This window comes from Oryctolagus cuniculus, chromosome 7, assembly GCF_964237555.1.
Source record: "Oryctolagus cuniculus chromosome 7, mOryCun1.1, whole genome shotgun sequence".
Classification (NCBI taxonomy): Eukaryota; Metazoa; Chordata; class Mammalia; order Lagomorpha; family Leporidae; genus Oryctolagus; species Oryctolagus cuniculus.
The window spans coordinates 9568833-9705652 of NC_091438.1; the positions used below are offsets into that span (position 1 = coordinate 9568833).

Sequence of the window (136820 nt, forward strand, 5' to 3'; positions counted from 1 at the left end):
GGTTGTCATTACCTGAGTTACAAGCACTTGGGGATGATGAAAATCTGCGGAAGAAGCAGGCATTTGGCACAGTGGATAAGACCCCTGTGGCATGCCCACATCCCTTAACAGAGTGCCAGTGTTTGAGTCCTGGCTCCACTCTTTTTTTTAAAGGTCTATTTATTATTTGAAAGGCAGAATTACAGAGAGAGAGGGAGTGAGAGAGAGAGAGAGAGAGAGAATAGAGATCTTCCATCTGCTGGTTCACTCCTCCAATGACTCCAGCAACTGGAGCTGAGCCAGGCCTGACTCCACTCTTGATTCCAGCTTCCTGCTAATGCATACCCTGGAAGGTAGCAGGTGATGGCTCAAAGATGAGTTTGTACGAATAGCTCTCATTTTAATTCAATAACTAAGAGTTTTTTCTAGCCTTCCCCCTTCCCATGTTTATAGGTATCTTCTCTCCAAAAACAACAAACCTGACTGTAGTTGTCCTCAAGATACTTAATTATTTGCTACTATAACCAGGCTGACCAACTCTTCTGCCTGCCACCTCGTCATTTCCTATGCTGTCAGTACTGGGTGTCTTTGCCACTGCCTCCTCTGTGCTGGGAGGGGAAGTCCTCCAGATAGCTTTTCATTTATTTATTTATTTTTGACAGGCAGAGTGGACAGTGAGAGAGAGACAGAGAGAAAGGTCTTCCTTTACCGTTGGTTCACCCCTCAACGGCTGCTGTGGCCAGTGCACCATGCTGATCCGAAGCCAGGAGCCAGGTGCTTCTCCTGGTCTCCCATGGGGTGCAGGGTCCAAGCACTTGGGCCATTCTCCACTGCACTCCCGGGCCACAGCAGAGAGCTGGCCTGGAAGAGGAGCGACCGGGACAGAATCTGGCGCCCCGACCAGGACTAGAATCCAGTGCCGGTGCCACAGGTGGAGGATTAGCCTACTGAGCCGCGGCGCCGGCCCCAGATAGCTTTTTAAGAGGGCAGGATTAAAGGGATGCCAATCGATTTAAAGATGTTTATATTCGAAGCTGGCACTGTAGGGTAGCGGGCAAAGTTACTGCCTGCATCGCCAGAATCCCATATGGGTGCTGGTTTGTATCCCAGCTGCTCCAGTTCCCATCCAGCTCCCTGATAATGGTCCAAGTACTTGTTCCCTGCCACTCACATGGGAAACCCATATGAAGCTCCTGGCTCCTGGCTTTGGCCTGGTTCAGTCATTGCCTTTGTAGCCATTTAGAGTGAGCCAGTGGATGGGAGATTCTCTCTCTCTCACTCCAACTTTCAGGTAAATAAATACATTTGTAATAAACTGGGTAAGAAAGTACCAAGAAGTGGGCATTGTGGCTAAGCAGGTTAGGAGGCTGCTTGTGATGCACACATCCCACATCAGAGTGTCGATTCATGTCCTGGCTACTCTGCTTCCAATCCAATTCCCAGCTCCTGACACACATGTGGGAGACCAGGATGGAGTTCCTGGCTCCTGACTTTGGCCTGCTCCAGTCCTGACTGTTGCAGCTATTTGGGGAGTGAATCAGCAAAACGCAAATTTCTCTCTCTTTTTAACTCTCCATCTATTTCTCTCTCTGTGTGTGTCTCTCTCTCGTCACTCTGCCTTTCAAATACATAAATAAATCTTGGGGGAGGGAAATCTTTTTTAATTTTTTTGGTTGTAAGACAGAGAGACCCATTCAGGATAGCTCGGATACAGAATGTTCACTATAAGAATGTTTGCTTGTCCCACAAAAGGAGAATCACAGAAATGCAAAAAAAAAAAAAAAAAAAAAAGGAGTCTCGGTGGTTTTGGGTGTAGGAGAGGGAAAGGGGGTGATCCCTCGCCTTACCGTCATAAAGGGTCATGGCCAACCCCGTTTCCAAAAGGCGGGTTAATAAGAGAAAAGCACAACCACCTTATTTGATGATAGTTTTACATGACAGAATAAGGACATAGAGTGAACAATGTATTTTTATGCCTAGGTTCCAAGAAGCATGGACAGCTGTGCAGAGAAAAAGGGAATGATCCAAAACTAACAGCCTGAGTGGGGAGACCCAGTAAGGCCTGTCTGTCCGGATTCTTCTTTTACAGGACTCCTTTCTTCCAGGTGAGGGGCAGGACTCCTGAAACGTGGGTTTATGATGTACTATCAGATGAGGTGTGTCAGAGAATTTCTTTATGGCCAGCTGCAAGGCAGAAAGCTGGGAGAAAGTGAACACAGTTGGGTTTTATGGGAAGAAGGGGTTTATCTTTCTCTGACCCACTTTGGCGAAGAGAAAGTCTAGTTTAGTCAATTGTTTGTTTGGGGGGGGGTGGGCAAGAAGAGACAGAAAGGACAAAAATCAGAGAAACTTTGCTTCTGAGGCCTTCACGCTAGGGTATCATTTTCGGAGCCCCAGTATGGGCCAAACATTTTTGGCTGGTAGCACCAAAGAGAGCAGAGTGGGTATTCCTGGCCCTGCATGCGACACTGTGCACAGATGTCAGGGACTGAGATCTGAAACGAAGCAGAGAGGACTGGAGTTGGGCAGAAAAGCAGCACTTTTCTCTGAAACTACAAGGGCGGAGACTTCCTCGCTGTGCATTGCAGCGCTCAGAGTAACACCACTTCCTCCCAGAGAGCCGCACCTGTCCTTGGAGTTCTGTCTACACAAAGAACGGACACAGGGGACACGAAGAAGCCGCAGGAGACTTCGGGGCATACATATTGGCAGAGAACCGAGTCCGACTGGACAGGGACGGGCACCGAGTTCGGCGGGGAGTGACAAGGCGGGGGCTGACTACCACGCAATGACTACTCTACCCGCCGGGTCCCTGGGTCAAGTCATGATCGCAGACCATACAGGATCCCTTAGGTGCCTTGTGCCGACACACGGCTTTGTAGGATGCGATTCCACTTCGGAGCGACGGCTGCAAAAGACAAGCTCACGCTCCTCCCTGTGTTAAGGCAGTTATCCAACATGACTGAAACGCGACCTTGGATGAGATGAGACCGTCATTAAGAGCATTGACCTGTTGCGTGGGGAAGGGGGTTGATCGCACTTTAACCACTTCCTTCTCCCGCTGGGTTTCCTGCGCTTGCCTGGCGTGGGTTCCGACTCCCGAGCCACGGAGGCTGTATCACCCGTGATATAATCCACCCACACACAGACGCACACACAATCACGCAGGCACACGTTGAGGGGAGGCACAGACACCCCCGCACTTGTCTTCTTCATTCAGTACCTCCCATGGCCTGGTTTTTAAATTTTTTTTCCCAGTTGCCCCCAAATTTGCTCAGAATTCACGAGATAAGCTCAAGAGCATTCGAACAGGATGTTCCCCGCTAGTGCTGTGTTTGGCTTCAAGAATAATGCAAAACAACTGTAACTGCGCTGATGGAATTTACTGGGAAAATGAAAAAGCGATCAATAGTTGTGTTCCTGTGAGTTAAGAGGAAAGCGAAGGCCCGACCCCAGTGCTGAGTCACAGTCTCCCGTGGCGGGGCGCGGCGCTGGGGTCGCGCATCTCAAAGGGGACCCCCAAGCCCCCCGCGAATTTGAGCCAACATTCCATCATTCTTCATCCTTGCGCCCTATGTACCGCCGCGGGTTTTGCAAATCTTAGCTGAGGGACTGGCAAAACGAAAAGCAATATACAGCACGAACAACACGGTAGCTTCTCGGCCCCGCGCTTCCCCTCAGGGAAGGCTGTCCAGTTTCTGTTTTTATCATCCTCAAAGTACACAGCCCGAGACTGTCAGGCCGCCGGGCGCCGAGGTCCAGCTGCGTGCGAGGGAGCGGCCCGCCACGCCCGCCATGGCCGGGCTGGGAAGGGCACCGCCCCCTCGCGGAGCCCGCCCTTTTCCTTCCGCGTGATGACGGCACACGTCGGCCCCGCCCACTCGCGCGACGCCCCAGGTAGCGGGCGCCTTCCTGCCCGCGGAGCCGCGCCCCGCCCACCGGCGTGATGACGTCACGCCCCGCCCACCCAGCGCCGGGCGGGCGGGCGTGTTCGCGACGGCGCCCGCCGTCCCCCCTCAGAGGGGCGCTGGCGCGGTAGCGGCGCTCCCGCCTCAGCCGGGGAGGGCGGCGCGGCTCGGCTCGGCGATGAGCGGCGCCCAGGACGAGAGCCCGGAGGCCGGGGCTGGCCGGGCCGGCGATCGCCCGGCGGCCGAGCCTCCCGGCGGCGCCCTGAGCGTGGACGTGCCGGGGCTGCTGGCGCAGCTGGCGCGCAGCTTCGCGCTGCTGCTGCCGGTGTACGCGCTCGGCTACCTGGGCTTGAGCTTCAGCTGGGTGCTGCTGGCGCTGGGGCTGCTGGCCTGGTGCCGCCGGAGCCGCGGCCTCAAGGCGAGCCGCCTGTGCCGCGCGCTGGCGCTGCTGGAGGACGAGGAGCGCGCCGTGCGCCTGGGGGTGCGCGCCTGCGACCTGCCGGCCTGGGTGAGTGCCGCGCGGGCCCCGCCCCAGCCCGGCCGGAGCCGGGGCTCCGGACCCGGTGTAGACACCTGCCCGGGCGGAGTCCGCACGGCCCGAGTCCGAGCTGCAGCCTCCCGGAGTCAGGGGCCCGCGCCCCCAGACCCTTGGCCCCCCCAAACTCGGGCCGAGGTACAGGGGAGTGGGGGGCGGAGATCTGCCCCCGGCCGGACCCCTGCCGCTGCTCCTTAGGTCCACGCTTCCGGGATCCCCGCCCCGAGTCGGGGGTCTGCGCCGTGTGGACCCCCGGTCTGAGTCAGCCACCGTCTCCCGCATCGCTGTCAAAGCCTCCCCGCCCACCAGCTCCTGTCCCGGGGTCCCGATCGCTGTCCGACAGCCCCTCCGCCCACCCCGGGGTCCTCCCAGGTCCCCGCCCCAGCCGCTCCCCTCGCTGACCCTGCCCTGCCCCCCCCCCCCCGGAGACCCCCGCTCCCGCAGCAGGTCGCCTGCGGGGCGCGCTGCCTAATTTGGCTGTGCCCCTCTGCGCGGGAGCCGTGACTCGCGCCTCTGGTATGCGCGGAGCCACCCGCGCGGTCGTGCGTGTCCTCTCCCGGCACCGCTGCAGACCCGGGAGTGGTCCGCGTGTCCTTCGCTCACGTGGTGGCAGCTGGCCGGGGGGAGAGGTTGATCTTTTCTTCTGCTCTGAGAAGACACATCCATTTCTTGGTTGTTCCTGACACAATCCAAGAGTAGGAGCGTCCCCCGAAAAATTGGCTCTAGTAGAATAATTGAAATTTTCTTTTTTTCTGGCGTGTACTGTTGTGAGACTGAACATTTTTATATAGGATCAACCTGAATGTGTATATGAAGATACTTTATATGTTTTTTAAAAGTTAGTGGGAAAAATGGAATTTAAAAATGACGTGCTGAATTATGTCACAGGAAGTTTTGGAGCAGCTGCACTAACAAGAGTCATGGTATTGATTGTTTTATTTTTACCTCGGGCAGTTCTCTACATAATGTATTTGGAGTCGGCTTCATCCTCTGTTTCTCCTCCCTCGTTCTTAGCTGTGAGCTCTCAGAGTCTCGGAGTGCAGGGAGTAGGGCTTATTTTAAGGTAAATGATGCTCGTGTGAGGCTTGAGGTAAACTTGTCTAGGAAGATGGCCAGCCGTGCGTTTCAGGAGGGTCATTTGCGCTTAGCGGAGAAAAGGGCGTGGAGAATGGTCCCTGTTTCCAGTCATGAGACACTTGTGATGTAAGACATGGAACGTGTGACGCAAATGGCAAACAAACAAAAATTAGAAAGCGGTGATGCCCAAGACCAAGAGGAACATAGTAGATGCCACTTTGTAATGACAAGTGGCAATTGGAATACAAATAAAATGCTAAGGGGCGTTAGGAGTGTGACTTGAAATTCGGTCAGTGCAGGGTGAATTTCTGAATGGTAGTATTTTGGAGAGTCATAATAACTGGTATGGCACAGCTTTTAGATAACAGCAGGGAAAAGAACCAAGGGACACATGCACAGCAAGTTAGAGTACCAGGCCGGGAAAAAACCAAGAACAAAGGTACACTTTGGAAAGGCAAAATTGGCGTCTTGTGGCTGTCTGTATTACACTGAGTTAAATGATGCTAAAAAGTAGCTAAGAGCAGAAAATAGACATATTACCAAAACAGCATCGTAATTAATGCTAAAATTTGCAGGAAGAGCTGATACTTGGTTAATTGAGCAAATGACTGATGTCAGATGTGCTTGTAAAAATCTTCGTGAAAGGCTCTTCTCTCATAAATTAACTAATACAGTTGCTGCCATATTAAAGGACTCAAATTCTTTTTTCTGACAGAATGAAAAGTGACTAGCCAGCATTTTTTCCTTTTTTATTTATATTTTTATTAACATAAACAGAACGGATTTAATGTAGTTCATAGATACAAGGATTTTTATTAGAGTTTTTATTTATGTGACTTAAGCTGATGAACCATGATGTTCATCTCATAAAGAGTTTATCTTTTCTCCAAAATTTTTTATTTTTTATTACAAACTTGTACTTGAGCTTATATCACACCTGTATGCACTTAAACATGCTATATTGCTTAGACTTCTAGAAGGGTTCACATGAAATTTGACAGAGATCATACCAAGGTTTTATAGAACTGTGGTTTTTTTAGTTTTCACCATTTGTTTTTCTAATAACCAGTGTTGCACAGTCTAGAAGTGGGCCTGAAATTCTGTTGCAGAAATTACCAAGGCAAATCAATAAAAGAAGAAGCCGTGCATAAGAAAAGTTAAGATTTCAGTATAACTCATACTTGGATTTTTACCTGTATGTTTTTTGAATTTCTGAACTTTGGGCTGGCATTTTACTCTGAACGAGACTTATTTGTATACCTAAATAGTGTGCATGTTTTTATAGCATGCCATTGATGACTATGATTCATTGTAGAGAGGAAGCATGGGAAAACGTACACCAGTGTGGTACCAACCTCCTGACTCCGCCTTTACATGTGTTCACGGGTGGCTTCTCTGCTTTTTATCTTGTAAAAAATGTTTGCTGATATGGAATTGAGATCATTAAAAATATTAATACTTCAGGGAAAAAACAGGTGTGGTTCCTGAATCGAGGCGACTACAATGTGAGAAACAGCTCTCACTTAGCAGATGATAATTCTGTAAGAGTCTGGCCCTACAGCTTTACTGTAAACCGTGTTATTGTTTGTTCTTCACTCTTTTTTTCCATATGCAGGAAAAAGGCATGGCTGAATGATGGATTGAGGGTGGGGCGTTTTGTTGTATGAGTGTCTAGCCTGTGCTAGTGAGGTCCTGAAGGCTAGCCTCCAGGGGAAGAGTATTCTTGAAGAGTTCTTACAGAGATGAGTATGGACAGTTTCCCAGTGATGTTTTATTTATTGAAAACTTACAACTTGGTGGGGTGAAGTCCACTCTTCCTTGCCTCTGCCATTGAGTGAAGGCTGACTTGGAGGCTGTGAGCCAGCAGAGGGCCAGCTCCTTCGTGGATGGTGGTATTGAGCTGGTTGACAGTTGGTCCATTGTTAGCCTGATACTCACATTGCAGAAAATGAAAGCAAACTTAGCTTTCTTGGTTACGTTCTTCTACACTATTGGTATACCAATTTTCTTCTTCCCATTGAAGGCTTTCTTCTCATTGTTCTTCTGGGAAATACAGAGAATGCAACTGGAGCCAAACTATAGTATGTAGAATCTGAGAACCCGGTGAACAAAAGAGAAAAATGCACTCTGGTAGAGAGATAGTAAATATTTGCTTTTTTTCTCAGTGTTAATTATTGACTTAAGACTTAAATAAAATTTTGTGAAGAGTTAGAACGGAAAATGGTGGCATAGCTAGTCCAGGAGCCACAGTTTAACGTTAGCACCTAAATCCCACAGTGATTGTGTGGTCTGAAAAAATCTTAAGAGCCCTTATCATAGCTGTGAATGAACTGTAGGTGAGTTTCCTGTTTACACCCACACTACAGCTTTAACAGAGGGGAAAGAATGGTGACAGTTGCATTGCTTTATGTTATATAGTCTAAATGCTTCCTTAAGTTGGAACATAATTCCCCATGGTCGAGAAAATACAGCAATAAATATCTGGTTTTTAGTTTAAACTGGAAAGTGGATTTAAATTTAGAATGCATGCATCCACCCAGCCTGTAATGCTCTGCTTTTCGTAATATTTCTATTTCAGATGATGTCATCTTTATTGTATACTTAAAGACAAGAGAATGTGGAGGTAGAACTGAAATATAAATAATTTATGTGCATTAAAGTATATGCATTTTATCTTTTATTTGTAAATACAAATCTCAATCCTGTGAAAAACCAGTTATGAAAAACTGACTAGTAATTAATTTGGTGCTGTCATTAAGTGTAATGAACCTCTAATTTTTTCCGAAAGTTTTTATGTTTTCTACAATGGGTATCGCATTTAACCTTGAAACAGGTACTGTGAATATACTAAAAACATCGTTCACTTTATTTCTTTATTTTGTTATAGATTTATTTTTTATTTACTTAAAAGACAGGGTTACAAGGAGAGGAGAGACATTTGCTGTTTCACTCCCCAAATGGCCACAACGGCCAAAGCTGGGCTAGTCTGAAGCTAGGAACCAGGAGCATCTTCCCAGTCTCCCACGTGGGTGCAGGGTCCCAAGCACTTGACCATCTTCTGCTGCTTTCCCAGGCCATTAGCAGGGAGCTGGGTCAGAAGTGGAGCACCCAGGTCTCAAACCAATGCCCAGATAGGATGCCAGCATTGCAGGAAAGACGTAACCTGTTTAACAATGCCAGCCCTGAATTGCTCACTTTAAATGAATGTTTTAATAAATTTTAAATGAGTGATATATGAATTATACATCGATAGCATTGCTAAAAAATAGAGGCATAGAATTTCTTATTTTTTTTAAAGATTTATTTTATTTATTTGAAAGAGTTATAGAGAGAGGTAGAGAGAGAGAGAGATCTTCCATCCGCTGGTTCACTCCCCAGATGACCACAATGGCCGGAGCTGTGCCAATTCAAAGCCAGGAGCCAGGAGCTTCCTCTGGGTCTCCCATGTGGGTGCAGGGGCCCAAGCACTTGGGCCATCTTCTACTGCTATCCCAGGCCGTATCAGAGAACTGGATCAGAAGAGGAGCAGCTGGGACTGGAACCAGCGCCCATATGGGATGCCGGCGCTTCAGGCCAGGGCTTTAACCTGCTGCGCCATGGCCCCAAGGCATAGAATTTCTTTTTTTAAAAAAAGAAGTGAAACAGTGTGATCACTTAGTGTGCAAAATGAGATATAACTCTTTGCTTATAAAATTCTGGCTAAAACTGAAAATTTTTGAATATTGTTCCAACTTAAATTTTGGGGGTATTACATTTTAAAAGGTGCTTAATGAAAGAAATGGGCTAATGAATGAAAAAAGTAGCTAAATATTTTTATAACCTAATATTTAAACTTTGTTGCTGTTTCTGCTAAAACAAATAGATTCTAATTGTAGAACAATAGAAATCATTCTTCAAAGATATAAACAACCTGAATATGTTTTTTGGTGAGTTGTGTCGAATTCAACTCTGATTTAGTATGTCAGCATATAGTTATGTAAAATAGAGAAATTTAATCTGTAGATTACTTTATACTGGATATGAAATATATGTTAGTTTATTAGAGCATAATTTTAGGATGTACATTTGTGGTCTTTTGATTTTTTTTAATAGTCTGTCAAGCCTCTTTATAAATTTCTGTGACAGTTCTGTCTCAGAGGAATTTTATTGTTTCCTTTAAAGATTTGACGACACACTTGGCAGCGCCCTATTCCTACAAAAGTGTAAGAGGCCATCCCATCTTCAGATTTATACTCTTCAGTGTAGATGTGAGAAAGTCACTTGAAGCAATATGGCGATCATCCCAGATGTCATGTGGTTCATAAGAATGGATCAGGGAAGCTCTCTGCTGTGGCCTGGGAGAGCAGTAGAGGATGGCCCGAGTCCTTAGGCCCCTGCACCCTCCTGGGAGACCTGGAAGAAGCTCCAGGCTCCTGGCTTTGGATCGGTGCAGCTCCAGCCATTGTGGCCATTTGGGAAGTGAACCAGCAGGTGGAGGACCTCTCTCCCTCTCTCTCTGCCTCTTCTCACTCTGTGTAACTCTGTCAAATGAATAAATACATCTTTTTAGAAAAATTTAAAGTTAAAAAAATTAAAAATTAAAGTAGCAATCATGTGCTGTGTTCCTGCATGTTAAAAAAAATAGATCAGGGAGGGCTATATTATATGCACATGTATGGACGTTGAAGAACTGAGGGGCCTGGCACTGTGGGAACAGCAAAATAAAAAGTGCATGAGTGGGAGAACACGGGCATAATTCACAGCATAGAAGCGCCAGAGCACAGTGGGGGAGCCTTGTGGGGGAGGACAGTGCAAGTGTGGATTTCTGGGCTGTCCTGTCTATAGGGAATTCTCCAGCAGGTGTGTTGTGGTTTTAATTCCTTCTTGGGGCAGAAGATTGAGTTGAGCTTCTGACTTACTCAGGGCCCATTAAGTGAAGGAGCAGACACACGGTGCTCCCACTAGACCCGGTGTGGGCTTCCAGGGCACTTACCATAATTTACACACAGGCCAGGGGACATTTTATTCTATGAAGGGCCATTTGGATATTTATCGCATTATTTGCAGGCCACACAAATTATCAGCTTAAAAATTAGCCTGCTATAGATTTGTTGAGTGTCAAGTTCTGCCTGCAGATGTCTCGGCAGGGCCACACTGAATGATTTTGTGTGCTTCTGCGGCTCCCTGGCTGGACACTCCCCAGCCCTGAGGGAGCAGGGTCTTGGGCATAAACACTGCTGTCCTCTTGAGACTTAGAGGGTTTGGACATGGCAGGAGGGAGAGATGGTGCTGTGTTCAGATCTGAGCGTGGGAAATCAGAAAAGGAAAAAGCTGCTAATGCTGTATAGTTCTTGTTTTAGTTAGCAGAACTTACGGGCAGACAGAATTGTTACCAGGTTGTTGCACTCAGTCCCTCAGTAGTGCCCAGTGCTCACCACACCTTCAAATAGACGTTTCTCTTTCACTCTCACTTATCTTATGGTGCCTTCCCCTCTGAGTCACCACCGCGTATTCTTGTGGAGTTGGGTGGGGCTTAGTTCTTGTACAAACAGTTAATCTGTCTGGAGTTGTCTTTTGTGTGGGATCCCTTTCCCAGTAAGAATGTTTTATTTGTAGAGGCTTTTCTCCCTGTCATTAATTTTTCTTCACTTACTTTCTTATAACCGTTTTCAATGCAAACCACATATTTTGGTGAACTTTTTCTAGAGTCCATCACGTTTTAAGGGACTAGCTAATTCATGCGTGAAGATTGAATATGACTCTTTATGAAGTCACCTAATCACTCAGCCAACATTATTAGACGGATGTTCAAGGTGCGTAAGGTGCTAGCAGCACAAATATGAGTAAGACAGAGCCTTCGGCTCAAGAATCTACCATCTGTCAATGACACAAATCTTTGTATAATCCTAGTTTTGGTCATAGTAGGCATTAGTAATTTTTAGAAGTTATTTTTAATTAACAAAAAGTGTATTTATCATGTACAACTTGTTTTAAATATACTATATATATACATATATATATATATATGTTGCTGAGTGACTAAATTGAGCTGCTTAACATATCCATTACCTCACATACCTGTCTTTTTTTGTGGTGAGAACACTTAAAATCTACTCTTAGTCATTTTCAAGAATAGATTACATTGTTATAAACTATTATATTACCATGTTGTACAGTAGATCTCTTGAATTTACTCCTCCTAACTGAAATTTTGTATCCTTTAACTAGTATCTCCTCAACTCCCCCCCCCCCCAGACACAAACACACTTTTTTAGTAAAAGTTTCTGGGAAAAATATTAACATTATAACATTATCTGTAATACTGAATCACCCATTATTGGTGAAAAATTACAAACGGAATGGGATTATTATTTTGAATCTTTCTGCTTTGTGTTGATCAGCTAGACTAAAAATCATTTGTTCAGGAAAATCTGGCTTAGGACTTAATTTTATTAGATTTTGGAGCTGATGAAATAGTTGTGTTTATTTTGCAAACGTTAGGGCATTTTGTACATTTACTCAGGTAATAGATCGACTCTTTAAATAATTTTTTAAAATGATTAAGAAGGCCTTTTTTTTTTTTTTTTTTTTTTTACATTTTCCTTTTATATGAAAGCCAGAGACAGCCTGCAACAGCCAGGGCTGGGCCAGGCCAAAGGCAGGATGCTGAAACTCTTTTGAGACCTCCCACATGGGTGGCAGGGACCCCAGCACTTTAGCCGCCATCTACTGCCTTGCAAGGTATGCACTAGTAGGAAGCTGGATCAGAAGCAGTGTAGCCTAAACTCAAACCAGGCACTCTGAGAGGGGATGCTGCTGCCTTTTTTTTTTTTTTTTTTTTTTTTTTTTTTTTTTTTTTTGACAGGCGGAGTGGACAGTGAGAGAGAGAGAGACAGAGAGAAAGGTCTTCCTTTTGCCATTGGTTCAGCCTCCAATGGCCGCCGCGGCTGGCGCACCACGCTTATCCGATGGCAGGAGCCAGGTGCTTCTCCTGGTCTCCCATGGGGTGCAGGGTCCAAGCACTTGGGCCATCCTCCGTGCACTCCCGGGCCACAGCAGAGAGCTGGCCTGGAAGAGGGGCAACCGGGACAGATTCCGGTGCCCCGACCGGGACTAGAACCTGGTGTGCCGACGCCACAAGGCGGAGGATTAGCCTAGTGAGCCGCAGCGCCAGCCTGCTGCATCTTAACCAATGCACCAAATCCCCAGCCCAAAATCACTCTATTTTAAAACAGATTTTTCTTAATGATGGTTACACATTTTTAAAAAAATGTGTTGATCTAGCTAAGCATATAGGTCCAATTTTCTGCCGTGTCATCTTTCCTTACTTTACTGATGGGCCATTTTGTGATTACTCTTATATTGGATGCCCCTGAGAGCTGTCAGATTCAGTGAGGTGTCTTTTTAATGGAGTACAGCAGGGTGCACAGGCGGAAGTATCAATGCAAAATAACAAGCACATCTGTATGATTTATTAGAAAGGTAGGGTCTCAAGGAGACAGAGGGAGAAAGAGAGACATCTTGATCCATCTGCTTATTCACTATCCAAATGGCTATAACAGCCAGGACTGTACCAGGCTGAAGTCAGGAGCTAGGGAATAAATATGGGTCTCCCACAAGGGTCACTGGCCCAAGCACTAGGCACATTAGCAGGAAGCTGGGTCAGAAGCAGTGCATACAGGATTTGAACCTGGTGCACCACAGTGCCAGCCCCAAGAACATCTTACCTGCATCACCTCTGTCAGCAGCAGTTGTGTCCTCTTTAATAACAGTCAGTTTTGTCGCTGGTGACTACTCACTGGAGTTAGTGATACTGCACATCAGTAGGAGTGGAAATGCTAACATGGTAGTTTTATTAAACTTTAATTATGCTTCATGCATTGAAGTCCCTTTTTATTTTTCTACTTCGAATGACTGTGCCATTGTATTTTTTAAAATTTCTTGTGTTATGCCTAGACAAATTTTAAAAACAGTTTTTCTGATTTGAGAAGAATGCACCTTAGTTGTAGAACATTTCAAACTTCATAGAAGAATAAAGAGGCAAAAAGCTACCTGTAATCCTAAAAACTAGTGATAACCATTAGTAATGTTTCATGGGTTTTCCTTTTTTTGTTTTTTAATATTTTTGAATTTATTTGAAAGACAGAGTTAGAGACAGACAGGCGGAGGGAGAAAGAGATCTCTCATCCACTGACTCACTCCCCAAATGACCCCCACAGCTGGCCTTGGCTAGATCCAAGCCAAGAGCCTGAAAGTCGCATCTGGGTCTCCCATGTGGGTGGCAGGGACACAGGCACTTAGGCCATGTTCCACTGCTTTCCTAGGTGCATTAACAGGGAGCTGGATCAGAAGTGGAGCAGGTGGAACTCAGAGGAGGCCAGCAGTATAGGCTGTGGGCTTAACCCACTGTGTATAACACCGACCCCCATGGATTTTTCTTAATCATTTAATGATACATTTGGATGGGTGTTGACCTTTGAACAACATGGGTTTGAACTGTGTGAGTCTACTTACACATGGATTCTTTTGGGAGATTTGTGAAAATTTGAAAAACTTGCAAACCACATAGCTTAGAAATACCAAAAAAAAAATTTAAGAAAAATTTAGATATGTCTGCCTATATAAAATATGTGTAAATAATCTGTTGGTCATTTGCTACCATAAAATGTTTATAAATTTGTTATAAAAATTTTAAATTTATTAAAACTTGTAAAACAAATGCAAATCCATACATGGCTCCATTCACTATCGAGAGTAATGTAATAAACATGCAGTTTTAAATAATAACTTCATAAAATTAGCTGTAGTATGTATTGTACTACTGTAATAATTTCATAGCTAGCTCTTGCTGCTATTGGAAGAAATGCTAGCAATAGCTAGGACTGGACCAGGCCAAAGCTGGGAGCCAGAAACGCAATCCAAGTCTCCAACATGTGTGGCAAGTACTCAGCTGCTTGAGCTGTCACTGTTGCCTCCCACAGGGCACATTAGCAGGAAATGAGACTGAAACTCTACCCAGGTATTCCCGTACAAGATGCTGGCATTGAATCTTTAGCCACCGTGCCAAAAGGCCCTGCATGCTGATTTTTGACTGTGTAAGGTTCAGCTTCCTATCCCCTGCATCGTTCAAGGGTTAACCATGTCGTGTGTGGATATGTGTTCGGTATTCTTTCCTTCTTAAATGTCCTTTTTGTGGATATTGTTGTCATTCTTCAGAACTATGATAATTGTAATATTATCTCTTTATGGAAGTTATATGCTTATTTAAATGATGTCTAATGGACCCATTTGAAAAAAGATTGTTATAATATGATGAGAAAAGCAGAATGGCTATATTTAATTTTGTGCCCTTTGTTGAGTTACAAAAGCTTGTTGAGCTATTAGTTCTATTTCTGGGGTGCATATACTGGTTTTGAACTCATCAGTAGTATGGTAAGTCTATAAGCAAAGCCTAGCTGTGGAAGGCAGTGTTTGTTTTTGAATGCTGTGTTAGAAGACACAGTAGGTTTTTCCAATTTCTTATGTAAATGACCTTTAAAAAAGCATTGCCTCCGAAATGAGTCACAACTTGAGATTGCTTTTCTTCCTGTGTGTGTGTTGAGGTATTCAAGTTCTTGAACACGAATGTTTTTGACCAAAGTAGTAGTTTCATATAGCACAACAGTGGTGGCTACTTTGAGAGTTGCGAGGAGACCCTGGGCTGCCTTGCCGACCAGTGTCGTCTGGCACGCCTTCGCACTGAGCACTGAGTGGGACGCCTGCCTGTCCCTGGAAGCAGGCAAGCTGGCGGTTCCCGGGCTGTGTGTCTGGAAGATGTGGCCTCTGCTTGGCGGCCCACCCCTTCCTAATCTGCCCTGGTGAGCCCGTCACAGCTCTTACAACCTGCCTGTCCTCACTAATACGATGCGGTCGAGCCTGACCCGGTGCTGTGGTGCTGAGGCTGGACTGGGATGGGCCCGGTGAAGTGCTGGACACGGGCGAGCAGAGGGCAGCGGGCAGCCACCTGAGGCACAGACACGCACAGCTGTGCCTGGTGCTCCCCTGCAGGTGGCCTTGCTGGGGCCCAAGTCACTTCTCGTAGCCAGAGTGGCCTTTGCCACTTCTTCCCCCACTTCAACTGGAGTGCAACAGATGAGCTCTGGAGGTTTTCTTTGTTTCTGTTTGACTGTGTTTGTTTATTTTTCGTTGCTAAGAACTTATCTACATAATATTTTGTTATTAACACTTGCAAGTATGCCTTGTATCTTCACTTTCTGTGTTTCCCTGTGTATCCTGAAATACTATCACCCAACGAACCTACGTCCTTGCTTTGGGTTGGTTTGCCCTGCATCTTCTTCCATAAAGCAAACACTGTTAATCTTTGCTGGTTCTACTTCCAGCAGCCTCCCTGATAAAATAAATAATGCCAGTTAAAATTGTGTCTTGAGTATTAACGTATTATAAACTTTATTCTAATATTTATTTCCTTCTTTGTATGAATAAGTATTGGACCGGGACTGAAATAAAGATTTGGAAGTTCCTATCTTCTTTCTGGGTCAGTAGTAATAATTTCAGTTTTATACTAAATGGAGTCTTAACTTGTTTGATTGATATGTTAGGTTTCCCAGAGTAAGCTAGATCTATAGAAAATAAATGCAGTGGCCGGCGCCATGGCTTAATAGGTTAATCCTCCGCCTGTGGCACCAGCACATTGGGTTCTAGTCTCAGTCGGGGCGCCGGATTCTGTCCCGGTTGTTCCTCTTCCAGTCCAGCTCTCTGCTGTGGCCCGGGAGTGCAGTGGAGGATGGCCCAGGTCCTTGGGCCCTGCACCCCATGGGAGACCAGGAGAAGCACCTGGCTCCTGGCTTTGGATCGGCGCAGCGTGCTGGCCATAGCGGCCACTTTGGGGGGTGAACCAATGGCAAAAGGAAGACCTTTCTCTCTGTCTCTCTGTCTCTCACTGTCCACTCTGCCTGTCAAAAAATAAATAAATAAATAAATGCAGTGATATGGGAGTATATTATCCAACTTCAGAAATATCACATTGCGGAATACATTATATTCTAGTTTTTGGTTATGCTGCTTACATTCTGAGATGCCAGCATCAAGTTATCAAAGTTATTGATCTGAATAATACTCTTACTTTCTGTTTTCTTTATCTCTCTTTTTAGGATTTTTAAAAAATTTATTTGAAAGAAAAAGGGAGAGACAGAGAGGTCTTCCATCTTCTAGTTCACTTCCCAAATGGCTGCAACAGCTAAGGGTGGGCCAGACGGAAGCCAGGAGCTCCATCTGATCTCCCACGTGGGTGGCAGAGACCCAAGCATGTGGGCCCTATGCTGCTGCTTTCCCGGGTGCACCAGCAGGAAGCTGGATCAGAACAGTAGCCAGCACCAGCTGGCACTTCCATATGGATGTTAGTGTTGCCAGCAGCAGCTTAACCAGCTGAACCAATACGCCAGGCTTGTTCTCTCTCTCTCTCTTTTTTTTTTTTTTTTTTTTTTGACAGGCAGAGTGGACAGTGAGAGAGAGAGACAGAGAGAAAGGTCTTCCTTTGCCGTTGGTTCACCCTCCAATGGCCGCCGCGGCCGGCGCGCTGTGGCCGGCGCACCGCGCTGATCCGATGGCAGGAGCCAGGTACTTATCCTGGTCTCCCATGGGGTGCAGGGCCCAAGCACTTGGGCCATCCTCCACTGCACTCCCTGGCCACAGCAGAGAGCTGGCCTGGAAGAGGGGCAACCGGGACAGAATCCGGTGCCCTGACCGGGACTAGAACCTGGTGTGCCGGCGCCGCTAGGCAGAGGATTAGCCTAGTGAGCCGCGGCGCCGGCCTCTCTCTCTTTTTAAAGATACATTTATTTATTTGAAAGGTAGGCATACAGAAAGAGAAGAAGGGAGAGAGCGCAAGCACTTCTGTCTGCAGGTTCACTCCCCAAATGGCCACAACGGCCGGGGCTGGGCCAGGCAGAAGCAAGGAGCCAGCACCAGGGTCTTGCATGTGGGTGCAGGGGCCCAAGGACTTGAGCCATCTTCTACTGCTTTCCCAGGCACATTAGCAGGGAGCTGGATCGGAAGTGGAGCAGCCAGGAAACAAACCGGTGCCGTATGGAATGCCACCATTGTAAATGGAGGCTTAGCCTTATACATCACAACACCAGCCCCACTTTCAATTTCTTATGAAACTTTATTTATCAAAGAATTTTGTTTAATAGGTGTATCCTGTATAGCATCATGCATTTGTGTATACTTTGTGCTTGTAAATTTTTAAAGTTTTGCTTTTATTTTATTTACTTGAAAGGCAGAGAGAGTTTCCATCCACTGATTCACTCTTCTACTGTGTGCAACAGCTGGGAACTCATCCAGGTGTCCCATGTAGGTGGGAACCTATCTACTGGAGTTATCACCTGCTGCCTCCAGGGTGCTCGTTATTAGGAAGCCAGACTAGAGAGTGAAGCCAGGACTCAAACCCAAGCTCTCCAGTGTGGGATACAGGCATCTCAAGTGGTACTTTAACTGCTGCACCAAACACTCATCCCCAGCGTGTAAAATCTGTTACCACTTTCTACATTGGTCATCTGAGTACTGGTATTTTTTTTTTTTTTATTTTTTGACAGGCAGAGTGGACAGTGAGAGAGAGACAGAGACAGAGAGAAAGGTCTTCCTTTGCCGTTGGTTCACCCTCCAATGGCCGCCGCGGACAGCGCGCTGCGGCCGGCACACCGCGCTGATCCGATGGCAGGAGCCAGGAGCCAGGTGCTTTACCTGGTCTCCCATGGGGTGCAGGGCCCAAGCACCTGGGCCATCCTCCACTGCACTCCCTGGCCACAGCAGAGAGCTGGCCTGGAAGAGGGGCAACCGGGACAGAATCCGGCACCCCAACCGGGACTAGAACCCGGTGTGCCGGTGCCGCAAGGCGGAGGATTAGCCTAGTGAGCCGCGGCGCCGGCCTGAGTACTGGTATTTTAAAATCTGATACAAAAAGGACAACACAATTTCTCCTTAATTTTTCCAGGTACATAAAGATCTTAGAATTTATCTAGTACCTATTAGAAAGTGTTGATTGATCCAGCTGTGATTTTGTATTGACAGAAGTAAAGGAGTGGCTCTGTGTATAAAATATTGTACGGTGATAAAGATTCTTTGCTTGCTGCCTGCATTAGGCCACTGTGACATAATTGTCACAAGATCAGTAGATTAAAACAGTGCAGATTTATCTTTTACAATTCTGGATGCAAAAAATCCAAAATCAGGGGCCAGCATTGTGGCACAGTGGGTTAAACTGCCTTTTGCAATGCTGACATCGCATATCCAAAGACTGGGTTCAAGTCCCAGCTGCTCTGTTTCCAACCAGGTCCCTGCCAATGCACTGGGAAAGCAGTGGAAGATGGCTTAAGTATTTGGGCCCTTGCCTCCCACATGGGAGACTGGATAGAGTTCCAGTTCAGTCCTAGTTGTTATGGCCACCATGGAGTAAACCAGTGAATGGAAGATCTCTCCCTCTCTGTTTCTCTCTGTCACTCTGCCTTTCAAATAAATCTTTAAAACAAACAAACAAAAAAGTCCAGAATCAGCTTCTCTGGCCTGAAACCAAGGTGTGAGTAGGACCATGATCCCCCGGAGGTTCTAGAGGTAGAGCCATTCCCGTGTCTTCTCTAGCTTCTTGCGCTGTATTCCTCGGGTCACGGCCCTTCTTCCACTTTCACAGCTAGTAGCTGCTTCCATCATCACATGGCCTTCTGTCAAATCTCACTCTCCTCCATTAAAAATGTTTTTATAAATAGTTTTTATTATTAAAGAGGAAAAAAGAGACAGAGAACTCTCATGCACGTTGGTTCACTCTCCAGATGCCCACAACAGCTGGGGCTGAGCAGGGCCATAGCCAAGAGCTGGAAATGCAATCCAGGGCTTCCACATGGCAGGAATCCTGCTTCTTGAGCCATGACTGTTGCCTTCCTGGGTCTACACTGGCAGGAAGCTGGAGTCAGCAGCCAAGCCTATAAGGACACAAATGCTGGCATTTAGAGTCCTCACAGATAATCTAGGATAGTCTCCCCAACTCAGGATTTTTAACTGTATCACATCTATGAAGTCCTTTTTATTTATTTATTTATTGTCATATAAGGTGACATTTATAGATTTCAGAGATTAGAGAACTTGGCTATCTTTGGGGAGAAAGGCGGGGCGGGGGTGAGGGGAGGTAGATGTTATTCACCCTACCGTCCTGCTGTGTATTTTGGAATACTCTGGAGCCAGTGTGACTCACTAGCTGTAATTATGGCCTAGCCATAGCTCATCAGTTCTGAGACCCAATTTCCCTCATGCTTTAACATCACTGAAATCAGACTCCCTCACACTGGTGTGCTGGTGTTTCATCAACAGAGCTCTTGCAACAGTGATGCCCAAAGTGGTGGTGCAGAACATGTTCAACGCTGTACTTACACCCATTTTCTGCTGTATCCCTGCTGTCTTAGAATTACATGTGATCTTCTGGAGATGCAAAAAGAAAAGCCACAGGGAATAAAGAGGAGCTGAACAATTAGAATAGGGTGGCTTGGACCAGCGTTGTGGCGCAGCGGGTTAAAGCCCCAGCCTGCAGCATGGGCATCCCATGTGGGCGCTGGTTCAAGTCCCGGCTGCTCCACTTCCAATCCAGCTCTCTGCTATGGCCTGGGAAAGCAGTAGAAGATGGCCCAACTCCTTGGGCCCCTGTACCCACATGGGAGACCCAGAGAAAGCTCCTGGCTCCTGGCTGCGGATCAGCTCAGCTCTGGCCGTTGAGGTCATTTGGGGAATGAACCAGTGGATGGAAGACCTCTGTCTCTTTCTGGCTCTACCTCTCTGTAACTCTGTCTTTCAAATAAAATAAAATATTTTTTTTTCTTTTTTTTATTTTATTTTATTTTTTTTGACAGGCAGAGTGGACAGTGAGAGAGAGAGACAGAGAGAAAGGTCTTCCTTTTGCCGTTGGTTCACCCTCCAATGGCCGCCGCGGCCGGCGCGCTGCGGCCGGCGCACCGCACCGATCCGATGGCAGGAGCCAGGAGCCAGGTGCTTTTCCTGGTCTCCCATGGGGTGCAGGGCCCAAGCACCTGGGCCATCCTCCACTGCACTCCCGGGCCACAGCAGAGGGCTGGCCTGGAAGAGGGGCAACCGGGACAGAATCCGGCGCCCCGACCGGGACTAGAACCCGGTATGCCGGCGCCGCTAGGCGGAGGATTAGCCTAGTGAGCCGCGGCGCCGGCCCTCAAATAAAATAAAATATTTTTTAAAAAAACAAAAGAAGCAGGGTGGCTATTGAAAAATCAACTCACGAAGCAATAAGTGGAGGAGTTTCAGCTTGATCTGTCAAACACTGGGCAAACATCAAAATGTTGGCAAGAGTGATGTGTCTCAATTTAAAAGCGGGGATTAGCAAGATAAATTTGGCAGTGATATCCGGGTGAACTGAGGGGACTCTGACAGGTCTTAGTATGTGGAAGGAAGGGATGTCCCAGTCTTGTGGCAATAGCATTTGGAAGGAAGGACGAGAAGAAGATGAGAGGAAAGTGAAGGTGACTGCAGGTGCAGAAATGATGGTACTCCAGGGGCCAAGAGAGCTGAGCAATAAGAGTGTAGTTTGCAGGCGGAGTCCCACGGATGGGAGCATGTGAGTTTAGTTTATAAATGCTGAGAGTAAGAAGCTCACAGAAATGCCAGGAGTCCTCCAGACAGCAGTCAGCACTGCAGATGAGATCTGGAGGATACCTGTTTGCTCATCTCTGCATAAACAATGGGTGGCTGAAATCCTGGGTTGGAAGTGGACAGAGGAAGAAGATTGTGTATCGCGTAGGAGGAGGTGATGGCTGGTCTTCTGCCTTCTGCAGAAGTTGGGTGGGAAAACATGGAAAATGGGAAAAGCGTTTTGCACTCGCTCAGCGCAGATTCTCTTCTCAGCCCTTTACATAGAAATATCATTGGCACTTCAGAGCCGACCTGCCACCCCTATTTTACAGGTAAGGAAACAGGCCGCCTAGAGGTCACAGACGCAGAACTGGAACTCAGAGGTCTTTACTCTCTCAATGGCAGTGAAGAAGAAACTGAGAACTGACATTGTCTAGTTCATTCAGTTTGGTAACTCTGAGAAACTTGTATGTGTTCACTTTTCAGAGGAGGAACTAAGGCCCAAGAGGCTCCACAGTTACCCCTAGAAGTCGAGTGTCCCTGCCTGACATCCCCTGAGAGCTGGGTCCACCTGCGACACCTGCGCTTGGTAAAGACCCTGAGGTGCCAGGGTGCCAGCATCCACTGGTTCACTCCCCAGTTGGCCTCGACGGCCGGAGCTGTGCCGACCCGAAGCCAGGATGCAGGAGCTTCCTCCCGGTCTCCCATGTGGATGCAGGGGCAGGGGCACAAGGACTTGGGCCATCTTCTGCTTTCCCAGGCCATAACAGAGAGCTGGATCAGAAGTGGAGCAGCCGGACTCGAACTGGTGCCCATATGGGATGCTGGCACTGCAGGCAGCGGCTTTATACACTATGCCACAGTGCCAGCCCACATTAACTGATTTAAATTAAAAGACTTCATTTTTTAGAATAGGTCTGCATTTGTAGAAAAAATGAGCAGATAACAGAGGGTTCCCATTCCCAATTTCCATATAACTTCCTGTATTAGTATGATTAATATTAGTGTGATACATCTGTTACATTTAATGAACCAATGTTGATACATTATTAACTGAAGGTCACAGTTTACATTAGGGCACCCTTTTTTTTTTTTTTTTTTTTTAAGATTTATCTATTTGAAAGGCAGTTACAGAGGGAGGAAGAGACAGAGAGAGAAAAAAATATCTTCTGTCTCTGGTTCACTCCTCAGATGGCCACATCAGCCAGGGCTGGGCCAGGCTGAAGCTAGGGGCCAGGAGCCTCATCCAGGTCTCCCACGTTGGTGACGGGGGCCCAAGCACTTGGGCCATCCTCTGCTGCTCTTTTCAGGCCATTAGCAGGGAGCTGGATCAGAAGTAGAGCAGCTGAGATCGGAACAAGAGTAGGGCTCCCTCTTGATGATGCACATTCTGTGGGTTTTGAGAAGTGCAAAATGTCATGTATCTACCATTTCAGTATCATACAGAGTAGTTTCACTGACATAAAACTCCCGTGAGCTCCACCTAGTCTTCTTCCTCAGTTTTGCACTTTCCGTGCCATATAGGTGGAATCATAAAGCACATGACCTTTTCAGATTGGTTTCCTGTCACTTAGCTGTACACATTAATGCGCATTAAAGATTCTTCTATTATCTTTTCAGTGTTTTTAGCTCACTTCATTCTTTCCTATATTTTTATTGCATTGAATTCCAGTAACATAAACTAACCACTTTTAAAGTGTACAGTTCAGTGCTATTTAATACCTTAGCAGTGTTGTGCAACTGTTACCTCTAGTTACAAAACATTTTCATCCCAAAAAAGCCTCATACCCAGTAGTAGTCATTTCCTGCTTCCCTTGTCCCCCAGCCTATGGAACCCTTAATCTGCTTTCTATCTCTGAATTATTCAAGTCTGGATATTCCTTTTTTTTAAGATTTTATTTTTTTATTTGAGAGGTAGAGTTAGACAGAGAGAGGTGGAGAGACAGAAAGAAAGGTCTTCCTTCCACCGGTTCACTCCTGAAATAACCACAATGACTGGAGCTGGGCCAATCTAAAGCCAGGAGCCAGGAGCCAGGAGCTTCTTCCAGTTCTCCCACGTGAGTACAGGGGTCCAAACACTTGGGCCATCTTCTACTGCTTTGTCACGCCGTAGTGGAGCGTTGGATTGGAAGTGGAGTAGCTGGGACATGAACTGGCGCCCATATGGGATGCTAGCACTGCAGTTGGAGGCTTAGCCTACCCCACAGCACCAAGCCTTGGATATTTCATTTAAATGGAATCATATAATATGTGACTTTGGTATATGGCTTATTTCACTTAGCATTTTTTTTAAAGATTTATTCATTTATTCGAAAGTCAGAGTTATACAGAGAGAGGAAAGGCAGAGAGAGAAAAGAGAGAGAGGTCTTCCATCCAATGGTTCACTCCCCAGATGGCCGTAATGGCTGGAGCTATGTCGATCTGAAGGTAGGAGCCAGGAGCTTCTTCCAGGTCTCCCACGTGGGTGCAGGGGCCCAAGAACTTGGGCCATCTTCTGCTTTCCCAGGCCCCAGCAGAGAGCCAGATTGGAAGTGGAGCATCCAGGACTCAAACTGGCACCCATATGGGATGCCAGAACTGCAGGTGGTGGCTTTACCTGCTATGCCACAGTGCCAGCCCCCTTGACTATTTTTACCCCTAGCATTTCTGACACCAAATGTGTGTGTGAGTGTCTTCCTCCACCCAACAACCAGTTCTCTAACTCTGTGGACACTGTCTGGCATCCCATAGTTTGCTTCAGTTCTGACACTCACTGGGGTGAGCATCAGTCTCCAGGTTAAGAGCTCAGTCCCACCTCAGATATCAATTCCTCATCCTGGGTGGCCAGGGTGACCATCTTTCTGCCCGGCCAACTACACATTTGAGGGTTCCCACCGCACCCTCGCCCCAGATTGGATAATTTGCTAGAATAGCTCGCAGAACTCAGGAAAGCACTTTACTTACTGTTACGGATTCATTAGAAGGATACAACCCAGGAACAGCCGAACGGAAGACACAGGGACAGGTATGGAGGGTGCAGCAGGGAGCTCCCTGCCTTTTCTGCATGCCACCCTCTCAGCACCCTGATGTGTTCACTAAGCTGGCAGCCTCTGAGCCCAGTAGTTTTTGTGGAGGTTTCACTACGTAGACATGATTGATGACGTCACTGCCATCCCTCCAGCTGTGGAGGGGGAACCAGGGCCAGCAGTGCCAGTCCTCAAACCTGCCTTGGTCTTTCTAGTGACCAGCCCCATCCCGCAGCTGTCCAGGGGCCCACAGATACTTGCCGCATTCGAACAAAAGAAGCTTCTAGCACTCCAGAAATTTCAAGGAATTTGGGATCTCTGTGTCGGGTGCAAAGATCAACTTTTTGAATTATATCACAGCAGTCTTATAGTCCAGTTATTGGTTTCTGTTTGTGATTATGCTTATTTAATGGATAAATTACTGAATTTTCCAGGTATAATTTTGGAATTTGATCAAGAGGTACATAAAAATGTTTGGAATTTCTTGCTCTGAACTCCCCTGTCATTATTCAATATCTTGAATGGAAAGCAAAATAATAAAGTATATCATCCTATTTGTCTCTGGATTTTGACTTTAATACTGAAGTTGTGGGATTTTTATTTTAAAGCCAGAGTGACACAGAGAGGGAGCGAGGTCCATCTTCCATCTGCTGGCTCACTCCTCAGATGGCCGCAGTTGCCAGCGCTGGTCCAGGCTGAAGACAAGAGCCTGGAGCTCCTCTGGGTCTCCCACAGGGGTGGCAAGGACCCAAGCACTTGGGCCATCTTCTCCTGCTTTCCCAGGTGCATTAGCAGGGAGATGGGTCTGAAGCAGAACACCTGGGATTTGAACACACACTCTCATACAAGATGCCAGCACCACAGACAGCCTAACCTGTGCCAAGTGTCCGTCCTTCTGCAATTTTTCTTCTGACTTCTTTCTCATTACTCTTCAGATTTGGGCATGAGTGACATTAATCTCACAAATTAAAATGACAGAATAAAGTTGAGCTCTTAGGAAATATATAAACCTGCTTCTTGAAAAGTTCACAGTCATATTTTAAACCTGATGTTACTTTTGAATCCAAGTAGATGTGTAGCATTCTATCACTTTTATAATTCTAGTTTTTAACCCTGTCTTCACAATCTCATATAGTTTTTCTTTCTTAAAAATAATAGAAGAATGGGGGCCGGCACTGTGGCATAGCAGGTAAAGCCACCACCTGCAGTGCTGGCATCCCATATGGGCACTGGTTTGATTCCCGACTGCTCCAGTTCTGATCCAGCTCCCTGCTAATGTGCCTGGGAAAGCAGTGGAGGATGGCCCAAGTGTTAGGGCCCCTGCACCCACATGAGAGACCCAAAAGAAGCTCCTGGCTCCTGGCTTCGGTCTGTCCCAGCCCCAGCCATTGTGGCCATTTGGGGAGTGAACCAGCAGATGGAAGACCTCTCTCTCTTCCTCTCTCTGTAACTTTGCCTTTCAAATATAAAATAAATCTTGAAAATAAATAAAATAATAGATCAAAGCTATTTATTTCAGACAATACAGGACATATGCAAATAATTCAGTACTACAATTGCATGTCTTCTAATCTGTTCCAGTCAACAGATATGTAAATTGAATAGTGGCATTTGATTTGAATTTAAAATAAAAAGCAACCAGATTGTTTTATGTGCTTTAGTAAAGGAGATGAGAAGACAGTTTTCAACTCTTAGACTCATTTTGAGAGATTGATGTAACTCATGTCCAAATCTCAACTTAAATCAAGATTCTAAAATGATATACTTGTGTGCTTTTACTTCCTGTTAGCAACAATGGAAGAATGTCTAAAGGACTTCAGAATTTGGTTACAGTATGCTTCAAACATTTGAAAGCTGTCTCCCATAGGCATTTGTTTATATATGAGGCTTTGACTGACTCTCTTGCCATGAGTGTTTTGGTGAAAGAATAGCTTCCTGTTCTCTGGAGGAGCTGTTCATGTTCTTATTCTGCCACTGAATGTTGTCCTGGCCCTCACCTGTAATTCACCTGTTACGCCTTCCGTACACTGAAACTTAAGATCTCTTTAAAAATAAGCAGACGGATGAATAGCATATGTGAGATATAACATAAAATTCAAAGTACATTCAGTGAATTACAAATGGAATTGATTTTCAAATAATTTAGACAGCTTTGTTATATAAAATATGCTGGAATGAAAGTATGAAAGTTGTTTTTATGTATTTTTAAAAAAATTTATTTATTTGAAAGGCAGAATTACAGAGAAGCAGAGAGAGAGGGAGAGAGAGGTGTCTTCCATCCACTGGTTCACTCCTCACGTGGCCTCAAGGGCTGGAGTTACACTGAGCTGAAGCCTAGAGTTTTCTCTGGGTCTCCCACAAGGGTGCAGAGGCCCAAAGACTTGGGCCATCTTCTACTGCTTTCCCAGGCCACAGCAGAGAGCTTGATCGACAGTGGAGCAGCTGAGACTCAAACCCGTGCCCATATGGGGTGCCAGCACTGCAGACCAGGGCTTTAACCCGCTGTGCCACACTATTTACACTATTTCCTTATCTACAAAACTATAGTTACCCTCTAACAAAGAAATAGTAATGAATTACACATACACTTTATAGTGATGCCCGTACACTTGATCTTTGCTAGCATCGTCACTCCTTTAGCCAGGAGTCTCCCGCTCTGTAGCTGACGTCGGCCAAAACTGTGGCTCTCTGCTCTGGTTCAGCCATGTTCCCTTTGTCAGCAACTAGTTCTTATTTCAAACAGAGTTTAAGATGGCATAAGAGAGCAACAGTTTTGCTCTAACCCTGGCAGACAGTACCACTTGATGTGTGGTGAGAATGTGAAGAAGCAGCGGCTATCTCAGGTAAAGCTGAGGGATTTAGTGCTGTGTGCGATTCCCTGGGGAAATTTCTCATTGATGTAAACAGCACCTAGGAAGGAATTTTGAAAATGCTTCCTGGAACTGGACTTAAACAGATTTTTCAGCAGTGTCATTGTTCTGCAGTGTTCCTGTTGGAGGTTCAGGTTACGCTGTTGAGTAATCAAAGTCTACATAAAAGTTGACTGAAACCACTGAGAATATTATTGTCTTAGGGGTTTTGAAAAGATCAGTTGGGTTTTTTTTACTATGTGAAGTAATTGATTGCCTGCTTTTTATGTTGACTGGAAATAGATACAAGTTATTTTTGTTTTCTCTTTACTATCCAAAGTAGTAATTTGACCATACTGTGACAATTTATTATACAATTGGTAGATTTTTTTTAAGATTTATTTACTTATTTGAGAGGTAGAGTTATATATATAGAGAGGGAGAGACAGAAAGAAAGGACTTCCATCCACTGGTTCACTTCCCAAATGCCCGCAACAGCTGGAGGTGGGCCGATCCTAAGCCAGCTGCTAGGAGCGTCTTCTGGATCTCCCACGCGGGTGCAGGGACCCAAGAACTTTGGCCATCTTCCACTGCTATCCCAGGCCTTAGTAGAGAGCTGGATCGGAAGAGGGGCAGCCAGGACACACACCGGTGCCCATATGGGATGCCAGCAGCACAGACAGAGGTTTAGCGCACTGCACCACAGTGGTGGCCCGGTAGATGTTTTCAGAGAGTTGTTCTCCAAATTTTTTTTTTTTACATTGAATATTCCTTTCTTTGTAGAGAACTGTAGCTATCTGGATAATACATTTCAGTGAATTAGAAAAACCATTTAAGATTACGATTTCTTGTTCCTGTTTTCTTCTGCTTCTGTGAATACCCATTTTTGTGAATATTCTCCCAAGTCTTTGGAAAAGATGGGCAAGAGACAGATTGGAATTGGGGATCTTGAGGTAAGATGGATAGCTTGGGAGAAGTCTGAACATAAAAAGATCAGAAGGGACGAATGTGTGTTGATGCCAACTTAGGTGTGAGTGAGTTCCTCCTGTAAAGCTCACCAGCCAAGCTGCAGGAAGGGGCAGGAGTCCCTGTGGGTGAGCAGAGTGACGGGTTCTCTGCAGAGTACAGCTTAAAGCTTTGAAACTTTAGAAACCGTCTGTTTAGACGTTTTGTCCAGTGTCAGTATTTAGTATACCCCTAATGCCTTCTATTTATATGTTTTGTCCAGTGTCAGTATTTAGTATGCCCCTAATGCCTTTTTTCATCATGATTCGCTAGTATGAAGAGATTGTACTGAGTAGTTTCTCACCAAGCCTCCTGTAGATGCTTCTTGAGCCCCTCAGTGTGTCTCAGCAGCCAAACCTACGTGCATTGTTTGCTGTGCCCATCACAGTTGAAGGCGCCGAATAGGAAGCTGCAGGTGTTGAGTTGGTGTAGGGACCGGCAGGCGGGAATGAAGAGGAGGGGGTTCTCATGTCTCTAGTGCTGATATCCCCGACTTTTGCCTTCATAATGGCAGTTCCGAGTCCTGGGCTATCTAGGAAGGCATTCTATATATGCTGGAACCTTAGACTCTCTTGTTTTGTGTGCGAACCAAAATTTTCTGGGCAACTTTAGCTTTCTGCAAGTCTTTTTTCCCATTTGCACAGATTTTAAGATATATTTCGTATGCAGACGAAACAGTATTAAACATTTTAAATATTTAAAGATCTTTCGTTGGTATCTCCCCACACTGAATTCTTTGAACGCAGGCCATGTCTAAGTAAACCTGCAGTATACAGTGCCAAGCAAAAGTATGTGTTGATTGCTTCAAGCTTTCTCGAGGAAAGAGTTTCTCTTGTGATACAAGTAATAAAGAACATGCAGCTCATACTTTTCTTAGAACTCATGTTCTGTTGTCCTTGTTCTGACTTACCTAAATCTCAGTTTTTGAGATTCTGGTGATTGTAGACAAGGAAACAAAAATACCTGCTTAGATTTTTTGATCTGTAGACATACGTAGGACTCACTGCATGGTATAGGAATGTTGGTGTTTTTCGATGGTGGATGAGTGGTGGACCCTGTCACTCAGAGCTGTGTTGGGAGCTGGGGCCGTGAGTGCCTGGGGCTCTGCTAACAGGCGCCTGTACTGGTTGGCGCCTGCCACTGGGCTGCAGGGCACACTCAGAGCTACTGTACCAGGTGCCTTAGATTCCTTTTTCCTTCTGTCTTCAGTTGTAGTCCGAGATAGCAGAAGAATTTCATGGTTTATTTGTTTGTTTGTTTGTTTTGTTTTTCTTTGAGATAGTGCCTAGAGGACAATTCAGAGTTGAGCAAAACTCAAATCCTTCTTGGGATGAGGAAAAATATGAATAAATGAATGTGGTTTGCCAGCTTATTGTTTGATGTTTAATGGTGTTTGATTTCTAAAATGACCATTTTATCCATGTATTTTGAATTTTACTTGAAAGCATTCAATCAGTAATGTTAATAGAATTAGAGGCGGTATCTTTCTTCAGATTTTCATAGACATTACTTGTCTAAACTTCATCTGGAATTCTATCTTAAAATAGGAATGAGTCAACGAATTAATTTATACTACATATTTCAGTGCTACTAGTGCTAACGGAATTTTTTTTTTAAGATTTATTTTATTTATTTGAAAGAGTTACAGAGAGAGAAGGAGAGACAGAGAAGAGAGAGAAGTCTTCCATCTACTAATTCATTCCCTAAATGGCCATAATGGCCAGGGCTGGGCCAGGTGAAAACCAGGAGCCCGGAGCTTCTTCCAGTTCTCCCACGTGGGTACAGGGGCCCAAAAACTTAGGCCATCTTCTGCTGCTTTCCTAGGCGTGTTAGCAGGGAGCTGGATTGGAAGTGGGGCAGCCGGGACTCCAGCTGACACCCATCTGGGATGCCAGTGTGGCAGGCAGCGGTTTTTCACTGCTGTACTGCAATGCCGGCCCAGCTAATGGAATTCGAAATTACTTCTCTACATTCTCTGTGAAGTGCCTGTTGTACTTTTCTTGTAATTGTAATTGTTTATATAATGCTTAGGGTGTGGAATTTATGAACTATAAAATCTGTTACAAGTGTTAATTATCAATATTGGTCTTCAAGGAGAGTTATTTGAAGAGAGATTTCTTTCTTTTTTTTAATTGTTTTTCTTAAATCTGTGTGTACCACACTTTTTTTTTTTAAGTTTCATTTATTTACTTGAAAGAGTTACACAGAGAGAATGAGAGACAGAGAAGAGACAGAGAGAGAGAGAGAGAGAGAGAGGTCTTCCATCCACTGGTTCACTCCCCAGATGGCCGCAATGGCTGGAGCTGCATCCTTCTGAAGCCAGGAGCCAGGAGCTTCTTCCAGGTCCCCCACAACGGTGCAGGGGCCCAAGGACTTGAGCCATCTTCTACTGTTTTCCCAGGCTGTAGCAGACAGCTGGATTGGAAGTGGAACAGTTGGGACTCGAACTGGTACCCATATGGGATGCCAGTGCTTCAGGCCAGGGCTTTACCTGCTACCAGTGCCAGCCCCAGAAAGATTTCTTTTATGTAATTTCAATTCTAAATGTTGATTTTTAACATTTAGAGATGGGAAATATTTTTAATTAGAGAGGAAATTTTGACCATGTTTTACAGATTCATTTTGTTCTTTATGCAAGATACATGGGAAGGACTTAGAGTTCTCTGAGACTGGAGGTCTTTATTCTACTTATTCCCCCCTGTCTGTCCTGTTATCTGTTAGAAGGAGCCATTAATTGTTCAAAGGGTCTTTTGAGGATTAAACAAGGTATTGTGTGTAGAATTCCGGGCATGCAGCTAAATATTCTTTGTATATTTGGCTTAATTTTTTTAAACAAAATTACTTTGGTGATAGTAATAGCATATTAGAATCTAAAATATGCCTTTGTTCTTTTTAAAGATAACATTAAAAACATAACAAGTTTTGGGTAGTGTCAACTCTTAAATATAATAGAAACTTGAATAATCGTACAGTGATTATTTCTAGTTCATAAAGATAAAGAAATAATAAACACAAAGGAGTTTTTTTGTTCAGTTGAAAGATGAATTCAAAAGCAAATAATACGTGTTTACACATTCCTGTGTTATTTGGGAACGTGTTTTATATGATCCCAGTATAGCTCAGTCTTTCTCTGTGATGTTTTTGTGATTTTAAAATTCTGTTTTGTGCAACATAAGCAAATGCTTATGAATATGTATTAGTGAGAAGCAGATTTTTGACTTAGTGAACAGAATTTAAAATTTTGTAACAGATTTACTTTCTTCGAATTTGATACATTCATTGTCATTTTCTTTGGCACTTTGAAATAACCACTTAAAACTTACAAACCTGAGAACTATTAAATGCCTTGGAATGCTACTACTGGGAGACGGATGGATTTTTTTAAACCTTCTTGTGTGAATTCTGACAACGTAAGCCCGTTCACTTGCTCCGGAAGCTCAGTTGTACAGGTGGCTCCTCTGTTAGCTCCAGAATAGACAAAGCACCTCGAGTAGTAGCCTCACTGCTCCGGGAATGTGAGCATTGCTCCCTGCCTGTGGAGTGAAAGCCGCACTCCCCTGTGTGGCACGGAACACACTCACGGGCTGCTCACGGCCGCATTTTCCAGCTTTCGTCACTTACTGTTCTTCCCATCTCCCAGTCCGGCCACAATAAATTGCATGCCATTATTTTTGCACAGAAAACTCTCTTTATTTTGTCTGCCTAAAAAATGGGTAGAATCAAACTGTTCTTCCTATTGTCACATTTGATACAACATTTCACCTCTTGTCCCTAAAACGCGTGTGGGTTTCTCCACACGCACCACACACACACCAGCAGGCATCAACAGGGGGTCCTGTAATTCGGCTTGATTTTGACAGTACCTGGAGACAGTGTCAGATCCCACAGGCTAAGAGCTCCGTCCCGTGAGACTGCCCTGTTCCAGGTCAGAGGCCAAAGGCGAGTGGTAGCTTGTCATGCATGCTTCTGACTAAACAGCTGCAAATCAAGGTTCCCACGGCCCCCACCTCAAGCTCAGCTAATTTGCTACGATGGCTCACAGAACTGAGGGAAACACTTAGCCTTACTATTTTATCGTAAGGGATATTGCAAAGGATACAGATGAGTAGTCAGGTGACGAGATACATAGGGCCAGGAAGAGGGGAGGGATGTGGAGCAGCCGTGCCCCCTCAGACTTGCGCTCTGCAGACACACCCACAGGTTCAGAAAACCGGAAGCTCTGCAAACCTTAGCCTTTTGGGTTTTGATGGAGGCTTCATTAAACAGCCATAATTTTTTTAAGAAAACTTTTAATTAATAAATATGAATTTCAAAAGTACAACTTTTTGGATTATAGTGGTTCTTCCCCCCATAACCACCCTCTCACCCACAAACCATCCCATCTCCTACTCCCTCTCCTGTCCCATTCTTTATTAAGATTCATTTTGAATTATCTTTATATACAGAAGATCAGCTCTACTAAGATTTCAACAGTTTGCACCCACACAGACACACAAAGTATAAAGTATGGTTTGAAGACCAGTTTTGCTCGTGGCTCACTTGGTTAATCCTCCGCCTATGGCGCTGGCATCCCGTATGGGCACCGGGTTCTAGTCCCGGTTGCTCCTCTTCCAGTCCAGCTCTCTGCTGTGGCCCGGGAAGGCAGTGGAGGATGGCCCAAGTGCTTGGGTCCCTGCACTGCGTGGGAGACCAGGAAGGGCACCTGGCTCCTGGCTTCGGATTGGCGCAGCCACGGCCGTGGCAGCCATTTGGGGGGTGAACCAATGGAAGGAAGACCTTTCTCTCTGCCTCTCTCTCTCACTGTCTATAACTCTACCTGTCAAATTTAAAAAAATAAAAAGACTAGTTTTAGCATTAATTCTCATAGTATAACACATTAAGGACAGAGGTCCTACATGGGGAGTAGGTGCACAATGATTCCTGTTGTTGATTTAACAATTGACACTCTTATTTATGATGTCAGTAATCACCCGAGGCTCTTGTTATGAGCTGCCAAGGTTATGGAAGCCTCTTGAGTTCACAACTCCAACCTTATTTAGACAAGGCCATAATCAAAGTGGAAGTGCTCTCCTCCCTTCAGAGAAAGGTACCTCCTTCTTTCAGGTCATTTTTTGCTACAGTATCTTAGCTTTCCATGCCTGAAATACTCTCATGGCTTTTTAGCCAGATTCAAATGCCTTAAGGGCTGATTCTAAGGCCAGAGTGCTTAAACAGGCATAATTGATTGAATCACTGGCCATTGATGATCAACTCAACCTCAGAGGTGGGGGCTGGTGGGTGGGTGTGGGGAAGACTGAAATTCCAACCTTCTAATCACATGCTTGGGTCCCTGACAAGCAGTCTCAGTCCTGAAACTAACCAGGATCCCTCCTTAGAACAAAAGATGCTCCTGTTACCCAGGAAATTCTGAGAGATTAGGAACTCTATAGCAGGAACCAGAGGTCAAAGAACAAATGTTAGGACAAAAGATTCCCCTAGCACCCCCTTTCTACAAAGGTTTTAGGAGCTCTACCTTAGGAACCAGAAGTAGTGACCTTTTATGTTATTTCACACCTATCTAACACAGTCCTTTCAAACCCAGCTCTCACATACTGTCTGCTTTAACCCTTCCTTGTGCTCCCTTCTTGGCTAGCAGGCAGGGAGGGGGGTGTCACCTCCACACCAGCCCCCTCCTCCAGCCATGAACTTCCCAAGGACAAGAGCAGACCTAGTAAGTGCTGAGTGAATGTGTTCTTCAGAAAGAACAATCAACACATGCACACTAGATTGAAGAATGTTTGGTCCAGAGGTTAAAATGTCGTAATTAACAGGAGAACTCACAACTTTCCAAGTTTTTTTTTTTTTCCTGGTGCATGACTGTAGGTAGAGAAATGTTATTATTTCATGTGTAATTCCTTAGGAGAATCATGGGCCTGGGGTCTGCTTACCTTTGTGGTGTGATGCTGCCATTAAGACAACAGGAGGAGCATGAATTTACTAGTACTGGCTGACCCGATTTGAGAAGTTATCAGTGAACTTAGAGAAATCTAATAATGTTAGAGAAGGAAGAATGTTTCCCTTTGGAACATTAGCAGGAGTCATTTTATCATATTTAATCAATGAAGTGGGTCGGTATAGTTAAAAAGTTGATGTACTTGGCCAGTGCCACGGCTCACTAGGCTAATCCTCCACCTGCGGCACCGGCACCCCAGGTTCTAGTCCCGGTTGGGGAACCAGTTCTGTCCTGGTTGCTTCTCTTCCAGTCTAGCTCTCTGCTGTGGCCCGGGAGTGCAGTGGAGGATGGCCCAGGTCCTTTGGACCCTGCACCCGCATGGGAGACCAGGAGAAGCACCTGGCTCCTGGCTTCGGATCAGCGTGGTGCGCCAGCCGCAGCGGCCATTGAGGGGTGAACCAACGGTAAAGGAAGACCTTTCTCTCTGTCTCTCTCTCTCAATGTCCACTCTGCCTGTTCAAAGGGGGGTAAAAAAAAAGCTTGATGTACTAAATTTTTTTTTCAAATCAAATTCATAATAGATTTTTTTATTTTGTAAGAGAATCATGTTTCCAAGTAGCATTCTCTTCTAATATAATTAAAATCTTTCATTTATGAAAATTTCATTTTCACATAATCTTGGTCATTTATTGTATAAAAAGAATACTTCTGTGTTAGAAACATTTTCTTAATTTTAATCTTATATTATAGAAGTAATTAGAAAAGTGATTTATGCTTTTCATAAGGAATTCAGTAGTATAGAAATTCAATAGTATACAAGAAGAAGTAAAAGCTTCTCTCTCATTATTAGTTGGTGTGTGTTCTTGCAAACCTCTATTCTGTGCCTTTATCATATACAGCTACAAAGTAGGATTTATATACAAACATGTGTTTTAAGAATATGTAGCCTCTAGTAACTATTTGCTGGTTGAAAATATAGTTATATTTTATATTATCAAGCGTAGTAATTTCTTATAATTCATGAAGATTTTAGTAGAAAGAAGTTCAGTTGATGGTATTTGCAGATTTGAATTTGGTCCAGTTTATTGACCGGAAAATATAGGTTCCAGTACCTATGGGTCCAGATGGTGAATCAAATTAAAGATTCTGTATAAATAGGAATTCTGTGATCCTGAAAAGATTAGAAGAAAGACCCTGTAATGACTTGAAGGGATGGATTAGCAGGCAGGAAGTAAGAATTCTAACCCTAGTACTTTTGAGGGGCATTCACAGAGTAGGATTGTGACAGTGCAGATTTTTGGAAAGTGTGAGTTAACACACAGTGAGATGACCTTGTCCCATGTAGGAAGTTGTCTAGACTGAGTTGAGTTGAGAGTATATTTAAGGAAGACTAGCAGAAAGTACGAAGTAGGAAAAGAAGCAGGTAGAGAAAAATCACATTTCTGGGTAACAAGCCATAATTGTTCCAGTTCCACAGGAGTGTGGTAAAAGTGAAATTTATGAGTTGTGAATTCTAGAAATTGTAAGTTGAGCTCTGCCTTTGAAAGTCAAGCAGAGAATATTGGTCTCTTTAGTAAGTAGTAACTCAGGGTCCTGAGGAAGGTAGATTGAAACAGGATTCCTGTTTTCTGGAGTGGTTGTTCTGGTAGCTAAATTTAGAGTGGTTGGGAAGCCAGGAGAGGAGAGGCCGTCCACGAGCAGCAGGTGTCAGCAGTCACCACAGCACCAGAAAGGGCAAGTGCGCCCCGATGTCCCAACGGGTCGTCCCACATACCACGCGCCCAGGCCTGGCCTCCCCCAAGTCCACTGCACTCCCGCCCTGCAGAGGTGGGTTTGCTCCGAAATTATAAAAGAAGGAACGCAGCTATAGTGAACTGGTTCTGGCTGTCCCCAAATAGAAGGTGCTCCATGTTTGCCGTTTGTCTTTTCTTTGCCACCAGTGGTTGGTTGCACGTGGAAGGAAGGGGCCGAAAGGGAGACAGCATGCCAGGAGGCTGGGGGAAGCCCTGGCTTCGTATCTGCTCTGACGTCTAGCGCACCCTTCAGTGGCAACCACCTGTTCCATCGCTGCTTTGAGTTTTAGAGTGTTGAACCACTTCACTGTCGCACACATGGCAGAATGCTAAGTACAGATGAGTTTTGTGACCTAGTTTGCTGAGTGTGACAAACCCTCCAACTCTCCTCACCCTAATCTCCAAGTATCTTCTGTGGGGAGCAACTGGGAGCAACTCGGACTAGACTAAGTTACTGGAATTAAGACTTACTCTATGCATCTGCTCTCCCACAATATGGCGCTGGGAGAGGAGGAAACAGCTTCTACACAGCTGCCTCCAGTTCAACCAATAAACTGTAGGACCTGCTCCTGATTGGAGGAGAGCAGCGTACTCGGCGTGTGGGTAGCAGAGTTGGGATTGGTGGAAGAGGACTATAAAGGAGGAGAGAGACAACATGCACCAGGAACATCTAAGGGGAACATCTATCTGAAGGAACACCTGTGCAGCCCCCGAGAGAGCCGGCCGGCGGTGTGCCGCTCCCCCGCGGAAGTGGGGAAAGTGGCAGGGGGAACCGCCCTTCCACGGAGGTGGAAGGGTCGGTAGCCACCCCGGGAAGAACCAGCAGCAAACCCGGGGAGGGCCGAGCAGACGAAAGAACAGCGCAGGGTCCTGTGTCGTTCCTCCGCAAAAAGGGGGAGCGACATCTTCCTGTTCCTTGTGGGAAAGGGCACCCCATTATTGTACCCTCATTCCAGATGGCTCAAAATTGGCCTCTCAAGAGTGACAGAAACATATTCTGTGGTTTAAGCAAGCATCTCTAACAATTCTTTTTTTTCTCTAATTTAGCCTTTTTGAGTATTGCATTTCTCAACTTTAAAGCCAATTTCTCGATTTTGGAAGGTACCATTTCTTTGTTGTTGTTTTTCCTTAGAATGACTCAAGTTAGTTTAGAAACAGCGTATTTCGCTCTAGCTCACCTCATGATTGAAGCAGAGAAAGGACTTCATGTCGGGTGGTGTAAAGGAATTAGTGCTGCTCAGACGTGTGGACACAGAGGAGCAGGTGCTGACACTGCGGCGGCTGCTTCCTGTGCTCCTTTTGGGCCTCAGGGTGAGCCGAGTCACCAGTGCTTCCGCAGGCTGCTGTGGCCGCGACGGAGGGCTTGGCCTGGAATCCGCCGCTGCCGCGTCCCATTTTCAGTTGTTTGTTCTCTTGTTAACATATGAGGGGTGGAGGTGGATGTCAAAGAAGCCATCTCCTGGGAACCCCCATTCCCTATGACGTTATTCCCTGCCCAGCCGCTCTCAGCCATTCTGGTGGTCATCCTCTTACTGCCAGTCCCACTCCCCAGCCAGGGCATGGGGGAAAGATTGTCAGACTCAAGTACTGTTGTTACTTAGGAGGGCAAACTGTGGCAGTTCTAGACATCAAAACATTTCTGACTATCTCAGCCACCAGCATAAAATTGCCTGTGATCCGTTGTATGTCTGAGCCAAAAATGTTGTTATCAGCTCATTAGTGTGGTCTGTATACTCTTCTTTGAAAACTCCCTATCTGTGGCCAAAAACAGCTTTAGCCTTCCTTTGCAAGGATGTTTCATTTTGGCTCCACCAACAGAGAAAATATCTTCCACTGTTTTTCTAAATAGGCTTCTGTTTGCTTCTACAAACACTCTGCACCATACAGCCCCTGTGCATGGAGAGCGATAATTATACTACTCATTTAGGAAAGGGTGGGGGAGAATGTAGAGAAGAGCCAGCTCTGGAGAGGCGACTGCACCCCTGGGTATGGCTGGAGGAAGAAAGCAACAAGGAGAGGTGAAGTCTGAGTCTGGATTTGTAGGACATAAAGAAGACACTGCCAGTGGCAAGTTGGAAGAGTGATTCTTCTCAAAAGGAAGCAGTCAGCTCTGCATTCGCTGATGTTTCAAGGACCAGTGACTGTTCTCCTGCACGGCAGGGAGGAGGGGTGGCTCTGGCGGCGTTTGGTTCTTGCCTCCAAGTGCTGGGAAGAGCCTGGGGCACTCGTGGCAGTCTCCCTCTCAACACCGTTTTCCATAGCATTAGAGTAACGTGTTAGGGAAGCATTATGTAAACACAGGATGCACACAAGAATACAAACAGCCTGCCTGACATGGTATTCACAGTTACCAGGAGTCAGTAAGTGATGTGCGTGTCTATTTCTCTTCTAGGTTCATTTTCCAGACACTGAAAGAGCAGAATGGCTAAATAAGGTAAGATTAGAATATCCCAAATACCAGATAACAGTGGGAATTAGAGGATGAGAGACCATCTTTCCATATTTGGGGATTTGAGTGTTGGCAACATTTGAGCTGTGCTAGCCTGCAGTAGGATGACTTTTGTTCCCCAGAGAACTCAGTCATGACTAGTATGTTACATTCCCTTCTGAGGGGTGAGAACCAGGCTTCCACCTGAAAAAATCGTACTGTGCTCATATTGGTGCTTATCTCTGGCCTCGTGTCCTCCTTCCCGAATGTCTAATGCTCACTTGTAATATAATCATAAGTGAAGAGGGAAATAACTCTGAGGAAGCCTAGTTATTGGTAGTAATTTTGTAAAAGACATGTTTTTCTATCAGTATACTTTGAAATAGATTTTTTATTCATATTTTATACCACTTTGTAGTAAACACTAGTGTAGATAATGTTCACTTTATAACACTGAAAGTTTGTGCTAAAAAAAGATTCATGGGTGTTTTTTTTTTTTTAAGATTTATTTATTTATTTGAGAGGCAGAGTTACAGACAGAAAGAGGGAGAGACAGGGAGAGAGGTCTTCCATCCACTGGTTCACTTCCCAAATGGCCTCAATGGCCAGAGCTAGGCCAATCCGAAGCTAGAAGCCAGGAGCGCTTCTTCCAAGTCTTCCACGTGGGTGTAGGGGCCCAAGCACTTGGGCCATCTTTCGCTGCTTTCCCAGGCCATAGCAGAGAGCTGGATCAGAAGAGGAGCAGCTGGGACACGAACCAGTACCCATATGGGATGCCAACACCAGTGGCGGAGGCTTAGCCTGCTATGCCACACCAGCCCCTCATGGGTGCTTATTAAGGTCTGTACAGTTAGAAGTTTGGAGCTATAGGATTTTTAGCAATTACTAAATACGTTGACATGCTTAAACAGAATATTTAATGAAAATAACTAATTTCTGTAACACATGGGCAAATCAGTAGTTTATTATTAATAGGTTTTTAAAATTTAGCTTTTTGTATAACAAGACCCTGCTTTCCCCCTTTTATTTTTCAAAGCCAGATTTTAGTAAAACCATAGGAGCATAATTTTTTATGATTATTTAAGTATATTATTATAACATCTCTTTAACATGAGTTCTTTTTTCTTTCCAGACTGTAAAACACATGTGGCCTTTTATTTGCCAATTTATAGAGAAGTTGTTTCGAGAAACGATTGAGCCAGCCGTGCGCGGAGCAAACACCCACCTTAGCACCTTTAGTTTCACGAAGGTTGATGTGGGTGAACAGGTGCGTTTCTTCTGCAGGTCCTTACACTGCATGTGGTAGGACTTCAGTGAAAACATTCAAACATTTTAAACTACCCCAAATTATGTTCTGGGAAAAACTGTTCACCAGGAGGCCTGACATGTGTCTCCGCAGCCTCTGCCCGGGGTCTTCCTCACACTGTGTTGTCTGTCTCCAGTGGGTGTGACCTCATGTTGCCCGCTGTGCTGTTTGCCAGTTCAGTCTTTATTGCATGGTTTCCCAATAGTATTTACTCTACCTGTTTTATGTGGTATTTATAGAGCTTATGTTTCTACCCCATGTTCTCCTGTGAGAACTGCCTTTTCAGAAGAAATCTGTCGTGTTAGAAAGAGTTGATATGTGAGTCCGCACTAAAGGTCCAGTAACTGACAGCAAGGCGAAGGCATTCACCCCTCTCAAGATGTTAAAAAACAACAGCTAAGGGTTCTAATATTGGCATCACAGTAATTACACAGATGAGAGAGAGATTTTGATAATAAAATCATATTATATAAAAAGGAAAGCTTAATTGTACTTTTTGTTTTTAAGATTTATTTATTTATTTGAAAGCAGAGTTACAGAGAGAAAGAAAGACAGAAAGAGAGAGGTCTTCTATCTGTTGGTTCACTCTCCAAATGGCTACAATGACCAGGCCTGGGCCAGGCCAAAGCCAGGAGCCAAGAGCTTCCTCTGGGCTTCCACGTGGGAGCAGGGGCCCAAGTGCTTGGGCCATCTCCCCTGCTTTCCCAGGCACATCAGCAGGGAACTGGATCAGAAGTGGAGCCGCCAGCACTCAAACTGGCACCCGGTGCTGCCAGCTGTGGCTTAACCTCCTATACCACTGTTCCAGCCTCCTTAATTGTACTTCTCATGGAAGTCCCAAGTACATTTAAATTAGTTGATTGAGACAAATTTACTCTTTGTTTTATTTTTAAAAGTCAGTGATACAATAATTAACAACAGTTCAAGTTTACATTTTTGTATCCCTAATAGAAACTCAGAAATAATGATACTTTAAAACATACACAATGTATACATTAGTGCCCATATAGCCAAGGCAGATAGCAGGCACATGTCACTACTCAGTACTGTTCAGGGTTATGGCTTAGGGAGCGTCTGACCAATTGCTACATGTCCATTCCACACTCTCCAGGCTGCTTTTCCCATCAAAGCCGATTTCCTCCATGCAGAGAGTGCTGGGTGAGACCAGGGAGCTCTGGTCAGTGCTGCAGGGTGGGGCGAGTATCCAGGGTGACGCCCTAGTTGGGCATGGTAGATCTCTATTGTCGGGGTGGGGGAGAGGGTATGATCACCTCTGTTGCCGTGATTACACCCTCACCTCCTCTGTTCCAAGGTGACAATGCCCTGGGTTAGTCACAGTGGGTGCAGCACTCACCCAAGCTGCTGTATGAACCATGCAAAGGATCTGTGCAGTCCTCATGAGAGCGCAGATCCCGCCACAGCGACCCACCCCAGGAAATCCGGGAGCGTTGAGCCTCTGGTGCCACACACAGTGACCTGGCTACACCCTGCACCCTGTCCTGCAGTCACGGAGTTCCCACAGTCTGAGCACACAGGGCTCCCGCAGTCACAGGGTGCAGAGGATCCGCTCCACCCTCCTAGCCTGTCCCATCCACGGAAAGGCAGAGAGGGACCCAGAGCCGACTAGCTGCCTGTGGCTGCACCACCTTGGCCATTTGAACCCTGGAGCCTGTGATGTGTTGAAGGGCTGGGGACACCTCCCTGTCCTACATGGGTGCCCAGCCCCCGTCAGTCCTCCCAGCCAGACTCAAAGTCAGTGGGAAACACAGATCTTTCCCTCTAGTAAAATCCCCGGATCACATGCATGCACTAGAGCTGCGGTAGACAGTACTCGTGGCAAATGGCGCCTTCTCCCCACCCGTCGCTGGGTGCACAAAGAGCCGCTGCAGCCACTGCTCATTTCAGAATGGCGCCTTCTCCCACCCGCTGCCGGATGCACGCACGTGAGCCTCTGCAGCCACTGTTGGTGTCAATATAGCGCCTTGTCCCCACCTGTTGACCCCTGCGGCCGCTACTGGTGTCGAGATCACCCTCTCCTAGCTGGTTGCTGGAAGCCATTGTAGGGGGAAGGGGAGAGAGAAACGGGCCCTTTTTTCTCTGGGTTGGGTAGGTACCTTGTACCCCTTAGGGCTTCAGGCCAGGCTCAAAGACAAGGTGGTCTGCCAGGGTCTCCCTCCAGCTGTATCACCAGTGTGGTGTGGGTCGTCTGCAGTCTGCACTCACCTCACTCTCCGGAGCTGGTGCTTCTTCTGGCTCTCAGCTGCGGGGGTCGTGTGTTGTGTCCTCACTCGTCCTGCACGTCCACAGCTTGCATGATGACCCATGGCGTCCCTCTGCCTTCTGTAGAGTTTCCACTGCAGGGTTCTCTCTAACTCTCCCCTGGGGATGCACTTCCTCACTTGTGTGCTGCTATTTTCCCTAGCCTACAGCAGTGCGTCCTTTCCTATTCCGCCCTCTTGGAATCCTGTGTTGAGATTTTCAAGGGTATTGCATGTTCATAAATGTTCTCATTGGGCCGTTGAATACAAGATCTGCTATAATCTTTCTCAGTTTACAGTGTACCTCTTTCATATGTTAGGTGTTGCTTTATATCTACAGCTTACATCTTTTCTTTACTTGCAAACCACAGTTTTGTGAAAATCATCAGAAAGGAAGAATTATAAGAAATAAAAATTAAAAAAATATTTTTCAAACAATGTAGTAAGGATGGAATAGGGGAAAATGAGAAAATTAAATTGGAAGAGACAAAGGGGTTAAGGAGCTTAGGAAAAAGAGTGAAAATGTGTATCCTTATATGTGCTGACAATAATGCCTAGTGTGTATTGAGTACTTAGTCCCTGCCAGGCAGTGTACCAAGTTCTTCTCTTTCATTATGTCATTTAACTTCACAGTAACCTCATGAGATACATGCCATTATGATTTGCAGCGTATGGGCGAGAAAACACAGGTTAAATAACTTGCCAGACTTCAAACAGCCATTATGTTGTGAAGTAGACGTTTAAATCGTGTAGTCTTATGCTAAAGATCCTTCTCTTCACCTCTGTCTTATATTACAAGTTTAGATAAAAAAAAAATGTCTGGATTTTAAAACAAGCTACATCTTTTTTCAGCCTCTTCGGATCAATGGTGTTAAGGTGTATACTGAAAATGTAGACAAAAGGCAAATTATTCTGGACCTTCAGATTAGGTAAGTTTTTATTGGTGTTATAATTGTGTTGTAGTTGATGTAGTATAATGTCACTTACCTATACCCAGAAGGGTGAACGTATAATGAGCATGCTTCTTATTCTTACCTGCTGTTTGTTGGGATTTGACGAAATTCCTTTTTGAGAACCAGGTGTAGTTTGTCTTGTTGATTTCAGTTCCTAATTGCCATTAATAAAACATTTTAAATAAAAGAAACTGAAGGCACCATAAGAAACCTACAAACCAGTGTCTCTTATGAGCATGGGCATAAAAAGTCCTCAACAAAATACTAGCAAACCAAAACTATCAGCATATTAAAACCATTATACACCATAACCGTGTGAATATATTCCTAGAATGCATAGGTGGTTTGACATATAAAAATCAGTCACCACATTAACAGGAGGAAGGAAAAAAAGCCCAAACCATATGACTGTCAATTGATAAGAAAAATCAAAATTCAATACCTTTTCATAATAAAAATACTGAACAAACTAGTAATAGAAGGAAACTCCTTCAACATAATAAAACTGTAGATTAAAGACCCGCAGTGAACATCATGCTCAATGGTGAAAGACTGAAAGCTTTACCTAGAGGAAAAAAATAAACAGGGCAGCAATCTTTACTTTCACCACTTCTGTTCAAGCTGGAGCTACTCAAGTTGTAGTTAGAACACTTAGATAAAAAGAAGTAAAAGGCATCCAGATTGGAAAGGAGAAAATAATCTCTGTTCTTAGATTATATGACATTATAAGTAGAAAATCCCAAATATTCCACCAAAAAAAGCTGTTAGAACTAATAAATGCACGAAAGTAGCAGGGTAGGAAATCAGCATACAAAAATCAGTTGTATTTCGATACACTAATGACAGATAATCCAAAAAGAAAATGTAGAATACAATCCCATTTATAATAGAATCAAAAAGATTAAAATATGTAAGAATAAACTTAATTATGGAGGTGAAAGACTGTATACCGAAAACTATAAAACTTTGTTGAAAGAAGTTAAAGAAGATACCTATTCATGGGTTAGAAAACTTAAAATTGTCAGTTCTACCCAATTTATAACAATCCCTGTAATCATGTTATTATTATCCAGAATATATAGAGGATTCCTGAAATTTTATGACTAAAAAAGCACCCTTTTAAAAAAATAGACATTGTCCGGGGAAGACATGTAAATAGATAATGAGCATATGAAAAGATGCTCCACAGGACTAATTATTAGGAAAATGCAAATCAAAACCACAGTGAGATATCACTTCATATACATTGGGATGGCTACCATCAGAAAAACCAAATTAACAGGTGTTAGTGAAAATATGGAGAAAGTGGAACCCTGTGCACTAATGGTAGGAAGGTAAGGTTGTGCAGCTACTATGGAAAACAGTTTGACCGTTTCTCCACACTTTAAAAATAAAATTACCAGCAATTCCATGGCTGACGTATTGTCATAGTCCATCTTCTGTTGCGGTAACAGAATACCTGAGATAGGATGATTTATAAAGAATAGAGATTTGTTTTGCTCTTCATTCTGGAGGCCGGAACTTTAAGACTAGGCATCTATATATGGTGAAGTCCTCATGCTCCTTCAACTCCTGGTGGAAAGTGGAAGGGGAGGTAGGCACGTGTGAAAGATCATGAGAGAGAGACTTGCTGATAACAGCCTGCTCTCACACTGACTAAACCAGTCCCCCAAGAATAATTCCTGCCAGAAAGGCATTAATCTATTCATGAGGGCTCCATCCTCATTGCCCAAACAACCTCCACCAGGTACCAGGTCCCAACACTACTGCATTGATGAATTAAGGTTCCAGCACATAAACTTTTGGGAGACACACTCAAACCATTGCATATATGTACCCAAAAGGATTGAAAGCAAGGACTTGAACCAATATTTGCATACCCATTTTCATAGCATCATTACAATCATGTGCCATGCAACATTTTGGTCAACTACGGACTGTGTATACAATGGTGGTCATATGAGATTACGTCATCTAATGACATTGTAGCTCCCTAGTTCATATAAATACACCCTTTGATGTTTGCACAAAAATTGTCTAACAGTGCTTTTCTCAGAAGGTGTTCATGCTGTTATGTGGCCGTGACATTTTTATAATAGCTAATACACAGAAGCAACCCAAGTGTCCTTGGATGGATTAATGGATAAGCAAATGTAATATGTACATATATTATTCAGTCCTAAAAAAGAAGAAAATCCTGACCCATGCTACAACATGAATGAACTTTCAGAACACTGTGTTAAGTAAAATAAACATTGACAATTCACATGAGGTACCCAGAGTAGTCAAACTTAAAGAGACAGAAAGTACAATGGTGGGTGCTAAGGACTAGGGGAGGAGACAGCAAGGAACTAGTGTTTAATGGAGTGGACGGAGTTTCAGTTTGCAAGATGAAAAAGTTCTGGAGATGGGTGATGGTGTTGGTTACACAGCATTACAGATACCACTGAGCTGTATACTTAAAAATTATTAAGATGATAAATTTTGGGGCCGGTGTTGGGGGGTAGCAGGTGAAGCCACTGCCAGCAGCCCAGATACCCCATAGGGGCACTGGTTTGAGTCCCAGCTGCTGCTCCTCCAATCCAGCTCTCTGCTGGTGGCCTGGGAGAGGCAGCGGAGGATGACCCAGGTACTTGGACGCCTGTACCCACATGGGAGACTGGGAGGAGGCTTCTGGCTCTTGGATGACGACTGTACCCACATGGGAGACTGGGAGGAGGCTTCTGGCTCTTGGATGACGACTGTACCCACATGGGAGACTGGGAGGAGGCTTCTGGTTCTTGGCTTCAGCCTGGGCTAGCCCCAGCCATTGTGGCCATTCGGAGAGTGAACTGGAGGATGGAAGATCTCTCTCTGTGTCTCTCTTTCTCTGTAACTCTGACTTTCAAATAAATAAATCTTTTTTTTAAAGAAGTTGGCAAATTTATGTTATATCTGATTTAATAAATAAAAAAAGATTGGAAAAAAGAAACTGAGTCTGCCAGGTTTCACGTCTGGTGTAACAAAGGTGTGTTTCTTTCTTTCTTGTCTTCATTCTTACTTGAACTTGCTTGTGGCTTCCTGCATTCCGTCTAAGGCCTAATAATGCAACGTTTATGGTGAATGCTGTATGCTGTGGATTCAAAAGCAGCTATTTGTTTTTTAGTGATTTAGCATGGTTTCTCTTTTGAGCCTTCACTGATGATGATTTTATGTCATTTTGAGTTTCCAAAGTACATTAATGTAGTAAAGGTACAGAGTTGGTGCCAATTATGTTTATTTTAGAAAGCAACGTAGAATGTTTTTAAAGTGAAAAAAAAAATGTGTCTTTAAAACATTTGCAAGCACTGTTATCAGCACAGAAATAAGAGGAGATCTGTTGGTATCTCAGGTTAGTTAGGCTGTATCCCAGAGGGCTGTCCACTAGACTGCTGACAACTCCACAAGAGTGGAAACCTTGTTCTGTTGTTTGGTGTTTCCAGCACTGAATATTCTATAGTTTTATTAAGTAAGTGTTTTGGGGGGCTGGCTCTGTGGCATAGCAGGTTAAGCCACTGCCTGCAGCACCGGCATCCCATGTGGCCACCAGTTTGATTCCTGGCTGCTCCACTTCTGATCCAGCTCCCTGCTAATGTGCCTGAGAAAGCAGCAGAGGATGGATCAAGTCCTTGGAGACCTTCAGTCTGGCCCAGCTCTGGCCATTGTGGCCATTTGGGGAGTGAACCAGTGGCTGGGAGATCTCTTTCCTTCTGTAACTCTGCCTTTCAAATAAAATAAATAAATCTTTAAAAATAAATTAAATAAATAAATGTTTTGGGGCAGGCATTGGCCTGGCAGTTAAAATACCCATTGGGATGCCTCCATCCCATATTGGAATGTATAGATTTGGACTCCTGACTCCTCTCCCAATTCCATCTTCCTACTAATGTGCACCCTGGGAGGTCGCAGGTGATGGCCCAGGTCGTTGTTCCCTGCCACCCATGTCAGAGTCCTGAATTGAGGTCTGAGCTCCCAGCTTCAGCCTGACCCAGCCCCCGCATTTGGGGAGTAAACTAGCAGATGGGGACTCTTCCTCTCTGCCTGTCTCTGTCTGTCTCTCTGCCTGTATCTGCTGTTCTGCCTCTTAAATAAGTAAATAAATGAATACAAATTTAAAACTAAATATTTGAATCAGTCAGTTCATGGATGCCATTTTTAGAATACAGACCGGGTATCATGAAAGGTTTTTGGCAGTCATAACATATGCAAAATATCCTGCTCAAATATGTCTCTAAACAAATATGCATTCTGCTTTTTTGTGTATTCCAAACAAGGGCCTTAACTAAAGTGGCAGTAGAAATGGGAAAGTGGAAATTGAAAAGTATTAGGAAATAAAGTGATCAAGTCTTGGAGTGGAAAGGAAAGTTTATGATGGCTTTGGGACAGGTTATCAGTGATTTCTCTAAGTAGAGGGTAATTCTCAATGAGAAGAATCTGTAGGTATGGGCTTTAACGTCAGGGTAATAGATACTGGAAGAATTTCATCTAAGATCCCTTTTGTTAGTATTTTACTTACCTGCTTAGATACTTCCTGTCCAGTGTTTGTCAAACTTCTCCACAAATATTCTAACAGGGGTTGATGTCCCACTTCCAGGAGTGAAAGATTGGGATCAAATCATACACAGATGTGTATGTACAGATTAGGCATGCACAAACACGTAAAACATTCGGTAGTGCATGTTTATATTAAAATAGACGCAAACTTTACATGCAGGATCATGGTAGATTCAGGCCTGTTTGACATTACTATTTGAAATGACTTAATCATTGAGACCCCGACAGGCACTCTGTTTCTAACCTTTGATATCACAGAGCCCTGAGGCAAAGTGAGTTTTTTCATGAATGAAGAGACAGTGATCTGAAATTTACTTGAGGTGAAATAAAATGTAAACTTTATTATGTATTAGACAAAAAAGAGCTGTAACACAAATGGGAAGTGCATATCATCAAAAGGCTGCTCTAGAAGTAGCACTGTTATTACATTTTCTTTTGAAAATAGACATTTATGTTTAGGATTTCAACATAAAACCGCCAGAACACACACACACACACACACACACACACACCACGTATACTTGATTCTTCACAGATGTGGTAATGTTGAATCTGGTAACACCACAAGCCTATGACCAGGACCAGTAAAATACCTTGGTGTGAGCCACGGTTACAGTTTTTGCCTTCAATTTGATTTTGGTTGCTTTGCTGTCATTTTATTTAGGTTATATACCTTTCAGGCCTGTGATTATTAAAAAGAATGGCTAATTGCACTCACCTTATGTAACGCAAAATTCTTTCTTTGTTAGTTTTGTAGGAAATTGTGAGATTGATTTGGAGATTAAGCGATATTTTTGTAGAGCTGGTGTGAAAAGTATACAGGTAAGTTTTAAAAATTTTTAATCTTCTAAAGTTCTCTAAGCTATGTTCAAAAAGAAAATTATTTAGTTTTAATTAGCTCAGAAATTTCGTGAACTGAAGTTTGTATTTGTAGGTCACAGTTGAAAACAAGTAAGTCAAGTGTATAAGACACTGGATTTTCATGTGATCTTGTTAACCAAGGGAGCGGCCCTGCAGTGTTGTTTTCTATTACCTGTCCGGTTTCCTGTTTGAATTTAGATTCATGGTACCATGCGAGTGATCTTGGAGCCATTGATTGGAGACATGCCTTTAGTCGGAGCTTTATCTATATTCTTCCTTAGGAAACCAGTAAGTCAACATTTATTTCAAGTTTCCTGTTCCATTCACTGACAAGACTATGTATATGTAGAAGAATGATACGAAGTGGCAAAAGAAAATGTTATCCTCAACTCTTGTCCCTTTCTGATTCATGAATCCTATAAGTTTTCATGCCTCTTTTGCCTTAACTAAGGGCTTCATCTCTTGAGAAACATCTTTATTAATTATGAAAACAAGGTTTGGGGGTTGGCATTGTGACATAGTGGGTAAACCCACCACCTGCAACTCCGGCATACCATCTGGGTACCAGTTTGTGTTTTGGCTGCTCTACTTCTAATCCAGCTCCCTGCGAATGACCTGGTAAAAGCAGCAGATTATAGCCCAAGTGCTTGGCCCCTACACCCATGTGGGAGACTTGGATGAATCTCCTGGCTCCTGGCTTCAGCCTGGCTCAACCCTGGCTGTTGCAGCCATCTGAGGAGTGAACCAGTACATGGAAGATCGATTCATATTCTCTCTCTAATTCTGCCTTCCAAGTAAATGAATCAATCTTTTAAAAACAAAACAGGTTAGTTTGGCAAATTATTCTTTAGAGTTAATTTATTTTCATTTTCTTTGACAGAAAGAGAGCAGGAGAGTGCTTCCATCTGTTGGTTCATTCCCTCAAATGCCTGCAGCAGCCAGCGCCAGGGTAGGCTGAATCTGGGAGCTGAGAATTCAGTCTGGGTCTCCACGTGGGTGGCAGGGACTCTGAACTTGAGCCGCCATCTGCTGCCTCCCTGATGCGCCAGCAGGAAGCTGGATCAGAAGCAGGGGTGGAGACAGGGCTCTGTCCCAGGCACTTGATATGGGATGTGAGCATTCTAAATGGTGTCTTAATCACCGTGCCTATTGCTGCTCTGAGATTTTTGTAAGTGTAGCTTGTAGCTAATGTTTTATTTTTTTTAGCTAACATTTTGTAAGCGTAATCACTGAGTATAATTTACATAATTTGCTTACTTAATCCCCATAGCCCTATAATTAAGTACTGTTTATTTTTACCTACCGGGAGCTGAGATTTTAAGAGTCTTATTTGTCCAGATCACACAACTAAGTATTGGGGCCTACACATAGACTCAGATTAGTCTGATGCATAATTCATGTTCCTAAACTCTATTGTCATGACTCACCAGTAAATCTCCATCACCCACCAGAGATGAGTGCTGCCATCATTTGGATGCATTTTTTCCACTGTGCTTAATCAGTTACACATACACTTTTTGAAAATTATACAGACCTTTTTTGACTGATCTATCATTCCTTGTGGTAAGCAGTAGGTTCTTATTGGCCACAAGAACAAGACAGTGAAACTGTGATTCCTCCTGAACAGACTCCTGCGTGCCTGGCCTCCTCCTCACGTGGCCTCTGTGGCCTCAGAGTGGCGTCTTCCTCTGTCTGTCTTCAGTGTTCAGCATCGTTAGGGTAATCTTCCCAAGTGCAAACAAATCCGCTAGGATTTTCTTTCCCTTACAGACAAGATCATGGGTTCTCCAGCTGCACTTCCCACCACAGCCCCAAACGATCATCCAGGTTCCCAACAAGAGGGAACCATCAAACTCTAGAGAAACATCAGCCCCATCTTCCTGTCTTCCATGACTACTTCTCGGTATCTTTTCCTTCTCCCCAGAATGTCGTCTTTGGCCCTTTGATTCATTATTTCCAGCAAATTTCTACACATCCCTTCCTAGGACAGAGGTCCCATTATAGTTATGTATATACTGTTAACTTTTTTTAAAAAAGCCAGGAATGTTCCTATCTCCATGAAGTTCAATGTCTGTGGATGAATTGGTCTGTTTCTAAAATGCTCCTCCTCCCTGCACACCTTTTTAAATGATTCTTAAGCTATGCCATTCTGTGGCCCTCAATGAGTCCTTTATGGAGGTATTGTTAAACATCATTTTTTAACATGATTTCTTATTTTGTTAAGAATAAAGGTTTTATTATTTTTATCTGAGAGGCCAAGAGACAGAAAGACAGAGTTTGCATCCTCTGGTTCCCTGCCCAAATGCCCACAGTGACCAGGACTCAGCTGGACCAAAGCTGGAGTTGGGAACTCAGTGCAGGTCTCCCATGTGGGTGGCAGGGATCCAAGTGCTTGAGTCATCACCACTGCTTCCCGTGGCCTGCATTAGCAGGGTGCTGGAATCAAGAGCCAGAGCCAGGCATCAAACCTGGGCACTCTTCTTTGGCTCATGGTATCTTAAAGGCTAAACTCCCATCCCATCATCTATAATTTACTACAGAAATATTAATTTCTATACTTTGATTCAAATAAAGTAAAAAGTATTTTTGTTTGGTTTTTGAGATAAGGGTTTGTCTAGACCAAAATGAGTTTACCACCAGTGGTACCATTTCTATATAAACGTATAAGAAGCATTTACTGTCATCACTTTGTATTACCACTAAAATTATTATTCTCCTTCTCTTATTGCTTACTTAAAAGCATTTTTTAAAAGATTATTTGCAAGTCAGAATTAAAGAGGGAAAGGCAGAGAGAGAGAGAGAGAGAGAGAGGTGTCTTCCATCTGCTGGTTCACTCCTCAGATGGCTACAATGGCCAGAGCAGGGCCAGGCCAAATCCAGGAGCCAGGAGTTTCTTCTAGGTCTCCCACACGAGTGGCAGTGTCCCCAAATACTTGACCCATCTTTTGCTGCTTTTCCCAGACCATTAAGAGGGAGCTAGATCAGAAGTGGAGCTTCTGGGACTCAAACTGGTGCCCATATGGGATGCCAACATCACATCAGCAGCTTTACGTACTGTGCCATGATGCCTACCCTGTGATGACATTTTAAGTACTTGCTCTGCCACAATGCCCACTCCCATGATGGCATTTTAAATACACAAAATTTAAGAGCTATTAGAGAACCTTTTTCTGTCAATTTCACTTTATTAAAATTCTGGAAAAGGAGAAAATCTACAAAAGATTTAAAATTCATGGTTTTCTCATGTACTGGTTGTTTAAAAGCCAGTACGTTTAAGAAACCAACTTTATTAATGTCTGTGAAAAATTAATCGTTATGGGGCCAGCACTGTGGCACAGCAGGTTAATGCCCTGGCCTGAAGCACCAGCATCCCATATGGGTGCCGGTTCAAGACCCGGCTGCTCCACTTCCCATCCAGCTCTCTGCTATGGCCTGAGAAAGCAATAGAAGATGGCCCAAGTCCTTGGGCCCCTGCACCCGTGTGGGAGACCCGGAAGAAGCTCCTGACTCCTGGCTTCAGATCAGTGCAGCTCCGGCCATTGCAACCAGCTGGGGAGTGAACCAGCGGATGAAAGACCTCTCTCTATTTCTCTCTCTCTGCCTCTCCTCTCTCTGTGTAGCTCTGACTTTCAAATAAATAAATAAATCTTAAAAAAAAAAGAAAAACTAATATTTAACAAATTTCTAAATATTTTTCATTTACGCTTGTTTATACAGAGATGTTTTAACAATTTAAAGAAAAATCTTGGGACAGGAATTTTAGCTCATGGTTAAGACACTGATTAATACACTTTGCATTCCATATTGGAGTAATTGGGTTCAGTTTCCAGCTCTGGCTCCCAGTTCCAGCTTCTTGCCCATGTACATGGGAGGCAGCAAGTGCTGACTCAAGCAGTTGAACCCCTGCTACCTGTTTGGGAGACTGGATTGTGTTTCCAGTTCTTGGCTGTGGTCTCAGCCCAGCCCCAGCCGTTACAGGCATTTGGGGAGTGAGCAAGTGGATGGCAGCTCTCTGTCTGTCTTCATTTTCTGCCTCTCAAGTAAATAGATAAATGATAAATAAAGGTCTTTTTTTATTTTCAGTTCAGAATTTAACAATCCAGATCTTTAAATCTTCCTCAAAACTTAGTAATTCTCTTATTTAATTTAAACTCTTCACAGATGAATTTGCCTTTAAAATAACATTATAATATTAACATCCACATGAAAATTTAGTGACCAGAAAAGAAAGAGGCTGAAAAGTTCAGAATCGCTCATTTCCTTCTATGGTAACTAGTTACCAAACCATATGCTTCAGAGAAAAGGAAAATTTTTTTTAAGTTACTTTCAACTGGAAAATATGAGAATAGAATTTACTGCTTGTTGCCAAGTAATTCTTCCTCACTCTGGTGAAAAATAAAGCTAGAAAGATTTTTAGTTTTGTTTTTGATAATTTTTTTATTACCCTGGTGATTTAGTAGTGCTGGACACTCATGAAACTTTTCCACATTTTTAGACTTGTTCATTTGTTTAGATTAGTTTTGATAATATGATACTTGTTGGGAGAAAAAACAAAAACTAAAAAAATCCTGCAATGATTAAGGGATTGAGTGTAGAAGACAGTCTGTGTAGTAGGTAATGACACTCTTGGGTGTGGTACAGCCTGGTTTTCCGCTCCTGATTCTTTCTCTTCTCACTGTGAGCTTTGAACAGCTTATTTCTCCAGTCATCTCCAGTTTTCCTATTTGTAATATGAAAATGAATAATACTTCATACAATTAAATGTGAACCTTAAATGTCAATGAGGGGCAGGCGCTGTGGTGTAGTGGGTATGGGCCACTACACCCATAATGTAGTCCTGGCTGCTCCACTTCCTATCCAGCTCTCTGCTGTGGCCTGGGAAAGCAGTAGAAGATGGCCCAAGTTCTTGGGCCCCTGCACCTGCGTGGGTGACCTGGAAGAAGCTCCTGGCTCCTGGCTTCAGATCAGTGTAGCTCCGGCCGTTGCAGCCAGCTGGGGAGTGAACCAGCGGATGGAAGACCTCTCTCTCTTTCTCTACCTCTCTCTGCAACTCTAACTTTCAAATAAATAAATACATCTTTTTTTTTAAATGTCAATGAATGTAAAACACTTAGTACAATGCCTGGCACATACTTGTTAAGCCTTTAGTTTATGTTTTTCTTTTTTTTACGTTTTATGTATTTGAAAGTTAAGAGTTACAGAGGGAGAAAGAGAGAGAGAAAGAGATTGAGAGAGAGAGAGAGAAAGAGAGAGAAATCTTCCATCTGCTGGTTTATTCCCCAGGTGGCCACAGTAGCCAGGGCTCAGCCAGATCAAACCAGGAGCCAGGCCGGCGCCGCGGCTCACTAGGCTAATCCTCCGCCTAGCGGCGCCGGCACACCGGGTTCTAGTCCCGGTTGGGGCGCCGGATTCTGTCCCGGTTGCCCCTCTTCCAGGCCAGCTCTCTGCTGTGGCCAGGGAGTGCAGTGGAGCATGGCCCAGGTGCTTGGGCCCTGCACCCCATGGGAGACCAGGAGGAAGCACCTGGCTCCTGGCTCCTGCCATCGGATCAGCGCGGTGCCCCGGCCGCGGCGGCCATTGGAGGGTGAACCAACGGCAAAGGAAGACCTTTCTCTCTGTCTCTCTCTCTCACTGTCCACTCTGCCTGTCAAAAAAATAAAAAAATAAAAAATAAATAAAATTAAAAAAAAAAAAACCAGGAGCCAGGAACTCCATCCAGGTCTCCCACGTAGGTGTCAGGGGCCCATGTACTTGAGTCATCTGCTGCTTTCCCAGGCCATTAGCAGGGAGCTGGATCAGAAATGGAGCAGCCAGGACTTGAATCGGCACCCATAGGAGAAGCAGCTTCTCAGGGGCATCGGCTTTACCCACCACACCACAACACCAACCCCTGAGTCTTCAGATTTTTAAGAAATTAAATATTTTCGTACATGTAAGCATTGTAGTGTGGTCCTTACACTAGAGATGAGTTATTGGTAAGGAGAAAATCTCAGATAAATGTGATAAGAAGCAGAGCAATTGGTGTTCGCCATTGGATGTGTCCCAGGAATGGCTTTAACATGGTTGTAGCATGTGCCTGAGGCACGCATCCTTAGAGGTCTGTCTCCTGGAGTCATCTCCCCTGCCTCTGGGAGCCTCCTCCAAGCTCAGCACTCTCCTGCCCCTCCTCCCTTAAGGAGCCTGTTAGGAAAGATCTCAGGCTGGCTGGTGGCCTTGGGCCTCGACTCTCCCACGTGATCCAGAGCGATGCTCTTTCCAGTTTTCCATGTCCCAAGTGAAAGCCAGAAGCCCTGGGACTTTACAAAATAAGAAGAAGTTCTTGACCCTCATCACCAACCCAAATCTACTAAATAAAGGATCCTAGAGAATGGTGGGCACCAGGGTTTGCATTTTAAACAAACGTCTTGGTGATTTCTTATTCTGAATTGTAGCAATTAATGCACCTGGGATGCGTGGCATATATAAGTACTCAAGTACCAAATTGCTGTGCTCGAACTGTTCTGTGTCACTACATCTGCCAAGTGCTGCATTATAGATCAGTAGGGAGAAGAAAGTACCTCCGTGTTTTCCAGAAAGAGTCATGGACCACGTTACACATTCCGTGTCTTATGGGAGCGCCGCAGCAGCTCAGAGTTGACTTCCTGTCCTTTGGAAATACACATTCCACTTACTCTTCAGTTTCCTGAAATAGAGATGTTAGTCATCCAGGGACCGTGGTTCCCATTATCCTAGGGCACAGGGAGCACACTAATTTTAGTTGCTTTTCCAAAGGGGCTTTCTTGAGCACCGCCTTGATGAGGTCCCTCCTGCTAGTGTCTCGGGCGTCTGTGTGCAGTTTCGCGACTGAGCTTGTGAGCCTCTTGCTCTCTCGCACACTCGCCTGGCCTGTATCCTCTTCCTCACACACGCCGGCACACTCACATGCTCGTTTCTCATTCGCACACACACTCATTCCCTCACACACTGCTTCTGGCACTTGCACACTCATTCTTTCTCCCTCTATCTTTATGCACTTAGTCTTCTTCTGCTCCCCAGCCCTCCCCTGTGCACAGCCAGCCAGCTACCCCATCACTGCCTTTGACACAGGGACCTTATTTTTTTTTTTTTAAGATTTATTTATTTATTTGAAAGGCAGAGTTACAGAGAGGCAGATTGAAAGAGGGAGAGAGATCTTCCATGTGCTGGTTCACTCCCCAAATGGCCACAAGGCTGGAGCTGCGCCACTCTGAAGCCAGGAGCCAGGAGCTTCCTCCAGGTCTCCCATGTGGGTGCAGGGGCCCAAGGACTTGGGCCATCTTCCACTGCTTTCCCAGCCCATAGCAGAGAGCTGGATGGAGAGTGGAGCAGCCGGGACTAGAGCTGGTGCCCATATAGGGTGCTGGTGCTTCAGGTGGCAGCTTTACCCACTACACCACAGCTCCAGCCCCAGGGACCTTATTTTTTACACTCAAACCTCTTCTGTTTTCAAATCCCAGATAAGCCCTGTCCTCCCACCAATCCTGTGCCTGCCTCCCGATGATTTTTTTTTTTAAGATTTATTTATTTATTTGAGAGGCAGAGTTACAGACAGAGAGGAAGAGACAGAGAAAAGGGTCTTCCATTTGTTCGTTCACTCCCCAAATGGCCTCAATGGCCGGAGCTGGGCTGCTCCAAAGCCAGGAGCCAGAACCCAGGAGCTTCTCTGGGTCTTCCATGCAGGTGCAGGGGCTCAAGCACTTGAGCCGTCTTCCATTGCTTTCCCAGGCCACTAGCAGAGAGCTGGATCAGAAGAGGAGCAGCTAGGACACGAGCTGGTGCCCCTATGGGATGCACCTATGGGATGTAGAGGCTAAACCTGCTACAACACAATGCCAGCCCCCTCTGTGGCTTAAAAATCTCTTGGACTAAAACTGCCTTCTTTTAGACTTCTAATATTCCATAGATGATGGTTAATATTCTTTGGAGACTTTTGTCTTAGACAAAGTAATGAAGCTGTTTTTCTGAAATGGTTCTTAGGACTTCAAAAATGGTCTCTGATGGTTTGATTCTAGGTAGCTCTTCACCAGAAGTTAACATGGAACAAAACTGCTTCAGAAGTGAAAAGATAAATGTGCCTTGTGCTGCTTACCTATGTTTGGCATAGTTAGGAAGATCTGGATTGCTCTAAGGCATTCCCAAGGCGAGGAGCCCTGAGAGGGTATCTTCTGTAATTCCTCTCTCTCTCTCTCTCTCTCTCTCTCTCTCTCTCTCTCTCTCACACACACACACACACACACACACACACACGCTATCTAGTTGCAGCTCTGTCTTCCCACAGCCCACTAGGTGATGACTTAGAGCCAGGTGCCATCTATATACGTTGTCTTACTCAGGCCTCATGGCCCACCCATCCTATGGAAAACAAAGCTCAGAGATAGTATTTTTTTTTTTTTTTTTTAATTTTTGACAGGCAGAATGGACAGTGAGAGAGAGACAGAGATAGAGAGAAAGGTCTTCCTTTTGCTGTTGGTTCACCCTCCAGTGGCCGCCGTGGCCAGCAGCCGGCGCACCGCACTGATCCGATGGCAGGAGCCAGGTACTTCTCCTGGTCTCCCATGGGGTGCAGGGCCCAAGCACTTGGGCCATCCTCCACTGCACTCCCTGGCCACAGCAGAGAGCTGGCCTGGAAGAGAGGCAACCGGGACAGAATCCGGCACCCCGACCGGGACTAGAACCCGGTGTGCCAGCGCCGCAAGGCAGAGGATTAGCCTAGTGAGCCATGGCGCCGGCTAGTATTTTTTAAATTGGAACTTCAGTAGGAATATTTCTAGTATTGAAATTTATTTTTTAAAATCTCATACGTGGAAGCAGTTGTTTGGCTCAGTGGTGAGGATGCTGCTTAGGATGCCCGCACCCCATATTGGAGCTCCTGTGCTTCCATTAGAGTCTTAGCTGTGCTTCCAGTCCAGCTTCCTGCTAAGACATACTCTGGGAGGCAGCACTGGCTCCCTGCCACCCATATGGGAACATGTGTTGAGTCCCTAGCTACTGGCTTCAGCCTAACCCAGCCCTATCTGTTGTGGGCTTTAGGGGAGTGAACCAGTGGGTGAAAGATAGCTCTCTCTCCCCCACTATCTCCTCATTCTCTCTCCTTCCACTGTCTCCCCCTCCCGTCTTTGTCTGCCTTATAAATAAATATAATTTTAAAAATAAGTTTTTTTAAAAATCTCAAATTATATTTTAAAACTTCTAAGCATTGTAATTTGTATTTCAATGGTTTTCTCTAGCAACTGGAAATTCTCTTTAGGGAGCTGGCATTTGGGCATAGTGGGCAAAGCCGCCACCTGTGATGCCAGTATCCCCTATGGACACCAGTAAAACAGCAGAAGATATGCCAAGTGTTTTGGTCCTTAAACCCACGTGGGAGAACCAGTGAAGCTGCTGGCTGCTGGCTGCAGTCTGTCTCAGCCCTGGCTATCGTGACCATCTAGGGAGTGAACCAGCAGATGGAAGACTCTCTCTCTCTCTCTCTCAATCTCTCTCTCTCCCCCCCTCCCCTCTCCCCCTCTTCCCCTCTCTCCCTCTCTGTCCCTCTCTGTCCTTCTTCCCTCTCTCTGTAGCTCTGACTTTAAAAAAATAATTAAAAAAAAAAAAAAGAGATGGGTATTAAGGAAATGAGTATTTAGATTGTAGTGATAATAGGGGCCAAGTTCCCTAGTACCATTTAGTGGAAAAAACCTAGATGTTTAACATCCCATGCTGGTGTGTAGATCTCCTGCCACAAAGGAATGCCCTGCGGGAGGCCAAGAACCCCGTGTTTAAGTTCTGCATATCTATAGGAAAGTGACATCCAAGTCAGGTGGCAAGACTTAGACCAGCTGTCTGCTGGTGCATTCACTGTGCGGGACCTCAGAGTAAGGGAGAAGTCAGGGAGGGGAGAAGGCACCTCAGAGATGCAGAGACGGTGAGAGGATGGATGGCTTGGAGCAAAACCCTGTGCGGCAGATCTGCCGTTTCTTCCCTTGGGGGCTGAGTGGGAAGATGAGAACTCCCCTCTGTCCTGTTACCCAGTTGTGAAATTCAAACAGTTAGATAGGATCACTTCCTCCAGGTCTTAGTTTTCCCACCTGTAAAACTAGAAGAGAATGGTTCTTCTCAGTCTTTGACTAATTCTCAGTTTAAATACCTACGACTTTGTAAGCCAGCTTTTTACGTGATCTTCAAACGTGTATCTGTTCTGTTTTCTTTTTGAGCTCAGTCCAGCAAGTCTTTCTTGCATGAAACTTTTATCCTCAATGCAGAAAGTGGAAGCATTTTCCTGGCTTGGAGCCTTTCATTTTTAGTTTTGAGAGGCAAAAAGATATCTGTCGGGTGTCTAGGTAGTTTTTAGAGATTTTTTTTTTCTGGGTGTTAAGCCCACAAGAACAGAATTACCACCTATTTGTGCAGATTTTCGGGAACAAGTGTTTGGCCTGGTGGCAAGGATGTTGCTTGGGACAGCTGCATCCCACACTGCGAAGTCCCGCTTTGCTGCTGATTGCCGCTCCCTTCTAAAGCACTGGGAGGCCGCAGGTGACGATGGCTCGGGAGCTGGGTCCTTCCCATCTAAGAGGGAGACCTAGATGGAATTCCCAGTTCCCTGGTCCAACCCCTGCTGTTCAGGGCATTTGGAGAGTAAACCAGTGGAGGCAGCCCCTACCCCCACGCCCAAAAGTGCCCCCCATCTCTGCCTGCCTCTCTAATACAAAAAGCGTTACTGCTGCTCGTTTGTGGAGATCTGACTTGCCAGCTTTGAGCAGTTTTTATCATTTAAAGTTCTAGCAGAATATTCCATGTCAGTGCCATATCAGGTGTTTAAAATCTTCATGCAGTGGCAGGCTCCACAGTACCAGTTGGTAAAGACACTTCTCGTTTGTTCAAACTGAAACATACGTTTTTAACCAAAATGGAAAGGTGTAGACCAGCCAGGTCATACTTAATGATGTCAGTTCTATATAGCACTATTGTACATGAGGTAAGAACGCAGGTTTCTGAGGCAGGCTTTCGGCACAGTGGTTAAGACACTGCTTGGGATGACCCCATCTGATACCAAGGTGCAGGGGTTCAAGTCTCAGCCCAGCTTCCAACTCCAGCTTCCTAATGAAGAGCAACAGGAAATGCGTCGAGTGGTTGGATTCTTACTACCCACGTGGGGGGCTCCAGTAGAGTTTTGGACTCCTGGTTCCGGCCTGACCCAGCTCTCGCCACTGCTGTTATTTGGGAGATGAACCAACTAATGGAAGATTTCTGTCTGTCCCTGTGTCTCTCTCTGTCTTTCTGTCTCCCTGTCTTTCAAAGAAGGTGAAAACAAATAACTAATTATTTTTGAAATGACCAATTTTTTTAAAAAAATGGTAGTGAGCCTCGTGCTTGAGCTGTGGGTATATCTTGTACTCCCTGCCAGTCCCAGTCTAACTTAGGACCAGTGACACATCTGGAGAAAAAGCTGATGATTCAGTGTGATTAGACATTTCTTTCCTTATAATTTTGGTCAGACAAGCAGGATGTCATGTTGGTAATCAGAGCGGCTTTCAGATTACTGCACGGAATAATCGTGTGGAGCGTGTGGCATTATAGAAAATAGGACAGTGAAAAGAGTCCTTTGTTGTTTCCTTCTGTCACTTCATACATGTTTTTTGTTTGATAACTTGTGACTCGTTCCATTTGGCCAATTTTTGCTTTTTGCATTTTTATTTATAGTTCAATTCACTGGGCAGTCAAAGCTTCTCAACCAAAGCCAGTCCCTGTTTCACAGAAGTATTTTAAGAGGTCCAAAAACACCAACTAAAATTAGCTTTACACTGGCTTTTCTAAAGTCAGTCCTGTCTCACCAAGTATTTTAACAAGTCCAAAAATACCTCGGAGCTACTTGGAACCATAGTAAAATCTCATTCTAACACCAGTTTCGAGTCTTCTGCATTCTGCTCTTTCTGAAAGACGACTGCATTAACAAACACTATTAAAAGAATTGTTAATTCTGTTTCCAGAAGCTGCCAGGATAAAACAGCTCTACCTTAAAGGTATTAAGACTAGGGGCTGGCATGTGGTACCATGGGTTAAGCCTCTACTTGGGATGCTGACATCCCAAAGCAGAGGGCCAGTTTGAGTCCTGGCTGATCCAGCTCCCTGCTAATACTCTTGGAAATCAGCAGATGATGGCCCAAGCACCCGAGTCCCTGCCCAACCTGGGAGACCTAGATGGAGCTCCTGGCTTCAGTCTGGAAGTCTTCTCTCCCTCCCCTCTCTAATTCCCGCTCCTTCAGATGCTCTGCTTCCAAATAAATAAGTAAATATTTTTAAAAAAATCATTGAGACTACACTGAAGATGTTTAAGGTGACAAGACTGTGACATAAAAGTATAAAATATGAATACTGTGTTTTTTAAAAAATTTATTAATATAAGAACAGATTTTATAGGTGCAATTGTAAGACAACCATACTTCCCTGGCTCCCTCCCACAATCCCGTCTCCTTACTTCCTTTCTTTTCCTTCTTTGATTTTTGCAAAAACATTATTTCAATCCACTTATAATCACAGGCTTAATGCACCACTAACCATAATATTCAACAAGTAAAAAGCAGGATGCTTAGAATGAAAGTGTATTTATAGGAAAAGTCTTCATTAAGCTGCACCTTTGAATTTCATCCCCTTCATTGTCCTCATGGCTATAGCGGCCTCACCTAATTTTACTGAGAAGCTTCCTGTCTCCTTCCCTAACGCGTGTCCCTTCCCTGGAATTTGTTTGGCTTTTCTGTCTCATAGTCCTGCAGATGGCGAAGCTTAGGTGTCTTTTGATGTAATAGCATGTGGAGTGCTTGCACTTTAACTCAAGTCACATGCGAAACTTCACGCTGCATCTCTGACACGTTCTTCTTTCCTGAAGTACATTTGTGATCAAGAGACAGAACCTTCAGGGGCAGGTGGTTAGCCTAGCAGCTAAGAGGCCTGCATCCCACATTAGAGTTCCTGGGTACCCTAACCAGTTCCAGCTCCTGACCCAGTTTCCTGCAATGCAAACCCTAGGAAGCAACAGTGATGATTCAGATAATTGGGTTCTCGCTACCACTGGGGAGACCCGGATCCAATTCCTGACTCCCAGCTTCAGCCTGGCCCAGCCCCAGCCGTTGTGGGCATTTGGGCAGTGAACCAGTGAATGGTACAGGTCGTTTGTTTTTTCTATCCCTCAAATAAATAGATAGGTAAAAATTAAGAAGAAAAAAAAAAAAGGGGAGGAAAGAACCTTCCATGCTGATTTATAAAATCCTGTTACAGTGCTGTCTTAAATGTGAAAGATTCCTGATATATAGGTGTTTTTGTAAGATAAGAATACTTTGTTGTGGTGGGAGTATCTGTTCCTTTCTAAGTTCTGAAAAGAGTCTCTGGCCTAGTGGTGTAAGAGAAAAGAAAGGGCAGTCAGCCTCTAAATCCCAGTGTTTGTCAGTTTATCCATATGATATAAAATATATGCTCAGCCACATACATTGGAATATCCAGTGTTTCACTTAATTTTATATTCCTATTTATAACTGTCAGGGACTGGCATTGTGGCACAGCAGGTGAAGTTCTTGCCTATCAAGGTTGGCATCCCATGTGAGCACCTGTTTGAGTCCCAGCTATTCTGCTTCTGATCCAGCTCCCTGCTAATGTGCCTGGGAACGCAGTGGAAGATGGCCCAAGTGCTTGGGCCCCTGCCACACAGGAGACCCATATGGAATTTTAGACTCCTGGCCTGGGCCTGCCCAACCCAGGCCATTACAGCCATTTGGGAAGCAAACCAGTGGATGGAAGATCTCTCTCTGTCTCTTTGTCTCTCTCTGTAACTATGCCTTTCAGGTTATGGGGTGGGGGGAGCCACTGTAATCCAAAAGCTGTACTTTGGAAATTTATATTTATTAAATAAAAGTTAAAAAAATAAATAAATTTTAAACAAACAAACAAAAACAAAAATGGTAGACAGACTCAGGATAGACATTTCTGTTAAAGAAAAGGGAAAAAGAATAGTTCATATTGATATTTACAACACAAATTTAAGATTAATTACCAGGGCTGATGCTGTCGCTCACTGAGTTAAAAGCCTGGCCTATAGCGCCAGTACCCCATTTGTACACCAGTTTGAATCCCAGCTGCTCCTCTTCCAATCCAACTCCCTGCTAATGACCTGGGAAAGTATCTGAACATGACCTAGTGCTTGGACCCCTGCACCCACGTGGGAGACCCAGTAGGAGCTCCTGGTTCCTGGCGTTGACCTGGCCCAGTCCCAGTCATTGTGGCTATTTGAGGAGTGAACCAGCAGAACAAAACCCTCTTTGTCCACCTCTCTCTGTAATTCTACCTTTCAAATAAATAAAATAAATCTTTAAAAAAATTCACAATTAAAAAAGATTAATTACCCATTTTTTTCTTCCCATTTTTTATATTTGTATCTCATTTCTCTTATACTGAAAAGTCACAGTCTTTCAGGATTTTGAAAAATTTGTTTCTGTTTTTAGTTTTGGTCTATCCTTAAGAATCTTGACTCTCACAGTTCATATTTATTTATAACCACTTACTCCCAAAAGGGATTTGGACACTTCTGTTGCTCTAACTGTGTTGATAATTGAGGTCAGTTTAATGTAGTATTTCTTATACAGATATAAAACACAAGGAATTTTATTATTTGTGATGCCCATTTTGATAGGAAAAGCAGTACTTATATTTCCAGTCAGTAATTTTAACTGGTCTACATCCATTTAATAGAATTTAAGCTAACTGTGTAGAGATTATTCTTAGACAAATAGATATAAATGTCAAATGAATGGGCAGAACATGTTCCGCTAATTGGAAAATGCAAATTAAAACAGTGATAAATGACCATTTTTTCATAGCCAGATGGACTAATTTTCAATATCTGCTTTTGGTGAAAATATGGAAAAATGACACACTTTTGGTGGAATGTAAATTGTCATAATGTTTTTGGAAGGCAGTTAAATGCTATATATCAATATTAAAAATAAACATAATTCTTTAACCAAATATCCCATTTTTGATTGCTAGTATGCATTTATCTATAAGAGCTTGTATGTACAGACAAGTCATTATTCATAATAAAAGAGAAGTTGTAAATACTCTGAGGATACATCTGTGGAAGGACAGGTTAATAAGTTACTGTATGATTTTACTAGAGAAAACCAAAAGCAGAAGCAGGTCTGCATGTACCAACCAGGAAAGACGTCCTCAACATATAACAAAGTGGAGGAAGAAAGACTAGGACAGTATTGTGTATGAACTCTTTTTGTTTAGAAAGAAACAAACTTGTGTGCATTTGATTTGATGACTGGAAGTGATTTGGATATTTAATATTTTGCCCTTTTTTTAAAAAACAGCTTTTAGAAATTAACTGGACAGGACTGACTAATCTTCTGGATATCCCTGGATTAAAGTAAGTTTTTTGCGGGGTCCTATTACAGTTAGCTTGTTGATGCTGTAATGCACATTTTTAGTGTCATAAAATAACACGAGAATCATTTAGACACATGTCTGCCAGGTAGAATTAGGCCAGACTGTCACAGAACAAGGAACAGAGACAGCATATTTGGATTTTGTTCTCATAACCACATTTGAAAAAACTACTTGCGTCCAAATGAGCTAAACTATGATGGTTTTAGGAGTGCTTTAGACTGAGTTACCCTTTATTTCCTTTTTTTTAATTGCAAGGCTTCTTCACAGTCCTGGTGTGTTAGAAAAGCAGAAACCTTTTAATATTCAATAAATTAATTTTTAAATTTAGTTCTTATTGTTTCCCCTTAAACAATAAAGAAAACTTTGAAAATATGTGTATACTGCAAACCAGCCTTTCCATGCTGTCCAAGCCATGGATACCCTTCCCCTTGTGGCTTTTGTTACCTTCCTTCTTCTGCCTTGAAAGGAGTAAGTGTCAGGTCAGTGTGCTCGGTCTTTGCAGAATTCTGTAGCAATCTAGTATCTAAAAGGCAAGAAAAATGTCCTAAAACAAGCATCCGAGACCATGAAGGATAATCCCTCCTCTGAGGGAGGTGGATCTGTGCTAGGTGGGTGACATCCAGCATCAGATGTGTGGGCCAGTGCCTTCCCATCCACCCACCTGCCCCCGTCAGTCTCTCCTGTGAGGAAAGCCTGGAGAATGTCTCCTCTCTTCTCCCTTTTTGCAGCAGAAGGGACAGCGTCTCTCTGCTTGTCTTCTCAGACTAATAAGCACGTCACTGGTGACTTTAGGCTGTACAGAAGAACAGAACTGTTGACTCCAAGTAGCCTCAGTTGTCTCCGCCCAGGACAGAACCCCTGTCCCAGGCCAACAGTGCGAGGCCTGACCAGAGAGTGAGCACACACAGTAACCCACCTGCAGACCCCCCTCCTCTCAGGCTTCTCCATACCACCTATCTTAGAAGATGCGGGTCCTCGTTCTGGCTCTATCTCATGTGCCGTGTGGCCTTCAGGAAGTATCCCCGCCGAGCCTCAGTTCATTTCCTCCCAACAGCAAATTCAAAGTCCTGTGTCCACCAACTACGAAGAAGAAAAAGAGGAATGGATACGCCTGCTCCTGAAAAAAAAAAAATTAATGCATAGATCATGCTGGACGCAAGACCTTGGCATGTTCATTTCCCTTGTCAGATAATGTTAACAGCAGACTGACTCTTCACATCGATCGAGACCAGATCATAGCAGTGCTGAATCTCCAGATCATCTTGCCTTGTCCTCAGCTCCCCATAACAGTTATTCTGTGTGCTCATCCCTGAAGGCCGCAGCCTGAGTCCTGTACAGAGTCAGAGATTTGGATAACAGACGATGTACCCAAGCAAACGCAACACAACCTCCACAAGTAAAAAATACCATGTACCCAAAGGAAAAGCAGAGAAGGAAGGAAAGAACAAGAACTTGTGCATGGTGACTGCTTTGGGCAGACCTGTTATTTCCAAATGGGAAGTTTTATTATAGGTTAAACTCACTTGTGAAAGAATGCATTACTTTTTAGGTAAAAGTGACATATGTTATAGTGGATTTTCCTCCTAAAATAGCTTGGTATTAAATTATGAGAGCTTGGTTTCAAGCTATTTTTTTTTCCTATTCCTGAGTTTTCGTTTATGCCTCTGCAATGGCCATTAGAATCTTCTTTCATTATAAGGAAAAATTAGAACTTGAACAATCTGAGGCATAGTCATAATAAAAGTCTTTTTTAGGTACTGTTATTTACTGGATACAGAAAAGTACTGTTACCTTTAAAAGATCTCTGAGAAAAAAAAATGTGACTTTGAAGGATTTGTTAGAGTATTCTTTAGGATTCTTGGTTGCAACCAACAAACCTAGCTCAAATGGTGTTTGAGTGGTAAAAGTAAATAAATAATTTTTTGAAGACAGTTTAGCCGCCTACCCAACAATGAGGCATTAAGCGCCTGCTCTGAGCCAGCTGCTCTTAGTGCTCGGACACAGCCGTGAACAGAAAGGCACAGTCACGTGGCTGCTGTCATGATCTCACCTCTGGTGGCTTGCTTCCTGCATGTAACTAAAAGCTGGAATGTTCTTTGAGGGATCTTTGAGGGATTTCATGCATAGTTGGGTGTTGATGCCAAGTCATGCTGTAATGGCTCTGTATCCAGCGCTTGACTCAAGCAGAGTTGAGTCTCCACTTGGCTTCGCTTTCAGACTGGCTCTTGCTGTGAAGTAGCAGTTGCTAGCATCTTCTGTTCTGCAAACTTAGCCGCTGTGGTCGAGCAAGACCCTTTTCCAGCAGTGCCAGCAGCAGTTCCAGAGTTACCTTGTGTGTGTCCACCCATCCTTGGTCAGATTCCTTGGATTCTTGTGATCCCCCTTGGGTCTTTGTGTACCCCTAAAACGGGGCCGGGGGAATGTCCAGCCCATTTGGTCTGGCCCTGTCAAGGCAGCCACAGGCAGGATTTGAAATTCAGTACATCTATAGCAAGCTAATTTTTAATTTGATAATTTTGTAGGGCCTGTGAATGATGTTATAAATAACCAAATGGCCCTTGGCAGAAAAAAAGATTCCCACCCTTGTCCTGGAGAAAGCAGAGAAATGGGTCACTTGCATGGAAAAACAAAAACAAAAACAAAACAATGAATTGGGGTGTCTCCCAAAGGAGAAATTTTCACTAGGAACTGGGGAAATGGATGCTGCTCACCCAAGTGAAACAAGTCTGCACACACTTAAGCATAGAAAAGAAAGTTTGGGGCCAGCATTGTGGTGTAGTGGGTAAAGCTACCACCTGCAATGTCACTTCTGATCCAGCTCCATGCTAATGGCCTGGAAAAAGCAGCTGAAGCTGCCCAAGTGCTTGGGCCCCTGCACCCACGTGGAAGACCTAAAGGAAGCTCCTGGCTCTTGGCTTCAGCTGTGTGGCCATCTGGGGAGTGAACCAGCGGATGGAGGATCTCTTTCTCACTTTGTGTCTCCACTGCTCCCTGTAACTCTGACTTTCATAATAAATAAGACATCTTTGGGAGTTGGTGGGGAGAATTTCCATTCTGCTTTGCCTCCCTTCAGTACCTGGGAGGACTGAAATAGAACATGAGTGACTGAGCATTTGCACTGTAAGTTATATTGTATTAACTACCTGAAAAGGTAGCATCAAACACAGTGCATTCTGCCTCTGGCAAGACTACAGTTTGGGGAAGGCAATCCCAAGTTATTATATTTAAATAGGGCTGTACAAATACACACACACATATATAGCTCCATTTTATTTAATAATTTATATGTAAGTAGGTTCTGTATACAGTAGTAGCTCCTACTGTTTTATAGTCATATATATGATACATAAAAATGTATATTCCTATATATTCCACATATACAGAATCATATCATTAAAATAAAAATATATGGTTATATATACTTAATATACATTATAAAGAGAGATGCACATATATCATTCAGAATTAAGCAATCTCTGATATAAAAAGAAAATGTAAAGCTATCTCTTTAAAATTTATTTATATTCTATGTATAATTTATGTGAGAGTACTTCAAAAAGTTGGAAAATTGAATTGAGAAATTTATTTTTGTGCAAAATTTTTTTAAATATGCAGGGTTTTTCATAATACACAATTTACATGAACTTTTGAAGATGCCTTATATGCATGGCTTTCAAATTGCTGCATCAAAATAACCTTATCTTTTAATTTCATTTTTTCCACAAGCTTTTTGAAGCATCCTCATATATAATTATGCAAATTTTATATAATATATGACATTTTATATAGGTTTATATGATAAAATATTCATATGTTCTTGAAATTAGGGTCACTAGTTCTCAGACTTTCTGTCAGATGAATTGCAGCTATAACAAGCTTTATCTTAAAAGATGAATAATCACTATGAAGCTAACAATGAAATCTTGTCCCAGGCTTTCTATAATGAGCACCACATGCTGTACTCATTGCTTAGAAAAAGGAACCATGGATATTACACAAGTAAGCAGGAAAACGCTCGAGTTACTTCACTATAACACAAATGTTGGCCATCCCTATAGCGCTATCATGTTTCAAAGAAGAACTCTGGGTTGAGTTTTGAAGGTAGAAGAAACGCTGAGAACCATGACAGAAACAGAAGGGCGATGAACAGGAATGGTTCTAACGGACACACGAGCCGAGGACGACAGGTGACCCCACAGTGACCAATGCTGTATCAGGGCAGCAAGCAAGAGGATTCTTCAAAACGTGTCAGTCAGCTAGACAGCTCTGCGGTTTCAAAAGACTTTTCAGTATAAAGAAAGCCAGTATTTTAGGGCCAGGGGAGAACAGCAGAAGCAAGAAAATGCTTGGTATTAAAATTGCGGACCAGCTGATAACTTCCTTCATGATTACCTATCCGTATCTGCAAGCTCGTACCCCTGGACTCTCCTTGGAAGCACAGAGCAGCGCCAGATGTGTCTTTGTGTTTTGAAGATTTGTTAAGGTCTTTTTCCATAGTAACCTGAAAGATCCTTAAAGCAAAGCACTCCATCTTGTTGTTGCATGTATTGCAGTGTGGTTCAATAATTATTCACTGAGTGATGATGACATTATTCTCTGTAGGTTAGTAGTTCTAGCATCTAAAACGTACTGACATGAAATGTGGTTCTTTTAAGACTTCACGCAGTTCAGAAGTTCTTTACTTCACAGGGAAGGTGTTCTGGAGCAGTGACACCTGCACTAATACACGCTTTCCAAAGTGCTTCCACATGGACATTATTTCATTTCACGTTGATCCTAAAAACTAGGCAGAAAATATGTTAAAAGTACATTTGTTCCTTTAGTCTAAGCAACTTTATCCATATTACTGAGTTTACATGTAGTTGTGTGGAGAATTTCAAAAGTTAATACCCAAAGAAAGCATTTGATAATGTGTGGGGAGAGAATACACTAAATTCTACTTCACTGGGAGCCGGTATACAGCAATAGAGAAAATTTTAACATGTCTATAAACATGGAATGGGTTCATTAATGTTGTCTTATTCTCTGTACTTTTATGAATGTTTGAAATATTTTATATTAAAAAATTTAATGGGAGGCATCTTATTTAGTATTAAATCTATGATCGAATTATATAGGAATATACAAGTATTATTTAGGAAATTATAAAATGTTGCTAGATTTCTACTTTGTGTTCTGACGTTAAATTCTACATCAGTTACTATAGAAATATCAGCTTAAGTACTGAAATACTGTATTTAAACATCTTGTGGGAGAAATTATATTGAGACAACTCCTACCCTGTGACTGTGTTATTGTGTCACATTACATTTGTGGTTAAAGGGGATAGTGAGTGTTGGTATGTTTGATTGATTGTTCTTTTTCTCTCCCGACTGCCAGTGGTTTATCAGATACTATCATTTTGGATATCATATCAAACTATCTGGTGCTTCCTAATCGAATCACTGTTCCTCTTGTCAGTGAAGTTCAAATAGCTCAGTTACGGTTTCCTATACCAAAGGTAAGCATGTCTTAGCATCCAGCAATGTTTAAAAACAGATAGTAAACGTGTTTCAAATGGATGTTATATCAGGTGTTGTCACTTCCTGTATTGCTCCGAACAGCTAAACTTGCCTCATGTCTTGATACAGTAAGAATACTTTGTCCTGCCTCACTGCTTAGATCCTGGAACTTGTCTCAGAGACTTCTGGCGAGTTCTCACACCTCAATCATGTTCCTGACGGGTGCTAATAGGGATTTAATTCTGCATATGTTATTGCGAGTCATAAATAATGACTGTCAGCAGTACAGATGACTTATCTCAGAAATCACAATTTACATTTGTTTTTATTACAATCTAACAGCTCTCAGTAACAAGCGCCAGTTTCCTGGTGATTTTGAAAAGAACTTTGTGTAATGGTTTGTATAGATTTTCCTGTAGAGTCATTTGAATGAGTATCATAGCAGGAGAAACACTTACATAACAGCTGACTAGGTAAAACGGAAAGAGCAAACCTAATTTGAGTCACAGCCCTTAAGTGTGGCAGCAGCTTCACTTCCGTCGGCATGTCGTTTAGCATGGCCGGGCCTCAGTTTCTTCACCTGTAAAATGGAGATGTTACATAGCACAGAGCTGACTGAAGTACTGAAGTCTCCTTCATCGGAGCAAAGTAAATAACTACATTCAAAAATTGTGAGGACTCCCTAGTCGGGAGCATCAGATTCCTTCTTCTTGGCAAGGAAACGATGTTGCAGTGGGTGAGCTCCGGTAGGTTGGGAGAGCTTTCAGCCACCTGGGTGTTGGCTCCCACATCTGTGTAGGGTGTTTGGACTTTGTACTCCAGAAGTCGGGTCAGCAGGATGGCCACGGTGTTGTCTGCAGGAAGTTGGAATTGGAAATGGAGCCAAGATGCAAGTCTCTCAAATGATGTCCCTAACACTGCACACAGTGCCCCCTCAGCATCCTTGTATATATGCTTAAAGGTGTGTTTATTCACTTACTTACCTGAAAGGCAGAGCTACAGAGAGAGGGAGACCTTCCATCTGCTGGTTCACTCCCCAGAAGGCCACAACAGCCAGGGCTGGGCCAGGTGAAGCCAAGGACCAGAAACTCCATCCTGGTCTCTCACGGGTGGCAGGAGCCCAAGCACTTGAGCCATCCTCTGCTGCCTTCCCAAGCGCATTAGCAGGGAGCTGTACCAGAAGCGGAATAGCCAGGAGTCAAGCCAGTGCTCTGAAATGGGCTGTGAGTGTTGCAAGCAGTATCTTAACCCACTGTGCCACAATGGCCCCCATCCTTATAATTTTTTTTTTGAAAAACATTTATGTTTGAAAATTAGAGTTAGGGAGAGAGAAAGAGAGAAATCTTCCATCTGCTGGTTCACTCCCCAGATGTTCATAATGGCCAGCACTGGGTCAGGCTGAAGCCAGAAGCCAGGAGCTTCTTCCAGGTCTCCCACATGGGTAGCAGGGGCCCAAGCATTTGGGCCATCTTTCACTGCTTTTTCCAGGCCATTAGCAGGGAGCTGGATTGGAAGTGGGGCAGCTGGGATGTGAACCAGCACCCATATGGGATGCTGGTGTCACAGGGGGCAACTTCACCCACTGTACCACAACGCTGGCCCCTTACAGTTTTTAAGAGTAAAGGCACCCAGTTAATTCAGTACCCAGATTAAATATATTGTTGGCATTCAACAGATTTAATGTGCATATTAGAAAGGAACGTCTTATTTCCTTAATTTATCATTCTCACCTCTGAAAAGGAAAGACTTCCTTTTACATGTCGAAATCCTCGTGATCCTTTGCCACTTGAGCCACTTGAGCCTTCTGTGCCCTACGTGGGAGTGAACAGCGGAGCTCAGCCTGATTACATGGGTTTGAAAAACCAGTGTTGGGACTGAGTAGGGATTGAGATGCTGCTTGGGGCACTGCATCCCTCTACACCTGCATCCATCTCCTCTACGTTCAATTCCGCTTCTTGCTAACATGCATCCCAGGAGCCAGTGGATGATGATCTGGGTACTTGGGTTCCCGCTGCCCACGTTAGAGATCAGATGGAGTTCCAAGCTCCTGGCTTTGGCCTGGCCCAGCCCTATCTATAGAAGGCATTTGGAGAGTGAACCAGCAGATGAGTGTTCTCAGTGTCTCTCTGCCTTTCAAGTAAAGTAAAAAATAAGTCGATTTAAAAAAAAATTGTAAAGCCAAACTTACTGAAAATGTTGGGATCGTCATAATGGTGTAGCTGATGGGACCGCAACCCATGACACACAACCCGTATGAGTCCTGGTTCCAGTCCCAGCTGCTCTGCTTCCAGTCCAGCTCCTTGCTAATGTACCTGGGAAGGCAGCAAAAGAGGCCCCAGTATTTGGGCCCTTGCTACTCACATGAGAGACTTGGATGGCGTTTGAAGCTCCTGGCTTCTGCCTGGCCCAGCCTTGCCCATTGCAACCATTTGGGGAGTAAACCAATGGATGGAAGCTTGATCCCTTTCTCTAACTCTGCCTTTCAAATAAATAAGTAAAGCTTAAAAAATAGCTGTTGCCACATTAAGCTTTAGACACATGCAAACATGAAGATTTTTTAGAACGTGTGCATCTGTAGAGGTGCATGTCTTCATTGCCGATTCAGTCGGGAATATCCCTGGAACTTTCTAAGAAGCATGTGAAGTGCAGAATGCTACCATTCTGAGAGGTAACGTCAACCACCCTTGTTTGCCTTGGAAGAAATGTGAATGAATACTTCTTCTTTATCAGTAAAACAACATTTATAAAAAAATATTTCAAAGTTTTAGTTTCTTCTTCTGGAAAGTAAGTTTAATGACATTCTATAAGATTGTTCTAAAAATTAAGTGGTGTAGCTACTGCATACCAAGTATCTAGTAATAGATATGATAGATCTTCTCGTGTTAATTATTGCTTACTATGGTACCAGAATCTGGGATCATCAACCTCCTTGGAATAAGCCCAGTGCCCTAGCATGACCTCTGTCCTTAGTGTTCCCTCTCTCAGGGAAACCACATGCAGGTGTCTGTGTGGTCCCTCTGTCACGTCCCTGTTGAGGTGTCTCTACAACAATAAAGAACAAAATGTCTACTATCTAAAACAGACCCATGTGGCACTGTCACCTTGCCCTGCCCTACTTTTTTTTTTTTTTTTTATTTGTCACCTGGCTTTTACGCATCTACTGTATTGCTGGAGTATACACTGTGTGAGAAGAGGGTTTCTGTGCCCCAGTTCTTAGGATGGGATCAGTCACATAGCTGACTTTCATCTCTGTTAAGTAAACTAACGAATGATCTAAATGTGTATTCCTCTGTTCAGGGTGTTCTAAGGATACATTTTATTGAAGCTCAGGATCTTCAGGGGAAGGATACTTACCTTAAGGGACTTGTCAAGGGAAAATCAGACCCCTATGGGATTATTCGAGTTGGCAACCAGATCTTCCAAAGCAAGGTCATCAAAGAGAACCTTAGTCCAAAGTGGAACGAAGTGTACGAGGTAAGATGTTGAGTCCACTTGTGCTCTTGGCATAGTGGACTGGACACAGAGTGGAGCATCTGAAATCTAATTCCAGTCTTATCACATGGAAGTGTGGCTAATTTAGGATATCATTCAAATTTTCCTTGCTTTCATTGTGCGTCTTTGAAAGAGATTATACCTGCTTTTCCAACCCTACAACATTCTTGTGTTGCTAACACATACAATTTTAAACCTTAATTGCATTATTCTATCACAATAAATAATTGGCAAAATATTTTAATATTATAAATAGCTTAAAATGAATCTTGATGTGAATGGAAGGGGAGAGGGAGTGGGAAAGGGGAGGGTGGTGGGTGGGAGGGACGGTATGGGGGGGAAAGCCATTGTAACCCATGAGACGTACTTTGGAAATTTATATTCATTAAATAAAAGATAAAAAAAAATAAAAAATAAAAAATAAAAAAAATAAAAAAAAATAAAAAAAGAAAAATAAAAAAAAAATAAATAGCTTGTGTTAATTATGTTACATGTGGTTGTTAACACATAGACATATACAAAAATGGGATTAATTATGTACTGTTCTGCAAATGTTTTATGACAATAAGAGTTCTACATGATTCTTCATAACCATTTCACTGAATGGATATTGTCATTCAGCTATCTAGAGAGGCCTAGGCCATTCTCAGCATTATAAGTAGTGCTGAACAAGTACAATGTGAATGTGTTTTTCCTGCACTTGACTAAGTTTTCTCCAGATAAAGCTCCTCAGAATAGAACTGTTATATCAAAGTTAGGAGTTTTAAAGACCTGAAATGTTTTTGTAGAATTACTCTTCACAACAGTATGTATTTTATACTCCACCAGCTTCCCACTCTCTATTCCTTTCAATCTGGTCCCTTCTCAATTTCTTACTCTCTAAATGGTGAAAAATGGATAACTTACAGTTATCCCAAGCCCGGCATCTGAATGGAGCCACTTCAGGACTAGAGTTATAGATCCTACATCTATGATCTATTCCAAACCTTGGACCAGGCTTGTAGGTTGACCTCCTGTAACCTTGACTTAGAGTGATTGAACCTGAACCATTGAGATGTAATCCCAGGTAACTGGAAACAAACACAAGATACTGATACAGTGGGGGCACATATTTCAGAATGATCCAACTCTCAAAAGGATATGATTTGACAATAACAAAATGTAAGTGCTTGAAAAACTATTTTCTGCTAGATAAAATACATATAGTATTTACTATAATCATCGGACTTAGTATGTTGCTATGTTAGTAAGAATGCAATATCTACTAACCCTTAATTTTCCAGGCTTTAGTATATGAACATCCTGGGCAAGAATTAGAGATTGAGCTCTTTGATGAAGATCCAGACAAGGATGACTTTCTAGGAAGGTAAATAGAACTCTTTTTGGCTACTTGGAGAACATTGGATCTCATTTTTTTTTCTTTAATAATTGTTCTTAAAAATTTATAGATATATTTATGTACATATATATTTTAATAGATACACAGCATTTGTTTTACCTTAGATTTCTTTAAAGTATTTTTATTCCTAAAAAATTTCACATTTAAGAGAAGGAAATTTTCTACATCTATGTTGCCCATTGGTAGCCTCTGGTCATGGGTAGGTACTTGAGTTAATTACAATTCAGCAAATTTAAAAATATTTTTCATGGTTACCCTTTATTAATTTATAGTGCTCAATATTTTTTTAAAGGATCTTTTTTTTTTTTTTTTAAAGACCTATCTTACTTGAAAGAGTTACAGAGAGAGGTAGAGACAGAGAGGTCTTCCATCCAATGGTTCACTCCCCAACTGGCTGCAACGGCCGGAGCTGAGCCAATCTGAAGCCAGGAGCCAGGAGCTTCCTCCCGGTCTCCCATGTGGGTGCAGGGACCCAAGGACTTAGGCTATTTTCCACTGCTTTCCCAGGCCATAGCAGAGAGCTGGATAGGAAGAGGAGCAGCCGGGACCAGAACCGGTGCCCATATGGGATGCCAGCACTGCAGGCCAGGGCGTCAACCTGTGCTGGCCCTGAAAAGTGCTCAATTTTTCCATATAAAACTGCACCCTGTGCAGAGAGTTCTTGTAAACAGCTTTGTTGTAGATGGCAAAAGCATATTTGTTAACATTTTCAGTTTGTTGAGATAGTTTAAGTGGTGTCTACACACCAAGAAAACAAATGCTGGTTTGCTGTCTTCAGTTGAACTAGTACAGCTGGAAAAACTAGCTTTCAAAATACATGGTACCTAATGCATTCACTAGTGATTATTTAACAGAGTTTACTGTGGCCAAAAAAGTTATGGCATTAGGTGACACTGGAGAGGTTTGTGCCTCATCAAGAATGGTCTTGTATGTTGCATTCATAAAACTTAAATAGGCAACAGAGAACAATTGAGAGATTTTCAGGAGGACAGTGATGAGATCAAGGTACATGCTAGTGAAACAAGGGTATGGATTGGATTCTTGGAGACTGAGATTGAAGTCCAGCAGAGCAGTCAGGCTGTTGTCATGGGCCAGATGTGAGCTGTACACTGACCGCAGGGGCAGGGGCAGGGGCAGGGGAGCTGACAAGAAAAAGCAGGGGGATGATCATTTCCAGCTGCTTCTGGCTGCTGTGGGGGTGTCACCATCTTTGCCATACAGCAGGATTGCTTTAGGGGAAATAGAATTAGCTTGCTCTTGAGTGTGCCAAGCGAGAGTCTTCTATGGGCTTTATTTAATGTGGTCTAGAGCTCAGGAGCAAGAGTAGAAAGGATGGACGAGTTTATAACCCGACACATGACTTATAACTGCTCACGTGACTAATCTGAGTCCTCGTGTTGGTGGCAGTGCTGGGGGAATGTGTGAAATAAGAGGGCTGAAGGATCTTTAAATATTCTTTAAGCAAACCACATGGTGGGGAAGGCTAGTTTTTTTTTTTTTTTTAATATAGTTCTAGCCTAAGTGAGCCAAACTCAGTATTTTGACCTCCCAGACACTGATCTTCTCCTTCTTTTTCTTAACACTCCATAAGCAGCTGGAGGCCGAGGGCACTTCTGGAAGAATGGTCTATCTCCTGATAAATCATAGCATTTTGTTGCATTCCTGGAATCCTTTTTCATAGACAAATGCTTAAGGATTTTTCAATAGTAAGAACGTGTGTTTCTATGTTCTAAAGTTGTTGTATTGTTATTTCTATAGTCTTATGATTGATCTTATTGAAGTTGAAAAGGAGCGCCTTTTAGATGAAGTAAGTTTTCTTCGAGTATTGGTCTATTTCATGAACATTGAGTACCTACTGTGTGCCAGAGGAGTCATTAACCACCATTGTCACCCACCCACATAATAGAGGAATCCTAATTAACACTGTGTGAACAAATTTGACTTGCCAGCATTAAAAATGTAGGCTTTTCATTCAGGCAAAATGAAAAGAAATTAAGAGTTGTATTAGATAGCGTGTACTGAGTATCTACCATAGACATTCCTATGAATATAAAATATCAAACTGACTTTATTACAGACAAAAGTGATCCATGTAGGAGTAAGGCTAGAGATGCTTAAAAGGCCCACTAAATGGAAATTTCCATGGAAATTAGATAATATGGAATTATTAATGATAACTAATAGAAGAGGTGGCACAGTGTCATCACTGAGACTTGTCAAATGAACAGTGTCAGTAAATGCCGTGGTAATTGATAGCAAACAGACAATACTTCAAGCAGGGGTATTTCTGCCTGAATGAGAAGTATATAAAATGAAACAGTTGGGGTAGCTTTTAAATGATGGGTAAGATAAATGAAGCACAATTAGCCTAATCAGTGTTGGGATTTTGCTGCTTCTAAAAGGAAAGCATTATGAGTATATAGCATTGGACAGAACAGACACAATCCTGCCTCATGGGAGTCTCTTTTTTTTATAATCACTGAGCATTTGGGAGCCACCTTTGATTGTTTTGTGGTTTTTAAGCTAAAACAATTGAACACTATTTTACTAATTGGTATGTAGTGATAAAAATACTAATTTGATATTGAAATTCAGCATTTTGGATCAATGCTATATTATCTCTTGGCCTATAACTTCCATTTACAACCATATGTAGACAGCTTCTCCAATACTAGGGAGTTCCAGAAAACATTTCAAACCTTAAAATAGAGGTTGTGATGGTACTTATTTCACAGGGTTTTGTTGGGATTAAATGGGTTGATATTTTTGAGGCATTTATTATGGTCTCTGTCGTCATTATCCTCATACATAAGATTATCAGACCTTCAAAAGGCATAAAGCTATGCATGGCAAGATTCAGCCATTTGTTATTGAGAACTGCTAATGCACCACAATTAATGAATACTTTGTGATCTTGTGGAGATGGGGTTTGATTTGAATTTTTGATTCAGGAGAACTTTTGCTGAACTTAAACATTTTCTCTTCAGTGGTTCACGCTGGACGAGGTGCCAAAAGGAAAGCTGCACTTGAAACTGGAGTGGCTCACATTGATGCCAAACGCTTCCAACCTTGATAAGGTACTGTCAAGTGTGTTCTCTTGATAACCGGCCACTTCTAGCACCTAAGATTACCCTATTAAAATGGTGTCACTACTTAATTTTATAATTATAGCAGTAATTTTTATTTTGCTATTATAACTCACTATAGCAGGGTCAAGGGAGAAATGACAGATAATGGAACTTTTTTAAATTGAAATATACCAGGGCAGGCATTGTGGCACATCAGCTTAAGCTGCCGCTTGACTTATCCCATAACTGAGTGCTGGTTCAGGACCCAGTTTCTCTGCTTGCAGTCCGGCCTCCTGCTAATGCATCGTTAGGAGGCAGCAGATGATAGCTCAAGTACTTAGGTCCCTGCCACCCACCTGGAAGATCCTTCTAGGCTCCTAGCTTTGGCTTGGCCCAGTCCTGGCTATTGGAGGCATGTGTGGAGTGAACTAGCAGATGAAAGATTCTCTCTCTCTCTCTCTCTCTCCCCCCCTCCCCCTCCCTCTCCCTCTCCTCCCCCCCCTCCTTCTTTCTCCCTCTCTCCCCTCCCCATCTCTCACACACAGACTGTATGTGTATGATGTATCTGTCTGTCTCTCTATTGCTGTGCTTTTCAAGTAGATGAAAAATTTTTAAATGGAGTTTACATTCACACCTGTATTATATACTTGCTATATTGCGGGGATTTGGAAAGCCAAGTATCACCTGTTTCACTTAATTAATTAGTACGGAACAGTAGTGTTGCATTTAAAAGCTATTTATTGTATTTCTTCTCTTTGCATTGTATATATTAGATGGTTTACTTCTCACCTTTCTGACTCTCCCAAGCGTGACTGACCCACGCACTCGGTAGTTAGTTTACGGTCACGTGGAAGCACACCTGGTAAGGCTGTTTCCCTTTCCTTTCAGGTGCTAACAGACATCAGAGCGGATAAAGACCAAGCCAATGACGGTCTTTCTTCTGCACTGCTGATCTTGTATTTGGATTCAGCAAGGAACCTTCCGGTAGGTCGCGCAGTGGTAACTGATTTGGGAGCTTACTTCCTAGCGGCAACTTTGTTTGGGAGCCACTGCTTTGTTCACCACAGTGTGTCACTTGCTCTTGTCTGGCTGTGTTTTCACTTCACCTCCAGCACAAGACAGCAGCAGCAGAGAGGGAAAAGTCAGCACTGGCTTTCGGCGTGCATATTACATTGATGCATCTTATTGGATTTGTCCAGGCTTTCAGAATTACCTTTATCCTGGCATATTTTATGAAGAATTCTCTAGTACACAGAAAAATAATGTGACTAGTAGTGAGAGGGACATCCTGCTTGTTAAAACTTTGTTGCCTAAAGATGGAAATTGTGTCTTTGGAGTGGGAGATAATAAAAGAGCTCCGACTAGAAACTCCAAACTCGTCCCCCCTGTAGCATGGCAGTGCATGAGCTACTGGGCCCGGCGGTCCTCAGGGCACATGGTGGCAGAGGTGCCACTGGGCAGGTGTGCTGAGCCCTCAGGTACCCGGGATATTTCTAACAGTCAAAAGAAAAAGCAGTGACTCTGAGTAAGCTTCTGTCCAACACGTGATGTGCTACAGCCTAAAAGCATATGATTTTATTTGTCTACAGCAGAATTGTTTTGTTCTTAGAAAATACAATTTTGTAGCTAATAACTATAACCAGGGAGAATACTATTAATTCAGTCAGGCGAGGCATGGTGTGGTATTCCACTGTTACACTTGACACCTGCTCCTTAAGGTAATGTTGTCATCACTAACAATGTTATATTGTTTGATAATTTTTTGAGCACCAGTACACTTGTTCACACGATGGTGGTTCTTTATGTCATGGTGTCATGGCCAGTTTTTTGAAAGAAAGATTACTGCTCCCAGATACATGGTTTTTCCTCCCAAGACTCTCTGTTGCATAACTCTTCCTGCATTGTAAGTGTTTTTCACTTAAGTGCGTTTGTAAGTAAATAGTCTTCCTTTGTCAGTATTTATTTGGTGGAGATAGACAAAGAAATGAAGAGGCCCTTAACCCAGCCTTTTTCAATACTGCATTCTGCACTCAGATTATAAGTGTTTCGTGCAGGATATTCTCACTTTGCATTAGAGTTCATGAAACATACTCATACACCCTTTGTTTCATTTAGTAACTTTCAAAGTTTGAAAATTGTGTATTTACTTTGACTTTACCCAAAAGCAAAGTTAATGTACTTTGCATGTTAATATGTTTATTTACAGTTATTAATAATTAAAATACCATCATTTTCTTACTGAGGGAATGTAATTTTACTTTGTCGTATATGATTGCATATAAATGTACTCTTTCTTTCAATAATGGTATCTTGACTGATTTTAATTTAATAAATTTTTGTACTTCTCTTAAAGTATTTACCTTAACCTTTTGTCCAATCTTCCAGTTTAAAGTCTGTGACTGTATCTGTTATAATTTCAATTCGGGAAAAGTTACTTATTATTTAACCTTTCTACAGAATTTAGTATATGGTAAAACTTTTTGCTTTTAACTACAATCATGTTTCTTATAGAGTCTTTTATAATGCCTGATTAAAGTGAATTGGTTGTATATTTCAGGATATAGAGTAGTGTCAGTGAATTGGCAAGAAAGAGTTAGGCCTCTCTTTAGAGCTGTGTGTTTTATCACGATACTGAAATTTGAATGATGTCACATAAGCAAGAAAAGTGAATGTATAATTTTCTGTAAGAGGGCACTGTGCATGAAGTATGCTTATGGCCATCAGAGGCAAAGGATCTTGGCAAAGCCCCGGCCCTGTGGGGTGTTTATTTTACATGGGAGCATTTGCTGACTGGTTTCACTGTGTTTTGCCAGAGTCTTTGCCTCTGCCTTTGCACTCCTGTTTATTTGTGCTGCTGGCGCGCGCATTGACCACAATCCACCGTTCTTTGCTTTCTCCTCCCGTCTCCACTTTCCTAAGAGTGTCTACGAGGGAAACTTTGGGTGTGGCTACTTAAAGGAGAGGCGAGCTTCGGGACTAGTGTTTTGTGAAAATACTACCTCAGTCTATAGAGCACTATTTGTGAGTCCTTCAGTGTTCCTTCTTCCTTTTGTTTCTAATGGAGACTGCCAGAGTGTGGCACTTCTAATGCCTTCTGCTCAGTGGTGGAATGATGTGGCATGCTCTTTTCATTTTCTTGCATGATTTCAGTTACCATGTATTTACTTTATGTTTCTTTTGTAAAGTGTTAACACTGCTTTAATACTGAAAAGTACATCTGATGATGAGATGAACAAACCTAGCAAGCTGCCTTAGATTCCTAAATTGCTACTGGCCCATACACCATAATAAAAATTGTTCCGCGGAAGAAATGAAGCCAGAATGATTAAAACGTATTTTCCTGTAGTTCATCTCAATGTGAGATGTAAATATTTTTTAAACTTTGACAAAACTTTCATAAATCTACTTTCTCCTCCTGATCAAACAAACAAGTGTCAGAATTCCAGCTTTCTTTAAAATATACCCTGTGCAGTCAGCTGTCAGTTACCCAGGGGAATGGTCATAGGAAGATGGAAGTCCATCTGTTTTAAATGAAAATTTGCCTTCTCTGGCATGGTTTAACCAGAGCTCCTAAGGGAGAAGCAAACTATATTGAGTTTATGATTCAGCTTCTTTTAAATATTTTCCTGGCGCAGATAATTAAGCATTTGTTGTTTTGATCTCGTTACATCTCTTTCTGCCTAGTCTTTATAACCGGGACCTTCATTTCTGGTGCTGTTCTTGGTGCTTTCCGTAGATAGCTATTTTCACTTGTTTTGGGGCCATAGAAAGCCTGGTGGCTTGGTCATTAGTCTAGAAAATCACTCCTCAGGTTTAATTCAATGATTAGTGAGATTCTTAAGGTTTGTCCCTTGAATCTCATACTCTAGTACTTTTTCAAAGGATTTCCACATACACCGTCAATTTATTCTTTTTTTTTTTTTTAAGATTTATTTATTTATTTGTATGTCAGAGTTACACAGAGAGTGGAGAAGGCAGAGAGAGAGAGTGAGAGGTCTTCCATCTGCTGGTTCACTTCCCAAATGGCCACAACGGCCAGAGCTGTGCCGAGATGAAGCCAGGAGCCAGGAGCTTCTTCCAGGTCTCCCACGCGGTGCAGGGGCCCAAGGACTTGGGCCATCTTCTACTGCTTTCCCAGGCCACAGCAGAGAGCTGGATGGGAAGTGGAGTAGCCAGGTCTCGAACTGGCGCCCATATGGGATGCCGGCGCTTCAGGCCAAGGGTGTTAACCCACTGCACCATAGCACCAGCCCCTAGTTTATTCTTAAAAAAAGAGAAAGAGAGAGGAGGGGCTGGGAGGTAGTACTTAAAAGAATAAATATTTCACACCATTTTTTACATGAGGAAAATCAAGATCATCAAAGGTTAGGTGTGCTGTTAAGTCACAACACTAATATGTCATAACCATGAACTCCCTGGCTGTGTCAGCTCACACCTGTTTAAGGTCTTTTTAAAAGTCAAAAGGAGGTCAGTGATACATAATTCAGCATATTCTGTCACTTTTTTATGAAAAATAATTCTGCTTCTTGTATTTCTTAGTGGAGAAGTTCATTGTAAATATACAAAAGATGAGATTGCTCTACTGTATAAATTCTGCCCATCTGTTTCCAATAACTTTAAGTTGCTTTTTCTCATTCTACAGCTGCTTCCTTTTGCAGAAAGAAAATCTCCTTTGTGTCAGGATTTTAAATGTTTACTTATTTATTTTATCTGATAGACAGAGAGCCCCTGTCCACTGGTTTACTCCCTAGACGCCAACAGTTGCAGAACTCAGGCACACCAAAGCTGGCTTTAGGTCTCCCACCAGGATGGCAGAAACCAGTCACCATGCCTTTCAGGGCCTGCATTAAGCAGGAGGTCGAAGTCAGGAGCCGGAGCCAAATATCAAACCCAGGTATTCCACTGTGGGACACAGGTATCTTCACCAGAGTCATCAGCATCAGCACTAGGCTAAATGCTTGCCCCGTGTGAGGATTTTAAAAACTGCTTTATAATTTTTAGTCTATAACATTGCTGGGTTATCGAAATTCACGTTCCTTATGCATTATCAAAATCACGTCCTGTAACTGTTTAAAATGTACACAGTTCTGTCAAATAAGTTTGAAGTGTTTCTGACCCCTTTGTTTTCAATAGGATCAGTGTTTTTGAGCTGAGACCATCACTATTACTAGAAGAGGTTTTAGATGCTGCCGTCTCGTAGCTCTCTAAAAGACTTTAGTTTTCAGTTTCGAGAGTTTATTACCACCAAGGATCCCCATCTGAAAACTTCAAACAACAGAAATTTCCTCTGTGCTGAAAATGCACTCTTTGTAATGTTAACTCTTAGAACTGTGACCTCCTCCTTTTAGTCAAATCCTGGGCTTGGATTTCAGGCTTGAGCAATGAGGACGTTCTCTGATTGGCAGTGACCAGCGTCAGGAACGTAGGCTTACGTGAGGCCCTGTGCTTATGGAGCACTTTCCCATAAGCAGCAGAGTTCTGAGGGTTCTGCATTTATACCTCATCTAGTCCACACAGCATCGTTATCTCTGTGCAGAGAAGGGAACCGAGACAGCACGGAGAACGCAGATCACTGAGACGAGAGGCCCAGGGCCACCGGTTGACAGAGCTGGGATTGGAACTCAGCCATGTGACCCACAGCTGCATTCCTGAACCCTCTCAGCCCCCATGACTCTGTCCTAGTAGAAAGTGGATTTGTTTCACTTTACTAAATGTGTATGGGGTTTATCTGAGGTGTGTGGTGTTACAGTAGTTGCCTTTTTAAAATATAATAATGCCAAGCTGTATAATAGCTGCCACTGTGGAGACCCTGAGGGGTGATGATAGGGCTTTGTGCAAGTTATCTTGGCTCTCAAAAAAAAAAAAAAAAAAAAAAGTGTGCAGGTGGCTATTACTGCTTCCATTGATTGTGAGGAGCCCAAGGGTGCATGATCCATAACGTCCAGAGGCCTCACAACGGGGTGCCTCCCAGGAGCACTTGAATGATCCAGTCTGTCTCACCCACAGGCCTGTGTACTTTTCCATGACCTCACACAGCTTCTCTTGCACCCCCTAACACCACACCACAGCCTGTCTCCTTGTTTTTCTTTAACTGATGCATGTTAGAAGAATAAGTATATTTAGGCCATAAAAGTGAGCTTCGGGAGAGGTTCTGGTGATTTCGTCCTCACGCGTTAGGGTGACGGTTTCCTGTACTAACATCGGGAAGCTGTTAAAAATCACCCCTGTTCAAGCTCCACGCAGCAGTGGATGCTGTGGGCCTAGGATCTTCTGAGAGCTCTGCAGGCTGAATCGGCAGGCTGAGGACTGGTTTTGGTATTGCGTGAATCCCTGCCCAGCGGAAATCCCACCTGCCTCCCTGGCCGAGTCTGCTGGCCAAGGAAGACTGGGGCACTGCCATCCGTCTTTCTTCCTTGCAGTGTCTGCTGGTTAATTTTTTTAAATTAAAAATCAAGTTCAATTTGTCATTTGAAGTTAATTACAACTAAAATGATAAAAATATTTTATCTTAAATGTTAGTCCTAGGAGCTTGCAAAACAACTCATCCTTGCTCTTCTGAGGGCGAGAAAGTAATGAACTGGAAAAAAGAATAAAAGTAGGACATAAAATCCATAATAATAGAACTTTATTTAAAGCCAGAAAGGCTTTTAAGATGATCTAGCCAGTTTCTACTTTTATACCTAGAAAAGGGTGAGGACAAAGTAGAGAAGTTGGTTCTGTCTCTCCTGTGCCGTTGCACTAAGAAAGTAAATAGGATATGATTTGGCTTGAGAGCAATTTGGGAAACTACGGTCCATTAATTTGTATTTCAGACAAAACCTTTGATTATGGTTGCTGTTTTAGGAATTTATTTGGGCAAATGATAGTAAATAGAACTCCTAAAGTCTCACTCCTTTATTTTTTTCAAATTCCAAAGAACAGGGCGGGTGGGGAAATTAATTATATTGGATAAGGAAATACGCTTAGATTAAAGGTTCATTCTAGGATAAAAATCTCGGGAAATAAGAATTTCATAGATGGCTCTTATGGTTGTTTGTGTAATTCTTAGTGGTTTTTGTTTAAAGACTTTTTGTTTGTTCCCATGAATCTTCATATCATTAACCTTACATAAATTCCTCATGGCATGATTTATTAACCCTTGGTATATTCATTTTCTTCTGACTTGAAAGAGTAACCCATTAGAATTTAACCCTGATGTCTTGAAGAAGGCTGCAGTTCAGAAAGCTTTGAAGGTAAACTAATGGTTTCCCTGAGATTGCAAAGTGTTGAACACATATTGAAAGAGATGATTCCTTTAACTCTCCTAAGTGCATTGACGGAAAACCACCCACGCTAGTATATTAATCGAATGTCTAGTGGGAGAAATCCTACTTGTATTACCCAAGAACCAGCAGTTAGAATTTAAGTCATCTTTGAAGGTAAATTTTGTACAGTACCAATATGATAAAATAGATATTTTTCCTGTTGGCCTTAGGCAGCAATCTTTAAGGTGACTTAAATAACTACATTTTAATTGGGCCGGAAATTGTGAAAATGGTGCTAGAGAAGTTTATGTAAAATTTTAACTATTTTAAAATTCAGATTGAAGGATACACTTTGTGAACTGTAAATATGCATTAAAAATCACCTCTTCCAATATGTTGTAGTAGGATCATCTCTGAATCGACAACCTCATGGCTTTTGGTGCTGCTGGGTTTGGGTGAAAGATCATTCAAGAAGCTTTTAAATTTCATTAAATGAGGTATATTGAAAACTAAGCTCCACTCCCTAAAATATGACATTAGCATGCATTCTCTGACTAAATTGCTCTAAGTTTTCTATGACTTAAAAAGTTTTATTATTTTTTTCTCTAATTTCTGACTATTTTAGGTTTAAGAATTTTGGAGCGGGGTTGGGGGAGTTGTAAATGTAATTGTTTAAAGATAATTCTGTTCCAAATTAACAGGAATGATTTTATCCAGTTTCATCTGGAAAAAATAAGTTAATTTTCAAGTGAAAGAGAGTGGCAAAATCTTTTTTTTAAAGATTTATCTGTTTGAAAGGTAGAGTGACAAATGGCGAGACAGAGGGCGATCAACTGATCAATTGATCAATCTTCCATCTGCTGGTTTACTCCTCAAATAGCCACAGCAGCTGGGTCCAGGCCAGACTGCAGCCAGGAGCCAGGAACTCCATCCTGGTCTCCTGCATGTGTAGCAGGGACCCAAACACTTGGGCCATGTGCCATTGTCCTCCCAGTCATAGTGGCATGAATGCTGGATGAGAAGTGGAACAGCAGGACCTGAACCAGCACTGTAACATAGGATGCCAGCGTGCCACGCAGCCGCCTGAGCCACTGGGCCACAGTGCCAGCCCCAGGATCACTGCTCTTGAGTGCTGGTTAGCACAACGGCTGACGTCACTGTGCCTGCGGGAGCACTGAAGGGATGTTATGAGCATCCTTTGCTCACTCAGTTCTTTACGATATGAAGGCTATTGACCAATACAGCACCGTGGTTGGAAAGGGAGACTCCAAAATCAGACTGGATTTGAATCCAATATGCCTAGTCAGCAGCACAACTTATATTTAATTAACTTGTCTTTTTTAGGATGGAAATAATTCCTTCCTCATTGGATTATTCAGTAAAAAATATTGAATCTAAAAGTATTCAGTGTAGTTAAGATGATGTGTGTATTGTAGTTGTTATGTTATTATGTGACTGTTAGCCATTGACGCCTAACAGCAGGGTCTGGAAGTGCTGTCATGCTTGTTCGACAGACAGGAAAGCTGAGGTTCAGATAAACCAAGGAATTCGTCTCAGTAGTCACATGATGAAGAGCTGAGATGAACCTTCAGGATGATCTGACTCAAAGCTTACATTTTCATTATCGTTTATGCCTTTAACTTGTGCTGATGCATTTTGAATGTCGCTTCCTGGTAGAAAGCATAGTGATTTAACCCTGTTTCATAGAATTTAAAACATCATCCATTTTTTAAAAAGATTTATTTTATTTGAAAGGCAGAGTTACAGAGAAGCAGAGAGAGAGAGAGAGAGAGAGAGAGAGAGAGATCCTCTATTGGCTAGTTCATTTCCCAAATGACCATAATGGCCAGGCCTCAGCCAGGAGCCAGGAGCTTCTTCCAGGTCTCCCATGTGGGTGCAGGGGCCCAAGCACTTGGCTATCAGCTGCTTTTCCAGGCTCATTAGCAGGCAGCTGGGTAGGAAGTGGAGCAGCCAGGACTTGAACCAGCACGCATATGGGATGCTGGTGCTGCAGATGGAGGCTTTACCCACTACACCACAGCACTGGCCCCAAACATCAGCCATTTTAAGATGTACCACAAAGAAAGATTATAAAACATCAGTTAACTTTTTATAGTATTTATTTTATACTTTCTGAAAGGATTTTCTTACTTGAAAAACAGATTTTTATCATGTCGCAAATATAAGCCACATAAATTGGTTAAGGCAATGACGACCATTTCACTGCAGCAAACTGCCCAGAAAACAGTCGTGAATTCCATTCTGTTCACAGAAGCACTAGAAGCTGGAGAATGGGCTTCAAACTTGATGCAGTGAACCCCTAAGAAAGAGTGCCTTTTTTGCAGATTCTATCAGCTAAGCTCAACTTTTGTATCCAAAGTAGCAGTAGCTCAAACAAGCAAGAAGTTCATTTCCCTCTAATATAACAGAATTCTGGCCTGAGGGTCTGCCATGCGCAGACTGTGCTCCCCATCTCAGGGATGGGGAGCTGGGGGGACACGCCCCCCTCCAAGCCAGAACACAGGCACCTGACCACGCTCAGCTGCAAGGGAAGTTTGGAAATGAGATTTTTATTTACAGGCTTGTGCTCAGTTAAAACTCACAGATTGTAACATTCAGGACAAAGAAACTTGATTTAAAGGGAAAATGAGTTTTCTTTGCCACAATAGTCTGTAGCCTTGGATGCTCTTTAACAGTATTTATTTCATTTTGCAGAATTCATTCACATCAAAAACGATGAACCAGAAAATAGATTGTCGCAGTAGGTTTGGGCTAGTAATACTTTCTTAAAAAAATAATCATACGACTTTGACACCTATTTCTGTCATCGTTGCAGTGTTGAAGATTGACTCTAAAATTATTTAACTCAAAAAACATTTTTGTGACCTTCTGATTAATTTCCACTAACAGATATTTAACTGCATCTTCCTGTGGGGCTAAGTTATAAATAAACCTCATGTCACATATCTGTTGTGTTTTACTGTTTTCTATCAACTGTGTGCTAAACTATGCTTTTCTTTTTTTTTTTCTTATTCCTGAAGTTTTTTTCATTGTATTTATATCTGTTTAATGTAGTGCACTTCTAAACTGATGGTTATTCTTCCAGTCAAAATTATTTAGCAGTTGGTAAGCAAGATTTGATATCTGATACCTACACATGCTTGAACAGAGGATGATAAGTTAAAAAATGTAAAGCCACGTATCATACACTGTGTTGTTTTTATTATTCCAATCAGAGAGATATTCTGAATTATACGTTCTTTTACATTTGTCTTTTCTCATTTTTTTGTTTCCATTCATTGCATTTTATACATTTTTGTTATTCGAGTCAATAAAATAAGCTAAGAACTATAGTTAACATCAAAGATACTTAGAGGATTCAATTTTCCCCAAGTAACTTGCTTTAAAAATGAAAGACTTTAACATTTGAAAATTGTGTGCAAATTGATGTTCTCTTAATTTATTTTATGTTAGATGAAACATTGGCTTGCGTTGTGCTTAGCAATTATTTTCCATTTAAATTGTTCCCAGATATCCTCTGTATGTGAAATATCAGAGATAAATAGAAATAACTATTAATATAAGCCAGTAATTTCATTTTTTGTAAAATTGACTTTAAAATGTATTTATTCATTTTGTCTTTATTTTTCTTTTGATAGTCAGGGAAGAAAATAAACAGCAACCCAAATCCTCTTGTCCAAATGTCAGTTGGGCACAGGGCCCAAGAGAGTAAGGTAAGTTACTTGTATGTGGTGAATTTTCTGATTGTCTTCATCCAATCATGTTTGCCACTATCTCCACTCTTAGGTGGAGGGTGCTGAATTGCTCTATGTGAAAGAATAGACATTAAAACCATTGCTTTCCATATCTTTCCCCCCCTTTAAATCAGTCATTTGACAAACAGCCACCTACTTAATTTAGTAACAGTTAATATTAAGAAATAACATAGGAATATGCTTTTGCTTGATTTTATGAGTAGATACTAAGAATAAATTCTAAGACTTCTTTTTAGCACTGTATAAAATTTTAATTTAAAAGAAATTTCAACAAATACAATTAGATCCAAGAATTAAAGTGGACATTGTATAACTGAATAACAAAAAATAAATAAATAAAAGGAAAGGAAAAAAAGAAATTAGCCCAAGGACACCCAAGTTATTTTTCCCTTTGTAAGATGAAAATAATGTGGCTGGACCATGCAGGTTACAGAGAATGTATGGCTGCATGACAGTTATTCAAGAAATAGTGGCTAGTGATGAAAACAACAAAACACAGATAACACTTATCGACTTACGCTCCTGTTTAATTCTTGAGATGAAGTATATCATTTGATCACTTAAACTATCCTAATAAAGATTAGCATTTAAAAAGTAAAAAGTAGTATTGTTATTGCTGTAATTGGTTGAACTTTCCTGATATGAGATAAAACATTTCAGGAGTTAGAGTTATAGGCATTGCTCACTTTTAATCATGAGCATAATAATTGTTATGTTAATAACATGCCCACATGCCCACACATAGCACCATTCTAAGCACTGGGGGACTGGGAGGACCAAGTCCAAGCACATAATATTTTTGTCTTTGGGCACACAGGATGGATTTTCCTAACAATTTCCTGATACTCTAAGGGCTTCAGACTGTCTCTCCATCTTTTGAACTCTTTCCATGATTAACACATAACAGTATATACTCAGTAAATACATAATATGTATCTTGGAATTTAATTAAAGTCATCCTCATCTTCCAAACACATTAAAGGAATAAGCACGGTGCTGGTAGCCCATGTCCACAGGAAATACTACAAAACTGACACTGGCATATATCTTCCAGATTCGGTATAAAACCAATGAACCTGTGTGGGAGGAAAACTTCACTTTCTTCATTCACAATCCCAAGCGCCAGGACCTCGAAATTGAGGTATTTTATTTGCATTTTTTAACTGATTAGTTGAAATGTAATTGACACATAGCAAACTCTATGAATTTAAAGTGTTCAGTTTGATGAGTTGTGACCTATGGATGTACTCGTGGACCAACCCAAGACCACAGTCCCTGTAATGAATATACTCATCACCCCTTCTGGAGCTGTATCATCTCTGTAGCTCATACCTCCTGCAGGCAGACGCACATCTGCTTCTGCCATGTCACTCTACATTATCACTCACTTGTTCTAGAATTTTATATAAATAGAAACACAGTATGTATACTTCTTTGTCTATATCTTTTTCTTTAAAAATTGTTTATTTATTTGAAAGTCATAGTTACACAGAGAGAGGGAGAGAGAGAAACAGAGATCTTCCATCCACTGGTTCCCTCCTCAGATTGCCGCAACAGCTAGTGTTACGCCAAGCCGAATTCAAGAGCTTCTTCCATGTCTCCCATGTGGGTGCACAGGCCCAAGTATTTGAGCCATCTTCCACTGCTTTTCCCAGGCCATTAGTGGGGAGCTGGATTGGAAATAGAGCAGCCGGGACACGACCTGGCACCCATATGGGATAATAGCATTGCAGGCAGTGGCTATACCTGCTACGCCACAGCATAGACCCCTATCTGTACATTCATGATAATTATTTTAAAGTTCACCTGTGTTTTTTAATATCCATAGTTTATCCTTTAAGTGTTTTCTTTTAATCTGTTGAAAGCCAAAAAGACAGGAGAGAGAGAGAGAGAGAGAGAGACAAGAGACAGAGATTTCCTTTACGCTGGTTCGCTCCCCAAATGTTCACAACAGCCAAGGCTGAAGCCAGGAGCTAGAAACTCAGTCCAGGTCTTCCACATGGGTGTCAGGGTCCCACTGGATGCACATTAGGAGGAAACTGGAATTAGGAGTGGAGCCAGGACTCAAACTCACACTCACACGCTCTGATATGAGATACAGGTGTCCCAAGTGGCAGCTGTTCTTCGTGTGTGTGTGTGTGTGTGTGTGTGTGTGATATGTCCATGATATGAATGTATCACAGTTTGCATGCCCACTCACCCATCAATACAAGAGTGAATTCTTGAGGTTGTGTTGTGGCACAGCTGGTCAAGCCATCACTTGGATGCCGGCATCCCAGACAGGAGTACCGGACAATCCCGGCTTCTCCACTTCCTGTCCAGTTCCCTACTAATGTGCCTGGGAGAATTGGAAAATGCTCCCAGTACTTGAGTCCCTGCCACCCACATGGGCAGCCAGGCTGGAGTAGCTGGCTCCTGACTTCAGCCTGGCCCAGACTTGGCTGTTGTGTCACTCTGGATAGTGACCCAGTGACGGAAGTTCTGTGTCTGTCTCTCCCTCTCTCTCTCTCACCTTGCCTTTCAAATAAATAAATATTTGGAAAAAAGAGTGAATTCTTTTCAAATTACACCTATTGTAGATAAACCTATGAGTATTCACACAAGAATCTTTGGGTGAATCTGTGCCTTCCTTTCTCCTGGCTAAATTTCTGGGAGCAGGATGGTGGGTGCATGTTTGACTTCTTAATAAACTGCCAGATGGTTTTCCAAAGCAGTCGTGCCGTCTTGCATTCCCATCAGCAGTGTGTGAGATGTGCCCGTTCTCCACAGCTCGCCAACACTGCGTCGTGGGTAGGCAGTGGGTAGAGCAAGTCCCTGATCCATGGCTTTCACTCTCCACAGTTTCAGTTCTGAAGTTCAGCCTCAATATCACAAGAAGAAAGGTGATATTAAAGAGACACCACATTCAGATAACTTTCATTGCAACAATATATTGTTATAAATGTTTTTATTATTGTTATCAATGTTCCCAATTTATAAATTAAACTTTATCATATATGATTGTATAGGAAAAACCGTATGTATATAGACTTTGGTGTAAGGCCACTGCCTGTGATGCCAGCAGACCACATGGGTGCCTGTTCACTTCCCGGCTGCTCCATTTCTGGTCCAGCTCCCTGCTAAGGGCGTGGGAAAGCAACAGAGGGTGGCCCACATGGGAGACTGAGAGGAAGCTGCTGGCTCCCGGCATCCGCCTGGCCCAGCACTGGCCGTTGCAGCCATCTGAGGAGTGCACCAGTAGTTGGAAGATCTCTGTCTCTGTCTCTCCAACTCTGACTTTCAAAGTAAATCTTAAAAAAGTGTCTCCCGTGGATAACAGGGAACTACTGTTAGTATCTCATGATAATTTAATTGTGGTTACTATGGATGTTGGGCATCTTTCTGTGTTTATTTATCCATCTGTGTGTCTTCTGTGGTGAAATGTCTATTCAATTACTTTGCCCATTTTTTGGTGAGATTGATTTCTTAATACTGAATTGTAAGTTTTAATATATTCTAGAAACAAATGTTTTTTATTCCACATTTTACAGATATTTTCTCTCAATCTGTGGCTTTATTTTGCATTTTGTAACCATAGTTTGTACAGCAGAAGTTTTAAAATTTGATAAAGTTCAATTTAACACTTTTTTTCATTTTAGTTCTTACTCTGTATCCCATTTAAGAAATATTTGTGAAACCTAGAGTTTCTAAAATTTTCTCATCTCTTTTTTTCTGGAGGTCTGTGATTCATATTGCGTTAATATTCATTTGTTGTATAAGAGAAGATCATGGTTCTTTTTTTTTTAATGTATGGCTGGCTGTACAATTGTTCAACAGTTTTTGTTGAAAACATTATTCTTTGCCCTACTTAATTAGCTTGGCATCTTGTAGCACGTCAGTGGCCATATGTGAGGGTCTATTTCAAGAGAGCCTTCTGTTTCATTGTTCTATATGTCTGTCTTTATGCCAGTTCCACACGGTCTTTATTACTGGTGCTTTATAAATAAACCTTAAAATCAAATAATGTAAGCCTTCAAACTTTATTTTTAAAAATTATTTTAGTTATACTTAGTCTCCATTTCCATATGAATTTTAGTATCAGTTTGCCCATTTCTACATCAAACCTGTGAGAATTTGGGAAGAACTGCATGGAAACTGTGGATCTAATGATCAAAATTGATACCTTAGCAGTGCTCAGTCTTCTGTTCCATGGAAACATTGTGTGAATTTATTTAGGTATTTTCAAAAATCCCCTCATCAGCGTCTTATAGTTTGGGGAGGAGGGTTTAATTTTTTTTTTATTTTCATTTTCTTTGAAAGGCAGAGACAGACATGGAGAGATGTTCTGTTCATTAGTTTACTCACAAAATGCCCACAACAGACAGGACTAGGCCGGGCAAAGCCAGGAGCCTGGAACTCAATCCTGAAGCTCCCTCTTGGATGGCAGGGACCCGAGTACTTGAGCTGCACCTGCTACCTCCCGAGGTGGGTGTTAGCAGGAAGCTGGCTTGGAAGCAGGGAGGCTGGACTCTAACCAGGCACTCTGACCTGAAGTGCCGGTGTGCAAAGCAGCGACTTCACCACTGTGCCAGTCACTGGCCCCTGTTTTGTAAAATTTCTAATGTACAGTACAGATCTTGTGTATTTCTGTCAAATTTTCCCAAACTAGCTCATGTTTTTGATGGTACTGCAAGTGGTAGTTTGTTTGTTTGTTTATTTATTTGAAAGTCAGAGCTACACAGAGAGAGGAGAGGCAGAGAGAAAGAGAGGTCTTCCATCTGCTGGTTCACTCCCCAATTGGCTGCAATGGCCAGAGCTGCACCTATCCAAAGCCAGGAGCCAGGAGCTTCTTCCAGGTCTCCCACGTGGGTGCAGAGGCCCAAGGACTTGAGCCATCCTCCACTGCTATCCCAGGCCATAGCAGAGAGCTGGATTGGAAGAGGAGCAGCCGGGACTAGAACCAGCACCCATATGGGATGCCAGCACTTCAGGCCAGGGCATTAACCCGCTGCGCCACAGCGCCAACCCCTGCAAGTGGTATTTTTTAAATTTTAGATTTTTTATTTTTTCACTAACATATACAAATACAGTTGATTTTATGTATTGATATAATCTTATACCACTGTACTTGACTTGCTTATTAGTTCTAGTGTATAGACATGTTAGGATTTCATAAATGGACAGTCATGTTATTTGCTAATAATATCTCCACCTCTTTATTTCCTACCTGAACATCTTGCTCCCTTTTCTTGTGTCAGTGCCCTGCTCAGAACCCCTGGCACGTGTGGTGGTGAGTGGGCTCCTTAGCCTCCTGACCACATGTCTCACTGTGGAGGCTGTTGCGGATGGGAACTTCCCTAAATGCCTTTTATCTGGCAGAGAAGGTGTCCCTCTACCCCTGCTACTCGTCTGCTGAAAACTTTTAATTATGAATGAATGTTGAATTTCACCAACTGCTCTTTTCCGTCTACTGAGATGTAGTTTTTCTTCTTAAGCCTATAAATATGAACTACATTGATGATTTTCAAATGTTAAACCTTAAAAACTTTTATTTATTTGGTTCAAGATTTAACATTTGAAAACCTTACAGCAGTCCTAAACAAACAAATACCATATGTTTTGCCTGATCTGTGGTAACTAATAGAGTACCACAAATGTAATATATAGGAGTGAAATTCACGTTTTGAGATTTGATGATTGTTTATAGGCCTTGTCTCTACTGTTGAGGAACAATTTTTTTTCTTACTATTTGTTAAACTTTTTACTTAGTGTAGGGTTCACCTTATGAGTATAAAGTAAACTAAGAAAATAAGAGAGGAAAGAGGAGGAAGGGTGGGGGCAGGGGTGGGAAACATCACTGTGTTCCTAAATCTGTGTATATGAATTACATGAGATTTGTTTACCTTAAAAATTTACAAAAGAAAAACTTGCAAACAGTTCTTTATTCAGGGCTAAGCCCTACTTGATCATGATGTGATATATTATCCACTTATTGTTCAATTCAGTTTACTAAAATATTTTTTAAAACGTTGGCAGGTTACTCATGAGGGATACTGGCCTGTAGGTTGCTTGTTGTCCTCTAATAATGTTTTTCTAGTTTGGGTAGCAGGCAATGCTGGCCTCATGAAGGAGTTGGGAATATTCCCTCCTCTTGGGTTTCTGGAGGAGTCTGTGTAGCGCTAGTATTTCCCCCCTTATCTGTTTGATAGCATTCACAAATGAAGCCAGCTGGGCCTGCAGTTTTCTTTGTGAAAGGGTGTTAAAATACAACCTCGATTCAATCAACAGATAAAGGTCTGTCCAGGTTATTTATTTCTTTTCAGTTGTTGAAATCTTTTCGCATAAGATTATTCATAGAATTCCTTTAATGTCCTACTGCAATGCCAGTTTAGTCCTTCCTGAGATTGGAATTGTGTATTCTCTTTTCTGATCTGTCTGGTAAGAGATTTATCAATTTTATTTTCTTGAAGAGCCAACTTTTGGTTTCATTATCATCACTACTTTTTACTATTTTATTGATTTCTGCAATGATAATGACTTCATTTCTTCTGCCTAATTTGTGTTTCATTTGCTTCTCTCTAGTTTCTTAAAGCTTACTTTGAGATCTTTCTTCTTTTACAATACAGGCATTTAATCCAGTGTATTTCTTTTTAAGTACTATTTTAGCTACAGTTCACAAATTTTGATTTGTCTTGACTTCATTTTCGTTATTTTTAGTAATTACTCTCTTGTTTAATATTATTTTCTTAATTCCTCTTTTGATTTATTTCTTTAGCCCATGGATTGTTTATTTTTATTTTTTTAAATTTATTTGACAGATAAAGTTAGACAGTGAGAGAGACAGAGAGAAAGGTCTTCCTTCCATTGGTTCACCCCCGAAATGGCCGCTACGACCAGAGCTGTACAGATCCAAAGCCAGGAGCCAGGAGCTTCTTCTGAGTCTCCCACGTGGGTGCAGGGGTCCAAGGACTTGGGCCATCTTCTACTGTTTTCCTGGGCCGCAGCAGAGAGCTGAATTGGAAGAGGAGCAGCCGGGACTAGAACCAGCGCCCATATGGGATGTCGGTGCTTCAGGCCAGGGTGTTAACCCACTGCGCCACAGCGCCGGCCCCAGGGCATTTTTTTTTTGAAATATGATTTTGATGGTTAACTTTGTGACCCTTTGTACGTTGTCTGTAATTTCTGCACCTTTGTTTCCAGCTGAATCTATCTTCTGTGCCATGTTTTGCAGGTCAAAGATGAACAGCATCAGTGTTCTCTGGGGAACCTGAAGATCCCCCTCAGTCAGCTCCTTGCAAGCGATGACATGACCGTGAATCAGCGATTCCAGCTCAGTAATTCAGGTCCAAACAGCACTATAAAAATGAAGATTGCCCTCAGGGTATTGTATAGTCTTTTGCAATCAATACGTAATGGATGGGCAGGAAGTAGGTTGCTGGAAGCAATGCTTGTGGATGCTATCCAGTGTGGCAGATACCGCCCCAGGACAGGGTCCTGTGCGGTTACTGTCACCAACTCAGTGGTTCTGTTTCGGAGACTGGGAACTGCAGCAGAATGTCATCAGAATGTGGGGAGAGGTGATAAAGGCTGGCCTCAAAAAACAAAAGTAGTATTTCCAGGTTGCTTGAATAGGCCCCAAATTATTCACTATTTTTGCCCAACTGTGTTTCTTTCTTTTTTTTTTTTTTTTTTAAGATTTATTTATTTGAAAGAGAGAAAGGTATTCCATCCACTTGTTCGCTGTGCAAATGGCCACAATGCCTGCAGCTGGGCTGATCCAAAGCCAGGAGCCTGGATTTCTTCTGGGTCTCCCACATGGGTGCAGGGGCCCAAAGGCTTGGGGCATGTATTGCTGCTTTTGCAGGCACAATAGCAGGATCAGAAGTGCAGCAGCCAGGACTCGAACCAGCACCCATGTGGGATGCTGGCACTGCAGGCAGTGGCTTTACCTGCTACATCACAGCGCCATCCTCTGTGTTTCATATTTTGATCCAGAAAATGTCACTATATATTACCAGAGTTTTCTACCAAGGTTGAATTTTCAAAGGTTGTTTAAGAGAGAATTTAACAAAGCTCTACTATAGTCGAAACTTACAAATACTTCTTTGTCCAAAATAGATCACAGTTCATTTGTAAATACTTAAGGAAATGTTGAAATAAAAATTGGCAAAAATATCGAAAAATGCTAAAACTCACTGATCAAAAAAATGCAAAAGAAAATGAGCCAACTTTGAAAAAAAATTTAATTATACTGAAATACATTGTTTCCCTCTATAATACCTTTTGTTTTGGTTTGGTTTTGGTGTTTTCCTTTTTTTTTTTTTTTTTTAACATTTATTTATTTGAGAGACAGAGTTAGAGAGAGAGAGAGAGAGAGAGAGAGAGAGAGAGGTATCTTACATTCACTGGTTCATTCCCCAAATGGCCACAACAATCAGAGCTGGGCCAGGCCAAAGCCAGGAGCCAGGAGCTTCATCCGGGTCTCCCATGTGGGTGCAGAGACCCAAGAACTTGGACCATCCTCTGTTGCTTTCCCAGGCACGTTAGCAGGGAGCTGGATCAGAAGTAGAGCAGCCAACCAGCACTCATATGGGATGCTGGTGCGGCAAACAGTGGCTTAACCCACTGCACCACAGCACTGGCCCCTGAAAAAGCTATTTTAAACAGATTTAATCTGTCAAGCATGTAGTGGAAATGGTCTCCATGTCCTTGGCCAAGACAGGTGGTCTTAGCATAACCCTTCAAGGAAGATTCTGCAAGCTGTAAATCCAAAGGCTGCTTAGATCGATGGGCCTTTTTTCAGAGATCTGACAGTTGGTAATAATACAAAACACAGGGACACAATGAACAGAAAGATGTTTGCTGCAGCTTTTTTTCATAAAAACAGAGAAAATCTTCAAGCTATCACAATAACCCAAGAGTGGAGACCCTGCTCTCTGGCGTGTGGTGGAGACTCACGACGGCTTTCACAGGCATCATAGCTCAGACGTGTGGGTTGTGCGGGTTGTGCAGACACCCCCATTCTGTACTAATGGGTCATTGTTTGGGGGCTGATCTTGCTGGGTAATGGGAGCTCTGGGGGTGCTTGCAGAAACCATCCAAGTAAAATAAGGAATTCAGTCTTCTGAAAAGAGCACGTGACTAAATGTGCTCTTCCTGTAAGAACACTCCCCCACTTGCGAATGGAGGAGACTACGGGAAGATGGGAAGACGTGGACGTGGTGGACGTAGTGGATGGATGAACACAAGTGGCATTTTGATTACTTAAACTTTCCTTTGAACTTACTGTGAGATGGTACTTCTGTAATAACTGGATAACTGAACAGATAGACTAAATTTTTTAGTGTTTTCAGCCAAATTGCAAATGAACACATCTAAATCTATTCAAGTATCTATATTATTAGTGTCACTAATTTTTTTTTTTTATTTCTACTTCTAGGTACTCCATCTTGAAAAGCAAGAAAGGTCCCCAGACTACCAACATTCAGCTCAAGTAAAACGACCCTCTGTTTCCAAAGAAGGGAGGAAAATGCCCGTCAAGTCCCAGGTGTCTGTATCCTCAGGCACCGGGGGCAGCAGCACGGCTCCTTCCACTCCGGTCCTTGGGGGTGGAGATAAGCCTGGTGTGGAAGACAAAGCCCAGCCGCCTGAAGCCAGCCCAACGGCCCCGCGTGACTTGGGCAGAAGCTCCTCCAGCCTCTTGGCCTCTCCGAGCCATGTCTCAGCGAAGGAGCCCACCCCTAGCATAGCCTCTGACATATCATTGCCCATCGCCACCCAGGAGCTGCGGCAAAGGCTGCGACAGCTTGAAAAGTAAATGCTCTTTGTGTAGTTGAACAAAACTGGGATATGTGCCCAGCCTACCGCAGGGGTGGGTCAACACAGAGTATGTGCCCAGCCTACCGCAGGGGTGGGTCAACACAGAGTATGCGTCCTGTGGACCGCAGGGGTGGGTCAACACAGAGTATGCGTCCTGTGGACCGCAGGGGTGGGTCAACACAGAGTATGCGTCCTGTGGGCCGCAGGGGTGGGTCAACACAGAGTATGCGTCCTGTGGACCGCAGGGGTGGGTCAACACAGAGTATGCGTCCTGTGGACCGCAGGGGTGGGTCAACACAGAGTATGCGTCCTGTGGACCGCAGGGGTGGGTCAACACAGAGTATGCGTCCTGTGGACCGCCGGGGTGGGTCAACACAGAGTATGCGTCCTGTGGACCGCAGGGGTGGGTCAACACAGAGTATGCGTCCTGTGGACCGCAGGGGTGGGTCAACACAGAGTATGCGTCCTGTGGACCGCAGGGGTGGGTCAACACAGAGTATGCATCCTGTGGACCGCCGGGGTGAGTCAACACAGAGTATGCGTCCTGTGGACCGCAGGGGTGGGTCAACACAGAGTATGCGTCCTGTGGACTGCAAGGGTGAGTCAACACAGAGTATGCATCCTGTGGACCGCAGGGGTGGGTCAACACAGAGTATGCGTCCTGTGGACCGCAGGGGTGAGTCAACACAGAGTATGCATCCTGTGGACCGCAGGGGTGGGTCAACACAGAGTATGCGTCCTGTGGACTGCAGTGGGGAATGTGGGGTTTGAAGTTAGCCAGAAGAACTTAGGGTCCTGTTTCTGTTTTGCCGAGTCTTTGACTTTCAAAATAGAACTTGCCATTTTTTAGGGTCCAATCCTTTAAAGATTGCAAAAAGATGGAGTGACAGATTTCACCAACAGGAAAGGCAAGAAGCTGAGAGCTGTGCAGCTACTGTGTACCTCTCCTCCTGCTGGGAAGAAGGACCCCACAGGGCCGACTGCTGCCTTTTACCGTGTGGCATGAAGGCTGGCAGAGGGGTAGCTTCTCTTTGTTGTAAAATAGGTCCTGTTAGTTCATGTTTGATCAACATCCCTTACTTCTACCCAGTCCCTTTTTGTCTTTGGATGTTTGTGTTGACTTCTTATTTAAATCCCATGATCCACAGACATGTTAAAGGATTCTTCAGATAAAGAGGGAAAAAACAATCTGTGTTCATCACAAGCATCCCACATTCACTTTTTCCTCTAGGTAGAAGGACAAAAACTGACCTTTGAAACAATTCTTCCTATTAGTTGTTAAAAGAGGCGTGTTGAGTAATAAAAATAGTCAAAGAATCAGGCAGAGCTGAAAGCCTGTTCGCTCGCTGGCAGTTAGAAAAGCACACGACACCAGCGTCTGTGGCCCGCACCTGAGAGGCCGCCTTTGATCCACACGGGGCTGGCTTCTTTCATACAGTCTTGTGTCCGTGATTTTGGAAAAAAGAAATCAGTCTCCTCCTTCTCACTCTCTTGAAGGAAATAGAACTGAAACAAGGAGACCTAGATTTGGGGAGTGGCTGACATGGTCTTGGGGAGCACTGAGCAAGAAAGTTCATTGTCTTAAGAGCCTGTGCTTCAACCCTGAGCAAAGAGAAGTTAAAGGAAGGGGTGATGGGATCTCGCCGAATGAGAACACAAAGATGGGTGGCGTCAGGCAGGAGCCGCCCAGCAGGGGCCACAGAACTGCATGGAGCAGACCCCTGCGTCTCTTTTCCACTTGGCGCTCTCCATGCAAAGCCGTCCGTGTGAATGATTAAATTATATCGAATCCTCACGTGACATCTGAATTCAGCTTTATGCAGAAGTTTCAAATTATGCTCAGGTTCTTGGGTAACTGAATTCCTTTTTGTCCAAATGAGTTGAATTCTCTCACCATGTCCATCACACCAGTGAACCGCAGCTTTTTTGAGCTGGTACCTCTGCTTTGTTTGCGTAGTGGGACGACGCTGGGGCAGTCTCCGCTGGGGCAGATCCAGCTGACCATCCGGCACAGCTCACAGAGAAACAAGCTCATCGTGGTCGTCCACTCGTGCAGGTGAGCGGCCGCTGCCGACGTGTGGGCATCACGCTGAGCGTGAACGTTACACAACCAAAAAACACCTCCCTCTCGGCTTACCAAACTGATCGCGTGAGGCCTCTTACAAATGGCGCTGCTGAAGGGTGCCAGTATTTGTCACGTGCCCGGTCCCCTGAGTAGCGTACGGAATACAAGGATACCCTTCCCCCACTGAGAAAGCATACCGGAGCCTGAAGTCAGTGTGCCTGAATCTGCGAATTGTCTTGACTTCTGTATTTGGAGGAATGGGTTTTATCTCCAAGTACCGAAGAAAGCACAGTTGGCAAGGATCCCAAGAGACTGGTGAGAATTCAGTCTAACAAGAAAGCTTAAAAATCTAGGATGAACTGTTCGAATTATTGAAAATAAATGCAGGGGCCGGCGCCGTGGCTCACTTGGTTAATCCTCCGCCTGCAGTGCCGGAATCCCATATGGGCGCTAGGTTCTAGTCCCGGTTGCTCCTCTTCAGTCCAGCTCTCTGCTGTGGCCAGGGAGGACAGTGGAGGATGGCCCAAGTGCTTGGGCCCTGCACCCACATGAGAGACCAGGAAGAACCACTTGGCTCCTGGCTTTGGATTAGCGCAGCGCCGGCCCTAGCGGCCATTTTGGGGGTGAACCAATGGAAGGAAGACCTTTCTGTTTCTCTCTCACTGTCTAACTCTGCCTGTCAAATAAATTAAAAAAAAAAAAAAAAGAAGAATATATGGGGCAGGCGTTGTGGCACAACAGGTTAAGCCACCACCTACAATGCTGGCACCCCATGCAATGCTTGTTCCAATCCAGCTCCCTGCTAACTCACGTGGGAAATCAGTGGACGATGGCCCAAGTGCCTGGGCCCCTGCACCCCACATGGGAAATGCAGATGGAGTTCCAGGCCCTTAGCTCAGACTGGCGCAGCCTCTGGCTGTTGCAGCCATTTTGGGAATAAACCAGCAGATGGAAAAGCATTACCTCTCTCTCTCACTCTCACTCTCACTCTCACTCTCATTCTGCCTTTCAGATAAGGAAATAAATCTTAAAAAAAAATACATGAGGGACTTCAAAAAGTTTGTGGAAAAAAAGAATTAAAAGATGATTTATTTTTGGTGCAAAGAATGTTGAAATCTATGCCTAGTATTTTTCGTAATACACATTCTTCATGAACTTTTCGAAAACCCCTTGTGTCCGTCGACCCCTTCTGTACTCTTATTGGGAGGAAACAGAAGTATTATGGAAAGGTAACGTAGTAATTTCTATACTAGAAGCAGCAAGTGAGGACTTAGAATGTTCTTGGACTCAAGAAATGGAGGCAAAAGTTGCCTCTGGCAAAAGCTGGTAAAAGAGAAATTTCAGTTGTCAGCAAGCTAATGTGGGGGGGCAAAAATATGCCTCACAGGGCTGGTACTGTGGCTTAGTGGGTTGCGCTTCCGCCTGCTGCACTGGCATCCCATATGGGTGCCGGTTCAAGTCCTGGCTGCTCCTCTCCCAATCCAGCTCCCTGCTGGTGGCCTGGGAGAGCAGCATAGGATGGCCCAAGTGCTTGGGCCCTTGCACCCACATGGGAGACCTGGAGGAGGCTCCTGGCTCCTGGCTTCGGATCTGCCCAGCTCGAGCAGTTGCAGCCATTTGGGGAATGAACCAGTAGATGGAAGACTTCTCTGTCTGCCTCTCCCTCTCTTTCTCTCTCTCTAACTCTGCCTCTCAAATAAATAAATCTTAAAAAAATGCTTCACAGTATTTGCTGTTCATTTAATACTCCTTTTGGCTTCTCGGTGTTTAGATGACTCTAAAGTCAAACTTGATAAAGTACATTTGAGTGTGATGCTAATTCTCTAACATCTATCTTCTCTGGTTTGTGTTATCAGAAACCTCATTGCCTTTTCTGAAGATGGCTCTGATCCATATGTTCGCATGTATTTATTACCAGACAAAAGGAGGTCAGGAAGGAGGAAAACGCACGTGTCAAAGAAGACATTAAACCCAGTGTTTGATCAAAGGTACGATGTTTCATTCCATTCAGAAGAGGTGGCATGGGTAAAATAAATTAAAAAAGCTCCAAGTGGTACCTTTGAGTGACTAAAGTGTATAAATCAATGCGTTGTTGAGAAATATAAGTGAAAAACTCCACATTTTAGTAAACATGTACTCGTTAAGATAAATAAGTAAGCATTCTAAATTTCTTGTCAAAGTGCTAAACATAATAAATCCGAATGGGGGCCCGTGCTTTGGTGTAGCGGATAAAGCCACCGCCTGCAGTGCTGGCATCCCATATGGGCGCCAGTTCGTGTCCTGGCTGCTCCACTTCCCATCCAGCTCTGTGCTGTGACCTGGGAAAGCAGTAGAAGATGGTCCAGGTCCTTGGACTCCTGCACCTGGAAGAAGCTCCCAGCTCCTGATCGGCTCAGCTCCAGCCATTGTGGCCATCAGGGGAGTGAACCAGCGGATGGAAGATTTCTCTCTCTGCCTCTGCCTCTCTGTAACTATGCATTTCAAAAAAGTAAATAAAATCTTTAAAAAAAGTAATAAAAATAAACATTCCAAAGGTAAACTGTGGACAGGTAGGCTGGTGGTTAAATAAAGATCAGATTATTGGTCGCCCTGAAGAGCTTTCATTTAGGGAGTTATGGCTGCCGGTACTTACTGTGTCATAAACTGAAACTGAGAATCTAAGGACACATATACTTTGGGGCAGGCATTTGATGCAGCAGTTAGATGCTCCTCGGGATGCCTGCATCAGAGAGAGTGTGGGTTCACGTCGAGGCTCTGCTCCTGATTCCACTTCTTGCTAATGTGCACCCTGGAAGACAGCAGGGGATGGCTCACATGCTTGGGTTGCCATCACCCTCGTGGGGAACCTGAATTGTGGTTCTGGTTCTTGGCGCTAGCTCCGGCCCCTCCTCCTCCAACCAATGCAGGCATCTGGGAGTGAACCAGCAGGTACAAGTTCTCTATCTAAAAAAATTTAAGAAAAAATTAGGTCTCAGAGGACCTTTTCCTTTCTGTGAAGCTGCTGTCCATGATAGTTGTTTTGAGTTGGAGATAGTAGGATATGGCCTAAAGACTAGGCAAGATGCAGCGCCGGCATCCCACGTGGGCGCCAGTTCGAGACCCGGCTGCTCCTCTTCCCGTCCAGCTCTCTGCTGTGGCCTGGGGAAGCAGTGGAGGATGGCCCGGGTCCTTGGGCCCCTGCACCCATGTCAGAGACCCAGAGGAAGCTCCTGGCTCCTGGCTTCAGATCGGCTCAGCTCCGGTCGTTGTGGCCATCTAGGAAGTGAACCAGGAGATGGAAGACCTCTCTCTCTCTGCCTCTACCTCTCTCTGTAACTCTGTCTTTCAAATAAATAAAATAAATCTTAAAAAAAAAAAAAAAAAAAAGATTAGGCAAGAGCAATCCTGAAGCCTAGGCAAGGAAACTACTCTGAATTTGGGAATCCGTCCCACAGTGCGACTCCCATGAAGAATCAGACACGCAAGGCCCAAACACTCCTCACTCAAGAGGCAGGGAGCCACGCACAGTGGGATCCAGATGTTTCTAGCATGCCAGAGTCTTCTCTTCTGTTTTGGAAATAATAGGCAAAAAATTGCTTTTGAGTCTTCATGAAATGCCAGATCAAAACCAGAAGAGCTCAATTTTACAATAAAAATAACATTTGGAATAGTCTCATGAGAAGAAATGTCATTTTTAGTTATAAGAAAGTGTGGGGCCAGCATTGTGGCATTGCAGATAAAGCCTGCAATGCTGACATCCCATGTGGGTGCCAGTTCATGTCCCTGCTGCTCCACTTCTGATCCAGCTCCCTGTTAATGTGCCTGGGAAAGCAGTAGAAGATGGCCCCAAGTGTTTGGGCCCCTGCACCCATGTGGGAGACCCAGATGAAGCTCCAGGCTCCTGGGTTCGGTCTGTCCCAGCCCACATCATTGTGGCCATTTGGAGAGGGAAACAGCAGATGGAAGATCTCTGTCCCTCCCTCCTTCTCTGTAACTCTCACTTTCAAGTAAGTAAATTAAAAAAAAAAAAAAGCACAGAAAAATTACGGAGGAAGTGAAATGGATTCTGTTGTGCTTCAGCTTTGATTTCAGCGTCTCGTTACCTGAAGTGCAGAGGAGAACCCTGGACGTGGCTGTGAAGAACAGTGGCGGCTTCCTGTCCAAAGACAAAGGGCTTCTTGGCAAAGTAAGTTTTTCAAACATCCTTAACTGTACCCTACGCGTTGTAACAAGTAGGCATTTTGCTGAATTTCAGGCTTTCTAGATCACACCTGCCTATGTGGAATGCAAAGCCCGCGGGCTGCGTGTTTATAAGACAGTGGCTGAGAGGGCGTCCAGCTCAGCCGTGGGTGTAGTCTAGTCTGCAGATGTTGTCATTGTTTCACACATTCCTGTTACTGGCTTCTTAATCACACTAAAGCTATGAACTCTTAGTGGAGAAAAGGTAGATTTTTTTTTTTAGATTTTTGTTCAAATATTACATTGAAGGAAAACAGAAAGGAAACTCATTGTCTTACAGTTCTACCTCTTCAACCTACCACACTGTTCTTTTTCTGACAAATCATTGATTTTGTTGCTCTGAATTTCTTCTAGTCTTGGTCCATAGTCACATTTAACTTTTGCATAAGACTCTTCTTCCCCAGTGGCGTGCATGCAGGTTAAGCGAGGGCAGAGGAGTTCTGACGTCGGATGACGCTCGGTGGCGGCGGCGGCAGCAGGAGGCTACTCACCGTCAGCAGCCACTGCCGCCGTGAATGTGGGCAGCTCAGCCCGGACCCCTGTCAGCCTCACCGATGTTCATGCTGGGTTTTCAGATTGCTGGATCGAAAGGGGTCTTTTAGATGTAATCTACCACACCATTGATAGGTGAATCGTAGGGCAAGAAGTCTCAAAACACGAGGGCCACAGGAAAGCAGAGGTCCACATTGCTAGAGTAGAACAGGAGGAGATCAGAGAGATCGGAAGTGGTAGACGATCTAAGGGAAGTACTTCAGCCTACTTTCCCAAACCACTTTATTTATTTATTTATTTTTTTAATAATCCACAGGTGCTGGTTGCTCTGGCATCTGAAGACCTTGCCAAAGGCTGGACCCAATGGTGAGTGTCCCCACCTCAGGTAGATGCAACAATAAAGACAGAGACCCCCTCGCGGACGACAGGCCCCTTTGCAAACCTGCCCTGTGTCTGTCACCATCTTTCTGTGCTCTCACAGGTATGACCTCACAGAAGACGGGGGGAGACCACAGGTGGTCACGTAGCCACACCGGACGTGAGGCACCCTCCTGGGCGCATCGCGCGCCTCTGCTCAGAACACAGCCCTCTCACAGACAAACCAACATTATTTTTATAGTTTCATGTATTTAGTTATACATACCTTAATAGTTTTATAGAACTGTTGCCATACGAGGCAAATCTGGCCAACATGATCATGAAATTTTGTTTGTTAAATTTCCTTTATGATTTCACCAGTTATGACATTGTGCAATAGGGTAGTAGTTAATTGTGTTATGTAAACTGTGTCAGCTGTATCTAAGGAAACGTATATATGTACATGCTTTATTGTTGCCTTGTTTTGTATATCACTGAGGTGTACTATGCCATGTAAATAGACTCTATTTTTTATAATCTCTACATGCTGATTTGAATTCAGAAGAAAATGGATCAAGGAAATATATATTTTCTTCTAAAACTTATTAAATTCTTGTGACAAATAATCATTTTCATCTTTGCAACAAAAAGTTCTGACAGTGACCTATTTTGTGGTGTTTCTTTCTAAATAGAAAAACTTCAAGATTATTAATATTCGTATATTTCTGCCCATTATGAATGATAAGGTATTCAAAATATTAACATTTTCATAAATATATAGATGTATTATTGAGCAATCAGTTGAAGGGCTTCTAAGGAAAATGTTTAATAACTGAGTAATATAAAGGATTAAGAGAGCTGTCATGGTTTATAAACCTTAATGTACTAATCTGATATTTCTTACATAGAATGAAATGTCTTAAGTTTATTTTTAATTGGTTATTGTAACTTATTCATGAAATAGTGCACAGATACACACATTATACTTTTCCTAAAATAGAGGGGAACAGGCTTTCAACGTTGGCAATTAAGCTGTTGTGCCCTAGTCGTCATGGGCTGTGTTCATTTCTAGTGCTTCCCAGTCCAGGAGAGCTGCATGATGTTGTCCTGAAGGCGAAGTGGGTCCGGGCGAGTGGGTAGGATATTGCACTACAAACTGATAGCTCATGCACCCCCCTGCTAGAGTGAGCAGAACCTAGTTGTACCTCATACATAGGATGTGTCATCTTTGAAGTGGGGTGTGCTGTCATCCTGCCGATGCACGGGCCCCTGCAAGAACCCAGGGGTTTGACCAGCAACCAGCTCCGCAGCTGTTGGTTTTAAGTCACCCTTCACCCTTCATGGGATTCCCTACTTTAAGCCATGACTGACTTTAATCATGGGGTGTGGTTATACAGTTTTTATCTTGAAATTGTTTTTTCCTTTTTAGACTGCTAACAGCATGTCTTGTATACTTAAGAATACCCCAAACCTCTTGTGAGGTGAGGCTGTATGGCAGTGTCGTGAGCTATGCAAGTCTATAAACAAAGCACGCACATATGCAGAAAGATTTTTAAGTGTCTATTTTAAGCTGTGTGATGAAAATAGCCATGAGAACATTCTAAACTATGTATCCACGTACCGGGGAACACGTAGCTTTGTAACTGAAATTGGAGATGTTACCTTACGTCATTTCACAATGAGTAACTGAGGGACACTCCTATGACCAAACATACCAAAGTGCCTATGGTGGATGCTGGTGGTCGTTTCTGCACTCCTCCCTGGCGGCAGATTCCACTTCGTTTCAGTTTATAGCTTACACTTTGAACCATGCGTTTATTTATAGGCTGTTGATAGCTTCACAACGCATTTCATGTTAATCATAAAGACCAGTACAATCTCACCGTCTCCTGTTTAATGGCACTTTATCCTGAGGCCACTTTCTAAATAATTTCCTATAAGTGTGTAGCATTGATCATTCTAGGGGGAAGTTGGTGGATTTGTTGCACATACATATGAACCTGTATGCAGACAGAACATTTAAGGTATTTCAGTAGCATGAGAAAGACAAGTAATAGCTTGTCAAATCTACCTGCTCACCCATGCTGTTGGACTTTTTGAAAGTTTGTGTTTTTTTGTTTTTGTTTTTTTTTTTAATGAGGTCTCTCGAAGGGCTGCAGTCACTATCTATAAAAGCAGAAAAACACTTGCTAGAATTTCATCATGCCAGTACTTACCAGCATCCTAAACATCTGGGTTTTACACCCCTCTACTTAATCTGTTCAGTGTGTATTCTACTTACAGGGATGCTTTACTTACGCAAAAAGGCAAGACAAACACAACTACAGGTACGAAGCCCACGGGAAGCCAGTTTCGTAGCACAGTGCACTGACCTCTGGCTCACTGAGGTTGGGAGGGCCTCTCAGGGGTTGCACACAAGGTTCCCCCCTGCAGGTGGTGGGTAGCCACCTCTGGGGCTGTCTCCACTCTCTGAACAGAAGGAAGGAAAGGGGATGACTCCAAGGCACTGGAGCCCTCCCAGATGAGCCCTCCCTTTGTGTTGTGTGGGGAAGGTTAAGAATTACCTTCAAGGCCATACTCTCAGCACTCCAGGATCCTAATGGTGAAACACTTTCAAGTTGTTCTCAAAATGCTAGTTTTTAGTTTTAATAACCGACTTATCTAGGAAAAGAGAACTCTAACTTGTCACTTTAAGCCAAACCAATGGAGGAAAATTAACTGAGACAAATCGGAAGTGCAGCTCTGTTAGCTTGTATGTGTGGGTTGCTTTTCCTGTGCCTTAAAGTCCAAAGGTGTTGTTTTCAAGTGTCAGACTAAAACAGAAGAAGCCTTGTAGCTATATTTGCCACAATTTATATTCTGTACTCTAATTCCTTTTACAGATATTCTTTATCAAGCTGTCAGTCCTTTTTCAGGAACCTAAGCCAAATGCGAATCATTGTGTATAGCTGTGCACTTATTGCTACATTAATTCCAGTTCTTGCTGGATCACCCACTGCAAATGGAGAACAGCAGAGGGTTGTTTTTTTTTTTTTTTTAATTATAGAATGTCTTTTTTGGTCAACTAATTTTACATGACAGTGCACGTATTTATTCAATAAAACTTTTATGTTAGCTCAATTGTGTTTTGTTTCTCCTTTGTCTTTCAAAAATGAAATTTTTAGTGTGGGACCAGATAATTTGGGAAACAGGTACAGTATCCTATTTGTATTTGTTGTGTGAATTCCATCAGATCACTTGATACAGTTCTTTTGTTCCCATCTCAGTGTGACTCTGCCTAGCCCCTCAGACTGGGGTTTAGAGAACAGCTCTTCGAGGGTTAATGATGAGTACAACAGCTGGACTGTAACGAGACTGTAACCAGAGCACATGGTTACAGAAGTGAGACCAGCTGCTGCCGCTGTCTGAGTCCAAAGCTTGAGCGGATGGAGGGGGAAACGCTAGAGGCGTTCATCACTGTTTCAATCCATTCCTCATGATGGGGTAGACCTGAGCCGGTCCTTCGTCGGCTGTCTCCTAGCCTCTCAGCATTTAACACTGTTTACTTCCTGTCTGGTTTCTCAAACGTCTGTCTGTGTGCTGGAGGCCTGGGAGCACCTGAAGCCTCCATCTGCCTTCCTCCCAGACTCCTGAGTTCTGGGAATACAGTATCTGCACTGCACCTGTTGTCTTAGGCCAAGCCACTGTGCTCTCCAGCAGTCAGCGCCTGGTCTTCAGCCTTTACCCCTGCTTCCCTGCCTCCCGCCGCGTATTCTGTGCGCAGATCTTAACTCGTCACCCCACTGTTTTCCATGGCTCTTAGAACAAGGACAGGGGCACGAGGCCCTGAGACCTCCCCAGCCATGTTTCCTCCCACTGTACCTCTTCCCCTTATGCTGCAGCTCCAGGATCTTCCTCTGCATTCCTCGGACTCCCCCATGCTCCCATCAGCTGGCTAACGTCCACTCCACTCCACCCCACCTCCCAGCCTCCAGGGATTTCCTCAGGTGTCTTCACCAGCACCGCCACCCAGATCTGCTCTTCCTGCCATAGCTCTCAGCACCAGATTCTGAGCTGTCACACTCCACGTAGTTGCACTTTTTTTTTTTTACTTTCCTGCCTAGGCCATAAACTCGCAAAATTTATGTGAGAGTAATTTTTTGTTTTCTGATGGCTTTTCTTGGCACATAGTTAATGAGCCAAGTATCTGTTAAGTGAATGACGCATAAAGTTTGGCAGGCCATAAAAAGTACCACTCATTGATTTGAACGGATTTCCTCTCAGAGACGCTTATTGACAGTTTTTAGTGAAGATGAAAGGTACTGGTGAGCATAATACAGAATAGTACTAAGGGGAAGCATGTGGCCTAGCATTTAGGATGATGGTTGGGATGCCTGCGTCTCCTTCCACACAGTACCTGACTTCAGTATCCACTCCGACTGGTGAGTCCAGCTTCCTGCTAGTGCGGCACTGATGGCTCAGGTAGCTGGTCTCCTGCCACCCGCCTGGACACCTGGATGGAGGCTGGTCTCCTGCCACCCGCCTGGGACACCTGGATGGAGGCTGGTCTCCTGCCACCCGCCTGGGACACCTGGATGGAGGCTGGTCTCCTGCCACCCGCCTGGGACACCTGGATTGAGTTCCTGGCCCCCTTCCAAACCAGCCTTTTGCTAATGTGTACCCTGAGAGGTAGGAGGTGATGGTCCAAGTGGCTGTACACCTGCCACTTACAGGAAAGACCTGGATTGAATTCCAGGCCCTTGGCTTGAGCCTGACCCAGACTTGGCTGTTGCAGTCATTTGGGGATGAACCAGTGGGTGAAAGATTGTGTGTGTGAATGCATGCTTGCCTTTCAAATAAGTAAAATAGTGAGAGTTTGATAAGGACGCCCAGTCTAGTCACTGGTTGGTGTGGTGATTCTGGGCAAGCAGGAAGCAAAGGCTAAGGCAGAGGTGCAAGCTGCCTGCTGGAAAGTCGAAGGCACACCGTGAACGGTGACACGCACACGGAGCCCCTCAGCAAGCATGGGAAACCAGCTGGTCGGAATACAGAAATCTGTGAAACTTCAGAGACAGCCTATGACAAAGGACACACCTTTTAGAGAATTAATCCAAGAAGCTGAGCAAAAAGCAGCAACAACAAACCTCCCCAACAGCAAAGCCCAGAGGGAGGGAGAGGGGTCTTGTTTACAGAGCTACCACACTGTATATCTTTTTTTTTATTATTTTAATTTGTTTGAGAGGCAGAGAGAGACTCTCACCCACTGACTCCTTACCCCATGACAAGTCTGGCTGGGCCACCACCTTCAATCCAGATCTACATCTGGGAACTCAGCCCAGATCTACATCGTTGGCAGTAACCCAGCTACTTGAGCCATCGCCACTGCCTGCCAAGCTTTGTGTTACCAGGAACCTAGAATCAGGAGTCAGGGGTGGAAAACAAACCCAGGCGCTCCAATGCGAATGGGATGCAGGGATCTTAATCGTAGCCAAATACCTGTCTAGTTTTCAACTCCAAAATCATGAGAGATGTAATAGTAAAATGGTATAAGTAGTAAATAGTAAACTATAGACCATTCATGGCTAGGGGTCCGTGGGGAGTGGGGTTAGGGGGCATTCTGAAACAGTCTCTAAGAAAGTCCAGATAGGGGCCAGCACTGTGGCTTCACGGATAAAGCAGCTGCCTGCAGTGCCAGCGTCTCATATGGGCGCCAGTTCAAGTCCTGGCTGCTCCACTTCCGATGCAGCCCTCTGCTATGGCCTGGAAAAGCAGTAGAAGATGGCCCAAGTCCTTGGGCCCCTGCACCCACGTGGGAGACCCGGAAGAAGCTTCTGGCTCCTGCCTTCGGATCGGCTCAGCCCTGGCCGTTGCGGCCAATTGGGGAGTGAACCAGTAGATAGAAGACCTCTCTCTCTCTCTCTCTCTCTCTCTCCCTCTCCCCCTCTCTCTCTCTCTCTCTCTCTCTCTCTCCCTCTCTCTCTCTCTCTCTTTCTCTCTCTCTCTCTCTGCTTCTCCTTCTCTCTGTGTGTAACTCTTTCAAATAAATAAATAAATCTTTAAAAAAAAAAAGTCCAGATGTTGGAGTTAAAGCAAAACAAGATCATAAATCAGCTATTATATGTAAGTTTTAAAATAAAACTATAAAGAATTAAAGGAAAATTAGAAGGATGTTTCACTATAACTGAGGCTATTGATAAAGAAAAATTAACAGAAATAATAATAGAAATTTTGGGGTTTGAAGTCAAGGGAATGCAAAATTCACTAGGGGAGTTCAGCAATAAATTTGAGCTGAGAGAGGAAAGAATCAACAAACTACGTCAATGGAGGTGATCTACTCTGAGGAACTTCAAGAATGAAGAAAAATGGGCAGGGCACCAGCACACATGGGAGTTCCAGAAAAGGAAAGGGGATGAAATAATGGGCAAACACTCACACACTGGCATGGAAAATGTTACACATTAAGGAAGTTCAAGTAACTAAGTAGGACACGCCAAAGGGGGCCACACCCAGGCATAACCTAGGCTGTTCACAGTCAGAGACGAAGCTCTGGAGGCTACGTGCTCCTGGGTCGGAGAGCAGCCGAATGTCTCTGAGAAACCTCAGCCCATTAGCAGAGGGATGAGAGATGCAAGTCTGGAAGCAAGCCAGGAATCCTGTCTCCAGCAGTTGTCCAAAAATAAAAGGCAAATTAAAGCATTGGCAGATTTTTTTTTAAAGATTTATTTAGTTGAAATGCAGAGTTAAAGTAATCTTCCATTTGCTGTTTAACTTCCCAAATGGCCTCAACAGCCAGAGCTGGGCCAGGTCGAAGCCAGGAGCCTGGAACTCCATCTGGGTCTCCCACACGGGTGCAGGGGCCCAACACTTGGGTCATCTGCTGCTGCCTTCCCAGGCGCATTAGCAGGGAGCTGGATTAGAAGCAGAGCAGCTGGGACTTGTACTGGCACTCATATGTGATGCCATTGTTGTGGGCAGTGGCATAACCTGCTGCACCAATGCTGTCCCTCCTAGATTTTTTTTTCTTTTTCATTTTTCATTTTTTTTAGCAAAACATCCTCCAAGAAATACTAAGAAATATATGTCTCTTTTTTCTTTGCACATATTTATAACCAATCTCTAAAAAGAAGCATCTCCTAGGTTTCCCCTGCTGTTTCTGGTTTGTGGTTGCCTCAATTCTGGGAAGCAGTGTCATCCAGTGGTGTTCAGACCCACTTCTGCCCCGCCGCGCGCTGAGACAAGTCACACGACTGCAGAGCAGGAATAGCCACGAGACAGCTACCCAGTGGTTCTGGGAGATTAACACCTGCAGATTGTTTGGGACAGCACCTAGCACGCAGTACTGGGACAAAGGTAGCTATCAAGTTGCCCCAAATCTTTACTCAACATCAAAGCAGAATGCGGCGACTGTACTGCCCCTCCACCGGTTCGGGACTATAGTGGCATTGTATTATACTTTTCTTTTATACCCAAGTTAAAGTATGAACCTCCAGCAGCCAGATTGTCAGAGGTGTCTCCCTCCTCCCCAACCCCCCATTTCCTCATAGATTCCTGGGTATTCTCACTCATTTGTCCAAGAATGAGCCCCTTGACTTCCCCCCTCCACCCCACCTTGCCGAGGTCCTGCATCCACTGGGCCTGTGTGTTCCACCAGGATCCACCTCGCCTTGTGGAGGGCACATGGCTTCCTTTGTTCTCCATAGTACAGCGAGGCGATAGAGTTTATTACTCTTATCCATTGTGGCATAAAATATACGTGCACAGATCCTAATTTATTGCCTTGATGAATTTCCTCAATTGAACACACCTGCGTAGCTAGTGCCAGCTTCAGCCGTAGAACCTCAGTGTCCTGGATCCCCAGATGTGCCACTACTATTTACTGTCCCCACCTCTGCGGGAGCAACCCGCGTCCTGATAGCAATCCTAATTCCCATGTATGAGTTTTGCCAGATTTTGAGCTCTATATAAATGGAACCACACATTGGGTCCTGGCTTCTTTTATTCAGCATTATGTTTGTGAGAGAGAACACAGTGCCTTTTAACAAGGTTTGACTGAAGACCAGGATATAAGAAAAGCGTGGTGGCCGGTGCTGGAGGGGTTTAAGCAGTGCAGGGCAAATTGTAACTCATGTTTGCAGAGCCTGGCCTTTACGGGCCCAATCAAGAGCAAGTTTGGAGGGGCCGGCGCTGTGGCGTAGCAGGTAGAAGTCGCCACCTCAGTGTCAGCGTCCCCTATAGGCGCCGGTTTGAGTCCTGGCTGCTCCACTTCCAGCTCTCTGCTATGGCCTGGGAAAGCAGTGGAAGATGGCCCCAGTCCTTGGGCCCCTGCACCCACATGGGAGACACGGAAAAGGCTCCTGGCTCCTGGCTTCGGATCAGCCCAGCTCCGGCTGTTGCGGCCAATTGGGGAGTGAACCAGTGGATGGAAGACCTCTCTCTCTGTCTCTCTCCTCCCTCCCTCTCTCTCTGTCTTTCTCTCTCTCTCTCTGCCTCTCCTTCTCTGTGTAACTCTGAATTTCAAATAAATTAATTACAAAAAAAAAGCATGAAATAGAGGTAACGATCAATTCCTGAAGTGGCCTGCTTTGAGACCCCTGAAGCCCAAATCAGGCCACCTCCTGGCTCAGCATCCAGCCCATCTCCGTGTCCACACCCACTACCAAAAGATGGCATCTGGCTTCTGCTGCCCAAGAATCCAGGCTTATGGAAGCAAGGACTTCTAGGTTTAAAGAGAGAACTCTCCTTGGCCCAGAAGTAACCTCAAACACTAGCTCTCGTCAGAGGGGAGGCCTCTACCAGCAACCTACACATGTGCTCAGGCTCTGCAGTCACCATGGCAAGCACACTTCCTGAAACCTGGCTCATTTCATTTTCAGGTGCTCCATATGAGGGCCTAGGCCAGGCCAGGTTATGCAACAGCAACCATAACCCAGGTTTTCTTTTCTTTTTTTTTTTTTTTTTTTTTTCTTTTTGACAGGCAGAGTGGATAGTGAGAGAGAGAGACAGAGAGAAAGGTCTTCCTTTGCCGTTGGTTCACCCTCCAATGGCCGCCGCGGCCGGCGCACCACGCTGATCCGAAGGCAGGAGCCAGGTGCTTCTCCTGGTCTCCCATGGGGTGCAGGGCCCAAGCACCTGGGCCATCCTCCACTGCACTCCCTGGCCACAGCAGAGAGCTGGCCTGGAAGAGGGGCAACCGGGACAGAATCCGGCACCCCGACCGGGACTAGAACCTGGTGTGCCGGCGCCGCAAGGCGGAGGATTAGCCCAGTGAGCCGCGGTGCCGGCCCCAGGTTTTCATCACAGGTTTCTCTCCAACGTGTGATGACGGCACCCCCACCTGCATCTCACCTGGATCAGACAACAGACTGGTGTCAGCGCCGTCTCTCATATAGACATGAAACACCCCAGATGCATACGCAAAACCCAATATTCACACACCACCACACGCATACACAATATACCCAACACATGGATGCAATATACACATAGCACTCATAAGACACAGCACAACACACACAACACAACATCTGAGTGCACACACACACACACACAGACTTTTCAAGAATTTAAACCTAAGTTGGGCAAAATGGTCAACCAGTCCTCTTGTGTCTTGGATTACTTCAGTGCCTCAGGTAACCTGACAGTAATAAGGAGGCATTTGATGGACGTGAATATGGCAGAAAGTATGGACAAGGGCAGGGTACCAGAGTGGAATTCTAATCTCTACAGTGAAGGTAGAGCCATGGGTGGTGGCTTTTCTATTTGAAAATAAAAAATGAAAGGTTCTTCCTCACGTGGCCCTCTCTGTTGCTAGGGAGGTGACCCCACCTCAGTGTGAGGGATATTTTGCTTCTCTTTTGTTGAAGTCTCTTTAACTTTATAACAAATATTTAATACCAAATAATGTATTTGTTTTGCCCAAGATTCCCTTTTTCTTGTCCTTGGCTTTGCAAGCTGCTTCAACTCTCAGTTAAGCTAGGCTTCTTATTTATGAATATTTTAACTTAAAACATAACGCCTATAAGCTTCTTGGATCATTTATTATGCAATAATTCTTCCAAAAACCTGCCCAGAGATAGCATACTAAAAATGTGTCATCATAAGTATCTAAATATGTGAATGCCCTAAATACTAGCAACAGTGACTGACAAAATATGTCCTCAAGTCTTTTCTTTCTTTCTGGTCAAGTGTAGGAAATAAGGTTTGGGAATGTCTTGTTTTACATTTTTATATTCCCTGGTTTTAAGGACGTAAACGTGGGGCCAGCATCGTGGTGTGGCCGATAAAGCTACTACCTGCAGCACCAGCATCCATACGGGCACTGGAATGTTATATGATGATTGTTTGTCTTCTTCCATTGTACTTAAAATCTTTTCTTGCTTTCCTATTTACATTACATTTATGCTCTTTTTCTTCTCATAATGTCTTCAGTTTTTCATCTTTATTTTTAAGATAAATGTATTGAAGGCTATAGTTTTACCCTACATGTTGCTGTAGTTTCATCCTTCAAATTTTTTTTTGACAGTTAGACAGTGAGAGAGAGAGACAGAGAGAAAGGTCTTCCTTCCGTTGGTTCACCCCCCAAATGGCCGCTATGGCTGGCGCTGCGCCAATCCGAAGCCAGGAGCCAGGTACTTATCCTGGTCTCCCCTGTGGGTGCAGGACCCAAACAGTTGGGCCATCCTCTACTGCACTCCCGGACCACAGCAGAGAGCGGGCCTGGAAGAGGGGCAAATGGGACAGAATCCGGCGCCCCAACCAGGACTAGAACCCTGGGTGCCGGTGCCGCAGGCGGAGGATTAGCCTAGTGAGCCACAGCGCTGGCGTGCCAGCCCTCATGCTTCAAATTTAATAAGTACTTTCATTTAGAAAGTACGAAATGACATTCGTCTTTAGATCTAAGTGTATTATAATTTCCATTGGGATGAATTCTGTATTCTATGAGTTACACAGAAGAACATTTTAAAGATTCAGAACATGGGGGCCAGTGTTGTGGCACTAATGGGCTAAGCTACCACCTGCAGTGCCAGCATCCCATAGGGGCAACGGTTCAAATCCCAGCTGCTTCACTTCCAGTCCAGCTCCCTATGAAAGTGTCTGGGAAGGCAGCAGAGGATGGCCCAGGTGCTTGGGTCCCTGCACCCACATGGGAGACCTGGAGGAAGCTCCTGGCTCCTGGCTTCCACCTGGCCCAGCCCCAGCTGTTGTGGCCATTTGGGGAGTGACCCAGCAGATGCAAGTCCTCTCTGTGCCTTTCTTTCTCTGTAACTCTGCCATTCAAATAAATAAAATAAATCTTAAAAAAAAAAAAACGACTCAGAACATGTTTTTCTTCTAACTTTTCAGTCAGTCTAAGTGGTATTGATTTGTCGGGGCTGGGGGACTGAGCCTTTGTGACATGGATTGTGGTCAGTTTTTAGAATCTGTCTGAATTTTGTAATTTCTACACCTTCTCTATTGGTTGGGTGCAAGATTTATATGTAGGTAAATATAAACGTCTTTGAGTTTTAGGTTCATAGCAAAATTCAGAGGAAGGTACAGCGACTTCCCTCAGTTTACCCTGCTCCCTCATATGCACAGCCTCCCCCATTATCAAGGTGGATGGTACATTTGTTACCACTGATGAGCCCACCATGATCCAGTCTAATGCCCTGGAGTCCACAAGTTACATTCTGTTCACTCGTGTTGCACAATCTATGGCTTTGACAACTAGACTACATATGACATGTATCCACCATCACTGTACCATTTAGAGTTCTGTCTCACTGCCCCCCCAAACCCTCTGTATTCCGTCTGTTCATCCTCCCCCTTCAACAACTGGAAGCTAGTGATCTTTTTTACTGTCTCTGTAGTATTGCCCTTTCCAGAATGTCATATAGTTAGAACTGTATGGAAGGGAGTCTTCTCAGATGGGCGTCTTTCGGTTAGTAACATGCGTTTAAGAGTCTTCCGTGTCTTTTCATGACTTGATAGCTCATTTCTTTTGAGCCGAATGATACTGCATTGAACAGGTGTGTTTTTCCACTCACTTCATGGACGGGCATCTTGGTTACTTCCAAATTTGGGCAACTGTAGATAAAGCTGCTTTAAATATTTGTGCTCAGATTGTGTAGACACGACATTTTCAATTGTTTTGGGCAAATACCAGGGAGTGTGGCTGTTTGCTGGAGTGTATGGTAAGCATATTTTAAAGAAACTGCCAAACTGCCTTCCAAAATGCCTGTACCATGGTGCATTCCCACCACCAGCGAATGAGAATTTCTATTGCCCCACAGCCTCGCCAGCACTGGGTGTAGTTATTTTAAGAGTCCTTTGTATATTTTAGAAAATAGTCCTGTATCAGATAATGTATTTTGCAAGTATTTTCTCCCAGTCTGTGTCTTGTTGTCTCATCATTTTGACACTGTCTTTCACAGAACAGAAGTTTTCCATTTTGATGAAGTCCAGCTCATCAATGTATTCCTTCATGGATTTGTGCCCTTGGTTCTGTGTCTAAAATCTCATCATCATACCAAGTGTCATCAGGTTTTCTCTATGTTAGGTTCAGGAGTTTTTAGCTCTGGACCAGTTTTGAGTTAGTTTTGTGAAGGGTGTACGGCCTGTGTCTGGATTTTGTTGTTGTTTTGGCATCTGGCTGTCCAGTTCCAGCACCATATCGCGTTGTCTTGCCCCTTTGTCAAATCAGTTTAGTATATATAAGCGGGCCTGTATCTGGACTCTTTTCTCTATTGCGTTGTCTTGCCCCTTTGTCAAATCAGTTTACTATATTTAAGCGGGCCCGTATCTGGACTCTCTATTCAACTGATTTTTCTATTTTTTTTTTGTCAATACAACAATGTCTTAATTATTATAGCTATATAGTAAGTACTGAAGTAGGTCAGTCTTCCAACTTTGTTCTCCTTCAACACTGTGTTGGTTACTCTGGGTCTTTTCCCTCTCCATAGAAACTTTGGAATCCACTTGTCCTTGTCCACAAGGTGACTTGCCGAGATTGTGATTGGAATTACTTTGAATCTATATGATCAAGTTGGGAAGAATTGATATCTTCACCATACTGGTTTCCTATCCATGAATATATTGTATCTCTCCATTTATATAGTTACTTGATTTCATTCATCAGAGTTTTTTAGTCCTCATGTGGATCTTGTACATATTTTGTTAGATTTGTATGTAAGTATTTGACTTTTGGTGTGCTAATGTAAATGGTATTGTGGTTTAAGTTAAAATGCCATGTGTTTGGGTGGGTCAGTGGTCTAACAGTTAAGACACTGGTTATCTGGGACACCAGTGTCCCAGATCAGAGTACCTGGTTTTGATACCCAGCTCCAGCTCCCGGCTCCAGCTTCCTGGTAATGTAAACCCTGGGAGACAGCAGCAATGGCTCAGGTAATTCAGTCTCTGCCACCCACTTGGGAGACCCGGCGAGAGCTCCCCGCTCCCAGTTTGGCCCCCAGCCCAGCCCAGAGCTGTTGTGGGCATGTGGAAAGTGAACCAGTGGATGGGGCACTCTCTCTTACTCTCAAATAAATAAATAAAAACACATTTTAAAAATGCAGTTCCATGTGTTCATTGATTATATATGAGAAAGCAGTTGACTTTTGTCTATTAATCTTGTATCCTGCAAATTTGCTATAATTATTTCTTGGTTCCAGTTTTTGTTGATTATTCACATTTTCTATATAGACAATCATGTCATCCATACAAATAGTTTTATTTCTCCATGCCAATCCTTATAGTTTTTTATTGCCTGTTCTTATTGTATTAAGAGGACTTCTAGTGGCTGGTGCTATGGTGCAGCGGGTTAAAGCCCTGGCCGGAAGCACCGGCATCCCATATGGGTGTTGGTTCTAATCCCAGCTGCTCCTCTTCTGATCCAGCTCTCTGCTATGGCCTGGTAAAGCAGTAGAAGATGGCCCAAATGCTTGTGCCCCTGCACCCACGTGGGAGACCTGGAGGAAGCTCCTGGATCCTGGCTTCGGATAGGTGCAGCTCCAGCTGTTGTAGCCATCTAGGGAGTGAACCAGTGGATGGAAGACCTCTCTCTCTTTGTCTCTACCTCTCTCTGTAACTCTTTCAAATAAATAAAATAAATATTTTTTTTTTAAAAAGAGGACTTCTAGTACAATTTCCAGATGACATGAATAGAATAAGAGAACATCCTTGCCCGGCTCCTGATATTACTAGGAAAGCGCTAAGTTTCTCACCATGAAGTATTATGTTAGTTGCAGAGTTTGTGTAGATATTCTTTTTCAAAATTTTTAAAGATTTACTTGGGGCTGGCGCCATGGCTCACTTGGTTAATCCTCCGCCTGCGGCACCGGCACCCCATATGAGTGCCAGTTCTAGTCCTGGCTGCTCCTCTTCCAGTCTAGCTCTCTGCTGTGGCCCAGGAGGGCAGTGGAAGATGGCTCGAGTGCTTGGGCCCCTGTACCCGCATGGGAGACCAGGAGGAAGCACCTGGCTCCTGGCTTCGGATAGGTGCAGCTCCGGCCGTAGTAGCCATTTGGGGAGTGAACCAATGGAAGGAAGACCTTTCTCTCTTTCTCTCTCTCTCTCTCACTGTCTATAACTTTACCTGTCAAATAAACAACAACAAAAAAAGATTTATTCATTTACATAAAGTCAGAGTTAAAGAGAGGCAGAAGCAGACAGAGAGAGAAGTCTTCCATTCACTCCCCAGATGGCCACAACTGCCAGAGCTGGGCCTATCCGAAGCCAGGAGTCAGGAGCTTTTTCTAGGTCTCCCACGTGGATGCAGGCACCCAAGAACCTGGACCATCTTCCACTGCTTTCCCAGGCCACAGCACACAGCTGGATCGGAAGTGGAGCAGCTGGGGATTCAAACTGGTGCCCATATGGGGCCGGCACTGCAGGCGGCAGGTTTACTCACTACGCCGGCCCCCATGTAGATATTCTATATCAAGTTAAGGAAGTTCCTCTTTATTCCTACTTTACTGAAAGTTTTACAGTTTTTAAAAAAGACTTATGTATTTATTTGAAAGTCAAAGTTCCAGAAAGAGAGAGAGAGAGAGAGAGAGAGAGGGAGAGAGGGAGAGAGAGAGAGAGGTCTTCCATCTGCTTCTTCACTCCCTCAAGTGGCTGCAATGACCAGGGCTGAGCCAGGTGGAAGCCAGGAGCCAGGAGTTTCATCCGGGTCTCCCACATCAGTGCAGGGCCCCAAGTACTTGGGCCATCTTCCACTGCTTTTCCAAGGTCGTTGGTAGGGAACTGGATCAGAAGTGGCCATATGGGATGCTAGTATCACAGGTGATGGATTTACCTGGTACAGCACAGTACCAGCCCCAAGTTTTATAATTTTTATCAATTTTATGGATGTCAGTTGCTTTTTCTACATTTGTTGGTATGATCATGTGATTTTTCTCCTTTAGCCTATTGATATAGTAATATTTTGTTGAGAAATTTTGTATCTATGTTCATGAGAGATTAATTATTAGTATAGTCTTCATAAGATGAGTTAAGAGGTATGCCTGGGGCTGGCACTGTGGTGTAGCAGGTTAAGCCACCACCTGTGATGCCGGCATCCCATTTGTGTGCTGGTTCATGTCCCAGCTCCTCCACTTCCGATCCAGCTCCCTGCTGTGGCCTGGGAAAGCAGGGGAAGATGGCCAAGTGCTTGATCCCCTGCACCCACATGGGAAACCAGGAAAAAGCTCCTGGCTCCTGGTTTCGACCTGGCCCAGTCCTTGTGGCCATCTGGAGAGTAAACCAGCAGATGGAAGATCTCTCTCTATGCCTCCCCCTCCCTCCCTCCCTCCTTCTCTCCCTCCCTCTGTAATACTGCCTTTCAATAAATAAATAAACGTTTCAAAAAAAAAATAAACAAGAAGTATTTCTTTTGCTTCTATCCTCTGAAATAAATTATAGATAACAGGTAAAATTTCGTTTTTAAACATTTGGCAGATTTCATCAGTGAGTGAACCCATCTGGACCTATTACTTTTTATTTTAGAAGGTTATTAATTATTGATTAATTTCACTTTTAGATATGCTTATTCAGATTATCTAATTCTTGTTTAAGTTTTGACAGAGTGTTTATTTCAAGAGATTAACTTACTATGTCATTTTGGTTACCAATTCTGTGGCCTGAAATTTTTCAAAGTATTCCTTTTCATGTCCATAGGCTCTGTAGCAATATCAGAACTCCTCCAGTTCTGGTGTTAGTAATTTGTGACGCCCTTTGTTTCTTGATTAGTCCAGCTGAGGCTATAACATTTTGTATATCAAGCTAACTGTGTTACTCATTTTTTCCTAAGCCTTACTAATCTTTGTGGCTTCAAAGTTCACTTTCTGATTGAAGTATGTTAAAAAGTAGTGTGTTGAGCAAGGAGTCATCTATTTCTTCTTGAAAGTTTTTCATTTTTTATTTTGTACATTTTCATATTTGATTGAAGGGGACATATGGGCTCAGAATTGACATATCTTCTTGGTGTTTTTTATTACATGATACCCTTTTTTATTTCCTGTAGATATTTTTGCTTTAAATCTATGTTGTCTAACATGAATATTTTTGCACTAGCTTTCTTTTGGTTAGTATTTGAATGGTAATTTTTTCACACCTTTATTTCTAAACATCCTGTACAGTTTGTATCATGAATATGAGGCACACACTTGCATTTGGTATTTTTAAATCCAGTTCAACCTTCTGTTTAAAATAAGAGTGTAGGGGCCAGCGCCGCGGCATAGAGGGTAAAGCTGCCACCTGCAGTGCTGGCATCCCATATGGGCGCTGGGTCCAGTCCTGGATGCTCCATTTCTGATCCAGCTCTCAGCCTTGGCTTGGGAAAGCAGTGGAAGATGGCCCAAGCTCTTTGGGCCCCAGTATGCACTTTACAGGGAGACCCGAAAGAAGCTCCTGACTCCTGGCTTCGGATCGGCCCAGTTCTGGCTGTTGTGGCCAGTTAGGAGTGAACCAGCAGATGGAAGGCCTCTCTGTCTCTCTGCCTCTGCCTCTCTGTAACTCTGCCTGCCAAATAAATAAATGAATCTTAAAAAAAAATAAAACCACATGACACGAAATTAAAAAACAATAAGATTAAATAAGAGGTTAATCTTTTGTTTTATAATTAGTGGTATATTTACATCCATTTCTTTTAACTTACTTGTTTTTTTTTAATTTAACCTTTTCCTTTGCTTTTTTGTTATTTCCTACCTTCCTTAGATTAATAATTTATTATATTTTTTCCTTGGTGCTTTGAAAGCCCTATGTTATTTTATTGATTACACTAAAGTTATTCAGTATCTGTCATCTTTTTTTAAAATTTATTTTTAAAGATTTATTTATTTATTTGAAGGTCAGAGTTACACACAGAGAGAAGGAAAGGTAGAGTGAGAGAGAAAGAGGTCTTCCATCCACTGGTTCACTCCCCAGTTGGCCACAACAACTGGAGCTGTGCTGATCCAAAGCCAGGAACCAGGAGCTTCTTCTGGGTCTTTCATGTGGGTGTAGGGGTCCAAGCACTTGGGCCATCTTCCACTGCTTTCCCAGGCCATAGCTGAGAGCTGGATTGGCAGTGGAGCAGCTGGGACTTGAACTGGCGTGGGTATTGGGATGCCAGCGCTGCAGGCAGCGGCTTTACCTGCTACACCACGGCGCCAGCCCCTTTCCTCCTCTTTCTAAACATAAAATACCTTACTGGAACCACTCAATCTCTTCTCTTCTAGCATTTTAGTATCATGATTTTTCAATGCACAAAAGGGACATTATTATAATTTTATGATTGTTAGTTATATTCATAATACATGTTAACATTTCTGTGTCAATTCTTATTTCGTGAAATCCATACTTTCCTTTCAGGTAACTTTTCTTCTTTAGTAAGTCTTTACTGAGGTTCCGTGGTTACTCTCATGGTCTTTTTTTTTTTTTTTAATTTATTTGACAGGTAGAGTTATAGATAGTGAGAGAAAGAGACAGAGAGAAATGTCTTCCTTCCATTGGTTCACCCCCCAAATGGCTGCTATGGCTGGCGCTGCGCCAATCTGAAGCCAGGAGCCAGGTGCTTCCTCCTAGTCTCCCATGTGGGTGCAGGGCCCAAGCACTTAGGCCATCCTCCACTGCCTTCCTGAGCCATAGCAGAGAGCTGGACTGGAAGAGGAACAACTGGGACTAGAACCCGGTACCCATATTGGATGTCAGCACCACAGGCAGAAGATTAACCAAGTTAGCCGCGGCACTGGCCCCATCATGGTTTTGCTAAGACTGAAAATGTCTTTATTTGCCCTTTTGCTTGAATGATTGGTTGGCAGGTTATGAAAGTATAATTTTACAGTTAATTTTCTTTAGCAATTCCCTTCTAGTCTTTACTAATCTTTTTTTAAAAATTACTTATTTATTTGAAATGCAAAGCAACAGCAGACATGGAGAGACAGAAAGAGATTTTCCATACACTTAATTGCCACAACAGTCAGAGCTGTGGGCCAAAGGCAGTGGCCAAGAACTGTGTCCTGGACTCCCACAGGGTGGCAGGGACCCAAGTGCTTCCCAGGTGCACTGGCAGGGAGCTGGATCAGGAACCCAGCAGGGAGGACTGCAACCAGCCTCCAAAATGAGATGTCAGCAGCGCTCTACCTTTGCTTGGTCTTCACCATTAATGACTATTCTGTTTGTCTAAATCTCACACCTCTTTAGGCAATTATGTTTTTTCTATGGAAGGTTTTAGGCTTAAAAAAATCCTGATGTCCTGCAATTCTACCTCCGTGTACTTAGCCATGAATTGATCTTATTAACTCTTGTCTTTGCTTGGAGTGTACTTACAACCCTACAAAGCACAGCATTTTCAGTTCTGGAGAGTCTTCAGCCAGTGTTTCTTTCTTTTTTTTTTTTTTTTTTTTTTTTTTTTTTTTTGACAGGCAGAGTGGACAGTGAGAGAGACAGAGAGACAGAGAGAAAGGTCTTCCTTTTGCCGTTGGTTCACCCTCCAATGGTCGCCACAGCCAGCGCGCTGCGGCTGGCGCACCGCACTGATCCAAAGGCAGGAGCCAGGTGCTTCTCCTGGTCTCCCATGGGGTGCAGGGCCCAAGCACTTGGGCCATCCTCCACTGCCCTCCCGGGCCACAGCAGAGAGCTGGCCTGGAAGAGGGGCAACCGGGACAGAATCCAGTGCCCCAACCGGGACTAGAACCCGGTGTGCCGGCGCCGCAAGGCGGAGGATTAGCCTAGTGAGCCGCGGCGCCGGCCTCAGCCAGTGTTTCATTGATACTCTTTTTCAGCGGCCTTTCATTTTACTCTTTGTACAATTTCCTGTAGAGTATACCTGAGCTCCTCAACTTATTTTCCATGTCTGTTAAATATTCTTATACAAATATGATTTTTAAAGATTTATTTATTTATTTGAAAGTCAGAGTTACACAGGGAGGGAAGGAAAGGCAGAGAGAGAGAGAGAGAGAGGAAGAGAGAGAGAGAGAGAGGAAGAGAGAGAGAGAGAGAGAGGGAGAGAGGTCTTCCATCCGATGGTTCACTCCTCAACTGGCTGCAAAGGCCAGAGCTTCACCGATCCAAAGTCAGGAGCCAGGAGCTTCTCCCAGGTCTCCCATGTGGGTGCAGGGCCCAAGGACTTGGGCCATCCTCTACTGCTTTCCAGAGAGCTGGATAGGAAGTGGAGCAGCCGGGACTGGAACCAGCGCTCATATGGGATGCCTGCTCTGCAAGCAGTGGCTTTACCCGCTACGCCACCACACAGGCCCCTACAAATACAATTTTAAAAAATTTTTCTGCAGTGAGCTTTGGCCAAAGTCTTCAGTATTAGATTCATTACTTTGTTCTTCCATTTTTCTCCAATCTAAAGTTTACTTCAATTATTAACCTTGTATTATAAGACTATATTTTTGATTTTCGAAATTCATTATAGATATATTTCCTAGCTACCTGTTCTCATGTTATTTCTGGCTATTTTTGCAGGATAATTTCTTGCCTTTTATGAATAGATGTACGTCCTTTATTTACCTTCTCGGCATATTCTTTTTTTTTTTTTTTTTTTTTTTTTTGACAGGCAGAGTGGACAGTGAGAGAGAGACAGAGAGAGAAAGGTCTTCCTTTTGCCGTTGGTTCACCCTCCAATGGCCGCCGCTGCAGCCGGCGCACCGCGCTGATCCTGGCAGGAGCCAGGAGCCAGGTGCTTTTCCTAGTCTCCCATGGGGTGCAGGGCCCAAGCACCTGGGCCATCCTCCACTGCACTCCCTGGCCATAGCAGAGAGCTGGCCTGGAAGAGGGGCAACCGGGACAGAATCCGGCGCCCCAACCGGGACTAGAACCCGGTGTGCCGGCGCCGCAAGGTGGAGGATTAGCCTATTGAGCCACGGCGCCGGCTCCTTCTCGGCATATTCTACACCTAATTATTTGAATTATTTGTTGGGGCCTCCTGGCTCACACGGTGCTTACTACTTGTGATATCCATTTTCCCTGGTATGCTATCTGTTCATGTGTTTTTGAATATTGGCTAGAGAGTCCCTTTTCATAGATGGTCCTTGCTCTCCCTACCCCCACCCCCACGACACACACACACACACACACATACACATACACATTGCATTTCTAGTCTCTGGTCTAGAGCCAGCTAGTAAAGGACATTTTGAGGCTCCCATTCTCTGGTGGTACCGAGGTTTTGATGTAGCAGTTCCTGTGATCAAGCCAGAGGGGCTAGACTTGGATGCTGGTCAGGAGGGTGTGTCTCGGAACTTCTCCCCACCAACCGCTCTTACAAAACTGTGCTGTAGGCAGCAGACTGATGACAGTTTCCCCTTCCTCTCCCAAGCAAGCAGCTGCAGCCAGCCCTTGCTGCTAGCCTGAGCCAGGTCCCCGTCTCCATTCCTCACGGGCACGCTACACCCCTCCTTGGACCTGAGAAACCGTCTGGCTGCATCCATAGCCTCAGGACTGTACTCTCTGCACTCCTGTTCCATAGATGCTCTGGGACTTTTTTGGTTTTCTGTTTATCTCTTATCTTCCATAGATATTGACTTATTTTTAAAATCTCTTTACTGTCTGACTTTTTTAAAAAAATATATTTATTTATTTTAAAGGCAGAAATGCACACAGAGAGAAAGAGCAAGACATATCTTCTATCCGCTGGTTCACTCCCCAAATGGCCACAACAGCCAGTGCTGGGCCAGGCCAAAGCCAGGAGCCAGGAGTTTAGGGGCCCGTGCACTTGGGCCACCTTCCACTGCCACACCTCTGGAACACCTGCCTGTGCGAGGACAGAGCGTTCAGTAAGAAGTCACCTGAGCACCTGGCTGTGCAGGTGACAAGTTTGTCCTCACCTCAGGAGGAGCCTTCATTCCACCAGGTGGTGCTACAGTCACAACTGAGACACTGTGGCTCTGCACCCTTCCAGGCTCCGCGGGAACCACGTCCGCTCCTTTCTGTGTGGTAGTGTGCCATTCTAGAGTTGAAAGGTGCTGTCCAGTTATCCCAGCTCCCACGTTCCATGTGAGGAACCTGGCTCATAAAGGAAAGGACTGGCCCAAGGTCTCGCAGCTGGTTGTAAAGCTGTGTGTGACAATCCCACCAGCCTGCTTCAGAGATGTAATGGGATGACAAAATGTCTTAAAATTTTTTCCTTCGGGGCCAGCGCCACGGCTCACTAGGCTAATCCTCTGCCTGCGGCGCCGGCACACCGGGTTCTAGTCCTGGTAGGGGCGCCGGATTCTGTCCCGGTTGCCCCTCTTCCAGGCCAGCTCTCTGCTGTGGCCAGGGAGTGCAGTGGAGGATGGCCCAAGTGCTTGGGCCCTGCACCCCATGGGAGACCAGGAGAAGCACCTGGCTCCTGCCTTCGGATCACTGTGGTGCGCTGGCTGCAGCGCGCCGGCTGCGGCGGCCATTGGAGGGTGAACCAACCGCAAAAGGAAGACCTTTCTCTCTGTCTCTCTCTCTCACTGTCCACTCTGCCTGTCAAAAAAAAAATTTTTTTTTCCTTCTAAACTCTCTGGATGACTAAATCTAAACACAACAAAATGGTTACATGAAATCATCCTTAAGAAAGTGAAATAGGTTGATGGCCCATTTACTTCAGTCATTTTACTAAACTGTATCTCAGTAACACTAAAACATTTGGACTTTATCTTGAATTTAAGTATTCAGTAGCAGCCAACAATAATTTTTCTACTATTTCATAAAGGAACTTATGGAAAAGTGGGCAAAGGAATACAGGGGAGATTTAACATGTGGTATAAAGTTACAGATGATAGGTGGTATTCGTTAACTCGGTGGAATAAGACTAATCTCTGAGCATCTGTGTATAATAGATGCTCTTGAAATGAATAGTCCTGGAAAAAGTTAGGAAAGGCAAGTCTGACATTTAAGTGGAGAGAGGAACATTATGAAAAGGGCAGGGGTCACATGTTTAATAGACATTGCTAGCAGATTTAATGAAGCATAAATGGTATGTTTGGCCGGCGCCGCAGCTCACTAGGCTAATCCTCCGCCTAGCGGCGCCGGCACACCGGGTTCTAGTCCCGGTCGGGGCGCCGGATTCTGTCCCGGTTGCCCCTCTTCCAGGCCAGCTCTCTGCTGTGGCCAGGGAGTACAGTGGAGGATGGCCCAGGTGCTTGGGCCCTGCACCCCATGGGAGACCAGGAAAAGCACCTGGCTCCTGGCTCCTGCCATCGGATCAGCGCGGTGCGCCGGCCGCGGTGTCCATTGGAGGGTGAACCAACGGCAAAGGAAGACCTTTCTCTCTGTCTCTCTCTCTCTCACTGTCCACTCTGCCTGTCAAAAAAAAAAAAAAAAAAAAAAAAAAAAAAGGTATGTTTGTGGATGCTCAAAAAGACAAGCCTTGGGGCCAATGTTGTGGCATAGCAGGTTACACCGCCACCCGTGACTCCGGCATCCCTTACGGTTGCCGGTTTGAGTCCTAGCTGTTCTACTTCCCATCCAGTTCCCTGTTACTGCACCCGGGAGAGCAGTGGAAGATGGCCCTAGTGCTTGGGACCCTGCCACCCAAGCAGGAGACCTGGATGCAGTTCTAGGCTCCTGGCTTCTGCCTGGCCCAGCCCCAGCCACTGTGGCCATCTGGGAAGTGAACCAGTGGATGGAAGATCTCCTCTCTCTCTGCCTTTCAAGTAAATAAACAAATCTTTTTTTTTTTAAAGTGTCTTGATGAATTCCTGGGCTCTCAGAGGGCAGGTGGGTGGGAGTGGGGGGTTCTGAGATCTGGGACTCAGTGTCTCTGAGGAGATGATGTTGCAGCCAACATCTGGAGGGCACATGAGGCTCACCTAGAGAAGAGGACAGATGTTCAGGACTTGGAGAACATGGCACGAGCAGAGGCTGTGCAGGCCCAGGGCCAGGCATGGAGGGCTGGGAGGACGAGTGACTGTCACTGTATTTGTGCTAAAAGCAGGCAGAGAGCAGGGATGGGCTTTAAATGAGAGGTGACGATGATCAGGGTCACAGGAGAAGCAAGCCCTTCCAGGCGCATTGTTTAGAACAAAGGGATGACAGGAAGGAAGGAGGGCTGGCACTGTGGCACAGCAGGGTAAGCCTGTTTCTACGTGATGCTGGCATCCCTTATGAGCACCAGTTAAGACCCGGCTGCTCCACTTTATCCAGTTTCCTGCTAATGCACCTGGGAAAGAAGTGGAGGATAGCTCAAGTGCCTGGGCCCCTGCACTCACGTGGGAGACCCGGAAGCAGCTCTGGGCTCCTAAATTTGGCCTGGCCCAGCCTTGGCCATTGTGGCAATTTCAAAAGAGAAGTGTGTCTCTCCTCTTCTCTATAACTCTGCCTTTCATGTCAATTTAAAAAAAAAATGTAGAAAAAAAAAAAAAAGGAAGGTGAAGAAGTAGGGGGAGAGGGAGTGGGAAGAGATTCTCTTAGTAGATACTCTTAAAATTTATTTTCATTTAGGGCCGGCGCCGCGGCTCAACAGGTTAATCCTCCACCTAGTGGCGCCGGCACACCGGGTTCTAGTCCCAGCTGGGGCGCCAGATTCTGTCCCGGTTGCCCCTCTTCCAGGCCAGCTCTCTGCTGTGGCCTGGGAGTGCAGTGGAGGATGGCCCAAGTGCTTGGGCCCTGCACCCCATGGGAGACCAGGAGAAGCAGAGCGCTGGCCGCGGCGGCCATTGGAGGGTGAACCAACGGCAAAAGGAAGACCTTTCTCTCTGTCTCTCTCTCACTGTCCACTCTGCCTGTAAAAAAAATTATTTTCATTTAAATATTATTAATTTTATTTTAAAGTATATTTAATTTTTAAAAATATTTAGATTTTTAAAAGAATTGTTTATCTGTTTTGTTTACTTGAAAGGCAGACACACAGAGAGAGACAGACCTCTCATACTCTGATTCACGCCTTAAATGCCCACAACAGCTGGGCCACAACAGTTGGGCCAGGCTAAAACCAGCAGCCAAGAAGTCAACCCAGGTCTCCTACATGGGCGGCAGGAACTGAACTCCTAGAACCTTCACCTGCTGCCTTTTAGGGTCTACTTAGCAGTAAGCTGGAATTAGGAGTGGAGTCAGGACTCAAACAGAAGTAGTCATATTCAGTGTCATAACCACTGTGGTAAATGCCTAGCCCTATTGAAAAATTTTTTAAAGATTTATTTATTTTGCTGCGGCGCAGTGGGTTAACGCCCTGGTCTGAAGCGCTGGCATCCCATATGGGTGCCAGTTTGAGACCCAGCTGCTTGACTTCCTATCCAGCTCTCTGTTATGGCCTGGGAAAGCAGTAGAAGATGGCCTAGGTCCTTGGGCCCCTGCACCCACATGGGAGACCCAGAGGAAGCTCCTGGTTCCTGGCTTCGGATCGGCTCAGCTCCAGCTGTTGTAGCCATCTGGGGAGTGAACCAACAGATGGAAGACCTCTCTCTCTTTCTCTGCCTCTCTTTCTTTCTCTGTGTGTAACTCCAACTTTCAAATAAATATATAAATCTTTAAAAAAAAAAAAAAGTCAGAGTTAGAGGGAGGCAGAGGGGCAGAGGGAGAGGGAGGTCTTCCATCCACTGGTTGACTCTCCAAATGGCTGAAACTGTTGGAGCTGGGCCAATCCGAAGCTAAAAGCCAGGAGCTTCTTCCGGGTCTTCCACACAAGTGCAGGGGCCCAAGGACTTGGGCCATCTTCCACTGCTTTCCCAGGCCACAGCAGAGAGCTGGATGGGAAGTGGAGCAGCACCCAGAGGGGATGCTGGCACTGAAGACAGCGGCTTTACCAGCTATTCCACGGCACTGCTCCCCCAATGGAATTTTAAAATATTTACAGAAAGGCTGGTCTCTAGCATAATGGTTAAGATGCCAGCTAAGACACCACCATCTGGGGCTGGCGCTGTGGTGCAGTGGGTTAATCCTCTGCCTGCAGCACCAGCATCACATTCTAGTCCTGGCTGCTCCACTTCCGATCCAGCTCTCTGTTATGGCCTGAGAAAGTAGCAGAAGATGGCCCAACTGCTTGGGCCCCTGCACCCACATGGGAGACCCTTCTAGAAGAAGCGTCTGGCTTCTGGCTTCGGATTGGCCCAGCTGTGACCATTGCAGCCACTTGGGGAGTGAAACAGCAGATGGAAGACCTCCTTCTCTCTCTGCCTCTCCTTCTCTCTCTCTCTCTCTGTAACTCTTTCAAATAAATAAATAAAATATTTTTTTAAAAGAAGTGACTGCAAGCTACGTAAGTGTATCCCAGTATACCCACACTAAATGCATTCCTGACTCAGCCCTTCAGCACCAACACCACTGGCCGGACGGGCATGTGGAGAAAGGAAGCTGAAGCAGGAGACAAAGCCTCAAGAAACTGCAGTGATGTGATCTTTCTTTTGCCAATTTCACTTAAACATGACCACCTGGAACACATTGTAAGGATCCTCTTGAGTGCTCTATCATTAAACTTTATTAGTTTTATGATAAAACAGATTTCATTTAATCTTTGCAAATGGTCCCATCATATTGGTTTTAAAAAAAAATCCCTTATCTTAAAGATGAAAAGAAACAGAAGGTCTTTGTTATGATGCCCAGAGGGTAGATACTGTGCAGCAGGTTAAGCCGCTGCTTGGGACACCCTCATCCCACATCGCAGTGCCTGGGATGGATTCCCACTGCTGCTCCTGATCTGCTAATCTGTGCCCTGAGAGGTAGCAAATGATGGCCCAAGTATTTGGGTTCCTGACACCCACATGAGGGACCCAGATGGAGTTCCTGGCTCCTGGGTTTTGCCTGGCCCAGCCCTTGCTGTGGCATGTATTTGGGAAATGAAGCACTGGATAGATGATGTCTTTTCCTCTCTGGGTCACCCTCTCTCTGGGTTACTTTGCCTTTCAAGTCAATCAATCAAGTTAAAAAAAAAAAAAAAAGGTGTCCCAGATTCTCGGGCTGATGGTGGAGCTGGAACTTGCTCCCAGGTTTGTCTGTTCTGCCTCCTGCACTCTGGGCCACTGGCCTGATGCATCACACATAAGGGAGTAGGAAGTGAGCTGAGATGTGATAAGGGAGTAGGATGTGAGGGTGTGAGCTGAGATGGGGCTAGGCCTCGGAGAGGGGGAGGTGTGGTTTAGCTGATGGAAAATGGGAGACGCGATGACTCAAGAACAATACAGGGGTTCATTGCACAGAGAGTGCCCATCCTTTTAAGATTGATTTATTGGAGAAGCAGAGCAACCCAGAAAGGAGACACACACACACACACACACACACACACAATCTTCCATTTGGCAGTTTACTCCCAAATGGTCAAAAAAGCCAAAGCCAGAAAACCGGACCTCCATCCAAATCTCCCTCATGGTTGGAGGGGCCCAAGCACTTAGGCCATCTTCCATTACGTTCCTGGGAACATTAGCGGGGAGCTGGATAGATAATGGAGCAGGGGAGTCTTAAACCAGTGCTGCCGGTGTTACCGATGGTGGCTTAACCCACTGTGCCACGATGCAGGCCACATGAGCTGTATTTTAAAACCCTAAATTGGGGCCAGTGTTGTAGCATACTGAGTTAAGCCATCACCTATAAAGCAGGCATCCCATAAGGGCGCCAGTTTGAGTCCTGGCTGCTCCTCTTCTGATCCAGCTCCCTGCTAATATGACTGGAAGAGCAGCAGAGGATGGCCCAAGTGCTTGGGCCCCTGCACCCATTGGGGAGACCCAGATAAACTTCTTGGCTCCTGGCTTCAGCCAGGACATTACAACTGTTTGGGGAGTGAACTAGTAGATGGAGAATCTCTCTACTTCTCTCTCTCTCTCTCTCTCTCTCTCTGTAACTCTGCCTTTCAAATAAATAAATAAATCTTGTTTTTAAAACCCTAATTTAAAGAACTACCAGGCATTAATTTTTTTTATATTTTATTTATTTGAAAGGCAGAGAGATATACATATGCAGAGAGAGAGAGAGAGAGAGAGAGAGCTCTCCCACTCACAGCCTCATTTCCTAAATGCCTGCAACAGCCAGGGCTGGGTCAGGATAAGGCTGGGAGCCAAGAATGCAAACCAAGTCTCCCATATGAGTGGCTGGGACCCAACTACCCAAGCCATCGCATTGTGCATCCCAGGAGCACATTAGCAGGAAGCAGGAAAAACAGCCAAACCAGGATTTGAACCCAGCCACTCCAATATGGGATCCAGGCATCCCAAGCAGGATTTTATCCACTGTACCAAATGCCCAACCTCCCCGACATGAGGCAGTTTTGATGGCTGTTTCAACCAGTTGGCCCAGCAGCTAGAAGACTCTACTGTGTGCGAGTTCTCTGAACAAGGTGGTATCTGAAGAAGACGTTCCCGGCAGAGGGTCCTTCAAGTCAAGCCACAGCCCCTGGCTGGGGTCCCTCTTTGTCAGCACCAACCTGTCCTTGGTATCTCTGCGTAGACCCCAGGGTTTTCTTGAGGACAAAGAACCAGCATGTGTCACACTTGTTCTGAAAATGCGTTAGACTGTCCTTCAACTGACTAACTCCAGTTTCCTGGTGCGAGCCCTGGGTGCTGGCACCTGGGTCTGGTGACTGTGCTGCCAATACCTTGTGGCTGTCCTCCCCTGATGCCCGAGGGCCCTTCTCAACATTCTCTACTGCGCTGAAGGACTTCAAACTGTCCAGCCTCCTCCACAGGTTCTGACTGTGTGGATCTGGGGTAGGGTCCACGTTAGGGTTTTTGTTTGCAACAAGGAACTTGGTTATTCTAGTGTGTGTTAAGGGTTGATGCTACTGCTGTATGATGTTTAAATATCACTGCCCTCACGAAGGCTCCCCGACTCCCTCCTGCACTGCCCAGGGGCGTGGCTTATGCTGCCCCAGATGTTAGGCAAACCTCTTCCACGTCTCATCACCTGTGCAGGCAGTCACCTGCATCTGCCCCGAGTGCTACGTGCACCAGTTTGCCTCTGCCACTCTTGGATAATTATGATCCGAATCCCCAGCGTGACACGTCTGTATTAATATCTCTGCAGATCAATTTTTAAATAAAAGCATTACTGGGCCGGCGCCGCGGCTCACTAGGCTAATCCTCCGCCTAGTGGCGCCGGCACACCGGGTTCTAGTCCCGGTTGGGGCGCCGGATTCTGTCCCGGTTGCTCCTCTTCCAGGCCAGCTCTCTGCTGTGGCCCGGGAGTGCAGTGGAGGATGGCCCAGGTGCTTGGGCCCTGCACCCCATGGGAGACCAGGAAAAGCACCTGGCTCCTGGCTCCTGCCATCGGATCAGTGCGGTGCGCCGGCCACGGTGCGCCGGCCACGGCGGCCATTGGAGGGTGAACCAACAGCAAAAGGAAGACCTTTCTCTCTGTCTCTCTCTCTCACTGTCCACTCTGCCTGTCAAAAAAAAAAAAAAAAAAAAAAAGCATTACTGAGATACAATTTTACATCACAAAATTTGCCCATTTAAAATATACAATTGGGTGGCTTTTAGAATTTACAAGATTGTGCAACTGCCATCGCCATCTAATTCAGGTAATTTTCCTCATCCCAAAACCCACCATGGGGCTGGCATTAGGACTCAGTGGGCTAAGCCGCCACCTGTGACACTAGCATGCTGTATAGGTATGCTGGTTCAAGTCCTCTCTGCTCCACTTGTGGTTCAGCTCCGTTCTAGGAGGACAGCAGAAGATGGCCAAGTGCTTGGGCCCCTGCCACCCACTGGGGAGACCCAGATGAAGCTTCTGGCTTGGGCCCAACCCAGCCCCAGTCCAGCCCCCGCCATTGCAGCCACTTGGAGAGTGAACCAGTGGACAGAAGACCTCTTTTTCTCCCTATCTTTTCCTTTCGCTCTGTCATTCTGCCTTTAAAATGAATAAATTTTTTTTAAACTTACAACCATTAGTACTGACTCCCTATTCCTCCCTTCCCTGGCAACCTCTTTACTTTTTTTTAAAAAATTTATTTATTTATTGGAAAGGCAGGGATAAAGAGAGAGGAGACAGATAAAGAGAGAGGAGACAGATAAAGAGAGAGATCTTCCATCTGCTGGTTTACTCCCCAGATGGCCACAGTGGTCTAGGTTGGGCTGGGCCCAAGCCAGGAGCCAGGAGCTTCTCCCAGGTCTCCCATGTGGGTGCAGGGGCCAAGGACTTGGGCCATCTTCCACTGCTTTCCCAGGCCACAGCAGAGAGCTGGATTAGAGATGGAGCAGCTGGGTCTCGAACTGGTGCTCACAAGTGGCAGTCTAACCCTCGTGCCACACCACCCACACCACTGACCTCACTTTTTTTTTTTTTTTTTTTGACAGGCAGAGTGGACAGTGAGAGAGAGAGACAGAGAGAAAGGTCTTCCTTTTTGCCGTTGGTTCACCCTCCAATGGCCACCACAGCCAGCGCACCGCGCTGATCTGATGGCAGGAGCCAGGTACTTATCCTGGTCTCCCATGGGGTGCAGGACCCAAGCACTTGGGCCATCCTCCACTGCAGTCCTTGGCCACAGCAGAGAGCTGGCCTGGAAGAGGGGCAACTGGGACAGAATCCAGCACCCCGACCAGGACTAGAACCCGGTGTGCCGGCGCCGCAAGGCGGAGGATTAGCCTAGTGAGCCGCGGCCGTTTTGTGTTTCCTTACACAGGCAGAAGATAATTCTGGAAGGACTTTCTGGAAACAGATAACAGGAGTTTCCTCTGGAAATGAGAGCTTAGTGTCCAGGGGCCAGGCTGAGGCATTCCACGGTATCCCTTCATACCACCTGAATTTGAATCATCTGATTGTGTTACTTCTGCAATACCAAGTAAATTTTTAAAAACCTGTGAACTGTACAATTATTATCTTATAAAAGCTTTATATTATTGTTATCAAAGATACTTTTTAGCTAACTTTTATATCCTTAGCAGGAGGTCTGATTTTTAATTCTGTAAGCCTTTTTTCATTAGCTATATGGTAAGGTTTTAAGAACAGAGAATATTCATACCTCATTTATTCATATGAATTCACAAAACTTTTTTCAAATGTATATTTTTATTTATTTAAAAGGCAGAGTTACAGAGGGAGGAGGAGTGATAGGGAGAAATCTTCCATCTGCTAGTTCACTTCCCAAAGCAATGGCCAGGGCTAGGCCAGGCTGAAGCCAGGAGCTTCCTCTGGGTCTCCCATGTGAGAAGCAGGGGCCCAAGGCCTTGGGCCATCCTCCGCTACTTTCCCAGGTGCATTAGCAGGGCAACCGGACTCCAACTGGCACCTACATGGGTGTCTGCATTGCAGGCACAGGCTTAATCAGCTATGCCACAACCCTGGCTCTCATTTTCTCTCTCTTTTTTTTTTTTTTTTTTTTTTTTTTTTTGCAGGCAGAGTGGACAGTGAGAGAGAGACAGAGAGAAAGGTCTTCCTTTGCCATTGGTTCACCCTCCAATGGCTGCTGCGGCTGGCGCACCGCGCTGATCCGATGGCAGGAGCCAGGTACTCATCCTGGTCTCCCATGGGGTGCAGGGCCCAAGTACTTGGGCCATCCTCCACTGCACTCCCTGGCCACAGCAGAGAGCTGGCCTGGAAGAGGGGCAACCGGGACAGAATCCGGCGCCCCGACCGGGACTAGAACCCGGGATGCCGGCGCCGTAAGGCGGAGGATTAGCCTAGTGAGCCGCGGTGCCGGCTCTCATTTTCTCATTTTTTAAAACATTCATTTATTTATTTGAAAGGAGAGAGAAACAGAGAGACAGACAGACAGACACAGGCTGGGGCTGGGCCAGGTTGAAGCCAGAAGGCACAAACTCCATCTGGTCTCCCCGACGAGTGACCTGGGCCCAGGCACTTGGTTCATCATCCACTGATTTTTTTCAGGCACCAAGCAGGAAGACAGACTGGCAGATCAGCGGGAACTTGAACTGCCAGTCTGATGTGGGATGCTGCTATTGCAAGGAGACTCAACCTGCACTCATCTGGGAGACCCAGAAGAAGTTCCTTGTTCCTGGCTCCGGTCTGGCCCAGCCCTAGCCATTGTGGCCATTTTGGAGAGTGAACTACCAGATGGAAGATCTTGCTCTCTCTTTCTCTGTGTGTGTGTGTGTATGTGTGTGTGTCTTTCCCTGTCTCTTTGTCCCTCTGCCTTTTTTTTTTTTTTTTTTTTTTTTTGACAGGCAGAGTGGACAGTGAGAGAGAGAGACAGAGAGAAAGGTCTTCCTTTGCTGTTGGTTCACCCTCCAATGGCCGCCGCGGCCGGCGCACTGTGGCTGGTGCACCACGCTGATCTGAAGGCAGGAACCAGGTACTTATCCTGGTCTCCCATGGGAGACCAAGCACTTGGGCCATCCTCCACTGCACTCCCTGGCCACAGCAGAGGGCTGGCCTGGAAGAGGGGCAACCGGGACAGAATCCGGCGCCTGGACCAGGACTAGAACCCGGTGTGCTGGCGCTGCAAGGCGGAGGATTAGCCTAGTGAGCCGCAGCGCCGGCCTGTCCCTCTGCCTTTCAAATAAATCTTAAAATAATAAAACAGCATTTACCTCCTATATTCATAGGAATTCAGAAAGCGTTCTCTCCAAGCATCTGGAACGTGTCAGGCCTTGTGCTGAGGCTGTAGGAGCGAAGATG

The 136820-nt window shown here is 44.3% G+C and overlaps 1 protein-coding gene across 3 annotated transcripts; it reads left to right on the forward strand.

Annotated features, from left to right (window-relative positions):
• The first annotated feature begins 3960 nt into the window (after window positions 1-3960).
• Window positions 3961-108044, forward strand: ESYT2 (extended synaptotagmin 2). Of its 3 annotated transcripts, XM_051857038.2 has the most exons (24): window positions 3961-4395; window positions 38094-38135; window positions 39262-39396; window positions 42546-42622; window positions 47968-48040; window positions 48278-48367; window positions 63439-63494; window positions 68894-69014; window positions 72313-72489; window positions 73791-73873; window positions 75665-75713; window positions 76894-76983; window positions 77863-77958; window positions 79894-79995; window positions 84144-84206; window positions 87878-87952; window positions 89049-89135; window positions 95205-95354; window positions 97413-97786; window positions 99750-99848; window positions 101714-101845; window positions 103917-104022; window positions 104884-104933; window positions 105049-108044. In XM_051857038.2, the coding sequence occupies exons 1-24, from the start codon at window positions 4066-4068 to the stop codon at window positions 105092-105094; spliced, it is 2703 nt and encodes a 900-aa protein (XP_051712998.1). In that variant the 5' UTR covers window positions 3961-4065; the 3' UTR covers window positions 105095-108044. The 3 variants fall into 3 exon arrangements, with proteins under 3 accessions (XP_051712998.1, XP_051713000.1, XP_051713001.1); XM_051857040.2 differs by lacking the exon at window positions 79894-79995 and having other exon boundaries at window positions 3964-4395; XM_051857041.2 differs by lacking the exons at window positions 79894-79995; window positions 84144-84206 and having other exon boundaries at window positions 3966-4395.
• Window positions 108045-136820: the final 28776 nt, after the last annotated feature.

What these genes read in the sequence shown, in the direction of transcription:
- ESYT2 (XM_051857038.2), top strand. Translation starts at nt 4,066, where the DNA reads ATGAGCGGCGCCCAGGACGAGAGCCCGGAGGCCGGGGCTGGCCGGGCC. An exon ending in TACGGTTTCCTATACCAAAG is followed by an intron (nt 69,015 to 72,312) that starts GTAAGCATGTCT and finishes TCCTCTGTTCAG; the next exon opens with GGTGTTCTAAGGATACATTT. An exon ending in ACGCTTCCAACCTTGATAAG is followed by an intron (nt 76,984 to 77,862) that starts GTACTGTCAAGT and finishes CTTTCCTTTCAG; the next exon opens with GTGCTAACAGACATCAGAGC.